Genomic DNA, 144,179 nt, shown 5'->3' with positions numbered 1-144,179 from the left:
TATTACATAACAAATCTCTTATCGCAATATGCTTTTAAGGTGATATCAACTTCCTATCATCAGAATATTAAATTATTTACTCGAAATCTGCTGAAGCTTTAGAGTTGACATTTATACAACACATGGACACATATCTTTTGTTTATGATGTAACAATAATTGCTTTGTTAATTCATTTCCTTAGACATATTTTCCATGCGAATATTTTCGAAATGCGTAATATACACTATCTTCGGTAATACGTATTTAGATATATTAGATTTACGAAAACATTGTTTCAGTACCTGTAAGGCTACTAAATAAACATATCTAAAAATTTCACTTTTCTGTAAAAAAAGTTGAGAAAATATTTCTTTCGAATAAAAAAGCAAACTTGTGAAAAATGAGCATTCAAATTAATACTTACATTCTTATATGTACTTCTCAGACAAATCTAAAAATTAACATTGATACAGTTTTAATAAGTTCTCTTTCCTTTATCCATTGAATCAATGCTGACCATCCCTGTATATAGCTCGACCAAGCGGCATATATTACCTCTTTCCTTTCCGCTGTAAAGCGCTCAGGCTCTCCTAAGCTCTAAAGCACGCGCTTGCGCCTATGGCCATCAGTTGACATGACTGGTCTAGACGATCTTCGTAAAAACATTTACTACCTTTTCACGGAATATTAAAATCGATTAGTACAGTATATTGATCACCCTGTAGGCCTTAGCTATAAACAACGTTGATTTGTGTTAATGAGGCACATGAAAACTTAATATTCTGGCTGTTAATGAAGAATGGTAGTAATGGCTTTTAGGATAATACAAAATATTATATATTATGACACGACTCTTCAACATATAAAATTGCTCGTACTTGGTAAAACAGATGACACGTCAAAGAAATGACGATCGTTCACGTGCTTAGTATATTGAAATCGTTTTGAATATGATACCCGTTTTCATGCAACGCAATCCGTATTGAATATGATCCGATCTCACTTGTTAGGTGTATCGAACTTGAAACTCGGATCGTTTTGAATCGTCGCTTTCATGGAAGTTTCAATACGGTGCGCTTATTCAAATCGATTTAAATACTCCATGAAAACGTATTAAATTAAACAGTTCTGCCCAGTGTAACAAGGAAGCAATGTGATGCTATGGTCAGCCGCATCTGTGGCTAACAGTGTTAGCGTATTGACCTTCCGTCTAAGTGACCCGGGTTCGATCCCCGATCAGGTCGTGATGAAATTTGTAGTGGACAAAGCAGACGTTATAGAGGGTCTTACTCGGAGTACTCCCATTTGCCTCTATCATTTCATCTATCATCCGTAATAGTAAAAATAGGCTGGAGTGAAGTTTTGGAGGTAGTACGGGTTTCTGGTGCTGTTATATGAAGAACTTAGGGCTCTGGGCCCCTGGGACTCATCAGGCTACTACATGCTGACGGGATATAGATATATCGGGCTGAGGCAGAATGGCCCACCAGTCAGCATCGGACGATCAGAATGGGCTTGGGACTCCGGGGTCCTGAGGCTTATCAGTATAGCTAGGAAGTTGGTATATAGTACGTCCGCTCAAATGAGAGCCACTTGCACCTACCTTGAGCGGGAGGCGTCAGGTGTTTCAGTCTTGAAGCACGCGGCTGGTTGTTGGTACGCCAGCGCTGTTGACAGATCTAAGTCGGTGCTCCGAGAACAAGTTCATTTAGTATTCGGTTTCAGACGAGCCCGGAAGTATAATACAGTTAGCTCAGAATAAGGCAGAAGACAGTAAATGTATATTGTGGCTTTTGTGTTGCATATAATATAAATCGAAAATAAAATAGCTCCAACGTCAAATAAACTTCTCAATGCAATGCGTAATAAAACACAAGCTACCCAATATGAGTTTCCGTACCAAAGAAATACCTTAATGGAACTATTACATATAAAATTCATGGCTCTCAACCAGCAGCAATGGAATCATCACGAATACGGATGTGGCGTTCCTCGCATTTACGGAATATAGAGTATTATCGGCAACTGGGTTATGAAGAAGAATACTTAGACGAAACATGATATGATACCCATGACGGAGTAATGTGTCGTTGGTCAGGTGGGTCAAGTTACTGTGATGACAATTTTTCTTCAGGTAAAGGACAACGAACGGTAATTTTACATGCGAGGGGAAGAAATGGTTTCATTCCAGGGACATTATTCGTTACTCACCAAAGTATGTGTGATGCCCCGGCTGATTACCTTGGGACTATGAATTCTAAAATCTTTGAAGTATGTTTTGAGGAATGTTTGCTAAAAGGTCTGGAAGAACCGTCTGTCATCATTATGGATAATGCCCCATACCATTCCCGTATTGTGAATCCTGTACCTACCGCTAGATCAACAATAGATGTCATTAAAACGTGAAAATAACATCCCTTTGCCTTCGCCAGTCCCAACCACAAAGTTCCATCTGTTACAAGAGATAAAACGTAGCCATTACAGAAAAAATATATATGTAATTGACGAACTATCATCCAAATACGGCCATGTTGTACTACGACGTCCCCCCCCCCCTACCATTGCCATAGAATTCGTTTGGTCGGAAACTGAAGAGAAATGTCTGGTCAGAAAATGGATCGGGAAACAAATCTGTTTAAGAAGTACGTGATTTGATGTAAATGTGATGGATGACATTAATAATAAAAAGCAATGGGTAAAGGACGTATATCGAACATGTAAAGACAAAAGAAAGTGATTATCGCTCCTTAGAAGCTAGCTTGGAATCTTGTGTAATTGACTCAACGGACTCTGAATAGGAAGTGTTCGTGTTTTATTTCTGTATTTACAAGACGCACAGAAGGGAGAGATGGCAACGCAGCGTTGTTTACACGGAACATGTTCGGAGTCGCGTGCCTACTTGCTCCCTGCGGTAAGTGTGTCCAATCGCACGTTCCAAGTGGCTCTTATTTGAGCGGACGTACTATAGTGGGCGCCAGCGATTTAGGCAAATTGATTTTGTTAATGTGAACTCGATCGGCAAGATCGGCTGTTATCTCTGTCGCAGCTGGAATGGGTAGGACATAAGAGTAAACATGCAGGCAGAGTATTCTATTGGACTCTGGACAGTCACCTCCAAAAACTAAACAAATATTACACGTACTGGGAGGCGTACTGTAAAATCATTGCGAACGAAAGTCGCTTGCGGCACGCTACAAATTATCCACTCGGACTGTACTGTGGTCCATTTGAATGTTTCATAACAATGATACTAGCGGAGGAAAACGTTATCGCCAACTCATTCAAGAAGGACAACAAATAGCTTGTCAACTGACACTGTCAGCAAGGTCATTCGCCAGAATCGGTGGTTCCAACTGTACCGTAACTGTTATGTTGTTTAAGGTTGGACCATATCTCTTTTTTTTTATTGGGTTATTTTACGACGCTGTATCAACATCTAGGTTATTTAGCTTCTGAATGATATGAAGGTGATAATGCCGGTGAAATGAGTCCGGGGTCCAGCACCGAAAGTTACCCAGCATTTGCTCGTATTGAGTTGAGGGGAAAACCTCGGAAAAAACCTCAACCAGATAACTTGCCCCGACCGGGATTCGAACCCGGGCCACCTGGTTTCGCAGCCAGACGAGCTGACCTTTACTCCACAGGTGTGGACGACCATATCTCAAGCGAATGAAAAATAGTAGAGCAGCTCTCAATGTCAGTGAACCAGAACAACAAATATATAGCCGGGTGGTAACCAAACTTGTGCTCCAATCGTTTACGGCTTTAGAACAAGAAAACAATAGACGAATAATATAAAAAAATGTGTAATTATTAACTCCATAACTCCCAATCTAAAATAATTAACCAGACATATAAAAATAGCGTACAAAGTACTATACAATTTTGATTCTAGCCTTAAAGTAACAAATAGCAATGAAGATTTTCATTTTATCAAAAGAAATATTGTTTTTATATTAAGAAAAAATAAAACAATATTTGTTCTCTAAAAATATTCGTTCTACGTCCCAAGACGTTACTGGAGAAAATCTGAAATATGATACAGTACTATTATCAACTACAACTTTGTGAATCTAATAGTGTATCTCGTATGTGGTACATAATATTAAAACCATAATTGTTTTCAAGAAGACTTTTCATTTCTATTGTAATGCCAGCTAGGAAGTTCGTATCGTAATTCTGATGTTGAATGAACTTGGACTGTAACGCAACCGAATGCATAGCAGCACGAGACGTCAACAGACCAGCAAAACAAATAGGTATTGACGGCTGGTAAATAAACTTATCTTTCAACCAGCATTTAATGAAGAATAATCCGGGAAAAGTAAGAGTGTAAACACTCTTGTTTGCATAATTAGACAGATAGATAGATAGATAGATAGATAGATAGATAGATAGATAGATAGATAGATAGATAGATAGATAGATAGATGGATGGATGGATGGATGGATGGATGGATGGATGGATGGATGGATGGATGGATGGATGGATGGATGGATGGATGGATGGATGGATGGATATATAGATAGATTTATTGAGTAATATTATACATACAAATTTTATATTATAATTTTGTCTAAAATCCAATGCACGGATCTTCTGACCGTACGTGCTTTGTACCCGAAACAAGTCCTCCTTTGTAGGTTTCCCCCCACCTATGTTTACATCCAACTACTCTCTACAAGAACACATATATTAAAATGGAAATGGCACAATAAAACACATTATATAATATATCCTAACCTAAAAGACCTAAAAGTGTACAGTTGGGTGGATACTATTATCCCTTCCTCAGTTCGCGTCGCAGACTTCGACAGCTGTAGCTCTAATCTTTCTCGCCTTCAAGAGGAACAATCCAGTCCTTTGTTCCCATTCTCTATTCCCCATGAGGTTAAGACATGCAAGCGAACTCCTACTCTGACTTCGCATCGAGGGTGGTAAATATTTTCTCCGTACAAGTTCCAATTCGACACACAGTAATGAAATATGCTTATAGGAATCATTTTCTTTGCAAAGCGGACAAAGACGCTCCCCTTCTTCGTTGACAATTTTATTACCCTTCCATGCCCCCAATCTTAGCCACGCTAAACCTGCTTTGCTGTCTTTGTTACAAGAATTTATGTAGTCACACCTCCCCCAGTTAAGCATGAGATCTGATTGTAAATGTAGTGAGGACTTTTCCGAACATTGGAGCTCAATCTCTTGCCTCTCGATATCAATTAAACGCATCTTCACATTACGCCATATATCCCTCCTGTTATTTTCTCCTTTCTCCCACACCCATCCCATTCCTATATGATGCAGCCCTCTCTGCAGTTTGTTTGCATAATTATATAATAACCAGAGAGAGCATTTGGTGTACGTAAACCGTTAAGTTAACTGCTACATGTACTATATCGCAATGTATTAGGGAGCAAGGAAGGGAGGGGATGAATGTCAGCGTATCGCTACAATAACAACGACTGGAGTACAGTTCCTGCAGCAAATTATCTTTACTATTCAGTAATTTCACTTTGTAATATTAAATAACCTATTGTTTATATTGTGCATTTAATTACAACATACATAGTTCTGTGCTACATGATATTAATGTAGCTACATAAGAACAATATATTGTATATAAATACAACATAGAAAACATAGTATTTTGCTTTGTACTACTTTGCACTCTTTCATGACTGCATTTGTTACAGTGCACGACAATATACTTCATTAAGCTTTTCTGCTTACATTTAGACAGACCATAATAATCGCTTTGATTTTTCAAACAGAGCTGCAATGGTAACACGATTTACTTTCTCTACCTCTTCGAATGTCAATAGAAGCTTTTTGCCCACACCTTCAGTTTGAAGTGCCCCAACAATAACATTAGCAACAGATCTGTTTGCAATATTTGTCGTTTCGTCTATAGATAACCACAATTTTTCATCTTTTAAGGTTTCTCTAATTTCACGTAAGACATTTTCATAACATTTTGCTAAATAACCCGTACGCAGAGTAAATTGTTGGGGTAGTGTTCTACCTGTATATTTTAGCAAAAATGATCTGACACATGGGTGTTCCAGTTTTCTAAAAGGAATAGTTGCCCTGACGAACATGTGGCACAAGTCTTGGTAAAAATCACATTCCACATTTGAACTCGTGGGACTAGCTTCGACTTTTTTCGAATTCAACAACTTAAAGCATTCCTTGTGTCTGTTAGAGTTGTAGTGTTTTTGTACATGGTATCTCTTGTTCCCCAGTAGATCGACTTTACATACAATGCATGAAAGTTTTTCACCATCTGTAGGAAAGTGCTGCGATCCGAACTCCTCAACAAATCGCTGCAATTGTACATGCCGAGGCTTCTTTTCTTTCGGCATATAGTAAACTATGTTGTAATGTAAAGGCAAACAAATGCTTTGCACTTACGGTAAACACAAATAGAACTAATTAGGACTGCAATAGGAAAAAAGTGAATACAGTAAATAGTGTAGAAGGACCAATAAAGTAGAATATGCAGAAAACAGGAAATTCAAATACCCCAGGAAATGCACAGGTATTGAAAACTAAGGCAGGACGTGTAACATCAGAGAGCTCTGCGCGTACAAGGACTGTACCTTGTAGGTAAGACCCCTTCCCCCACCTCGTGACGTAATCAAAGCTCTCGGTATAGTAAACTTGTGTCCACTGATAACGTACCCCATCTGCTCTCTTTGATAATAACAGATGAGTTTACTTTTTTAGAATCATGCATAATATTAACATTACGTAAATAATACAAGGTGTTCCATTCAAACCTCCCTGATTTCAATTAATCATTGCTAACAAGGTATATGGATTTACGAAATGAGACTTCTACTAAAATAAAGAGAAACTCAAAGAATTTGTATTTCATTTGTTTCAAGTTGATTGTTTTGTGACTACGTTGCGCAACAATCGCAAAAGCAAAAATAGCGATTCCACAGCATCGCGGATAAACGGTGGTGTAGTATGTGGAGACGAAATCCGTGATTTCAACGCAACGAAATTACAGAGTTGTCGGACGCACATTGAATTGCGTTCATGCCTGGCGAATGGATTTACTCGGGCTTCTCTGAAATCCCGCTCGAATTTCTTCCACCTTTTCTTCTGTCACGGAACGCCGAGCTCCACCAGATTGTTTCAGGACACTGCCTGTCGTAAGCAACTTATTGCACCACAGCCTAAATGATTTTGCATCAGGTGCAACTCCTCCGTACACTCGACTGTGTTTGCGTTGCGTTGAAATTAAGGATATTGTCTCTGTATACATCTCCTTACACCAAGGAACTATTAGAGCCGTCCAAAAATTTAAATATTTGGGGTCATATATTGATGATTTAGGGAGTTGTAACTCCGAAATAGATAGTACATTGGTGCAAGCAAGAAAAGCCATAAGGATGCTGAATGGAGTACTGTGGAGCAGGACGATATTGAATGACACCAAGAAGAGGATTTTGACGGCGGTTGTGGAAAGTATAATGACATATGGCGCAGAGGGGTGGACGTTGGTAGAAAGTAAAAAATCTAAGATTTTGGCAGTGGAAATGGACGGAATACGACGTAGTGCCAGAGTTTCCAGATTAGAAAGAAGGAGAAATGAAGAAGTGAGACGGATGATGGATATGGAGGAGACAGTGCTGGATAGAATTGAGAGACGAACTCTTCAATCGTATGGACATGTCAGAAGAATGGAGGAAAGTAGGTGGCCTAAAACTCTTTTGGAATGGTCACCTAATGTAGAAGGAAGCGGGGTAGGTCAAGAACAATCTGGAGAGGACAGATCCATAGATTGATGAATGACAGGTCTCTGGAAGGAGATAAATGGTTTGAATGGTTTGAAGATTGGCGAATGGGAATACAGGGTAACCGCTAATAGTGGAGAAACCCTCAAAAGTAAAAAGTAAGTCTCCGTATACTATACCACTATTTGCCCGCATTGCTGTGGAATCGCTATTTTTGCTTTTGCAATTGTTGCGCAACGTAGTGATAAAACTTCAAACAAATGAAATACAAATTCTTTGAGTTTCTCTTTCTTTTAGTACAAGTCTCATTTCGTAAATCAGCATACCTTGTTAGCAATGATTAATTGAAATTAGAGAGGTTTGAATGGAACATCTTGTACAGTAATAACAGAATAACCCACTTCGTTCAAAACCTAAACTATTAATATAAATTAATACTATCCTTCAAACTATTCACGACTATACACAGCTCTACAGAATGATAGGCTACTATGCGTTGTTTATGAGAACTGCGTATCGTCTATAGCGAGCGAGAGCAGGGCGGGGCGCGGGTGACATCTATACTCCACGCTGTATTCAACTGAAATTTACTGTTTTGGTACGAACTTTCTACCTGTGCTTATCAGGCTACTCGTCCGCAAAGCGGGACCTGGCTCTATCTGGGGCTGAGGCAGGACGGCTCACCAGTCAGTGTCGGATTCACGAATGCCACCCAGGCCACCTGTCGGACTTGGCCAGTCATCACTAGACAGTGGATGCGGGATGACTTATCGTTGAATGTAGGTGCACATTTACTATAGCCTATGTTACATTTTTTTCCATTCAGACCATTGGCTCAACAAGTTTTAAACGTAAACAGACGACGTACAGTCAGAAGGAAAAGAAAAATGACGTACTGTAGTACATACCTTGCAAGTTCAGTCCTCGTCATCATTGATGCAATTACCAGCTTTGCAGTAAACGACGATATATTCTCGTAAGTTGTCCAAGCTGAATCGTCTTCGCCTATCGCTTAAACAGATTTTGTATCAAGAGAATTTCTGAAGAAAAACTCTAAAATGGGGATCACTCAATTTCTTTAGATGAATATTTGCACTGAGCATCATGTTGCACGTGTCGTTTACACCCGCACAACTAAATGATGATGATGATGGTTCCTCAGATTTCATTTCAACGCATTTCCTGTGCGATGTACTGTTGCAATGTTTCTCTATAGCCTGAGTTGTTCTGTTTTTATTTCAATTTTACATACATTACACACGACATTGTCTTCGTTAATACATAAAATGTCACTCTCATACTTCTTAATTGCATTTCGTATCTCTAAGCGAATTTAACGTTTTGACTTCGACGTTATGAATGGATCAGCACTACACTATTCAACTCGTACTAAATACTTGAGCAGGATAACACAACTGCACACATTGCGTTGCAATGTGGACCGGGGTTCCTTCGTTATGTACACTGCTGTACTCACCAGTTACACAAAAGACGAACGACGCGGCACGTGCCATATACTCCGATACGAAACAACTTTACGTTTCCTTAAGTCATCCCGCATCCACTGTCTGGTCATCACATATAAGGGCGTGCAATGGATCGAACCGTGTCTATGTGTGTGGACCCGTCCTGGTCCAACTCCCGTAAAAGCCAAGATGCTCTGGTCACTAGGATGGCAGAGCGTATGGAACATGCCATATACAATGGCGAAGACATTTATAACACATAGCTGAACAAGGGCATTGTGTTGTGTAAAAAATGTTATCAAAGTATTTCGGCTACCTTTTTTTATTTTTCACCACCCTGTACTATGGCTCTATTATAATTCTGACTTTTATTTGGACAAAAAAGACAACTGACATTTAATTAATATTTTCACTTTAACTTCAGAAGTGAGGGGAAAATACAGCGAGCACGTCTTATTGCGTCATACTCATAATGCGTTTAGAAACAGTGTGGGAGAGAAGAGAAAATAAAGGTATTTAGCGTCTTCCTACTAGAACCCAAATAACCTCCACCACCACCATAGAGACAGTGCAGTTACATATCCCGCATCTATCTATTCGCTCGCACACCCATCCATCAGGATTCTCATACAGCTGTCAGAGCTTACTGTAATCCCGTATTATGGCTATTTCAGACATGTATGGTCTGTTCACATGAAATACTAGCTGCCACAGAATATATTTTTACTAGGATTATAGCAAGTTTATGCAAATGCATACTTTTTAAAAGCATTATTCACAACAATTTTATTGAAAAACAAAATCTATAACAGTACAAAAGAACAAAACAGTAATAGAATCTAATATAGTTGATCAAGTGACTTATTTTAAATATCTGTGATGTACGATATCATGTGGGCAATATATAGACTTGGAGAAGAAGTTAGGAAGATTTCAACAGATGTGTGGTACAATAAGAAGTATAAGATATAAAACTACTAAAGAAACCCTACTAAAATTCTATAAAACTATGATAGTCCCAATACTCACATATGGATCAGAGACGTGGTCTTTAACAAAATTTGACAAGAGGAAAATTGAAACATCCGAAATGCGTTCTTAAGGGCGATGCACAGTGTGCAATTTTCCCAGTCTAATCAAATTTCGACTTGTTTAGCTAGGCATAGGTGAATATCAATTCATGTTCTTTAACATTTGAAGAATGTTGTGAGAAATAACTTTTACTGTTTTATCAGCGGCAAGCTATATTTAGAAGGGTATGAACAACGAGTTCTTTCTAAAGGCCCATTCACAATGAAAATTAAACATAACAGTAACATAAACACAGAAGTTTGCGCCCAGGCTACCAAATGGGATCGTTCACAATGATTCACATAAGCCTTGACTTAAACATTACCGTAAGACGTTAACATGAAAGTCTGTAAACTCCAAACTTTCATGGTTATGCTTACGTGATTTGCAAACAGAACACAATCGTGGAGCGCTGAAGTATACGACAGAATATGAGGAAATGGCGTCCTTGTTATGTTTCCATGGTTACCAAGTATGTTTGCTGTTATGTTTATGTTACCATCGTGAATGATGGTATTACTTCTTGATTTTAGTGTAACGTTAAGTTAACGCTTACGTTATGTTTAATTTTCATTGTGAATGAGCCTTAACACTTCTCGCTCCTCTTCAGCCTTAGACAGAGAGGCTTCCTATGTGAATGTACGAGTATAAGAGTCCACACCTGTAGAGTAACGGTCAGCGCGTCTGGCCGCGAAACCAGGTTGCCCGGGTTCGATTCCCGGTCGGGGCAAGTTACCTGGTTGAGGTTTTTTCCGGGGTTTTCCCTCAACCCAATATGAGCAGATGCTGGGTAACTTTCGGTGCTGGACCCCGGACTCATTTCACCGGCATTATCACCTTCATCTCATTCAGACGCTAAATAACCAAAGATGTTGATAAAGCGTCGTAAAATAACCTAAAATATAAAAACGAGTATAAGAGCCAATTGTTAGTCATTTATTGTGTTGTGAGGCATGGAATCTGTTCAGATAGGTACGTTCTTACTAATGTAACTTCACTTACAAGTTTGTAAGGTATTATTATTCTTACAGAAAAAGGTTTAAATATTACAGCTGAAAAAATATTATTTTAAATTTCTCCAAATATAATGTGAGTTTTAATATAGCGGTCACGTCCGGTTACAACAATTCTTTTACCATTTAATAGGCCTACAGCATCGTTTAGAGTGTTGAATCCTTGTTTTAAAGTTTGCGCGTTCTTGCGCGTATATCAGTAATTCATTTTTTTTTCAGTGGTGGGGCATACGGTAACTGTTCCATATTTGGCTTAATAGCAGAAAATAGTCACGGAATAAGGAAGTTTTTAATCACTTGTGAGTGTTTTAAGACTAAAATTATTCACATGAAATCGAACATCAGGTTAAAAATACATTGGACACATTTTTATCTAACCTTAAAAAACGCACAGTGAATCAGAACGCAAATCACCAGCTGGACAAAATTAATAACTTCTCTGCATTCCAACGGATTGTTATGAAACTTTGTACATGCCTTAAAGGTGACACATATTTTATGTACAAACTCTGGTTACGTTTGTACAAGAAAAATTACCCCTTTATAGCGGATGCATTTAAACAAAATTAATAACTTCTCTCCTTTGTAACAGATTTTTATGAAATCTTATACAGAAGTTATAGGTGGAATATTTTATTTTTTGTCTACAAAGTCTGATTATGTTTAATAAGAGTAACTGCCCATTTAATAGTGGTGCATTTAGACAAAATTAATAACTACTCTCCTACATAATATATTTTTATGAAACTTTGTACAACAATTAGACCTACAAGTAGCATTCAGATGTAATCAGAATTTGTACATAAAAATATATGCTACCTGTAACTCCTGTACAAAGTCTCATAAAACTGTTATGTAGGAGAGAAGTTAATTTTGCGTAAATGCACCCCCTGTAAAAACTTCTTCTTATGGAACCGTAAGTATGGTTTTTACACAAATATATCTGATATACAGTGTAATACGAGGCCAATGTTACCTCTATAGAGGGGTAGTTCCTGGTACAGAAATGTAGTCAGAGATTGTACACAAAAAATATGTGCTATTTATAAGGTCTGTACAAAGTTCCATAACAATCCATGAGAATGCAGAGAGGTTATTAATTTTGTCCAGCTAGATTTGTGTTACTGCACAATGTGCGATGGCTGAAATCTAATAGATCGAAATAAGAGTAATCACATTAGGAATGAATTATAAATATGTAACTTGAACTAAAATATAGAGGCGAATAAAAATAACTGGTTTCAATATGTAAAAAGGATGACAGAGAATCGCATTCCTAAAAATATGTTTCATTATAGACATTTTCGGGCCTGAGAAATGTAGGAAAACCGTGACAACGTTGGCCAGACGGTCTGTCATATATTTCATCTATCTAACGGGTAGCGGAACTGACCAGTAAACCCAAGCTCTGAAGTTAATGATGAGCATAATGAAGATTTTTATTATTCATGTCCCGATTATACTGTATGTGCGAATCACACATTCTCTGGTACTTTACATTAATTTTATCAAGTATATAAATGCATACTTCTGCATTTTCAATTAATAATTACATCACATTTTCCTAAATTAATTCGAATATTACTTATTTTAACATTGGCCTCGTATTACACTGTATATCAGATATCTTTGGAGCAGATATAAACAACGGAACGGAATGCAAGAGAGCGCGGTTCACACGATACTAAATGTCTGTGTATGAATTAACTGACCGACTACGTTCATATAACGAAAAGTGAAAATTAAAGTAATGTGTTGGATCAGTCACTAGTTGTACTGTTGTCGTCTGCTCATACACCGCAAATATGCTAGACGCAATAGAACTGTAGTAGTGGACGCGTCTCTGAATACCGTCTCGTAACCAGGATATGCACGCGCTAGTGTCCACAACGCTCTCAGCTAAGTAATGACTCGCCAACCAATGGGAGCGCAGCGATAACATGAGATGCATCGAGACCCTTGTTATGGTCTGCTCCAAAGAAATCTCGTATAGAGTGTAGTATATTTAAAGTACTAGTGTAGAAAGTCACCAATTGCACATCGAAGTGTCATCGGTTGCAACCGAATGTTTACCGAGGATTGCATTGAACTTTGTACTACGACACTTTTAAAACATAAAAGTACATAGTATGTAATGTTATAATATTTCATTTAAAATCTCGCATTGCTAGAAGACGCGAATCGATCAACATTTGTTACTTTGTTAAGGTACGTTTTCCTCGGTGCGACTATTGCGATGATCGTTCAACGATTATTGTTGAACGATAAAACGTTGAACGATAATCGTTAGTTACCATTTTGCTCGGAGCGTTTACGATTTGTTGATTTTTCCCTAGTCGCGTGTTTTAATTCGCAATCGCATCGTTCTAGAGCAGCCGTGGCGAAAATGTGATCGTGCACCGAGCCACTGTGCAACCTGCAACGTACATAACACCTATGGACGGAGGCAGACACCCGAAGGGGAAGTGAAGCAACTGTCTGACTTATTAACGGATTTTCATTTTCCTTAGTCAAGCACTCAAATATAATTTTATACAGTACAAGACTACAAACTGATGCTTAGTACGTGTAACGAAGAAAGAAATGAATAAGAAAACATAGGACACATTATCACAACCTAAAATCAACTGTCTTCAGAATGTCTCTGCGACAGAGTTTCAAAATCAGGAATTATGTTACTTACTGCCAGTCGTAGTTGATCACGAAGGTATTTGTCTGTCAGTCGTGATCTAAACTTGGTTTTTACTATTTTCATTGTTGAAAATAATTTTTCAAACGTAAGTTATAGCGAACATGGCTTCAACAGAGCAAGCGAATGAACGAAGCTTCGGACATTTATTTTTTGGCAAAGATTTGAAAAGTTCAACATTTGTCAAGTCCTTACATATAACTTTCATATCACACCACGTTGTAAATCTGTTTGTTTAAATTGGAGATCTAACCGTATTATTCGTACATCTGCTGAAAAAGGATTGACGTACAGAGGTAATAATAATAATAATAATAATAATAATAATAATAATAATAATAATAATAATAATAATAATAACACTTAACCTTTTAATGTTTCATGAGTAAAATGTAGTGTAATGCCGTTTTATGTTACACAACCTTTTTCCTCGTAATACTTGTGGACAAATCATACATTTAATATTCTCATCATACTGGCAGCAAAAAAATGCGTCCTCCCATCCTACTTTGAAACTTTCGTTTTTGTAGAGGTACATGGTTTCGAAAGAGACATTGCGACGATACGCCACTCGCAGGTCAGAGACAAATACAAATAGAACGGAGTTTGACTCCAGTGAGTGAGAGGGTGGGAGTTAGAGAAGGTAGGAAGCAAGAGAAATGCATAGCTATCATTGCGAGCCACAATGTGCTCGTGAGTCACATTTTCGCCACGGCTGTTCTAAAAGAAGATTGTGTTTAACAGAATGAGTTATTAAGTATACGTAAAAGATTACTTAAATGCCTTTGATTGAGGAGATGGAAGACGATGAATACTTCTCCATAGGTATGGGATGAAAAGAGCCAAAAAAACACCGTCTGCTTGAGCTCAATAATGAAGAGAGATTGTATCAAAGATTTAAATAACCTAATTAATAACTTAATTTTCCAACTTTATTGATAAACAGCCCATATATTGTCCTTGACCCTTAGATCCTTGTAGGACGCATGTGACAGCTGCCACAGTGAGGGACGATTCGCCACTTCCTCGAGAAGAATTTCATCATCCGCGTCAGAAAACGAAGGAGCCATGATACACGTCTTTCTCACAATAAACGTTAGCGACTGACGATTATATTCAACCTTTTCCTGAACGATTATTCAAGACGTACGATCGTCGTTAAGGACTCTAGCGGCAGTCGCTCGGAGGAAAACAGCTCCATAGGAAATACAAAGAAATAGTGCTCAACGATTATCGTTGTACAATCATCGTTGAACGATCATCGCAACAGTCGCACCGAGGAAAACGTACCTTTACCACGTTGTATTAGTAAACGTTTTCACCAATACACCCTACCGTGGAGAGTCGTTACCAACGTTACGTTACTGAAACCGCTCAGTGATGGGTGATTACCGTTGGTTTCTTCTTTACAGAGACGGAGGATGAGACACCGTACAAAAGGAAAGCATCGTCATTCCATTTTCCGAAAGAAATTGGTTTTAAACATTGTAAATATTAACATCTTGAATTACTGTGAATTATTTTAGTGATTTTGTTGGTTTATAAGAATTTTTTATGTTATTAAGAAAACTTTAGTGGGTTCTGAGTGTTATGTTTGTATTTAAAATGAGCCATATGGTATTGCTGTGTTTATGTTAGTGCTGTGTACCTAGGAAATGTGATGTGATAGAAAGAAGCTGTTTTCCCACTGAATTCAGCATCCCAAAATGAGGTAAATTCACCTATTTAAACACGAAATACACGAAAAAGAATCAATTTGTTGACTAGTGTTATACAGTGTCTATCATCCTTATTCGTACATATCTAATTTAAACTAATAAGACAACATTATGTACAAAATAATTATACTCATATACTAATAGTAGTGTACCATGCTTTAAAACCATTTCTTAGAATGTTAATTTACAACCAGTTTTTATTTTAAACTCTAATTAACAAAAATATTAATAAATACATTACTTTGAAAGTAAAACTGTATGTTATTTATATTCGTACACTTGAGTAATTTTGACTTATTCGGGGATGCCGTGCCTTAATGGTAACAGCGAGTGTGCATTACCGCGTGCTCTAGGGTTTGTTTTGCTTCAGCAGTCAGTTCTGTTCAAAATGGGCAAGTCGAAGGAACTCAGTGCCGAGCTAAAGAAGACGATAGTTAGACTGGCTCTTAAAGGTTATTCTTTACGGAAAATAGGCAATATAGTAAACAAAAGTTATTCCACGATACAATACGTGGTTAATAAATTCAAATACCGTGGATTTACTACAAATCAGAAGAGAGAGAAAAAAAAAACTAAATGAGAGGGAAAAAAGGTTCAAAATAAGACAGATAATATCAAATCCATGGTTAAGTGTGCCGAAACCACGTTCTCTCATGACAAAAACCACAAGTAAGACTGTTAGTGTAACAACGGTGCGACGTGTCCTATATAAATATGGATTTCATGGTAGAAGAATAAGAAAAAGTCCCTTTGTAAGTAGAAAAAATCGAGCTTTAAGAATTAAATTTTCTAAAGTTCATGTAAATTAGGAGCAAGAATTTTGGGACAGTGATGAGACCAAGATTAATCTTTTTCGGATCCGATGGTGTCCATAGAGTGTGGAAAAAGAAGAATGAGGCCGATAAAGTGGATAACAATCTTCCCACTGTGAAACATGGAGGTGGCGTCATAATGATTTGGTAGCATAAGTCTTCGAAAGGCGTGAGTAACATCGACTTAATTGATGCAATTATGACAATATAATCTATAACAATATCTTGAAAAATAATGTCAAGGAAAGTGCAATAAAATGAATTTGCCGTCTGTTTACATTTTCCATCAAGACAACGACAGCAAACATACGGCCGAAATGAACAAACACTGGTTGATATGGAACGTCCCGAAACAACTCCATACTCCTCCTCAATCATCCGATCTGAATCCCATCAAGCATTTGTGGTCCAAACTTAAGGAAAATATACATAAAAATACAATTTCGTCCAAAGAACACCTCAAAACTGTTGTGCTGGAAGAATGGCGAAATTTCACTCCGCAGGAATGTAAAACGTTGGTAAATTCCATGCAGAGAAGGTGTCAGGCAGTGATCAAAGCTAGAGGATATGCAACTAGGTATTAGAACGTAATTGTTTATGTTATTTATGTATAGTTATTTAATTTTGTTAGTAACTGTACGAATATAAATGACAGGTAGAGAAATTATATATTTTGTTAAATTTAGTTTATTTACGTGTTTATGGTATATATGGAATTTACTTTTTGTTTTATTTGTATTCATAATGCTACTGAACAGAATTTTTAAAGAGAAATGTAATACTTTCATTTCATGTGTCTTTTATCACCAAAGTTGTTACATATTTTCACCCGAAAATACGAATAAGACTGATAGACACTGTATCTAGGACTAAATAAATTCTCCGGCTCACTTCTTCAGTATACTTGGATTAAAATACTTTGTGATTGCTCTAGAAGTATGTTCACAAGAAGTTACCATATGACGGATCTTCTGAGTATTGATGTAGTATAGCGTTGTTGCCGGGTAATTTCTGAACAAAGCCACACTTGTTTGTATTAGTGTTTCGTTTGATGAGCGACTTATGCATATGAATTCTCAGCTAAAGTATGTTCTGTTTTGTTATATAGTTATTGTTGGTGCTGTTGTAGTTTAGTTCATTGTTAGATCTATTTGTTTTGTTATTATTTTACTGCCTGCATTTATTTTGTAATTTGTCCTCGCGGCATGATGTTTGTTTAGTTTCGAAACAAACCGAAAGATCGTGCGCATGCATCAAGTGCCGGAAGAGTGAAATGCATGGCAACAGTGCTCTCAGTATGCATCAGCTGACGATCACAAAGTATTTTTAATCAAATAGTATTGAGCTTCTGCTGTATTTTTACGATATTTTAGCTGGGCTAATACTCGGACTCTTTTCGGAAAAATACCTACTCATTAGTAATATCGACAGCGTCATTAAATAAACGGTTTAAAGAAGGCTGAAAGCAATATGAAACGGCAATATAGAAAAGATGGAATTCACTCGTCGATATTGAACATGAAAAATATTAGTTCATTAGTTTAGGAGAATGAGAAGTACACAAATAGATCGAAAAAAACAGGCCAAGAAATATATTTTGTTTAACCTATTGTAAATGCTGAAAATGGACGTTGCCTTGAACATTTTGTAAATATATTTTGCTTTGTGGATCCACAGTTTTATTCTGTATTTCACGTGATGGAAAAGCGAGAATTAGAGAGAGGGTAAAAACTGAAACAACAAAGTAAAACAAAATACTATTTGTTTCTTATGCCCTTTCTTGTTTACTCATAAAGGCGAACAAATTAAACGTAGAATCGATACGAATATCAAAGTTCTGTCATCAAATTTCTAAACATATAGCAAAGAGGACGAAATTAATTATTGATGTTGCTAGAATTCAAATACTGAACGTGGCGATTCTAAATGCTAGCCGCTCAGTGAGCTTGAATTAAACAAAAACATGTTCAACGTACTTCCGCTTTCAGTGGCAATGTTGAGGTTCACAGTAATGTTACGTGCTCTGTAACATAGATGTTCATTCTGTTGCTATTTGCTGAAATTCAACTAATTTTAATCGGGTTTGCTAAAGGTCTGTGTAATTTCCATTGCCCCTTTAGATTAGTTGAATGTTATTCACTACAGTTCCCATCATTATTATCGTGGGTCAACTGTAACTCAGTTATTTGGTGGCTTCAGATCAAAGGCTGGAAATGTTTGAGAAACATTGATTTAATGGAAAAAAATTGCCCTTGCTTTGTATCAATTATTACGACGTAGTTTCCAGACTATCATCATCTGATCATCATTATCATCATCATCATCATCATCATCATCATCATCATCATCATCAATTAAAATGCTGCAGATCTACATTCTCATGTAAATCCTTCTCCATTCAATGTTGCAGCTTATTAGGCTGTTGTCCAAAATTCTGGCACTGAACTTGTAAATACTTTTATGTGAATAATGATCCGCATTCATCTCACAAGAAACGCAGCTTGGCAAGAAGACGAACTGAAAAGCAGGAAAAAAACATACTGACTTTCAGTCAAGAAGTACTCGGTATGTTGACTTGACTTGACTGGACGGGCCTGGACTTGACTGGACTAGACGGACTCGGTGCAAAAGCACTATTACATGCATATATTGCTCTGTAATCGCTTGATTTCATCGTCTATGAGTGGCGTCGTTAATCTAAAAAAGCTTGCATAATAATCATACCACCGATGCCACCATCAAGATTACGGTAAATATAACCGTTATTATTAGGGCTACTATGGTCCGTCCCAGGTCTCTGTAGAGTAGAAATACGAAATAAGACCTCTGCGCAAGTGGTGTGTGGGAGGGCAGGACCAATGGCTGCTCTGGGCGGAGGCATTGGTTGAACGAAGCTACCAATCGCTTCCAGGAAGGGGATCATTTCTATCTGAACACTACCGCGAGCATCTTACCCCTTAGCGGCCTCGAGCTGATGCTGACCGCAATACACTCCGGCATAGGTAGACTCCGCCTCCATATGCGCCAAGTCTCTCTACAGATTTCTGGGACGGACCATAGGCCTCAGCGGCCTTGTGATTACCAAGCTAGGCGTAGGATACGAAGTTCACGGATACTAACCTAGCCAGTGGCGATGACTTTCCCTGAAATGGAAGTAAAGCTGTCTCGTGTCGTAGATTTACGGCAAGCAATAATCCAAACATTACAAATGAATAGTAATGGTGGTGGTGTTTTTTTTTTTTTTTTTTAATTTAGTACACATAATCGGCATGCTCCGTTACTCGTGGGTAACACTACATGCCTATCTAACATTTAACTAAAAATCATTATTAAATACTTAGTCTAGCCTAACATGTCCTTGGTGGTGGTGGTGGTGGTGGTAGTGGTAGTAGTATGTATAATATATCGTTCATTTGTGTTCTGCATTGAACTTCGGCTCGGAATATTCCTCGAATTTGAAAGCGTTGATAAATAAAACCTCCTCCTCCTCCTCCTCCTCCTCCTTCTTCTTCTTCTTCTTCTTCTTCTTCTTCTTCTTCTTCTTCTTCTTCTTCTTCTATATTAAGGGTGTAGATTACTACTGTAGCACTTATAAATGACCAATTTTTGTGTAATTCATATACTGGAAATCAACCCAGAAGACAACAATGTGGTACCAACTTTACGAGTCCATCGCGGACTGCGAAACTGCGGGCCCGGGTTCAAATTCTGATTGCGACAAGTTATCTGGTTGTGGTTTTCTAGAGATTTTCCCTCAACCCATTAAGACAAAATGTTGGATAACTTTTCAGCCCTGGACCTGGACTCATTTCTCTGGCATTATCACCTTCATCTGATGCTACATAATGGTAGCAGTTGATAAATCGTCGTAAAATAAACCAGTTAAAAACAACTTTGTAATACGACTGGGTTTAATATCCGAAATTCCTCAGGAGATAACATGTGTCTCACGAGATAACGATGCCTGATTTGGCATAGATCCGGGAAAATGTAATGTGATGACTGAGCCTCCTTCCCACAGTTTCGATATGTTTGGTCATCACTTAGGCCCCAGTATATGTAGGTGCTTATTTAGATGGTAGTGTCCGGTTACCGACTTAAAAATTGTCCTTTCCAAAGCCAGGAGTTCTTTAGTTAGTCAGGTTTTGGCTCTCCAATAAGGAGTTAGTCTGTCTCATGGCTGGTGTAGATCTCCAGGCTTCTAGTAAACCTTTTATCACGCTTTCTTTTGGAGCCTATTTGATTATACACTTACAGATGCCAACAATAAATGTTGTTACTACTACTATCTTTGATTGAGGTTCTGGCTGATATGCAAATCTATTATCAGACAGTACACCTCGCTTGAGGATTGTGTCAGAGGAAGAATTGCTTATATACATCTGAAGTCTGATTAATATAATATGTAGCTAATCGGCTATGTATACACTAGAGGGGGAAGGGAACTGGTCACCTTGCCCCATTATCTCCTGGCCTAGTTGCCTCATAAGTGGTGCCATATTGGTATCACTTGTGAGGTTCAGACCTGTCTTGGGACAGGAGACTAAACAACTTATAATACTGGCCGCATCAAGCGCAAGAGCCCTGGTCTTCTATCCTGCAATCGTCGGGCAGATCGTGATAGAATAATTTGTGGGCTGCTGCAGCTTAGCCTACCATTCCACTAACATTCTCCACTTTCCCCTCATATCACCTATGATCTACAATAGTTAAACATATCATGAGGTAAAGTCTTGGGGACAGTACAGTTTCCGAGGCTGTTATAGGAAGGGCTTGAGGATCCAGGCTCTGAGAATGGGTCCCGGCTCTGGCAGGGATGAGATAGGATGGCCAACCTGTCATCATCGGATTCACGAATTCCAACCAGGTTACTAGTCGGATTTGGACAATCATTACATATACAGGAAGCATAATGCATGAAATTAAGCTATCGAAAAGCAAATCCAAACCAACTTGACATGTCACTACTCGGACTTGAACAATCATCATACACTGCTGCCAATGGATCAAAGTAAGCTCTTGAAAAATCAACACAAGCCAACCATTATTACCACCACCACCACCACCACCACCACCACCATCACCACCACCACCATAACTATTCATTTGTAATGTTTGGATTATTGCTATTATTATTACTATTATTATTATTATTATTATTATTATTATTATTATTATTAATTACCTCTGATTGAGGTTCTGGCTGATATGCAATTATCAGGCAGTACATCTCACTTGACGATATGTGTCAGAGGAATAACAATTGTTTGTATGCATCTGAAGTCTGATTACGGAATATGTAGCTAATCGGCGATGTATGCACTGGAGGGGGAAAGGAACCGGCCACCCTACCCCTTTGTCTCCTGGCCTAGTTGCCTCATTTATTGGTGTTACTTATGAGGTTCAAACCTGTCTTCGGATCACTGACTAAATAACAACTCTTTATTATTATTATTATTATTATTATTATTATTATTATTATTATTATTGTTATTATTATTTTATTTTTTTATTTTTTTTTTAAGAATTTTCAAAGTTTCTATTGCTCACTAATGTTCTGGATACGACAGAATATTCCAGAATGGTGAGCTTCTGCATTTCGTTATTAGCGCTTGGAGGAAGTTGCGTCTTCTGAAGGTTCTCATGTATTTTTTTTTTCAAAGAAGTCTTTAAGATTATAATAAATTTGGGATTATGTAACATTTTTGGTTCCAGATAGTTCTAATATATATCATCAATAAACCCTCTGTGTTTGGAGAACGTTACGGACAATTTAAAGATTGTGTGTCTAGTACGTCAATGTCAACTTGATAAATATGAGTAGTTTTGTTTTGTCGACGAACGGTATGCCTAGGCTATTGTCTTGTATTGCTCTATTTGTTGGGATATTTCTGTTCCAATACAGTTCGTGATACTTGTTCTTCGAAACTTTACCGGAGACCTATTTGCAGTATCGGTTGGCGACGATGTGCCAGTTTCTGGTTGCATTATCTGTGTTGATCGATCATACTGTACCTTTCACAGTACTCCTTTGGGGCAAGATTCTTGTAATCTAAGCTGAATTTTCGAAAGTTACAGGCATTATCTGCATTTTATAATTGTCTACCCAAGATTCTTTCAATATAGAGGATGTTTCAAAAGGCCACTTACAGCGACTCAGGGAGGTAAAGAGAAATATTTTTATGTGCCAACAAACTTGCAGAATATAGATACATCATTTTCCGTCTAAAAGCGCTGATATAATGGATTGCTTGAGGGTTTATTACTCAACTTCCGTGATATTACCCTTCATTATTGAATGTTGAAATCGTATGTTTGTGATCAGAATATTTCTCTACGAAGACGAACAAAGTATTGTGTTTGCAAACAAATGTAAGGCTGCATTTTGTACAGTAAATTATGCACATCATTATCGTCAATTCACAAACTGCAGTCGTAGGGAACAGTTGTGTTGTAAACAGCGTCTACAAGTAGGTTAGCGTGTGAAACAGTTATGGGCGATGCCTAAATTCCTACAGGTCTCTTATTGGTACCTATAATGCAGGGAAGTGTCGCAGGCGTACAAAATGTGAAAACGCAGTAGTGGCTGATAGATTCAACATATTTCTCACCGCGGCTGTTTTATTAATTCTATTGATTATTGGAAATGTGGAGTTAAACCCTGACCTGGCGCTAGCGAAGGAAGAGTCAACAGCGATGAAGTGTTTCAAAGAGAATGGATAAACTATACGAAAGAAACGAGAGAAGACAGACAGAATGCAAATGTTCTACTAATAAATGTATCAAATGATATAGATACACAAGTTAACAAGTATACTGACGTGGAAAATAAGATAAAAGAGGTTATTCAAGAGCAGGTTGTGTTAAAGGCAATAGTTAAAAGATGGGAAATTGACAGCAGAATAAATAAAAATTGTAATTTATGGTGTCAAAGAGTATAATAATTATGAAAAGGAATTGACACTTGTTTCTTAGTGTTAAAATTGTTAACTAAATATTTCAGACTAAACTTGGACGTAAGTGTAATAAATCATGCTTATAGAGTTGGTAGAGGAAAGAAGAGACCAATTGAAGGGCTGAGAGCCAAAGTGGGCCAAATCCATTTTCAGAGTTTTGAAGCTTATCTCATCTTTTGATTTGCCTGCTGACTCACGTACTCAACAGATAGCGTCATTTAGTCCAAATCTCTCACGTTATGATATAATTAAAGCAACAAAAATACTCTCTCAAATAAATGCCAGATCTTTTGAGAAGCAGAGTGGGCCATATCCAAACGTTCAATGAAATTTGCTACTTCTTGCCACGTGACTTGATGTAGAACATGGCAGACGAAGTGAAAGAAAATAACTCGACTAAGGTGAAATCTAGAAAGCGTGTGAAAAACTGTGATGAGTGGAAAAGAATGTACGAAAAAGGAAAATAAATAGTGGCCAAGAGTATGTAAATGCAAGTGGAAATCCCGTGTCCGCGAAAATCTACACTGACAAAGACTGCAAATGTGGGTTATGTTGTGTCGAATGTGATAATGAAAGTAATCGGGCACATGTGCATGATACATTTTCGTCAATAAGTAATTTTGACCAGGAAATGCAGATATTGCAGGAATGGTTCATATAATGAATATAAAGAGGCACAGAGAATCTGCTGATGTAGAAGATAGCATGAACAGCATTCACGGGAATGTTATATTAAGTTAATAGTACGTACCATAACTTAAAAATTATATTTGCAGTATATTCATAAACAAGATACCTATTTAAATAATTGTCTCTTTTAATATGAAAACCTCATTTCTGAGCTATTAAATTTCATTAATCTAGCGGTGTACTGTACAATTTTACCCAACTTCGTTGGAGTAGACTATGTATTAATTTATAATGAAATGAAAAAAGAAATTGTTTAATAAATTAATTTTCATTCAATTTAGAACATTCAATTTCAAAAGAAGGCAAATTTTTGGACCAGGAAAGAAGTTTAAATTGTTATCTCTATAAATGTACAATATGGTAAACATTAATTTTTATTTTTACGATGACACTAGTATCCGAGTATGCAAAACGATGTTCTTCAATTTGCATATAAAACGTTGGAGTGCATAACTGTGAACATGATGTTAGGCTATTTGTAGAAAGAAAACACTGCTCAGAGGGGGGCATGTGAAGTGGGATCATATCTATTGTCATACATTAAAACTGTAAATACTGGAGGAAACCACAAGCATATTCAAATAACGTGCGGAGGACAAAATAGAAACCAGTACATAGCTTCATTTTGAGCCTCCATTGTCCATCATTCACAGTTTAAGAAATAAACCGTAAATTTCTAGACTTTGGGCATTATTTCCACCCTAATGACAAAATCTTCAGCACTGAGTCAGCTAAACGCAAAGCGAAAAATCTCTTTATCGTAAACGATTATGTGTGTTAACGCAACACTGTAGGAGAAAGAAAAATCTTTGTTGTAAAGAAAATGGAACGGCCGAGCTTTCTTAATATCAAAGATATTGCAAAATGCAATTTTTTTGGTGTACAAAGACACTACAGATGGTAACAAGGTCCATTGGATGAAAAATAAATGGCTCAGGTGCGAATCAGCTGAACCAATGAAAATTAAATTTTGTTCTTCTCTAAATGAGCTAGAAGCAGTTTTTTTCCAAAATTTAGAAATGGAAAAGTAGACACTGAGATAACTTTTGGAGATGGCCTACTAGCACATTTTTGTTTAGACAAGATAAATGTAGTGCCATAGTGGGCCAACTCCAAGACTTTGAAATACGTATAATTTCATGATGTTGGCCATCGGCGTGGCTCAGTCGGTTAAGGCGCTTGCCTGCCGGTCTGAAGTTGCGCTCGGGCGCGGATTCAATCCCCGCTTGGGCTGATTACCTGGTTGAGTTTTTCCGAGGTTTTCCCCAACAGTAAGGTGAATGCCAGGTAATCTATGGTGACTTCTCGGCCTCACCTCGCCAAATACCATCTCGCTATCACCAATCTCATCGACGCTAAATAACTTCGCAGTTGATACAGCGTCGTTAAAAACCAAGTACAAAAATTCATGATATAATTAGGGCAAAATATTTGTTTTCTCCTTTTTTCTTTTTCATCAAGACCTTTTGTATATATTAAATTAATAATTAGTTATTAATATGTATTCATTGAAATATTTTATGTATTTAATTTTACCTCAATTTTTCTCAGTTTCATGAAAATGGCACTTGGCCCACTGTGGCTCTCAGCCCTTCAATTGTTGTGAAATTTAACAGTTATTTTATTAAAGAACACATCATTATTAATTCGCGTCAACTTTAAGACTCTAATACCTACGTAGATAATGACTTCACGAAAGAAATAAGAGAGAAAAGAAAGAAATAGATATCATTACTGAAAGAAGCTCGTAGTAAAGGCTTTAAAGTAATCTTAGTAAAAGATAAAATCGAGATAAATGGAAATATAGTCCACTTTGAATCCTTAAATAATCAAGATATTGAGAATGTATTGAATAGCTGCAATAAGAATAGTAATAAGAAAATTGTGACAAATAGAAATAGATCATCCTCTCCACAGCACGTAAACAGAAGCAGAAGAAGAAGAAGAAGAAGAAGAAGAAGAAGAAGAAGAAGAAGAAGAAGAACAAGAACAAGAAGAAGTGTGTCACGAAACAGAAAATCTAGAAGCGTAGAGAGGATTGAGCATATAGGTAACTTAACAAATTGGCATAAGCAATCCGAATAACAAATTGGAGGAAAGATGATCTTTCAGGAGTGAATGACATAAGAGTCTACTTAAGTAAAACTGAGAACGTCGTTAACACAAATCCCGATAGAAGAAATAAGATTGAAGAAAGGAAGCCTAGTGTGGAAGAAGTTATTGGAACCAGAGAAGCTGCACGTGTAGCCACCCAGTGTCGCTACGTCTGGCCACCCAGCAGCAGTAAATGTTGCAGAAGAAATGGACCCGGACCCATTCGAGTTGCGACACGACCTTGGAATGCGCCAAACTTGCTACATTTACTGCTCCGTGTGGCCGCTTGCATTTAATCAACGCAGTCTATAATTCCAGCTACATTTGTCGCAGAAAACCTGCTACAAATGTAGCTCGTGTGGCCGTATCCTAGGGGAGCTGTGCCACAGGCTGAGGGAATGACCAGGGAGGGAAGTCCGAAGCGCTCGAGTGGAAGTACAACAAGGAAGAGCGTTTTTGGATCAACCGATTAGTTCAGTGCAAGTGAAGATCGTTTACTACCAAGTGGCACAGGCCGTTGGAAGTCCGAGGTACTCGAGAGGAAGTGAAACGTCTACAGTAAGGAGGAGCGTTGCTGGATCAACTGATGAGGTCGGAGCATGTGACGAACATTTACTAAGAGGAAAGCGACATATAGAAACTTTAACAAAATAGTTATGAACAATCAAATTCGAATAAAGGTATAGATACTGAACGAAATTACTTACTAAGAGGTAGGCATCAAGAACGAATAAACTTTTTCCTGCTATTAGAAAAGCTAATAATTAACTAAATAAAAAGGAAGCCATGTTTCGAAAATAAGATAATAACAACGTCGAGGTTTTAATAAATAAAGTTGAAAATAAGGAATTAATGAATTTATTAAGTAATAACGACGTAATTCTACTGGCTGAAACATGACTTACTAGAAAAGTTTTAAAAATAGCTTATGGATTAGTAAATATATCAAAAGATTACGACTTTATAAATGAGTAAATACTATACTTTAAATTGGACAGGATTGTACTTAGTAATAAATTATTAGAAATATTCGTATAATAGCAATGTATGAAAATGAGTGCACGAGATTGAATGATGTAACTGGAATAGATGTTGATCATGTAATTAACTTGACAAATGTGTTTAAACAAGTAAGGGGATATCTGTATAAATGTTACATAAACGGTTTAGCTGACAAGTTAAATTGCAAGTAGACACTGTCCTACATATAGAATGTACCGATTCAGCTATTCAGTTTGTTGACTTAATGCCGACATCTGTAACCTCAATGTGAAATTTATTATATGAAATTTATTATATAAAATAGTCGACCTGGTTGGCGAGTTGGTATAGCGCAGACCTTCTATGCACAAGGTTGTGGGTTCGATCCCGGGCCAGGTCGATGGCATTTAAGTGTGCTTAAATGCGATAGGCTCATGTCAGTAGATTTACTGGCATGTAAAAGAACTCCTGCGGGACAAAATTCCGGCACATCCGGCGACGCTGATATAACCTCTGCAGTTGCGAGCGTCGTTAAATAAAACATAACATTTTAACAAAAGTGATCGCGTAAAAGATCTGGGAATATTCATTGACAGTAAACCATATTTTCATTGTCTTGTTAATTAAATTTACAATCACGCAATCAGAATGTTGGAAATAATAGGTCAATAACATTCTTTTTCCACGCCTGATTTCCTTTTAATGCTCTACTACAGCCGTGGCGAAAATGTCATCGTGCGCCGAAGGGGAAGTGAAGCAACTGTCTGACTTATTAACGGATTTCATTTTCCTTATGTCAAGCATTAAATATAATTTTATACAGTATAAGGTTACAAACTAATGTTTAGTACGTGTAACGAAGAAAGAAATGAACAAAAAAAAAAACATAGGAAACATTATCAAAACCTGTTAATTGACTTCAGAATGTCTCTGTGACATTAAAATCAGGAATTATGTCACTTACTGCCGGTCATTGTTGATCACGAAGGTATTTGTCTGTCAGTCGTCATCTAAATTTGGTTTATACTATTTTCATTGTTGAAAATAATTTTTCACAAACGTAAGTTGGAGCGAACATGGCTTCAACAGAGCAAGCGAAAGAACGAACATTTGTCAAGTCCTTACATCTAGCTTTCATAACATCACATTGTAAATCTGTGAGTTTAAATTGAAGATCTAACGGTATTATTCGTACATCTGCTTCCCGTTAATTTGCTTTTAGACATTACACATTTACTCAGGTATATATTTACGTACTCATCTCTCACCCTATTCCAGTCTCACGTAGAAATAAATTTTTCAAAGTAACTGCATAGTCAGGCTAATGGTAGGTTATTAGGAACTTATACAGGCTTAAGCTTGGCAGCCTAATGATGATAACAACATTAATATAATACCCTTTATATGAGTATAATACATTACGTCATGTATTTTTAGTTAGAACATTATAAATGTTTAAAGATAAATTAGATACATTGTTCGCTTGATTTCTGAAAGTACTCGTAGGTACTTAGCAGAAGCAGAAACCGGAACTTTGGCAGAATGCCTTTTTAAATATGTTAAATTTATCTTCATTTTGAAAGTCAGTCTGTACGAATTATACCTTTGTGATTGAAACTTCACAGTTTTATGTTGCCCTTTTCTGCCTTTTTTAATATAAATGCCTTATTTACAAAATAAATGTTTTTTTTGCCTTTATTTGATTATTTATCTATTATTTATTAATTTATTATTAAAAACTGCCTAAGGTTAGACACCGGCAAATCAGGGAAGATTCACGCCCGTAACTGCCTGCCGTCAGGCTTGGGTTCCGATGGAACTACACAACGGGTTAAATGTTAGACTGGCCCATTCACCCGGGTTTTATAAGTCCAGTCCAGGCAGGACCCGAAAAAGCCTGCCTATGTGCTCGTATTATAGAGTGACTTGTTTTCATGCAAGCCAGTCTACATTGGTTAAGATAAACAGTATTTGAATAATTTCAAGGGAAATATTGTTCCGGGGCCGGGTATCGATCCCGGGACCTCTGGTTGAACGTACCAGCGCTCTACCCCTGAGCTACCCGGGAACTCCACCCGACACCGTCTCAACTTTTCCCTTTATATCCACACAACTCGCGTGGGCTGACGAAACGCCAGAGACCCACAACGAGTACACACAATCTCTGTGTGACTTGGAATTGTGGTTTTCTTTAACGTACACAGTAACGTATATATTATGCAAATCTAATCTTTCAGGTGAAGCTCCCTGTAAAGCAGATTTGAATAATTTCAATCGTCAGCCCACGCGAGTTGTGTGGATATAAAGGGAAAAGTTGAGACGGTGTCGGGTGGAGTTCCCGGGTAGCTCAGGGGTAGAGCGCTGGTACGTTCAACCAGAGGTCCCGGGATCGATACCTGGCCCCGGAACAATTTTTCCCTTGAAATTATTCAAATCTGCTTTACAGGGAGCTTCACCTGAAAGATTAGATTTGCAAGATAAACAGTAGTTGGAAATCTAAGTTCGTTGGCTATTTAGTCACTTAAATAAAAAAATCTGTCTTTTCCGGGTAAAATAGGCAGATAATGATTAATTAAATAAACATAGTGTTACAGTTGATTGCACTGCAGAATTTAATGAAATAATAAGATAGTACTTTTCATTTTCCTGTAAAGTGTGTCTGACTTAACAAAATAGAAACATTTAACCTGTAACGTATTAAAATAAAAAAGAAAGAAAGAAATGAAAATACATTGGTAACAAATATTACGAGTACCAAGAACTGTTATAGGAAAAATTCCGTTTTATATTTTTATTATTAACAACATTATACTTACTGGAAACTTAATTTTTCGTCTTCTGGATGCAATAAATACAAAGATAACTATTTCTCGTCGGCTTAATATAAAGATAACTATTTCTCGTCGGCGTAATACCTATTCAATGCCAACAGTTATTATGAATTAATTACATTTTATTTTTATCATAGCAATACAAATATAATTACAAATACCTTAAACTTTAAGTTTCATAAATGAAAAGAGAACTATCCGTTACATGTTGAAAAGAAAGTCAATATTTTGAAGAACGAAAAACTTATTTACATTTCACACTTCTTCATAAGGCTGTTAGCAGTTACAAGATCATTCACAATATCAGGGGACAAATTACTCCTCCTCTCACTAATAATGAGCCCTGTTAAACTGAAAGCCCGCTTACTTGGAACGCTTGTGGCAGGAATACATAAAACCTCCTTTGCCAATAAGGAAAACTGAATAATGTACCTACGTGATCTTTCCACCATTTTAGTATATCATTATCATCCTCTGCATTTCCCACAGTAAGATATAATGATATTTCATCGACTTGATGGTCCTTATTTCTCCAATCTGCAAAGCGTTCTTTTTTGTGGGGAGGCTCGTCGTCTGAAGCTTCAGACACCCTGAAACGTGATCTTGCTAATAAATGGAAGGCTTTCTTTTCTTCATCGGACAACATTACAAGATGCTTGAAGGGCGGCCATAAGAATGTTGCTAAGTGATGAATTGGGTATATCCTAAATTTTTCGTCAAGAAAATCCTTCCTCGTTGTTTAATACATTTAATTTCCTCGGAATCGGTATCTTGCAGTGAGCAATGCTTCATGAGTTCACACTTCCAAGCAATACCAATTGGTACGTTTAACCAAAGGTCCTGGGTTCGATACCTGGCCCCGGAACAATTTTTCCCTCGAAGTTATTCAAATCAACTTTACAGGGAGTTATACCTGAAAGCTTGATTTGCATAATACAAGTCACTGTTCGTTAACAGAAAACCACAATTTAAATCACACAGAGTTATTGTGCACTCAATGTTGGTTGTTTGACGGTTGTCAGCCCACTTTGAGGTATGTGGACATAGAGGGAGAAATTGGATCGGTGTCGGTTAGAGTTCCCGGATAGCTCAGTTGGTAGAGCGTTGGTACGTTTAACCAAAGGTCCTGGGTTCGATACCCGGTCCTGGAACAATTTTTCCCTCGAAATTATTCAAATCAAACTTACAGGGAGTTATACCTGAAAGCTTGATTTGCATAATACACGTCACTGTTCGTTAACAGAAAACCACAATTTAAGTCACACAGAGCTAGTGTGCACTCAATGTTGATTTTTTGACGGTTGTCAGCCCACTTTGAGGTCTGTGGATATTGAGGGAGAAATTGGATCGGTGTCGGGTAGAGTTCCCGGGTAGCTCAGTTGGTAGAGCGTTGGTATGTTTAATCAAAGGTCCTAGGTTCCATACCCGGCCCTGGAACAATTTTTCCATCGAAATTATTCTAATTGTATTGTTGGAACATCTTCTGCCTCCAGCTTTTCTGATGCCTCCTTAAAAAGAGACAAAAACTGTATCAAGTTTTCAACTATTTTCCTATTATATCTCTCCATCCTGTGATCAGCATTCATCTGCGACAGTAACTAACATCCTCATCTTGATCATATAGTGATTTGAGATTGGCGAGATGCGAATGCCAGCGCATATCGCACTCCTGTAATAAAGTTTTTGGAGAGTTTGTTTACTAATCCTGATCGTTTCATGTAAGCTGTGATATCTTTGCGTAAGGTCATAGATGTCGATATTGTGGGTAACTCTTTTGTTACATAATCTTCCTTAAAGGCATGCTGTAACACGTTATTCAACATATGAGCTGCGCAAGGAATTCATTTATAGGTATGAAGCGCTTTTTTTATGTTACTGCCTTGATCAGACACAAAATTGATTTTAAAATGTCGTCCAAGGGAAATTCCAGTGCCATTAATCTGTCCTCAATTTCACGTTTTAAATTTCCGGCAGTCTTTGTATCATGAAGAAATTTTATTGTTAGCATGACACACGACTGAAGAAGCCATTCGTCTCAAATATAGTGCCCAGTTATTGTGGTGTAGGCAACCTTTTTGTAATTGTCACTCCACATATAAGTTGTGCGAGCAAGATGACCCGTTTTAGCCGCTTGGTGTAGGATAGGAAGTGCGTCACCTCGTAAGCGATTTGCAGTGTGTCTTACATTACGTGACACTGTACGTGGATGTGGCAGTATTCTATTAACATATATGTCGCCGTACTTAGCATCCATTCTAATGAGTTCCTGGCTTAGATCTTTAAAACCTGAACAGCCTACTGCTTCGAAAGGGCGTAAATCACGAGCACACATTTTTACACAATACTTCGTAATTCTTTCCTTATCTTCCCTCTTAATTTCTTGTTCTCGTATTTGTGTTACGGAACATTTATGTCAAAGGAGACTAGATGTATGCCTACCTGTTTTGAATGACAGAATGCAATCACACTTTGTATACTGTGCGTACTGAACTTTTCACCCTTCCTCAACAGTAACAATTTCCTTATAGGACGCCCAAACATTACACCTTCCTTCTCTACTTCTCGTAACATAAACCTCACTGCTCAGATTTTGCTTCACCTCACTTAAGTGTTGCCATTGCGACAGATAATTACGCTTCACTTCCGGGTTAACGACACTTCTGCCACTACAGTATCCGTCACGTAACTTGGCGGTCGGCCGCGCCAAGAGAGAAAGAGCTACATTCAGCAATATTGCTGCGTCAGTGAAGTTAGCAGGTTGAAGACAAAGGCAGTAATGTTGGAATAGGATATGAATACAAGAAGTTGGTTAATACGACATGACGCCATGGTCTTTGCCACGACGCATCTTGCCCGAACCGCCAAGTTACGTGACGGATACGAATGGCTACCGTGTCCTATTTCAACAGTGTAAAATTTCTGGTCAACAACAGAGTTCTTGAAAATAATGAAAGAATTCTGGATTTATATAGGAAAAGATCAAAGTTAATCACGTAGTACACGAATTACTGTTAATACACTTAGCCTATCACTATTAAAACTTACCGGAATATTAATAGTTACAATAAATCTAGTATGTTGAAAAAAAATCTACTGTGGTAATGTCCAACATCTGCACTAGACCGAAACGGATGCTATAATAAGCTATACTTCATGTCGGGTTTGGAATTTGGATGAGACTTGGTTGATATTTATCATGCACCTGAAAGCAGCACAGTCTGGCGCAAGTCGGCGGAACCCAACAGTCCTTTCGGGTCACTCTTAGGACTGCCTGCCTGCTTGTGAGGGAAGGTTGTGCAGGCGGGCACGTAAGCCCACTCACGTACGTAAACAGTCATGGGCAAGCCTGAAAGAGATTTTGCCTGTCTCTGCTACAGGCATATTTTAATTTATTTCTATAACCGCTACAATGAAAGTGACTTCACCGAATGTATATTATTGCCTTTCAGTCAGTTCATATTCACTTTGCAACAATGAGTGCTGCCGTGAAAAAATATATTTTAATCATCACTTGTGTTTATTTGACAAGGCAGCAATGAGTGCGGGTCTAACGTTATTTTTAACGGTTATTTTTCTTTCAGTTTTCATTGTGACGTTGTTGTAGCTAGCTAAATATTTCATATCGCAACATATCAGTACGACCAAACACCAAATGCACTTTCCAAGGCTACTGGGAAGAAGATTTCTTTGCTTGCGAGAGTAATTGAAACATCGAATCGAAAATCTCAATTTGCATTCGACTTCTGTAAAGCTTTTCTTGCTGCCAAAATCCCTTTGTGGAAAATGCAAGGTTGTGGGTCTACATAGTGCAACGTTTTTGTAATTGTTTTTATTGGTATTTTAGCTACTCGTATTTATAATGCCTTTTTGCGTGCTCACTTTAGCTATTTATGATTTCTTTTTTTCTGCCTATTTTAATCATTCATAATGCCTAAACTTCCGGTCTCTGGTACTTAGTTACCAAAATTTATTGAGACAGTAACACGCTCACTTAACACCGAGCTGCTCGTTCAACTAGACAGCCCGGATTCGATCCCTGGCCTGTTCATGATGAAATTTATATTAAAAATAGGCGTCTTGTTGGATGGTAGAAAACTCCGATGCCGATACAGAGTTTATACTCCGTTTTTCATACAGAGGGAAGCCTCCCGCTGAAATTTCAAACGGTTTGACCACTTTCACTTCGAGGGGTGGCTATTGCATAGGGCGTTTCAGAACTAAATTGAAAAAAAAATCAGCTAAAGGAATATATCAGCGATCACCAGCACAGAGCACCCTCGGGCTAGCGTCTCTTACCGGCGGATAAGAGACTGCACTACGGTGCATCCTTGGCTGCTGGCGGGTATGCTCTCTCCCTACTCCTGCTGCACGACAAGGCATATTATGTTGCACCACTTACCCTTTACCCATTTCAGCGAGTGCTGAGACCACTGGAATACATTAACGCAAAATATGCAACTACACTGAACTTGTCACCTAAAAATATTATAGGTACTCCTAATTTCTTCATTTTTCTCATTGCTCTTAAAAATTTGTTGTGACGGGCAAAAATATCGCAAAATTTCATTAAATGTTACTTATTACCTTCATTTCTGTTCTACTGGAATGCAATAAGGGCTTTTCAGCTTTCCTCCAGATTCATTTTCTTTCATGTCAATATATTATTCACCGAGGCGAATGGAACCGCGGGCATAATGTGAACTATCGCGATGCGGTATTTTCTAACGCAGGAGCAATAGCGCCACGACTCCGGATTGCAGGACTCCACTGGCCTTGGTCGAGTACTATTTAGGTTTACTGCAGTTTTAGACATAAAAAAGGTAAAGGTATCCCCGTAACATGCCATGAAGGCACTTGGGGGGCATGGAGGTAGAGCCCCATGCTTTCCATGACCTCGGCACTAGAATGAGATGGTGTGGTCGGCACCACGCTCTGACCGTCTTTTACCCCCGGGAAAGACCCGGTACTCAATTTTATAGGAGGCTGAGTTCTGAAAGTTTGGCAACGAGAAAAAATCCTGTCACCACCTGGGATCGAACCCCGGACCTTCCAGTCCGTAGCCAGCTGCTCTACCAACTGAGCTACCCGGCCGCCACAGTTTTAGACATACCCGTGCTTTAAGTGTTCTCTCCAAAACATGATTGTCTTCCATTCCTTCCTTTGTCATAATCGCTCTGGAAATACATACAGAAGTGACACAGATTTCCTTGGTATCAGAGTGTATGCAAAGTCCTCTACCACCTATTAAATAGAAAGTAATTACCAGGCATCGGATTTTAGGGCAAATACCTATTTTGCTCCTTTAGGAGAAAGGAAAATAATTATAATTATTTATATTTAAGTTTTAAGTGAAAGCTATTCATAGAGTTTGATAGTACCCTATAATGCACTAAAATGATTTTTAGAACCTAATTTGTTAATATTCGGATTAAAATGCTTAAATCAATGTAAAGTTTCGTTATTTCACTATTTACTCACATTCTCATACATGTAGATGTAAGCAGTATTAAAGGTAAGTTTTTCATTGATTAACACTACCAGGAAATGGAACAATGGATGGAACATTGTATTTTCGTCAAATAGAATTTTAACAACAATGCTTTATAAGGTTAGTTTGAATGTCTGTTAGTTTTTTCTCTTTCCCTCTCCTTATTTGTGTTGAGAAGTTTTAAATGATAGCTTAGATCATATATACCCAGAGTGCTCGGTCTTATAGGCTTTGATGGTAACAACTTTTGTCACGTTTACTATGCTGCCATCTAGTTGTTATATAAGGAGTCACGTCATAACCCATTTCAATTGCAGTAGCGACTGTACTGCCATCTCGTGTTCGTTTACGGCGGACGGGTGGCGATCCTGGCGGTTGTTCTCTTCAAAGTGCTACCGATTTTAACATAGGGATGAGCTATCTGTTATATAAATATGATCTAGGGTGGTAGGACGTTATCCTGTGCAAATTAATGCCGAAAGATAGAAGTGCAACGTCTGTGGTGAACAGGCAATGGCTAACAGAATTTCCACAATTCACTTTCGATGGAAAAATAACATTCTGCGAAACTTTTAGCAAACAGGTATGTAACAATAGTCGAAATATATTTTAATAAGTAGGCCTATTATAATATTTATACATTGACTGAGCTGTGCTGAGATGAAATTCTTTTAAAGAGAACTTCAATTAAAGCTTTTAAATTTCGATATTTAAAGTATTCCCAGTTTGTGATAGAAACACGTCAATACAACATTTAGGATTTTAATTCAGTTAACTTCTACACGTTTTAGATTTCGCATGAAAAGGAGTGCCAACTGAGGCAGTATGTGCAAGGAGTGGGACATAACGTAAAAACTCAGCAGAAAAATCAAATGAAACAAACTCTACTGACATAGCCTACTTCGACATCCAAGCAATTTCCGGTATGGCATAGTTGCGCCCCGCGGTCAATTGGGAGGCCTAGGCATGGCATAGTTGCGCCCCGAAGAAATCAGGTAGCAGAATGGACATAGGCATAGTTGCGCCCCGATGAAGTAAGGTAGCAGAATGAACATGGCATAGTTGCGCCCCGATGGGCACAGTACACACGAAAGTGATTGTCATAAAATGAATAAATTAGGCCTAAATAAAAATATTATAGTGGTAGCTGCACTGAAATCAGGTAGCATATGATCAATTTTCCTACTTAAAATAACACATTTTTTTATCGAGCACACACAATAAGTGAACTACGGTACAGGGTTTCGCAAATCGAAATTTAGAACCATTGTGAATGATTAATTTTTTCCCTTTTCACTAAACTTAACATTCATTTTAAATTAACCTCAATATACGCCACAGACAGTATGAAAATCACTAATAAAATGTCAAGATTGCTAATGCCCCATATTCCAACGACTCACTCATTTGAATATGTCGGCTAATAAAGTACTGCTCACTTCATGATGTTCATTTTAACGCTATCGATAATGAATATTAAATCGAATAAGAAATCAATAAGATTAGTTGATTACGAGTCTCGAGTTTCCGTAATGTCTTTTTCTCTACCTATTTCATCGGGGCGCAACTATGCCATGCCTCTTTTCTCTACCTGATGGGAACGGGGCGCAACTATGCCCACAAAACAGGGACCCTTTTTTATCTGCTGCATCTTACCTGACCGTGGGGCGCAACCATGCCCTGCCCGCAATTTCTATGCAGACTTAACCAGAGCGCTTGTTGCTGCCAACATTCCAATGAATGCAATTGAAAATCCGGTTTTAAAAGAGTTCTTACAAAAATACGGCAAACAGAATATCCGCTCTGAATCTACCCTAAGAAAAATGATTTAGACAGAATGTACAATAAAACTTTAGCATTCATTCGGGAGGATGTAGGTGATTCTTACATTATGGTTCTCTGTAGACTCTATAAATAGCTATATAGCAAGTATGATAGTAGGGAAACTTGACATTAATAAACCTTCGATTCTGACTTTGTGTGTGTTAAGGAACTTCCGAAAGTGAATAGCCAAACCATTGTTTATTTTGTAAACAAAGGCCTACAGTCGTTATACTCTGGCAATACAGATCATTCTAAAGTTCTGTTGTTTTGTACTGATGCTGCCTTGTACATGGTTGCTGCAGCTCCACTTTTTAAAACTTTTTATTCTAACATCATTCATGTATTCTGTTTAGCTTATGCCTTTCACAGGGTTTCTGAAACGACCAGGAACGAATTCCCTTTCGTCAATTCGTTCATTTCCAATATGAAAAAATGTTTTTGTAAAGCCCTATCCAGGATTTCAATATTCAGAGAGAAATGCTCAGATATTCCACTCCCACCTCAATCTATAACAACACGATGTGGAACATGGATTCAGTCAGTGGTGTATTATTCTAAATATTTTAAAGAAGTGTTCACAATTATTGAAGAATTACCTGAATCCGATACTGCAGCGTATGTGAGTGAAAGCAGTGAAAGAGTGTCTGTGTGATGTGTTACTCGTCAGTGAAAAAAAGATATTGCCTACATAACATCAAACTTTTCATTCATACCTGCAAACATTGAAAAATTGGAACGTAAAAAAAATCTCTTTGTAGCCAAATAGCAATAATAAAGGATGACCAGGTGCACATATATTTTGTGTTTTGGGTAAAACTGGGAAAAAAGTTAAAAGTGGGACAGTGTATAAATACGAATGTAGGATTTCCATTGTTGGAAAAAGTATAAAGAGTGATGTTGGGGGAAAATGTAAATGTTTCAGTAGGTATTGATGTTTCTACTGTAGCTAATTTATTTGCTCTTCTCACATCTGTTGCAGTAGAATTAAGTTTTTCTGCTTTCAAAATAATTCTCACTGACAAAAGGCAAAAATTAACTGTGAAAAATTTAGAAAAAATTCAGGTGATGTACTGTCCAGATGATTATGGAAAAGAATGAGCATATAACTTAAAAAGTGTAATAATTATTTGTTTACTTTCTGCCTCCATTTCTTAAATATACTTTCTGTGCGATTTTTTGTATATTTCAGTGAAATAAATAGGTTTGAAGCCTTGATCATACTCTACACCTATCACAACTATTGATTTGTGGTTAAAACAGGGATTTCGTTTTGAATATTTTATCAACAGTAATCTCACTAGAGGTTTTGATTTTATCGATAAATCTGCGAGTGGAACACGAGCAGATTTATCTAGAGAAAATCAAAACGCGAGTGGGATTTAATTGACTATTACACGATTAGAAGAAAGTAGGCTATATAAAGATTAGAAGTAACAAAGTGTACAATAAAATATTAATTGGCTTACGAAAATACAACTGTCTTCAAATGTATTATTGTACCATCTCAACATTACGCTAGATGGCAGTAGTGTTTTATGATGATGTTTTCTTGTTACCGGTATCAGTTGTGCCAACTATGGAATCATCATTGAACTCTGTGGCCTGTTACTAGTCAAGAAGGCTTTGTTGATTCAGTTTCATTTTTATTAAGACAGTTGCATTCCACTTCAATTATCCGAATCCCAGTAATCAACGTCACTTGATAGATGATTTTCAATAAATCTTAATATTAAACAATCTCTGATACGTGACTATCCATAATATCATATAGCAGAAGCTATAACATAACCTAACTAATATACACAAGTGTTAGAAAAGTTTTATTTAACGACGATGACATAAAAAATAAACATGAATAATTTTAAAAGGAATAATTATTGAATGTACAATTTTCAAATTTGAATGTGGTTGGTGGTTCAATTGATGTTATATTGGACGTGTGCATAATAGAAGTGGAACTCGTTGATTTAGGCCTACATGGTGTATTCAACTTATTCAGGATTTCCGAATGAATAATTTTAAAAGGAATAATTATTGAATGAACAATTTTCAAATTTGAATGTGGTTGGTGGTTCAATTGATGTTATATTGGACGTGTGCGTAATAGAAGTGGAACTCGTTGATTTAGGCCTACATGGTGTATTCAACTTATTCAGGATTTCCGAATGGTGCTCTTCATTTATTTGTAAATCGTATTTCAGTAGATGCATAAGTATGATCAGTGATTTTGATTAATTCTTGTTCTTGAATGCCAATGCGAGTCATATTTGAAACTGCTGTGCATCGACTGGAGTGGTTTGTAATTATATATATAGGCCTATATATTTTTTTTTGACGTCCAGACCAGCGCAGTTTCAAATGTTGGCAAACAAAGAAACAAATGCTAGGGACGCGATAAAATTAAACAAATGCTAGGGACGCGATAAAATTAAACAAATGCTAGGGACGCGATAAAATTGTGCGATAAGCAGCCATGATTGGTTAAAATACGCCCTTTCGTACCGTTTTATTGGTCAAAAGTAGTATGGCACACGTAGTAAGAGTGTAATAGTCATATCATAATGCTAGAGACAAAATATTTATTTTGTTGGTCTATTTAGTTTTTCCGATGTATTTGTACATTGAAATAAAGTACATATATAGTTGTTTTCATAGCTGATCTAAAACTTTTGACCGGTAGTGTATGTGCCTAAAATGCTTAGTTTTGCTAAAATAGAGCCTAATTTATTAAATTTTGAGCTTATATTAGGCACCTAAAGCTGCAATTTTAGTGCCTAAAAATTAGAAGTCTGGTAATTACTAAGCACTGATGCCAGCACACAATCACAATATTCATAATCCCGTATACAAATTATTTGTAAATGACACGCTTAAAAACCGAATTTAACTAGGTTACAAGCAAGCTTAGACTGAGGGAGTATAACAAGGAATGTTAACATATTGTAGGACAATCATATGTAACGTAAGCGGTAGTAAGTACCACATCACCAACCTCTCTTGTTACTGATTTGTAAGTTTCGCTCTAACGTTAAACATAACGGCGGGAAGTTTACGTCTGCATAAAAAACATAGTATAAAGACTTTGATCTAGATCTCGAATGGGGATTGGACTAGCACTATTGAGGTGAGACAGAATGGCCCGCCTATCAATGTCGGATACTTGAATGCCAACCATCGGACTTGGACCATCGTCTCTTAGGAGGTCAAACATGAGGCTACTAAAAATCTAGGTCAGGCCTGGGCACTAGTAACTCAATCGAGTCACTGCAGATTTCTCCTTAACTTCCCCTGCTGAGACGAGTAGACAAAAAGGAAAGAATTGTTCAGTGACGGATTGTGTAAGACAAACATAGCTTTTACGAACATTTGGGTCTCGCTGGTCGCCTGAAATCCATCCCTGACGTACAGTGTCTACTCTTCGTTTGCTTATAAGGCAGTGCAAGCGAAAAGATTATGGACGGGGGTTCCAGTTTCGTTCCACTTCTTCGTTGTGTCGTGTTCGTTGGTCTAGGTGTATGAATTCGTCCCGGATTTGACTTTTGAATAGCCAAGCTAAGCGAAGGTAAGGCAAGGCAAAGATTATTTAATTCTTTTTTACTTGGAAGTTTACGGGTTCTAAAGTTCAGACAGCTCTGATCTATTACCGCACGTTGAATATTTAGGAAGAAATTTCTATGGGAATCTGAAATTGGAACTCAAGTCATGACAGATGAAGGTACTGGTAATAGACTATTTGCTTCACGACGCTTTCAACCGCAGAGGTAATTCATTATCTAAATTCAAGGTAAGTGAGAAACAGTCGACAAATTTGGTGCGGAGTCCTCTATCAAAAAATAATTCTTTCACGTGCCGTAGATCTATGATAGAGGCCTCTTAGCTTTGCTTTCCTTTCCGAGGAATACATTATTAGGAATTTATTATCCTCTAAAATCCATCGTCCTCGGCTGGATTTGAACCCGCGAACCTCGGATTCAGCAGCAAGTACATAGCCGTTAGACCACCGAGGACGAATACAGATGAAGCGATTTAGTGAATTTTATAATCCGTTTTTGCCATCTTTTTAAACAACTGCACTTCTTTATTTTTGACTACCTTTCTACTATATTTTGTCCCTAAATAATTATATTTATCAGTTTACAACTACAGGGTGTCCACCCACTTGGAGAACCGGAAATATTGGATATCAGGTAATTTTGTAAATTACAGGAAACCGAGAAATATCAGAGAATTCCGGAAAATATACTTAACCTTTATTTGTTCTTCCATCAAATAATAAGATTGCTTGTTTTGATCCATAAGTAGCAAACCAACCACACTTAATTAACAAATGGTTGGTCATTGCTTTCATTAGTTTTGTATTAATTATGTATTTACTGTTCCCCAACCAGGAGATTAACCGTGAAAGGGATGTGCTTACTATTTCGTCATCTATTGGAGCGAAGTAGATAGATAATATTACCGTTATAACGTCAGTTTAAAAAACATGCGCTCTCCTGCATATGTTATTTCCTGTATGGAGGGATTAAAAGACCAGGAAATTAACAGTGATCTAATTTTGTAACTAGGGTAGTATAAATATGTGTGTACCAATGATATCGTTTGTGCTTTGAGAGTTAGCCAATGGAGATGCGTTTACCCACGTGTGTGACCTTATGATATCTTATAAGATCAACTTTCATTCATAGCATAACCCCGCTGCGTTTCATTCCCCTGAGACTTTCTCGTGGTTGGAGTACAGTATTGTTGTATGCAGAAAATAATCTCATTAAATATTTGCGAGGTTTCATTTCCTTGGGATAAATTGTGAACCTATTGCGATATTATTTATGATTATTTTTACATCTAATGCGTAAGCTATGTCAGTATTGGGGTATTAGCCCAGTTTTCTTTAACATTTTGAAGTCCTATTTAAAAGAAACATGCCGTTAATTGGACTGCTATGAACAATCGGCGAAAGATATCTAGAGAAGAATAAAGAAGTGTATGTAGTATTTCTGGACCTAGAAAAGGCATTTGACAGAGTGGATTGGAATAAACTGATGGGGATTCTAAAGAAAATTCCCGTGGATTGGAAAGAGGGAAACCTGTTTAGTAATCTTTATATGAAACGAGTGAAAGTCAGGACAGGAGAAGAAATGTCAGAAGGAAGTGAAATAGGGAGAGGAGAATGTCAAGAATGTTCTTTATCACCTACCCTGTTCAACATTTACTTTGAGGATTTAGTCAAGAACTGTTTACAGAACATGGAAGGAGTGGTGCAGTATTAGGAAGAAGAATAAATTGCATAAGATTTGCTGATGTTATTGCATTGTTAGCAGAAGAGGAAATGATAATAAAGGATATGCTAGTGGAGCTAAATGAGAGCTGTGAGCAGTATGGGATGAAGATAAACGCAAATAAGACGAAGAGCAAGGTCATAGGAATAAAAATACAGAAGATAAACTTGCGAATTCTAAATGAGGCAGTAGAGCAAGTGGACAGCTTAAAATACTTGGGGTGTGCTATAAGCAATAACATGAGCTGCTGTCAGGAAGTCAAAAGGAGGATAGCAATGGCCAAGGAAGCTTTTAATACAAAAAGGAACATCTTCTGCGGACCTCTGGAAAAGGAACTAAGGAAGAGACTAGTGAAGTGTTTTGTATGGAGTGTGGCATTGTATGTGGCAGAAACATGGACATTACGACGAAGTGAAGAGAAGCGAATAGAAACATTTGAAATGTGGATATGGAGAAGAATTGAATGTGTAAAGTGGACAGACAAAATAAGAAATGAAACTGTGTTGGAAAGAGTGGATGAAGAAAGAATGATGCTGAAAATGATCAGGAAGAGAAAGAGTAATTGATTGGGTCACTGGATGAGAAGAAACGGCCTACTGAAGGTTGCACTGGAAGGAATGGTGAACGGAGAACAGTTCGGGGTAGAAGAAGATATCAGATGATAGACGACATTAAGATATATGGATCATATGAAGAAACAAAGAGGAAGGCAGAAAATAGGAACGACTGGAGAAAGCTGGATTTGCAGTGAAAGACCTGCCTTTGGGCAGAACATTAAATGAATCAATGACGGTAATGACTTCACGTGTGTTTCACACAGAGTCGAAAATTTATCTAACACAACATAAAATATAAAATTAGAAACTGACTAATATGAACAACCTAAGCATGATTCGAAACCATGGCCTAATCTCCATGCAGCATTAATTGTCCATTCCGTATACCGCAACCAGAATCTATCCAGAATTAATTTAGTCTGTGCAATATATTTCATATTACATACTCTTTATTCTTTTATATACATGTTAGTTTTCTTTTCCTGTTCCCTATAGTCATATTTTAATGATATTAATGGCATTTTAATCCGTATTTATATATTGTAATACCTCTTTTGCCCATTATTAATTCTCTGTTACGCGCCTAAATTCCAATGTTAATGCTTTAACATCCCATGTCCAATGACGAAAATTCAAGATGACGTAGACATATTCAGACCCAGAAAATGCCAAAAAATTTTAATCTCTCTAAATCCAGAATATGAGGAGAGAATAACTCTTACCATGATAAGACCAAATATAAAAAATTCCTTTGAAGATGGAAAACTCTGTAAGTCTGGTGTCATGTTTTAATGCATTCTCCACCCGTACTGGTACACTTTTGAATTTCTAATTCTCTTTCAGGCTTATAAAATCCACTTTTAATGCATTATTATTGCATATATTTAAGTTGACTATGCTCTAAATTCAAAAGATATCCAATACTTTAATATACAGGATATTTCAGAAGTACTTCGACAAACTTTGGGGCATGTTCCGCACACCAAAACAAGAAAAGAAGTTCATATAAACATATGTCCGAAAATCCTTAGGTTTTTTAGTTATTAATGATAGAACATAATGAAACCTTTGTTAGATATTGTCAGCTTGGTAGCAAGTGTTGCAACTTTAATCAATTCAGAAACTCATAACAAATATTCAAAAGGTTCTTTTCTTGTTTCCACACACGCATGAACTCCTTGGCGACACATAGCCATCTAGGACACAATGGGTGCATGAGCAGACTTATATCGATAACATCATTCGGTTATCTAACACAATGAATATTATTATCGGTTACAAACTTAAGTTAAGTTGTTGGATTGTACCTCGAAACATGAACGTAAACTTTCATTGCTACGAGTTTCTTAATTGATTAAATATGCAACACTTACTACCAAGCTGACAATATCTAACAGATGTTTAATTATGTTCTTTCAGTAATAACTAAAACACTAAGGATTTTCGACATATGTTTATATGAAATTTTTCTTGTTGTGGTGTGAGGAACATGTCCCCAAGATTTGTCAAAGTATTTCTGAAACACTCTGTATATACGGAAAGTATGAGAGGGAAGACTCACTTTGCCATGGCAACAATAATTTTATTTAAAGATGCATTATTATTATTGTTATCATTATTATTATTATTATTATTATTATTATTATTATTATTATTATTAAGTTCCTTCCGAATTTATATATTTTTTGGTATATTTATATTCTTCCTACATATTCAAATCATACACACAGCTGTAAATACTGTTTAATCCCTGTACTAAATAGAAGTTATATTTATTAATTTGGAGTATTTTGTTCTAATTACTAGTAATTACGATCCCAACGTTGTTTTGTTTAATATTTTAATGAAATACTGTCGACACAGTTGTGTAGTGCATCTCAGTATGTTTATTTCTGTATATAAAACTTAATTTCACAAACGTTTCATTCATATAATTCTCGAAAAACTTCCGGTTCGTAAGTGTAATGGCATGAATTTCATACCGTTATAAATCAGTTTAAAATATTTATTATATGTTACAATTATGCATTTAGTCGGTTTACAAGCAAAACACATTAAGTCAAAAATATTACTTCTGAGAAAAAGGCGTAGCCTATATAATGTACATAATGTAGGTGTACAAACTTAGAATTGGAAAATTAAATACACCTAAGATAATACTAAAAATAATACTTTTAGGATTTAATTTTGTTAAGAACTTTCAAACGCATTTTCCTCAGAAGCAATATCTTTGACTTAATGTGTTTTACTTGTAAACCGACGATTTATCATATCTGATGTTTCGAAACAATTAACCGTTAGAATAAAATTCTGACTTTATCTCATTTCTGTTTTAGTACTTGTATGATTTTTCAATACACGAAATATTATTACTGTGGTTTAAATTGAATTAAATTAAATGTGGTACTGCTATGTAAATAATGTAGTGTTTGTGGTTTTGTGCCGCAGCACGTAAATTCACATTAATTTGCAAATAAGTCGGTCTGTGGCATAATGCTCTACATAGTGTTGTGGTTATGTATAACATTCGGCGTGACGTGAGATTCAGCTTTAAAACGTATTTCCCCGACCTTAGTAATTAACAGCTAAAAGAGGAGTGTTGGAATAGGTCTATATGGTGAAAGCGAACTTTGTACGTTCGGACTGATAACTGGTTTTGATCTCAGATTACCTATCATTATCAGTATTTGCGCAAACGCCAATGAACCAATGTTTTATAGGATGAATTCACTGATTAGTAAATGAGTCGCTGTTTAAATTGGTGTGAAATAAGGAGTGAATTTATTAGGCCTAATATTTTTTAATTCTACATTTAGTATTTATTGATTTAGAAAAACTCGACGTCCAAGAAAAAAGATGGAGATAAAATCTGTACAAGTTCCTGATGACGAAAGAGGTAAAAAAAATTATGCTTTGTTTAACGATGCTCGCAACTGTCGAGGTTATATCAGCGTCGCCGATATGCTGGAATTTTGGCCGCAGGAATTCTTTCACATGCCAGTAAATCTGCTGACATGAGACTGTAGCATTTAAGCATACTTAAATGCCATCGACCTGGGCTGGGCTCGATCCCGCAACCTAGAGTACATAAGGCCAGAGCTACACCGACTGCGCTACCCAGGCCGACTGAAAGAGGTAGGCTGGCTACAACTCTAGAAGATAATGATGAAGATAATGGATCGCGTTTTGATGACATGTGAATTACGTCAGTGTTATCTAACCTTTTCCGCTTGAGGGGCAATCTTTGTCATTTAATGAAAGGTGTAGACTGCAGAAATCTTTTATTATGTTATGATATGATATACGATATACGATATGATATGACATGACATGATATGATATAGTGTACCTTCACATTCCTGTTTATAAGAAACATCGTAACTCATCATTACATTATTTGCCATTTAATTACTTTTTCTTCTCCCTATATACTTTTCTCTCTTCTGTTCCTATTGTTAAAATCATGAATTTCTCTACTCAACAAATCAAACACCACTTTTGTTCTCAACTCAGTTTACATAACTCATGCAAAACACCTATATTAACATAATTCCCCTTCATTCTTTATTGTATTAACACTATTTCCATTTACTCTTTTTTATAAAACACTATATGTCGGACTGTCGGAATTTAGTAGCGTTCAAAAGCAAGCTTATTAAGCATTTTCTTACTGCGTAGATTAGGTTTAATTTTTACTTAATCAATAAAAGAAAGCTTCTCTCTTCTTAACTTTTACAATAAACTGTCTAGCTTTTATTAATCAGTTAATCTTTTAGTACTTTGATTTTTATTGTATTTGTAAATTTAATATTAATTGTAATTATAATTGTATTCTTAATATTGTAGTTGTAATCCCCTGGTAGAGGGGAAGAGAAGGCCTGATGGGCTTATCTCTACCAGGTTAAATAAATAAATAAATAAATAAATAAATAAATAAATAAATAAATAAATAAATATCTCCATTTACTAGGTTTCAAACAATCGTTGCCTGTGCCTTCACACCCATCCCTTACTCATCTCATTTACTAGTATATCCATTTTTTCCCTCATTTCATCCCTTGCCACTTTCCACGACTCTGGTTCAGTCCTTTCAGCATTGTTCACTTCAAGCATATTTTTTACTTTATTGCTATTCATATTCTCTTCTATATTGTTAGTAACTTTTTTCCATCACTATTTCTTCTGCTACTGCATTCGCACTTTCTGCACTCCCTTTTTCACTGTACTTGCACAATCAATACGCCCTTTTTACTCGCCTTAATTCTCCCTATAACGTGTTCCGACTAGTTTATCTTCTTCTTATCTACACGCATCTCCTTTCTAGCACCCATGTTCCTTATGTCGCTCTTGTCATTCTTCTTTGCGTGGGTCGATCTAATTGCTGTTGTCCGCAAATTCATACGCAGTGTACATCGAACCTTGTTTCCCCTTACAAGCTTGTTTGCATTTCCTCTTTCAATAACCTTGGGTGGAATTCCGCTCGCCCCAGCGTCTTCTCCTGTTTCCAGAATATGTTCTGAAACAGCCTTTTGTCTAGCTCCAGAACATATCCTTATTTTTCTCATCCATTATCCTTCCTTTCCACGGATTAATTTTATGTCTTCTCCTAATGATTAGTTAACTATTTCCTTTTTCTATACCACTGTCTTCTTCTTACTCCCCTCTATGGTCTGCCGCTGCATTCTTCCATACTTTTCGTGTAGGCCTATACCTGTATTCCGAATTCTGGATGATCTTAATTTTCCAAGCAATATTTCACATCGTAGAATTTTTCATTTACTTTCAATTTATCTTCATACAGTTTCGCAAAATCTTCTTTCGCCCTAGCTGCTTTAATAAAAATTGAAACAGTAGCTTTTTTCTATTTCTCACTTCAAAAGACAAGTATTCTTCTACGCGCAATTTTGGACCACTGAGCCGTGTTCCATTATTCAAAATAACTTCCTGATTTTTGTATTCCTATATACCTTATTTATAATGCGCCTATTTACGCCTCCTCCTAATATATGTTTTCTCGATGTGCTCTTAAACTTCTAAATTGAAAATCACTTTACACATTTCACGTACTGTCTTCAAGGTTTCCTCTTATTTTTATCGACCCCTTTTTTCTACAGCAAAAGTTACTAGGTTGCTTTCCCTTATGTTGTATTAAAAATCACCCACTTTCTTTTTTAATCGATTATTCTCATTTAGCAACTCCTCCAGCTTCGCACTGATGCTTTCCACCTCGAGTCTTAAGTTGTCTAATGTCTTCTGTGCTGCTTCCTTCGGTTGAACCCTGCCATGTTTTCCACTACTTCACTGCCTATTTCACTTGCTATTTCACCTCCAGCTATCTCCTATATATTATTATAATATTCTTCTATGCGTCTATGCAACGTCACAGTTTACAATTAGGGGGAAGAGAGATAGCAAAAGTTTGTACTAATCTGTGAGAAAAATATGTCTAAACTCCCATCTTACTTACACACAGGGTTGGGAGTGTAAATTTCCTGTACGTACTGTATTTTACGTGTAACTTACATGCAAAATACGTAATGTAGAAAACTGTTTTATACACGGAGTTATAAACTAACATTTACTGATTTTGACAATCTAAACATCAACTATTTCATTACTTTTAAGTCCAGATTTTTTTTTTTTTTGTGATTTTATACTGCAGCTTTCAATAGATTATAACATTGTTGATACTTACTTTCATCACTCTAATACTTAGAAAAATAGCAATGCTTTGCTTACTTTCGTTTGTTGGAAAAATCCCATAACATCCTAACTAACTTATTTTTTGGGGACTTTATATTATATACATGTATTATAAAACACAACTAATAGCGAATAAACCTAATATTAGTAACTTATATCACTTGTTAAATACATTTTGACAATTCAAATAAAATTAATTAAACTAAACAGTTTTTATTGATTTCCCAAAAGTTTTGTTTTTGTCACTTGTGGGGTTTTAAAAATAAACGATTCTAGTGATAAAGGCCTTTTTATAGTGTATCAGTTTAAGATAAATATTATGATTTGAACGTAATAACTCGTTAAATGTAATAATTTTCCAAATTTTATGTGGTAAATGACTAATGATCAAAGAGTTTGGAAGCATAGCTGAATAGACTTTTGTATGTCAGAACATTAATAAACTTATTTTTTCAATCTTCGCTTCGACTGGCATTACTATCTTTATTGTTCGTAGGTCGTGTGTGCAGTTCTGTGTAGAAACCTTTCATTTCATCCCTATGAATTGCAAAATCTTCTTAAGGTCTCCATTTTTTTAACGTTAATTGGTAGCCTCGAGTTATATGCTAGGTTTGTTGGCAGTCCAAACGGTAAATTTTCATCACAAACTGAACAAAGGAAGAATAAAAATAAAAGTTATTGGAGGCTTTTTTAACGTATTTTGCATTTATTACGTTAATTGCGCATTATTTACGCGTATTTTACTGTAATTTAAATAACCTATTTTACGCGTAAAGTCCCAACCCTGCCTACACTCAAGGAAGCAGTGACCAGAGCATTGAAATGAAGACAATCAGATAAATTTTGTTTTGCTTTTAGTGCTCTGAAGTCCACGACCAAGATAAGTCATTTGAAATTCAACAGTCAATAATCGGCAGAGGTATAATGTAACTTCTGACTACAGAGTCTTCCGTTAGAAGCGTAAAGGGCGCTGGAAATTTTCATTTATCCAACTAGCTGGGAGATGTTCTGTCTTTTACATAGGCTTAGAACTTTAAGTCTCAGTGTGTTCATGTTGTATCTGGCGTTTCATTACTTAACAATTCTAAATTTCAAAATATCTGTGGTACAGTAAGTAGGAATTCGAACAAACAAGAAGAGAGAGATATCTAAAATTGTATACAAGTAAAACATCAGCAGTCCCAGTTTTGCGAGTCTTGGAAAGTAGATACCCAAGATATGGGCTTGAAATACAAACATAAGAAATGAAAGAATAATGAGATGCACAAGAATGGACAAGATTAGAAATAACCAAATAAGAACAGAATATTTTCTATAGAAAGAAAGATCGAGGAATACAGAAGTCCCTGGACTGGACGTCTGTCAAGAATGGAAGATGAAGAAATTATAAAATAGATATTCTCTTACAGATCAACAGGAAGAAACAGATGAAAAGCTAAGTAGAAAAAGGAAAGTTTCTTAATCCGTGAGGAAGTTATGACTATGATTTTTAATTCGTTCTTTAACGACGCTGTATCATATATTAGGTCATTGGCGATAGCTAGATAACATTTGGGGAGATGAGGCCGAGGATTCGCCATAGATTGCTTGACATTCGCCTTACGATTGGGGAAAATCTCGAAAAAAAACCAAACAAGGTAACCAGCCCAAGCGGGAATCGAACCCGCGCCCGAGCGAAACTCTGGATCGACAGGCAAGCGCCTTAGCCAACTGAGCTACGCCGGTGGCTATGATGATGATGATGATGATGATGATGATGATGATACAACGTTTTATTAATGTTATTTAGCGTATATGGAATTGGTATGTGGCCAGATGGAGTTGAGGATTAATTAAAAGATTACCTGACATTCGCTTTATTGTTGGGGAAACATCGTAAAAAAAACTATTCAGATAATTGGCCCAAGCAAGAATCGAACTATGGACGACTGCACTCCGGATCAGAAGATAAACACGCTACGCCGCTGGTTTCCCTGATATTATGTATATTATATTGTGCATAGCTGATAATAAATTGTATGACAGCAAAGTGACCATATTTTTGGTGTGTTGTTCCTAAGACAAACACTGGAGCAATAATGAATAAACTTCAGTTTGGAGGAGAAGATATTTCTTGAGGTCATACTCCGAGATAACTTTTGAAGTCACTTGTTTAGTAAGTTGCGAGTTGATAGCGCTTCAAGTCATCTCCTTTAACACTGTCAAAATAGAAGTTTCCTTACGGCTTCGGAATGAATGACATACCGCGTTACCATGGCTACACTAGCTTCTCAAGTTCACACGTGTCTTGTCGTAATGAATATTCCCATCTCTTACTTACGAAAACCGTTATTTTTACGGTAGGCTATTATATTACATAGCGTAAATGGTATGAAATGGAAAAATTGTAGTGAAGGATATAAGAACGCTTTGGTCGAGACATTGAGTGCGCAGCCTTTGTCCAGCATTCTATAGTGATAGAAGCTCTATTAAAAACGTCACTCGGCAACTCTGCACTAGGGCAAAGCTCATTATTTTGCTGCCTCGAGTTCAATTCCGAGTTTCGACTAGAATTAAGCTTGTAGCGGAAAAGAAAGGGTGAGGATCTTCTCGGCGGTTCTACCATTTTCTTACACTTTACAAATTATATTTCACAAACACATTCAACGTAATCTTACTTTTTTTCCCCTCATATCATATAAGAGAGAAATATAACATATTATTATGTAAGAGTTTAAGGTGATATGAGACGTTTAAAGGAGAAAGTTCGTTCGTAGCAGAATTTGTGCATGTGATAATTGCATGTTAATATTCAAAATGTTGCATTGTTTTATGACAAAGAATTTCACAAGCATCAAAAATTCTAAATTAAAATAAACCAGAGACAATTGTTGGTTTACTAATGGGTAGCGCAATTAAATTTTTGAGGAAGACATTATATAGAATTGCATAAAAATAGCTATACATATACACACGCATTGTATTCTTCACTTGACATAATTAGTAATATTAAATCCAGACGTTTGAGATGGGCAATGCATGTAACGCGTATGGGCGAATCCAAAAATGTATATAGAATTTAATTGGGAGGCCGGAGGGAAATAGACCTTTGGGGTTGCCGAGACTTAGATGGGCGGATAATATAAAAATAGATTTGAGGGAGGTGGGATATGATGATAGGGACCGATGGTGGGCTTATGTGAGGGTGGCAATGAACCTCCGGGTTTCTTAAAAGTCATTTGTAAGTAAGTATGTATAGGTAATCCCAAGTGACAGAGAACATATGTAAGAACAATAATCGTGAATATTCACGGTGGAAGTGGATCAAAACAACAGCAGTTTTCTACTCGTATTTCTATTAGGTACACCATGGAAACTATATCTAAGCACTACACACATAGTAGCAGTTTTTGGGCTTGTCAAGTGGATTTAGGCATTTGTAAGACTCCAAAAGTACGGAATCTATCTCACACGTCTTTCATTTTCACCAGAACGCGATATTGCGAAATTTTATTTACAACTAGCAATGGTAAAAGTCTGAACTAGTTCTCTTCTGAGTATTACGTATGAATATTTTTCAGGAATTAAAAATTGTATTAAAGGAAAGAAAAATAAAGGAAAAATGAAAAGAATAGGAACAGAAGGAAATTGGATATAGACGGGGAAAGGAAAACGGAAGGAAAAATATGTAAAGAAAATATTGCAGAAAAGGAAGCATGGAAGGAAAGGAAAACAAAGCAAAGTTGAAACGAAAGAGAAGAAAACAAAGGAAGCATGGAAAGGAGGAAAAACAAAGCAAAGTTGAAACGAAAGAGAAGAAAACAAAGGAAGCATGGAAAGAAGGGAAAACAAAGCAAAGTTGAAACGAAAGAGAAGAAAACAAAGGAAGCATGGAAAGAAGGGAAAACAAAGCAAAGTTGAAACGAAAGAGAAGAAAACAAAGGAAGCATGGAAAGAAGGGAAAACAAAGCAAAGTTGAAACGAAAGAGAAGAAAACAAAGGAAGCATGGAAGGAAAGGAAAACAAAGCAAAATTGAAACGAAAGAGAAGAAAACAAACGAAGCATGGAAGGAAAGGAAAACAAAGCAAAGTTGAAACGAAAGAGAAGAAAACAAAGGAAGCATGGAAGGAAAGGAAAACAAAGGAAAGTTGAAACGAAAGAGAAGAAAACAAAGGAAGCATGGAAGGAAAGGAAAACAAAGCAAAGTTGAAACGAAAGAGAAGAAAACAAAGGAAGCATGGAAAGAAGGGAAAACAAAGCAAAGTTGAAACGAAAGAGAAGAAAACAAAGGAAGCATGGAAAGAAGGGAAAACAAAGCAAAGTTGAAACGAAAGAGAAGAAAACAAAGGAAGCATGGAAGGAAAGGAAAACAAAGCAAAATTGAAACGAAAGAGAAGAAAACAAACGAAGCATGGAAGGAAAGGAAAACAAAGCAAAGTTGAAACGAAAGAGAAGAAAACAAAGGAAGCATGGAAGGAAAGGAAAACAAAGGAAAGTTGAAACGAAAGAGAAGAAAACAAAGGAAGCATGGAAGGAAAGGAAAAACAAAGGAAAGTTGAAACAAAAGAGAAGAAAACAAAGGAAGCTTGGAAAGAAGGGAAAACAAAGCAAAGTTGAAACGAAAGAGAAGAAAACAAAGGAAGCATGGAAAGAAGGGAAAACAAAGCAAAGTTGAAACGAAAGAGAAGAAAACAAAGGAAGCATGGAAGGAAAGGAAAACAAAGCAAAATTGAAACGAAAGAGAAGAAAACAAACGAAGCATGGAAGGAAAGGAAAACAAAGCAAAGTTGAAACGAAAGAGAAGAAAACAAAGGAAGCATGGAAGGAAAGGAAAACAAAGGAAAGTTGAAACGAAAGAGAAGAAAACAAAGGAAGCATGGAAGGAAAGGAAAAACAAAGGAAAGTTGAAACAAAAGAGAAGAAAACAAAGGAAGCTTGGAAGGAAAGGAAAACAAAGCAAAATTGAAACGAAAGAGAAGAAAACAAAGGAAGCATGGAAGGAAAGGAAAGCAAAGCAAAGTTGAAACGAAAGAGAAGAAAACAAAGGAAGCATGGAAGGAAAGTTGAAACAAAAGAGAAGAAAACAAAGGAAGCATGGAAGGAAAGGAAAACAAAGCAGAAACGAAAGAGAAGAAAACAAAGGAAGCATGGCAGGAAAGGAAAAACAAAGGAAAGTTGAAACAAAAGAGAAGAAAACAAAGGAAGCATGGAAGGAAAACAAAACAAAGCAAAGTTGAAATGAAAGAGAAGAAAACAAAGGGAGCATGGAAGGAATGGAAAACAAAGGAAAGTTGAAACAAAAGAGAAGAAAAAAAACGAAGCATGGAATTGAAGGAAAACAAAGGAAACATGGAAATAAAGGAAACAAAGGATTGGAAGAAAAGGGAAGAAAACAAAGGAAGCATGGAAGGAAAGAGAAAACAAAGGAAGCGTGAAAAGAAAGAGAAAGCAAAGGAAGCGTGGAAGGAAAGGGAAAAACGAAGGAAGGTTTGAACAAAAGGGAAGAAAACAAAGGAAGCATGGAAGGAAATGAAAACAAAGGAAACATAGAAGGAAAGGAAAACAAAGAAAGCATGAAAGGAAAGGGAAAACTAAGGAAACGTGAAAGGAAAGGAAACAAAGGAAGGTTGAAACAAAAGGGGGAAAAAACAAAGGAAGCATGGAAGGTAAGGAAAACAATGGAAGTTTGGAACGATAAGGAAGAAAGCAAAGGAAGCATGGAAGGAAAGGAAAACAGAGGAAGCGTGGAAGGAACGGGAAAACAAAGGAAGTTTGCAACGAAAGGGAAGAAAAGAAAGGAATCATGGAAGGAAAGGAAAACAAAGGAAGCGTGGAAGGAAAGGAAAACAAAGAAAGCATGGAAGCAAAGAGAAAACAAAGGAAATTTGGAACGAAGGGAAGAAAACAAAGGAAGCATAGATGGAAAGAAAAACAAAGCAAGCGTAGAAGAAAAGGGAAAACAAAGGAAGTTTGGAACGAAAGGGAAGAAAACAAAGGAAGAAAGGAAGGATGAAATGAAAATATAAACATGAAATGAAAGATAGAAAAAAAAGGAAAGGAAAGGAAAATAAAGGAAGGAAAAAAGAAACAAGTTAGGTGTTTCATTTTGAGTACTTACGAGAGATTTGTGTGAACAATGAGGCTGTGTTAGCTGATTTTCTTAGAATAATTTTGTTTCCACTAACATTATCTTTAGAATATTGTTCTTTCTTCCTATATTACTGCATGAATAAAATTTCACTGTACCAAAACGCATCTTTCCGCGTACGCTAGTGATCAAAACACGTGCGTTTACGTACTTTGCATTAATGCGTATGCCAACAACAGCAGCATAATTCTGTTTACTCTGTGGAATGTTATTGTTTCTGCTTAGCTTTCGTAATTGAAAAGACGCTACAATTGCATAATGTGATTCAAATACAGAACATAATTTTTTTTTTTGGTATTTTATCTTTTCACTTTGCGTATAACAATTGTATTTAATATCTTCCAAAACTCCAATTTCTTTATCAGAATGTCCTTTTAGATATGTACTGCATGTAATTTGTTTCAGTACAACGCAACATAAATCCCCTAGCATTATATTGGTTTAGTACTTTTTATTCCGTAGTTACTTCACAAACCCAATTCCGTTCTTTCATAAATTCTATAGATATCTCTCGTAATTCAGACTCTGCAAAGCATAGGAGAAAGCAGGATTTGAGTAATTCATTACCTAAATGTTGCGTCACACCTGGAAGGTAGCTTTCCTGCAGCAGCAGGTGGATTGGCTCGGATTTAGGAAAGATAATATTGTGCATTGCATCAGGGAACAGGTGTGTGTGTGTGTTTGTGTATGACTTTAGATTTAGGTGATGTGTGATATTTGTGAACGGATTACAAACGAAACTGGTCCTGCCCACGTAAGCTCAGTAGAGTCCTCATAGTTCAGGACACCACTAGTGTTGTATACTAGGCTATCTGAAACGGGAAAAGGTGTAAACTGCATATAAAGGATATGAAGCAGCATAAGATATTTAAAGAATTAAGATCACATCTTGCCAATATTTTAACATATTATATAAATAAAATTATATAAATTTATCACAGACAGTACCACGAGTCCTGTTTGTGCATTGCTCTTGAATTTGTCCAAAGTGAATAGAGAGCATGGGCGATATTTGTTTAGGCTATTTCTCGTATATTATATTAATTATGTAACACTAATACGTAAGCTTAGTATTTCAGCTACGTCTAAGCTGGAATACAGTTGCCTACTCTCATACTGTACTTGACGTCACAGCCCAGGGATACGTCCCGGCTGATACAACCGAGCCCCTACAGCCGAGGCTGCGCAGAAGTTTAGAGTAGCGACAAATTGAAGCTTGCTTCCGCCGCCATGCTTTGGGAGAAGCACCGGCTAGCAGACGGCTGTACTATACAATGCTGAATGTTTAATATATGTTTGGTGTCTCTTATAAATCAATCTGAATGGATAAATGAAAAAAAAAATCTTATTAACATTTAAAGCGACTACGTTAAAGAAATAATCAAGCTTAGTTACCGTTAGTTTGACATGAAATGAAAGAAAACTGTAACAATTTGATACCGTAACTAAAGATGTTGTATAGTTAGTTATTTGACAACATATACTGTAGAGCGAACAGAAATACAAATGCATAGGTATTGTAGTAATAGTTCAGATGAAAAGAAAATTATTAGTATTAACTATTATAAACAAAACACTGACTGTGTAAGATTTTACATTAGGCCTATATTGTAAACACGTTTGCTATGATATGGACGAGAAATGAACAATTATTATTTATTCGCTTCCATATCACATAATATAGGCCTACACCTTTAAAATAGAAACACGTACCTAATGTTTTAGTTAGAAATATAAGTAGGCCTACCGTGCAATAGCTTATTATCACAGCTGTAGTATGAAATAAACGTCACATGCATGAATTAGTCAATTAGTCATATAATAGAACTCAGGCCTAGTGTACAGAACATCTTGCCTATTGATTCATTATTATTATTATTATTATTATTATTATTATTATTATTATTATTATTATTATAGACTCCGTTAAATATTGTCTTACAACATTTTTATGTAAAGTCGTGTTGTACTGGTAACCTTAAGCTGTGTGCTAACATCTGCTCCTTATGTAGCACTTTCTTTTGTTTGGTTATTTAATGACGCTGTATCAACTACTAGATTATTTAGCATCGATGGTATTGATGATAGCGAGATGATATTTGGCGAGACGAGGCCAAGGATCTGCGATAGATTACCTGACATTCACCTTACGGTTGGGGTTATAAGAAAAAGTCCACACCTGTGGAGTAACGGTCAGCGCGTCTGGCTGCGAAACCAGGTGGCCCGGGTTCGAATCCCGGTCGGGGAAAGTTACCTGGTTGAGGTTTTTTCCGGGGTTTTCCCTCAACCCAATACGAGCAAATCCTGGGTAACTTTCGGTGCTGGACCCCGGACTCATTTCACCGGCATTATCACCTTCATATTATTCAGACGCTAAATAACCTAGATGTTGATACAGCGTCGTAAAAAAAATAAGAAAAAACCCAACCAGGAAATCAACGGGAATCGAACCCGCAACCGAGCGCGACTCCGGACCGACAGTCCTTAGCCCGCTGAGCTACGTCAGTATCTTTATGTACTTTTATGGTCAGTTTAATAAGTTTAAAATATGATTCTCGGAAGGAATTTGGAATCCATTTTCTAAAATATGTCCCTATAAGTGTAAAAAGATTGTACAAGTGTTGTACTTCTAGAGCACATTGTTTTCACACGATGTAAGGGTGGGTGGTAATATGCCATTGAACTGTCAACATCTGTATAATCGCTCTTTTACTTAAGCGGCATATTTCTATAATCTCAGATGATGGTATGACAAGACTCCCATTATTCTTTCGTTAAAAAAATATAATAGATGTTGTTTACTGCTGGTAGACTACGTACCATAAATTGAGTCTTTAGATTTATTACACCATATTTTTCTTAACGATTTAACAACTAAGCCAGCAATGAATACAATCACACTTCGACAATATTGTATCATTGAGAATGATGTCTGGAAATTACCATTCGGTATATAGATAATTTTAGCGGACATCCCTCTCTTTGTAATATAATTTAAATAAATTATTTACGTATTTTCTATCGTATATAAAATAACATAAGTAAAATATTCCATGTATTCGGTCATAGGAAATAGAAATGAACTAATAAGTCTATTTATGAGCAATATAAGGCGTTTATATTTAAAACAATGCTTAGTTACAATATTAAGATTTACTTCTGTTATTTTATATTAGACGTTAGAAAATACTTAAATAAGTTTAGTACAGTGAAGGAGGAAATCCACTAAGAAAACGCCTATATACTCAATGGTATTTTCTAAACTCCGAATGCTTTATAGAAACAATCATTCGTGCTCCCCAAACATGGCGTCGCGCGAACCTGCGCGAGAGGTTTCAAATTTGTACACGACACCAGTGCCAATTGTGTGTCTAGATATATAACTACAACGTCTTTGGATACAACATAGAACCACATCTTAACTCACGCTCACTCTAGTTTGTGTTGAAGCCGGAACACGGTCATAGTGAGTGCTTTAATAAACCGTGAAGTGTAAAAGTCATATTATTTACTTAATGTAACCCTATATTTGTGACGAGATAAAATGCCGAAGACAAAAAGTTCGAAGTATAAAAGGCTAGAGGACTTAATTCAGGAGTTCGCAGCCAATAATAATTTACATTACATGTAAGTTGTGCAAAGTAGATATAAAAGTTACAAAAAAACAGTGCATTGAAAGACACTGCAATACAAAAAGGCATAGAAATATGGTTGAACGTAACTCAAAGCAAGCAGTACCATCAAACTCAGAGAGAGTACGATAAGAAATCCATGTTTCGCAGGGGTCTATGTGCCATGATGGTCAATGCCAATATACCGCTTAATAAATTGAACAATAAACACTTTAGAGAATTTCTAAAAAAAAGTACACGAAGGAACATATTCCAAGTGAGCCTCAACTCCGTCAGCACTTTGTGCCCATACTTTATGAAGAAAAAATGTTTGTCACGCAGATAGGTCCTGGCCAACTTCGGGCTGTTGCGCCATTAGATTATAAAGTCGGTAGTTGCTCTACTTCTATTTCAGGTTGGAAATACTCTACGAACATGCAGTAAGAACATATTTGTCTCTTTCTCTGCTGCTTTACCTGGGTTACCCGCAACTTGAGTCTTTTAGTAGCAGGAATACTAAGCTTACTAATAAGATATCTTCATCATCATAATCATTTCCTTCATTCCTAAAGTGCGGGCCATACTTAATGAATCAACCTCTATAGAGAGTTCAAATTTGTTCTGAATTTATTGTTTTAAACATTACATATCACACAAAATGCGAACCCCCTTTTTTTTTTTTTTTTTTTTCAAATTAGTCCCTCAGCTTATTTCAGGCAGCGTGCAGACAGTTTCCTTATCCGTTCTTGGAAGAACATCTTCGGTTTATTCTGCAAACTTTTAGCAGTTCTTTCAGTTCCAAGCTATTTGTTGCTCGTGTTCTGCCTCTTGGACTTTTCTTCAGCTGTCCAAACAGGTGATATTCTCACGGGGATAAATCCGAAATATACGGAAGATATGAGAATAATTTCTGCTCACGTACAGCGAGGATAATATAGCTGTTTTTTTTTTCGCAGTGAAGACAAGCAAGGACAATTTTACAATTTTCCACTTCTTTTGAACCTTATGTCATTTTAAATTTACATTTCAAAAGACTACTGTAGTACACAGCATCCATGCATGCATGTGAGAGAAAAGAGCCCGAAATCGGGCCTTCCATGTCCCAAAAAACAGCAGCCTTTAACTTTTTGTCGGATGATTTCACTTTAATCTTACTTGGGGATAGCAAATCTGATTGTTTTTATTTTTGGCTATAAATCTTGGTTTCAGGAGTGTATTGGCGTACCCAAGTGTTATTGATTGTCGCAAGAACTCTTGACCCTGTTAGTTATAGATGTAGGAAATGAAGTTCAGATCTCTTGCTTCTTCAATCATATTTCTGGGTATCCATATTGCACGCACTTTTGAACGCTTAAAGTATTTGCCAATAATGTCGATATTTTCTTGTCTTTAACGAACGCTTATTTTCTTATTTGGTTTATTCTGAGATCATCAACAGAGATGTTAAGTGGGATATTATGGACCATAAATATATTTAAAACATCAAAATTAAAAGATATAATGTAAACCTATGTCCCGCGCTGTGGCGTCGTGGTATAAGGCATCCTGCCTAGGGCTCGCGTTACAGAATGTGAGCTGGTTCGAGTCCTCATGGGAGAAGAAATTTTCTCATCAAATTTCGGCCAGTGTATGGGACCGGTTCCCACCCAGCATCGTGATACACTTGGGGAGCTACGATAGGTAGCGAAAATCCGGTTTCCCAAACCAGCTATAACGGCTGGGGGGATCATCGTGCTAACCACACGATACCTTCATTCTGGTTGGATGATCGTCTACCTCTGCTTCGGCATGTGGACGTGAGACCAGCAGCAGGCTGGTCGGTCTTGGCCCTTCATGGGCTGTAGCACCATGGATTTACTTACTTACTTACTTGCTTTAATATAAATCTAGTTTGAAGCGGAAACTTGGAAAATGAATCAAAATTTGCGATCAAAAATAATATTAATAGAAATGGGCTTTTCGAGACATTTACAGACATTCTAGACGTGAGAAAATATGAAATTAGGTGGTGAGGTAAAAATTAATATGCAAAATTCCATTTTGGATTATACAGAGTGGAAGGGGACCGATGCACCAGAATTTAAGAGGTGATTCTACGTGTTAAATATAAAAACACTTTTATTACACATTTTCTTCGATCGAACACCATTAAACAGGAAAAGAATAGTTTTGTCCAATGTTTGCAGCGCTCTATTGCGGCAACGGCCTGAGAGAAATGGTTGATTGGTATCTTACAAGCAGATAAGTAAAAGTAATCTGAACAGTTAATATCTTGATCCTTTTTTTTTTTTTTTTTTTTGAAAATTAAACCGTTTATGAATAATTGAGGAGCGTTTTTGCAAAAGTCGATAGATGAGGAAATTTTCGATAGTGAGTTACATACGGATATCGTATGTTTTCTACCTCCGGAATCGATCTATGAAATCAGATTTACCAAAACTTGATTCATACCGTATGTAGAGACTACCAAACCTTCCACGTTTTTTTCAAAACTCGATAGATCCTGTCACTTCGTGTAATTTCTGTAAAATCTTGATTTCTGCATCTATCGACTTTTGCAAAAACGCTCCTCAATTGCGAAAATCGTTAACATAAATCTTGCAACGCAGAGCACTGTCGCATTTCACGCACTGAGCACAGCAGAAGAGCAAGGGAAGGTGTGGAGTGCTTGCCGCGCTTGCTAGAGTAATATTGCAGTAGCCGTGATGTTACCAAATGCTTCATAGAAACATAACGATTTTCTCTAAAACGATGAATGTAAAAAAACTTATTTAGATTTTTCAAATCCCTCCTCATGATCTATTACCAGTTTCATTTCGGTGCAGAGGTTACCATCGACTCTGCATACCAGCAGTCGGCAAATTTGTACTCACTATGACATCACTGGACACAAGCCGCAATACATGAGATGTAATATCAATCGAGGAGTACAGAGCACTCCGTTCGGATCCCAGTGGCGGACTCTCAACCCAATCATCTGAAGTAGACTACGCAATATTGACTTATAGATGGACAGATTATATTTTATTTCAGCTTTATTTTTACTGTGCTACAACAGCTTAGGAAAATACATCACAAATTGCCACTCTTAATACAACTCTTAAATTTTATATATTATTGTGATGTACTGAAGGACATATGATATTTCCGTGCAGATATTCTGCGTCATCATATGATGAAAGATAAGTGGAACGGAGAAAAATTCTCTCCGGCACCGGGATTTGAACCTGTGTTTTCAGCTCTACGTGCTGACGCTTTATCCACTAAGCCACACCGGATTCCCATCCCGATGTCGGATCGAATCCTCTCAGTTTAAGTTCCACCTCTTGGGTTCCCTCTAGTGGCCTACCCTCATGCACTGCGCCATAGTCGTCTATGACGCTGTGCATGAGTGTAGGCCCTGTAGTGTAGCGGCAGGCGACCTATGATAGGACTGCACATAAGTTATTATTTTTTCTATGGAGAGAATTTTAAATGAATCTAAACCAGTCTGGTGTGTTAATCAATTGCAACGTTTTACGTCCTCACTCATTTCCAGCTGTCTCAATAACACGTTAGTCCATCTAGTAAAGTTTTTTAAAGTCCTATTTCGAGTCCCGTATGTTACTACAGATACAAGTTGCTTTATGTTCAGATTCATTTCTTCTATATATTTTCTTCGTGCTTGAAAAACTCCTCTTCTGTTGTATTTTCTTGAAGTGCAATACATCGACCAATATTCTTATACAGAGAGATCCTTCCTACCTCCGCGGATGAACATTACCAATTCTATTCTATCAATATCTGTGTTTCCACCTAAAGCGAGAGATTAGACACTGTTTATGCATCTTTGATATTATTTCTAGTTCAGCTAGTGTTTTCAGTATCCCTCATCCTCCTTTGTATTGTTCGTGTGGATAATTTCATACTGTTGAAAACATCAGATTATTCGGAACGAATAATGTTAGCAACTTTATTCAGACATGTTTTAATGAACTGTCCTTCATTATAAGAGTTCGATGATTTTGCGATTTCCAAAGCAGTAACATAACTTGGGGCATGGAGTTCCCTTTGACTCATAGCTTGTTCCATCATATTTTAGTATCGGAATTATTATTTGAATTTAGTTTTTTATGTTTTAATTGCTTCGCCCCGTCCAGCCCTACGAAAAGAAAATTATGTTCATACTTATTTTCTACTGTATACATTTCCGTTTACAATTACATTAGATATTTTCATGTTTACCTATGATTTCGTGATAATCTTATGACGTGTCGTAATGTCACTAAATGTTCGATTTATAAGTGCCTATTAGAATAGATTGTTTATATAGTTTTTTTGTATGTGTTAGTTTGGATAGTTTGAGTCCATGTATTTAGTTAGCATAATTTTTGTGTTCAATTGTATGGTTTTTGTGTGTTTAGTTTAGAAAGATAGTTTGTGTGTTTAGACTGTATAATTTATGTGTGCAGTTTGTATAGGTTTTTGTGTGTTTAGTTTGTGTGTGTGAGTCAAGACTGTATATGTGTTCAGTTTGTATAATTTTTTTGTGTGTTTTATGTGTTCAGATTATAATTTATGTGTTTAGTTTGCATAGTTTTTTGTGGATGTTTAGTTTGCATAATTTATGTGTTTAGTCTGTATAGTTTTTCGTGTTCAGTTTGTATAGTTTGTTTATGTGTTTAGTTTGTAAGTATAGTGTAAGCTCTCTTGGACTGGCTCCCCAAGTGTAGTAGACTTTCAGCTCATCCTAAACTCCTGTAGAAGGCCGTTGCCCTTACGGGATATCAGGCTTTTCGTATTTTCGTATTAGAATAGAACACATGTGCAGAATAAATACTGTTCCTCCCATTATTCCTTAAACACACGTTTCCAAACAGACGAAGGTTTTGGGAAAGAAGCAATCTAAATCTCATCAGGTAACCCGCCACTGATAGATGCCTGTGTACTGGAGTTGTAGAGGAGTTGGACGGAAGGGAGGGGGTGAAGCAAAGACAGTTTACAGCGCTGCCCCTGCGACGTCACTGTTGCTACTGATCACGATGACATTTCTGCCGATCCCTGCTGTATACAGTAGAGACAATTGAGGCGCTGACATGGGAACGGTAGTAACTGCCAAAAACAAAATTTTTCAGGGGAAGCAAAAAACAAATTTATAAACACTTTCTCACTTACATTATTACAGAAACTGCTTTAAATGAAAGGCATACAGTCATGTTTGTGTTACATATGAAATTTGAAAAGTCTGGCACAGATTTATCTGTGAAATCCTATTTTATGAAAATACAACATTGAAATCACTCCTTAGCCAAACTGAGAATTAACGTTATTTATACATTATGCACAAATGTTTCGGTAAAATGCATGATACTTTTCATCGAGGAAGTCTAACATAGATAACAAGTCTCTCTTTTTGGCATCAGGGACGACTGGTCTTCTTTCAAGGCGTTGCAAGCACTGCAAGTTAGTGATTGACGTTAATGACTGTCCTTTCTTAAAAATCCTGTGCTCTGTCCACATTTCAAGGTCATTAAATGACTGTCTTGTTTTTATTAGAGGAAAATCAGCTCTTGAGAGTCTAATCCAGTTGAGGGTGCTGATTTTGATAGGAGTTGTATTCAAAAACTTGTCGCATTCTGCAGAAAAGTCGAAGAAATCCTCATCCTTCATCATTATTACATTATTAGGCCGTACCTCTTCTGGAACCATGGTCTTGCATCTTTTTTTTCTTTTCTCTATGATGCCAAATTCCCTATCACATGGCATGTAGGAATGTTCGGAAACCAGGAATTTCAAGTCCACTGAATCAAAATGTTTCTTGGCAATAATGTAAATAAGGACCATTAGAATCATCCGATTCTTATTCTGCCCTGCACAGTTATCAGCCCATATTTGTCTAGACACACTCTGATGTTGTAAAAGGAGTTACTACCTTCTCCGCGCCAACAGCTGTGCACATACAACTTACAACATCTAGTGACTACGTTTCCAACTTCGTTTCATTACATACGGACATACTACCTTCTCTGTACCATTGGCATGGCCATTTACTACCTTCTCAATGAAAAACCTAAAAATTCGAATTTTTGGCAATTACGACCTTTCCCATGTCAATGCCTCAACTATTATTGGGTTGTTTTGGAGACGTGAATGGATGGGAGATGAAAGGTTGCCAAAGGGAGTACTAAATATAGAATTTACTTCTGATGGAAGATGAGGAAGAGGCACACTTCAAAATACTGTACATGGATAAAGGAAGTAAAGAAAGCAATGTGTGGAAAAGTGTTACAAAAACGGTAATGGGAAGATAAAGAAGGTTGGTGGAACTAGATTTTGGGCAGAGGAAAATGCTGCTAACGCGTTGTAAACGTGTATAGTAATAATAATAATAATAATGATAATGATGATGATTATAATAATAATAATACTTATCACATTGCACTATTTGCATTTTCCTTCAATGATCCATTTCAGTAAGAATAGTACACAAAAGAGATACATTTACATATCATACTGGATATGTAATATTATCACGTACAGACGCGGGTAAAGCAAGCATAATGATATTACGTGTTACTCTACTCCATTATTCCAAAATGCGAGTCCGCATGCCGGCGGTGAAAGTAGATTAAACGGACATTCGTTTAAACCGTCTATGTATGAGGCTTCATATTCTGAGTACTAGGTCACATGCCTGTTACATTCTCCCGTTCTATAAAGCAGTGAAATTTTTCTTCCTTCATTTCTGTACCATATTCATGGACTACGATATGAAAAACGGAGCTGGAATATCAGACGTTGATAATTTATAGCTATGATGCTACATGGAGACCGCTGCCAGTTCCAATTGAACCCTAGAAATGGTCTATGTCCGTTTTCAAATGATGTGTTTTTAAATTTGTAAGTTCTACGTTATGTTGATACGTATGGAGTTGTTAAAAGTGGGAGGTAATTTTAACTGCTCATAGCCTATTTCTCTCAATTTACATCATGTTAAAAATCTGGATACTACAAAAGGTTGGATAAAAAGTAATGGCAACATTTCGATAATTCTGACATGACTTTATTCACAGGGGTACAACATTTACGTAACTTCAATATAGTCCCCCCCCCTTATTTATCTCTTTTTGCAAATGTTTGGAAGGCGTCGACACCATCAGCGCGTCCATCTTTGTTGATGTTCCGTACTGACTGTTCTATAGCACAAGTAAGTTAATCTCTGGTATTGCACCAGGTCCCTCACAGTGGTTCTTTCACTTTGGCGAAGAGATCGTAATCACATGGACTCATATCGGGTGACTACGGTGGATGTTACAGAATCTTCCATTGTCAGTAGCGCAAGAGGTCCTTGACAGAAGCAGTGGTGTGACTCCTTGCATTGTCATGAAGAATGATGGGGTTCTGTACCACCAAGTGTCGCCGTTTTCTCCTGAGCGCTGGACGAAGGTGGTGTGCTTCACGCAGTCCCTGAAAACATTCTTGTGCACTAAGATTTCGTGCCACATCAGTTTTGTTCATGTCCACACAGCTGGCAGCTCTGGAACGCACCATCGTCATGTGACAGCGGTGTTGCCATAACTTTTTATCTAATCCTTGTATATTTTTACAAAATAAATGGAATATTTTAAATGTATGAAGAAGTATATGTATCTGTTACGTATACTTATATACTTATCATCATCATCATCTTCTTCTTCCTTTCTCCTTTTTCTTCTTCTTCTTCTTCTTCATCATCATAGGCCTCTTGGTCTGTTTAGCTCTCAGAATTTATCCTCCCATCTTCTTCCGTGATGTCCTACATATTGTCGCCAAGCAGGCGAAGACATGTAACTGCCAAAAATCGATTTTAGAGATACGCTTTTCTTCCATACTTACTTATGTAAACTATATACGGGTGTATTCAAAACCGGCGTACCTCTAAAATCGATTTTTTTTTAGTTATGTCTCTTCACCTGCTAGGTGACGGTATCTGCTAACCTGGGGTTGATATACAGTCGAACCTCCCTACAACGAAAACTGATATAACTATAAACGCTGTTACAGCGATAAAATTTATCTGTTCCGTCGTATTTTCTACATTTTCATTAAGTAATCATCCTTAATTACAAAGATGGTCAAATTTTGGAGAAACCTCGATAAAATTATAAAAACATTATAATATATGTTTTTAAAATTTACTTGGTTTTCAAGTTCAGTACTTCATATTTCACTTTGTATCACCCTTTTAAAGATATTTTCCCGTAATTTCGCTTAACCTCTTTGGTAGGTACTTTTCTGACAAATCTTAGCATTCAGTGCAAGTAGTAGTGTATTACATAGAATTCTATCCACTTCAAGGTCACATGATATTTATAACAGGATTTGCCTGTATGGTTCTTGCCACTGTCTTCCTGACCGTCTCGCGACTTTCACATTCGAGTGAAAAGTTGTTTACGATGGCAGGTGTAACACGAAAACAAATCGGTTTGGAGACTAACTTAACTGCATGATTTAGATAGGGGGTTGAAGCATTCTGATGTGGCTAAAAGCTATGGGTTTATATAGTCAGTAGTCGCAACATTCGTAAAGAAAATTAGAAAATAGAAGACAAGTGGTAAAATTAATCCTGAATGCAAGCGTTTAAAATTGCGGCAGTAGGAGACGTTGACATTTCTACCTTAAAGTGGTTTAATATCTATAGTATACCACCGTACTCTCTGATTAAGCTGAAATGCAATAAGAAACATATTAAATTTTTGTTGCTGAAAACCTCAAAACCAAAAGATGGAGTAGAATTACTGAGTTAAAAAAAAGGAACATACCGGAATGGTAAACTGAATTTAAGTAGGGTAATCAAATTGTGAGTAAATGTTATTTTATAGGATGTTGTGTTGTTTCATAATCATTTCCTTTTCAGAACATGAATTTGGGAACATTTCAAAACCTTTCAGTACAGAAATAATCCTTTTTTCTAGTCGCTAATTTTAATTTTTTTTTTTAAATCGAGGTTCGACTGTAATAACTTCTCTTTTCTCTGCTCTATTCTCTCAACCATAATTCCATATTCGCCATACCGGTCAAAAGTTTTTGATCACCTATCACAACTATGGATTTGTAGTTCAAAAAGAGATTTCGTTTTGAATATTCTATCATATCATAATGCTAGAGAGAGAAAATATGTATTTATTTTGTTGGTCTATTTAGTTTTTCAGATGTGTTTGTACATTCAAATGAAGTATATAGTTGTTTTCATATCTGATCGAAAACTTTTCACCGGTAGTGTATATATACACATACGAATACGAATCACGCACTTGCAATTTCATCCGAGCTAATCTAGTCTCTACCCCAGGATATCTTCTTGTCCCACGGCCGAGGACTCATCCGTACTGTTCTCCAACCACGAGAAAGTCTCAGGGGAATGAGACGGAGCGGGGCGATGCTGTGAATGAATGTTGATGTCATAAGATGTCATTAGGTCACACACGTGGGTAGACGCATCTCCATTGGCTATCTCTCAAAGCACAAACGATAAAATTGATACACATATTTATATTACCCTAGTTACAAAATTAGATCACGGTTGATTTCCTTGTCTTTTAATCCCTCCATAGAGGAAATAACATATCCAGGAGAGCGCATGTTTTTTAAACTGACGTTATAATGGTAATATTATCTACCTACTTCGCTCCAACAGATGACGCAATAGTAAGCACATTCCTTTCACGGTTGATCTCCTGGTTGGAGAACAGTAGAGGCTAGTGGGGCCTGCTTCGGTGCACTACTGCCCATGAATTTGGACGGGGAGGGCCCAGGTAAAATAAACGGTGGTACGACACGCCTGGATGTTGACGGGGCAGATTGTTGGGCCGCAATGTGGGACCTGTTTTGTTAATTTTGTACAGGCTTTGCTACTGATTTATTTTGCATTTTGCGCATTTATTATAATAATATACATTAACAAGTACGATAATATACTCAGAACTTGTTTCACGATAATCGATCAATTCATTGCGGAGTTATGTCATATTATTCTTTCCTCTGCACATAAAATTTGCCATTCAGTGAAAAATTTTCAGCCTATCTTGTTTGGTAAATTGTTAAATAGAAATTGGTTTTAATTTGCATGAGCCATTATTATACAGCGTTCGTGGTTGGGCACTGTGCTGTAGTACAGTGCATAATGTAAAATAATTTACATCATTCAAGCGTGTTTTTTTAATTATTTCAAGTTAAATAGAGTTCAACGTTATTATGTGAATAGAATTTTTCATGCTGTTCCTGAACTTCAAAGACTTCAAACGTCTAACTGTAGCTGCGTAATTGCATTAACTACCGACAAAGGAAAACCATAATAATAAAAGTTCGACAGGAGATCGATGAACAATTTGGATACACAGACTTCATGACCAGACAGTGAATGCTGCTTGCAGTATGCTCTGTCAGGTTACTTTGTTTTAGTCCAAATTACTTCCTATTTACCATTCTGAATTCAATACAGTACTTATCCAGCAGGGACATTCGATCCGGTACACCAGGTATGCTCAAAATTGTAATAGCACCGATTACACGGATGATGCTGCACTGCATAACACACACAGTGTACGGACTGGGCTCCGCAACTACATTGCAGCACCGCCCGTGGCATAATTCTTACACTCTTACAGATGCGGATAATAAACTAAATTTGAAAAAGGAAAGAGTACTTCACTGTAATATTCAGTTATTACATTATTTATTAAACAATATTAAATATAGTTATGATATTATATCATAGATAATGTTATTTTCATATTCCACCATACTTTGCGGTCTATTCAACATGTGCCTTCTTTTCTGCAAGTAATCGGAAATCTATTTCCAACGAATTTACTACATTGCGCAGCTGGCTCAAAAGATTTTCATCTGTTAATCGAAATCTATGTTTCGATTTAGCAACCTTCATTCTCGAAAATAATTTTTCGCACACATATGTCGAGGCGAATAAGCTCATCTTGGGATATTTCGTTTTGTTCATTTCTAAAAATAATTATATGCTTGTCAAGTAATTTTCTCTGCATTTAGTTCTGAATTCTATGTTACTTTGTAGATCAATTTACTCGTCCTGGAACTGCATTCTCACGGATTGTATTAAATTTGCTATGAAAGGATTAACAAAAAGATTAATATCACTCTCCATACGTTCAAAATCACTAAGCTACAGAGATATAATTAACTATATTTTGTTCAGGCACCATACATCTCTTCATAAGTTCACCATCCGTGAAGGATTTTAGTGCTTTAGCTAATTCCCAACATACTACATAACTTGCTGCTAAACATAGACTCTGAATTGTAATGTTTGGCCTTTCATGAAGTTCTTTCAATTCTTGAAGCTGTAGTGCTCGTTACATCCCTGAAAAATTATTTTATCAAAACATTTCTGCTGGAATAAAATTACTACAATAACAGCAATAATAATAATAATAATAATAATAATTATTATTATTATTATAATAATAATAATAATTATTATTATTATAATAATAATAGCAATAATAATAATAATAGCAATAATAATAATAATAATAATAATAATAACGTTGGTATATGAATACATATTACAGAAAACAGCTTCCCTGTTACTTCGGCATGTTCTGGGTGGCAGAACCTATAATGTCGTTTTATGTTGCTCAGTAGTATTCCTGACAGTACTTTACAACATAGTAAACACTACGTTTTCACCCAACGCTCAAGAAAAATAGTCTTTCTCCCAAACTGCACGGAATGATCGTTTGCGTAAAGAAGATTTTGACTGTCATTGTCCCGCACTGTTCGTACATTTACGAAGTACTTGAACTGCCTTCCGCAGTCATCCGTCGAGCTTCGAACGAGGAACAGCACGCTCTACATGGGAAAGTTGTGATTACAGAACGTAATCGGGAGTCAGAGAATGAGCATACCTGCGGTACACAGTGGGACGGATTGCGATTCTAGTCGGAACAAAACCTAATATTAATAAATTCCTTTCGAATCGTTGAAAATAGCAAGATGAAGGTAAATTATTATGACATTTGATGAAATATTTGTGTGAGAATATTATTTTAGTATGGAATGTCTATTTATTAAACAAAATCATGCAATATTAGAAATTGCATGGAACTAATGCGAATAAAATATTAAAGTAAACAGAAATTATTTTACACACTACTATGAAGAGAAAAGTAATATATGTAGTAAATTTTGTGACTCTGTTGTATCTCCAGAAGTGTCGGACTCGCTAGTGATACTGTCGTCCTCATCTTGGGTTGCAGTTCAGCACTCGCAGCTGGTACTTGTAGCAGTTTAATTACCTCAACTGACAGTTTTGATTTTCTTGGATTTGGATGTTGATTAATCTGGGATATGATGGGATCAGAAAATACTAACATATGTAGGACATCTAAGTTTCTCTCACGAGAACACTTCCTAGCGTGATCTAACCTGTACTTTCGTAAATCTTTGTTTGCCTCTTGAGCATCTTCAGATAACATCCCAACAGGAAGTATAGCAGTTTCTGAATCTTTCCTCCATGTATCAGTATTTTATGCACGCTGAATAGCATGTAGTACCATGGATATAGCTAATTGTACATATAAATGGGCTGTATCATTGGTGTACTTCTCAAACACCTCAGTATACTCTATATCGAATATCCACATGAAATGGTGCATAAAATTACAGAAAATCTGTGAATGAGGTCTTACTAATGCCCGTAATATTGGCTGTAATTTGTGGGCTTTCAAAAACCCGACGTGTTGTATTGCCATCATTTGATGTCCCAGGGCCACCAGATTTCGGCATGTTAATAAGAAGCCCTAATTGAGAACGAAATCTAGAAATAATCTCCTCTATTCTGGCTGAAAAAATATCTTTGTTGTGTCCACACCTGTGGAGTAACGGTTAGCACGTCTAGCCGCGAAACCAGGTGGCCCGGGTTCGATTCCCGGTCGGGACAAGTTACCTGGTTGAGGTTTTCTCCGGGGTTTTCCCTCAACCCAATATGAGCAAATGCTGGGTAACTTACGGTGTTGGACCCCGGACTCATTTCACCGGCATTATCACCTACACCTCATTCAGACGCTAAATAACCAAAGCTGTTGATAAAGCGTCGTAAAATAACCTAGTAAAATAAAATATCTTTGTTGTTGCCTCTGACCTGCCAAGAACAATGATTTTTAAGAAAATAATTCTTTTTACGGTGGAACTGCATCCAACGTCTTTTAAAATTACTTCCAATATTTTTCAGAATGTTATGAATATACTTCTCACTATTAGAATCACATGTTTCAATACATAATTTGTTCAAAACATATCTATAGGCCTAGAGTTCATCTAAGTCGCCACTTTTATTGGCAAGTATTGGAAATAAATCACGGCGCGAAATCACAGGTAGTAGTTCCGAGTCTGAAAAAATTTAACCACATGCAGAGCGGTCAGTAGGAGCAAATGAAACTATGTGGGTCTTAAAGTGCAAACTTAAACCTACATTCTGACATAAAAATAAATGTGACCCTATGTGACTCTGCTGTTATAAGTCAACGTTTACTTTGATAAATAGTTTTAAAAAATCGCATTTGCCGCCCTTAAGTTAACATGCCGTTTCTAAATATTCAAAGTTATTATGAACATAAAAATTATATAATAATTATCTACCAAACTTATTCTTCATTTTCCATTTCAGAATCACAAAATGTTTCACTCCCAAATCACGGAAAACAAGCTTGCTTCTTACACTATTTCAGCGTGACTGAGCAATAAAACTGGTTACAGAGAAGAATCCTCGTCAACATCATTGTATGACGTCCGTATGGTTAGTGTCAAAGCTTCTCTCTCATAGATAAGTATTCTGTGATTCATTAGCAACAATTTGAGATAGGACATGCATAAAAATGAGAACACGTGAAAATTGATTTTGTTCCGGCTAGAATCGCAGTCCGTCCCACTGTGCGGTACTGTGGATTGAACTTCGACTTAGCTCAACGGTTAGAGCGCTTGGTGCGTAGAACAAAGGATTCGGTTCGATCTCCTCTAACAACAATAATTGTTACCATAACAGATAAATTCAGTAGGACCAAAAAATTAATCTTTAGGTAGATTCTTCGCCCAACAGTGCATATACCTACTGTAGAATCCCGGTCACTAAGTCGCTCAGTTGAGTGTGCTCCTTGTATAATGACAGTTGACTTAAAATAACATGTCAACATATATGTCGAACATGGAGTAAGGTCACAAAAGGATAACACTAGAGGAGAGAGATTCGATCCAGTGCTGTGGATTGAACTTCGGCGTAGCTCAATGGTTAGAGCGCTTGGTGCGTAGAATCAGGGACCTGGGTTCGATCCCCGGCGCGGGAGTGAATTTTTGTCCTCTAACAACAATTGTTACCATAACAGATCAATTCTATAGGACCAAAGAATTAATCTTTACGTTATCCTGTTTTGTTTTCTTCCTACTTGTGCTGCATTCCACTATCTTATCTCGTCCAGCCCTTCTTTGTTCTTCTTTCTTTCTTTCATGAATTATATTAGTCTTGTCTTTTAACTTGCATTATTTTGCACTGGTCTACTACATATCCACGGCGTCCAAGTTCGGCAGCTGATTCTACATCGTAGGAAGCACGAAACCTAGGAAAGAAACGGAGATGATGATGAAAGAGGAGAAGGGTAATTATAATGGCGAAATGAGTCCGAGGTCCAACGCCAATTGAAGCAGAATTGCTGGGTGCAAGAAAACCTCGGGAAAGACCTCAACCAGGTAACTTGCTCCAACAAGGATTTGAACCCGGATCCGATCGTTTCACGGTCAGACGTGCTAATCGTTACTCCACAGCGATGGACTTGCCTGACCATACCCCTGCACTGCATTACGTTAACCTGCTCCTTCTTTAACATGCCCTACAATTCTCTTTTCTGCCCTACCGTGCACGAATCTAACAGATTCTGTATTACAGTATCTGTCTGCCTTGAAGTGTGATCACACGTTGAAAACTCTGGGCTTCGGGGAGATAAAGAAAGTGATCCGGGTGCTGATTGAGAACCTCTCCCAATTCACCTTCCTACAAGCGTTTGTTTGGGATATTCTCGAACCACCAGTACGAAATTTATTGAAGGAGTACAGTATTGTAGGGCTGACTATGCGAGCACAAAACAAGTGGCAAATCGAGCGCAGCCAGGGTGGATAGGTTACACGCATCTCTTTCCAGGACTGGTAGTGATCGAGTCCAAAATAATGGCATGCTCGATGCGAATCGATTGTTTCGTTTGGGCACCAATCAAGCAAGGCCGCATTTAGACTAAGGCTTCTTACACATCTGTGTTTAAAGAGTAACTTACTATTTCATTTTCACAAGGACTGGATCAGTATGAATCCTTGCACTTAGGCCATTTAGACCCATTGTACGTTCTATATGCGATGATTGTCTAAGTACTCGGGTTGTGTATAGCGCAGTTAGTATAGCGCTGGCCTTCTGTGCTCAAAGTTGCGGGTTCGATCCCGGCTCAGGTGCATGGCATTTAAGTGTGCTTAAATGAGACAGGCTCATGTCAGTAGATTTACTGGTATGTAAAAGAACTCCTGCGGGACAAAATTCCGGCACCACCGGCGACTCTAATATAACCTCGGCAGTTGCGAGCGTCGTTAAATAAACCATAATTTTAATTTTTTCTTAGTACGACGGATGGCCCATGTGACATTCATGAATCCGACGAAAACAGGCAGGCCATCCTTCCAGAGCCCTGTATTTAATGTTTCATCATCTACTGACGAGCCCGAAATCCGTGCCCGGAGCGTTAAGCCCTTAGAATCTACTGTTCGTTCGAGTGATTATGACGCAGTGTCACCGAAATGGGAAAATCACGTGACAGTTAATAACGGGCCTCTTTTCTTTAAGTTATTTGAACAGTTTTATAATATTACGGAAAAATCCAATTCCGAACACAAAATGTTTTCACGAAATAGTTGAGACAGTCCACCCACAAGCCTAGAGGGCCAGGAGAAATGGGAGCGGGTAACCGAGATGTCACATAACCACTCGGACGGACAGTATATCAGCATCGAAAACACGTACTACTCCAGACATCACCCCAGTCTCTCTTTACTATTACGGATGATAGATGAAATGAGGGGGAAGTGGAGAGTGTTGTTGGAATGAAAGAGAGGAACGGGAGTACCCCTGAGTAAAACTCTTTGCAACGTCCATTTTTTCCATCACAAATTTCACCCAGACCTGAACAGGCATCGAAACCATGCCCCCTGGACGGAAGGCAGCGAGTTAGCGCTGTAGCCACAGGCCGTACTTTCATATAGTACTATGTTGTGCTAATCTTCGTCAACTTCACTGTTTCAAACCAATGAACAGTTCTGATCATGTTTCAGGAGACTCTCTCTCTCGTTCTATCTGTCTCTCTCTCTCTCCTTTATCATGAGATCCGGAAAAAAATATAATAATAATTTTACATTCATTAGATCAGAGAGAAATTATAAAAAAATTACAGTGTAAATGAATAATGAAATTTAGAGATTTGGGTATTATCTGAATAGTTAGCAATATTCCATATTATATTTCCTTCTTTATTTGAGTACTTTATTTAGTGCGAATGGCTTTAACTAAATCACTGGAACGTTAACACTATCATTCATTTAATAGATCACCTTTTTATACCTTCAAGTTTATGAAACCAGTACACTTGTTTGGTATGGCTAACAAGTGAAGATATTGTTATTTTAAGCATTTAAATATTTTAAAATTGATACCAGATATTAAACAACACGAAGAAAGGACTATATGAAGAAGGGTGAAAATGAAGCAGTCCAAAGCCACACTTTCAATTTTTTTTTGTGCGAGTTCACTTCTTACACATATTAGGAAGCTGGTAGTAAGATGATATTAAAAATACTCAACAAATGACGTAAGTATATGCCGAAGAAATTAAGGCACCGTGCCTAATAGCATTGGACTTTGAACCTTTAACACGCTCTCCTGTAAAATCTTGTCTGTGTGGATTAGGACTATATCATTCTCACTTCTTCAAATTGGATTTAATTGCAATTTTTGTAGATTGTAATGGTGATTTTGGCTCTAAAATATGTACATATCGCCGTTAATTATTCTGAAACGTAAAGGATACAGATGCCTAAAATATTGATGAACATTCAAGTGGAGGAATAAATAATTATTTAAATTTTAATATTCCCGAAATCCTTTCCATTCCGTTTACTTCATTCATTCACAAAGGACTTGCTTCATGACAAGCTGATGAAGGAAAAGTATAGGACAAATCACATAGTTCTGTACTAAAGTATTGACTTTTCTTGTTGAAATTCATGTATGGAATCTTTTCTAATAAGTTACTTAATGACGCTATATCGACTACGTTATTATCCAGTGTCGCTAAGATAGATCATAGCGAAAAACAGTAGTTTTTAACGAGATGACTCAAAGGATTCCCCTGACAATTGGGGAAAACTTCGGAAAAAGCTCAATCAAGTAATCGCTTCAAGCGGGATTTGAAACGATGCCTGAGCGCAACCTCAAATTCGGGTTCGAGTTCCGGCAAGAGTGTGTGGCATTGCAAATAAAATGCTAGTGAAATTCGCGTTAGCATTGTTAAATTTCTCCATATTGCCATCCACTTTAATACATTCCGTCATTATGAAGTATTTACAGAGGTACGAGTTGAAGCAACAGTTTAACGTCACTAGATTTAATACATAAACGGAAAAAGTAAAACAAATATAATATGTAAAATATTTACATCGGACATGTAGTTCTTGCTATGTAGTGAATACTGTTATAAAAATAAGCCCCTATTTACACTAGGATATGCAGCTTATTGTTCCTCATTGTTTTCATACCATGCATCATGCAGGCTCTTTCCCCCAATGGCAGTTTTAACGATGTGAATTCAATGAGCACGAGTTTCCTTTCGGGCAGGTGCTGACTTTGTAATACAATTTTTTATAACGTTATTTTAAAACTAATGACACGATGAAATAGGTTCATCGCTATGGACTATAGACACTGTACACGTTTCCAACTAAGCGGCTCTTGGTTCGGTTCCCGGCGTGAATAATTGAAGAGAATTATGTTACGTCTGCTGGACTGGATATTTGTAATCCTACTTGTCAGGTGCTTTACTCTGTTGTCTCAGCAGTGGGCCTATATGCTCACCAATCCACTAGGGAGACCCGCAATGTGTACCTGTTAATTGAACGACTCCAGAGTATATTAGTGCATGGTAATAACAGTTTCATTCATACTTCTAAACAAAACTTTGAAATTAATTCAGGAGCAAACGACTTACAACTTATAATGAACTGATTAGGCCTATTCATTGGATCTACTTTCTTCCTCACCTTGGTTACATCCAGATCAGAAATTTAAAATCCTCAACTCTTTAATCTGTCCGATATTAATGTACGACTTTTTCTCAATTTCTCCCAAAAAATTCAAGTTGGTTTCCAACAAGACGCAGATAAAATGATTAAAATAACACTGAAAGAAATACTATGTTTACCTACAGATACTCGAGATTCAATGTTTTACTCTCACAGTAGATATAAAGGTCTTGGTCTATTTCGACCTACAGAGTGTAACAAAAGTTTCTAGTACAGTGAATTTTTTTTTTTTTTTTTTTTTTCAAATATTTGATGGTAAATATCACATTTTCAGCCAAATTATTAATAAAGTATTGCATCACACCACAATCAAGTAGTTCCAACTCCTATACCATAAAATTTGGTCATGGTTCCTGAGAATATGGAAACTAAACAAGAGAATAATTTTAACATACTGTTATAGAAACTTTTGTTTCACTCTTTATATGGGAGGCAGTACGTGCTATTGGAAATATCATATGTACTTCGGTACATTAAAATAATATATATGATATGCGTAAATCACCTCGTGATTTAAGACGGTGCTTATTCCGTCGGATCCCGGCCAACTAGTCACTCACAACGAGTGCACCTCAGCACATGTGTGGACTTAGGTCCTACGTTCATAGACATCTATGACGTAGTGCAGAGGGCGGCCACGAGAGGGAAACCAAGATTTGGAACTTAAACTGAGACGATTCTGTCCGACGCCGGGGTGGGTATCCGGTGTGGCTTAGTGGATAAAGTATCAGCACGTAGAGCTGAAAACCCGGGTTCAGATCCCGGTGCCGGAGAGAATTTTTCTCCGTTCCATTACTCTTTCATCGTATGATGACGCAGAATATCTGCATGGAAATATCATATGTACTTCGGTACATTAAAATATATATATATATATATATATATATATATATATATCCAATTTTTATGTTTCCATTTCATAGGACATTCTCGTCAGGAGATATAATCATATACTTTGTCTTTTCGGTATTTACTTCCAAACCTATCTCTTTATAATAATCCGTGGCGCTACAGCCCGTGAAGGGCCTACACCGACCAGCCGGCTGCTGGCCTCATGCCCACATGCCGAAGCAGAGGTGGACGATCATCCAACCAGAATGGAGGTATCGTGTGGTTAGCACGATGATCCCCCCAGCCGTTATAGCTGGTATTCGCAACCGGATTTCGCTACGTATCGTAAACCTATCTCTTTACTCAAGTAAAATTCCCGTGTTTTCCTTAACCGTTTGTGAATTTTATCCTAACATATTCACGTCATCTCCATAGACAAGAAGCTGATGTAACCCGTTCAATTCCAAACCCTCTGTGTTATCCTGAACTTCCATAATGGCATATTATAGAGCGAAGTTAAAAAGTAAAGGTGATAGTGCATCTCCTTGCTTTAGCCCGCAGTGTATTGGAAAAGCATCAGACAGAAGGTGGCCTGTTCGAACTCTGCTGTAAGTTTCACTGAGACACATTTTAATTAATCGAACTTGTTTCTTGAGAATACCAAATTCAATAAGAATGTTGTATAAAACTTCTCTCTTAACTGAGACATACGTCTTTTTTTAAATCTATGAATAACTGCTGTACTGTACCCTTAGGTCTTTACTCTCATTTTTTCTCCAATATCTGTCGAATACAAAAAAAAAATCTGATCAATAGTCGATCTATTACGCCTAAAACCGCACTGATGATCCCCAATAATTTCAGCTATATATGGAGTTACTCTTCTCCCTCGTTATTGATAGAGAGTTATTAACTTCAGATTCTCTGATAATGGTATTTTGCCTACATACCCCCTCCAGTTGTGCTTATGCTCGTTTATTTTTTCATTAATTATAAATACCTCCAATTTTTCTCTAACACCTGTATATTTTAGTTCTTATACAAATTAATGGATCTCATATCGGTTGTTTCTTTGTATATGGCTTAGGCTATATTCTTTTTCATCAACCATGACTTATGTTCATATAAAATAGTAGGTACTGCTATAACTTATTGAAATTTTAGTTGTATCTCTTACTAGTATCTATTTGTGTTAGTAATACAGCCATAATCATAAGATATGTCACATTCTATTTAGTTAAAAATTTACAGCCAGTGTGTTTATATGATATGATTATAGTTTATTTCATGATTTATAGTGTAAATGTTTAATTATTATCTTATGGCTGTGTTTCTTATTCCATCAAGACGGTATAGAACTTCTAGCCTAACGCAATAACTTCATTTCTCTGCATTTTAGTAGGCTATTTAACGACGCTGTATCATCTTAATTTTTAATGTCGATGAAATTGGTGATAGCGAAATGGTATTTGGCGAGATGAAGCCTAGATTTCGCAATAGATTACCTAATATTCGCTTTACAGTTGGAGAAAACCTAGGAAAAAACAACCACATAATTACCGAACGCAACCAAGGATCGGCATGCAAGCGCTTCAGCAAACTGAGCTACGCCAGTTCCCTGTGTATTAATAATAATAATAATAATAATTATTATTATTATAATAATAATAATAATTATTATTATTATTATTATTATTATAATGTTCCACTTATACGTTACTTATTTGATTATACAGACCAATCTTAAGTAACAAAATGTTAGATATCAACCTATCACGACCCTCTACATCAGTGATGTCAAAGCAAGCGCATTTTTCTGACCTTGACGTCGTGCGCGGACATCAAACGCTAGGTATGGAAGGAGGAAAGATTATGTATATGAATAAGCAGCCTGTTGAATTAAGGAAACAGTGGTGCGCAAACTGGAAATGGAACGTGAAATTTTATGTCGTTATTTTATATGGCTTCTTTCTGTTTGATATTATCTATGTTATCTGTAAAACAAAAGTACTGACACTAATTTCTTAATATTGTAGTTGTGTTTTAAACGTTAATAACATAATAAAGAGTTAAGAAGGAATATTCACATAAATTCCATAGAAGTAAAAGTATACTGTATTAAATGAATGAAACACATCATTCATAAAGAAAGTGATATTTCAAATAAGAGATTGAGTATGACATGGTAAGTTGGAATTGATATTGATGGTATCTTTAGCCTTATAAAGGAAGTAATCAATAAACTAATCAAAATAATATTATAATACAAAGCAAAGTTACCAAAATATATGTTTTAACTGTACTAATATTGCATAACAAAATTCTTATCGCATTATGCTTTTAAGATGATATCATGCGCGAATTCCTATCATCAGAATATTAAATTATTTTCTCGAATTCTGCTGAAGCTATAGAGCTGACGTTTTACCAACACATGGGCACATATATTTTGTTTATGATGTAACAGTAGTTGGTTTGTTAATTCATTTTCTTACAAACGTTTTCCATGCGAATATTTTCTAAATTTTCAATACGCTATCTTTAGTAATACGTATGTACGATATATTAGATTTACCAAAACATTGTTTCAGTATCTGTAAGGCTACTAAATAAACATATCTAAAAATTTCACTTCTCTGCAAGAAAGTTGTGAAAATACTCCTTTAAAAAAAAAAAAGCAAACTTGTGAAAAATGAGTATTAAAATTAAAGCTTACATTCTTATAATGCATTTATAATTCTCAGACAAATCTAAAAATTAACATGATACAGTTTTAATAAGTTTTCTTCCTTTATCCATTGAATCAGTGCTGGCCATCCCTGTATATAGCTCGACCAAGCAGCATATACTAGGCCTACCTTTTCGTCTGTCTCTTTCCTTTCCGTTGCAAAGCGCTCTGGCTCTTCTGAGCTCTAAAGCGCGCGTTTGCGCCTATGGACATCAGTTGACATGACTGCTCTACATCGATAATTGTGGATCATGCTACATTATCGTCCAGCATTTATTTCATGTTCCCTATCGATCAGGTTTATAAAACACTTGTGCAGTGAAAATATGCCTAGATTCGAACAAGATTATGGCGTCTGGAAGATGTGGCTAAGCAACAAACGGGGAAATAAGCAAATTAATTAATTCGAGAGGCTAAGTCTGAGAACACAAAAATGAATACAAAATATATTATATTGTTATATATTATATTATTGGGTTATGAATTAATAAATTTTCTCGCAATCTTCATTGCCACTTTTAATTTATACTAGTAAGTATGTTGACTTAGGAGAAAATACACAAACGATTAGGGAAAACATGGAAATTTTACTTGAAGCAAGTAAAGCGATCGGTTTGGAAGTAAATCCCGAAAAGACGAAGTATATGATTATGTCTCGTGACCAGAATATTGTACGAAATGGAAATATAAAAATTGGAGATTTATCCTTAGAAGAGGTGGAAAAATTCAAATACCATGGAGCAACAGTAACAAATATAAATGACACTCGGGAGGAAATTAAACGCAGAATAAATATGGGAAATGCGTGTCATTATTCGGTTGAGAAGCTCTTATCATCCAGTCTGCTGTCCAAAAATCTGAAAGTTAGAATTTATAAAACAGTTATATTACCGGTTCTTCTGTATGGTTGTGAAACTTGGACTCTCACTCTGATAGAGGAACATAGGTTAAGGGTGTTTGAGAATAAGGTGCTTAGGAAAATATTTGGGGCTAAGCGGGATGAAGCTACAGGAGAATGGAGAAAGTTACGCAACACAGAACTGCACGCATTGTATTCTTCACCTAACATAATTAGGAACTTAAAATCCAGACGTTTGAGATGGCCAGGGCATGTAGCACGTATGGGCGAATCCAGAAATGCATATAGAGTGTTAGTTGGGAGACCGGAGGAAAAAAGACCTTTAGGGAGGCCGAAACGTAGATGGGAGGATAATATTAAAATGGATTTGAGGGAGGTGGGATGTGATGGTAGAGACTGGATTAATCTTGCACAGGATAGGGACCGATGGCGGGCTTATGTGAGGGCGGAAATGAACCTTCGGGTTCCTTAAAAGCCATTTGTAAGTAAGTAAGTATGTTGACAACTGTAAGATCATAGCTGCAGCGACCAATATTGTGAAGTTAAACTGTCATTTATTATAAGTGTTTGAAAAATTATCTTATTTGATGGGTTTTATTTGTACTGTTGGTTCCCTTTATTTGTGTAATATCCTTAATAAATGGAACTTAGAACTTTGAACTTCTCTAGATGAATCACTCGTGGCATTACATATGATAATGTGAAATAAATATAGAGAAGTCAATATTAATGTTTGTGGGTAGTTAGTGATTTCTAATGATTGTGGTAGTGATCATGATAGATAATGGAGAAATTGTGTGCAATGCTACTGGAAACAAGAATTTCCTGAGAAAATCTACTCTAAAGTCTTCTTTTTCCAGCGCAAAAACACACTTCGTTTCATCGATATTCAAATTCGTCCTCTTCATCATTATCAGCAATAAGGACAAGGCACTTTGGCTTGTTCCAACTCAAAATTGTTCACTCCGTCTTTTAAGAGACCTACTCACAATCCTTTCTCCTTGTGAGTTACATTGGAATGCGACCCTTGCTATCTTGTTGTCTAACATAGGCTACTTTGAATAATTATGATCACTCCAGTTTTCTCTATATTTGTTAATTATAGTTGCAACAGGATCTTACTTACAACTTACAAATGGCTTTTAAGGAACCCGGAGTTTCATTGCCGCCCTCACATAAGCATGCCATCGGTCCCTATCCTGTGTAAGATTAAGCTAATCCAGTCTCTACCATCATATCTCACCTCCCTCAAATCCACTTTAATATTATTCTCCCATCTACGTCTCGGCAGTTTAAATTAAGTTTCTTTTCGCATTCTATATTTCAGAGTTCGATGCATTCTTCTACAGAAATGTTTGTGGCAATGTAACTACTTTATACAGTTTTAATAAAGTTTCTTTCGGCACATTATGTTTCAGAGTTCGCTGTATTCGTCCACAGAAATGTCTACATCTATTTCAACACCTTTGGATTTCCTAAATTCAGAGTGATAACCCTGGTATTTCAATTCACGTATTGACTCAATAATCTCTCCGTTTATAACAATTTTAGCTCTTCTGGGATGTATTCTTTGGAATGCCATTACTTCGGTTTTTGTAGTTGAAATTGACATTCCATATTTAGCAGAAATCTGCATTAGCTTGTGGACTCCTTCTTGAACTTATTTTTCACATTTTCCTATAATAATCTGATTATCAACAAAGAGTAATATTTGTAAAAGTTACACTATAATTTGTTAAAATATTGTTTAAGGTCTTCTGTCAATTTTAATAACATCGTGAATATCTTGTGGATGAAAGTGGTCCCTTTGTCTTACTCCTAGATTGTTCCTATAGAGTTATTGAATTGAGGAGATCAGTAGGGGACCGGATTTTTTATGTAATTACATATTATATTCCTTTCAACCTAACCGTATATAAATAATAAGTCTTTGCGAATCTTGTAATTACCATTAATATCATCAAATTTGATACTACATATTTTTACATATTTACCCCACATTACATATTATGGCTTGGTATTACAGAAATCTACATATTTAGGGGGTTTATTCATTTTTACTTCTCTAAAAGGAAAAAAAAAAGCTTCTGTTAGGGTAGTTTACATTTCAAATACACAGATTTAAAAAGCCTTTTTACATACCCAAGAAAAGATATATTTCGGCACGAAACATAACGCCCTTAGTTCCAGGCAAAGAACAGTTTGTAAATGCCTATAGTTTGAGGTTTTAGAAGATACTTTGTTTCTTACAGGGAGCAGCTAAAATGCATGTGTCCAACATCTCCTCTTATTTTCTCCTAATCCAATAAAGCGAAACTGTGCTTGCAGTACTGTTGTGTCATTCATTTCACTCAGTTATCTAGTTTTAGTACTTACAGAATAAAGTGCAAGTGAGTTTATCTACTGCTTTTAACTAACTAAAATGGCCCCTGTATCTTCAATCCTAACGACAAAAATAAAAACATGGATTGCGATGGACGAAGGTTTCACTATAGATGGAAAAATTGCAATGTATCAAGTATGCGGTAAAAATACTCGGATGCTCTATGAAATCACAACTGGAGAGTCTTACCTATCCTATATCTGCCAGATATTGATATTAAATATTTTCATGATTTTACATATTTTGGTACATATTCAGCTGATTTTTCTTGCATAAATATGTACATATTTCACACCTTGATATTACATAAAAGTCCGGTCCCTAGAGATCAGTCTTATTACCTACAAAGTCTGACCTGCCTGTGCAGTTAATGTTATTTCTGTTGATGCGAACATTGTACAAACTTCTTTAATTGGAATAGTTTTAAACTTAGTCTGGCACTCACAATAAGAGAAAAACCTCTAATCGGACGATGAAATATTTTGCAGTTCTTGTTTTAAAGCAGTGCTTACTACATTAAGAATTGCACGAGAGATGTCAGAATATTTTTAATTAGCGAATTATACTAGCTTAACATAAAAAGGCCAAGTAGTTAGTCATGGTAGTGAAATGTCACAGACTTTAACATGTACGTGAACGACCTTTGACAATGTGAGAAGAAACCAAGACTCGTGATGAGAAAAGCAAAAGAATTTAATAAGAATGCTTTACTTTGTGCAGGCAAGATAATTAAAGAAAATGAACTCCTGGTGCAGCATTGTCTGTTCCAACGAAATGTATAATTAAAAATACAGCTTCACAACATTAATAACAAATATAAAGCGCGTTCCACTGAAAGAAATATGTAATCATTCTGTAGACGCCGTATAAAAGAAGTAACTGGCTATATTTAGGCATTTTGGCTGTATTATAACTTTTAATAAAATATCACTTAATTGGAAAGGTATACCATTCTATAGTTATAATTTTACCGGTATTTCTACATATTTCCCTCAACCTATAGGTATTTTAGAAATGAAACTTTCCCTGCTTAATGTGCACTATCTGTACATTAATGAGCAATTTTAATGTTTTTAAAAACCAGTCATTTCTTTTCCTTAAGAAAATTTGCGGTGTATTTCGTTCTTCCTAGCAGAGTTAAAATGGTAACTCAAAATGCACTTAAGATATTTTAATGACATTTTACATGCATGTATAGTTCTCCCATGTGAACAACATACTCCAAATTCTTTAATGTAGAATGTTTAGTTTATTAAATCATAATTTGATAATGAAAAAGAATGCATATATATATATATATATATATATTTTTTTTTTTCTTCCAACATGTTAATGCCAAAAGAAGTGCTTATATAAATTTTGGCCACTCGACCGCAATTACGAGGTCGTCCAGAAAGTGATTTTCCCTGGGATTATTTACAGAAAAAAAGCAAAATTGCATGGAAAGATTTATTGAAACAGATATAACAATTGTTGCACTATTTGTTTAACATATCCCCCACTGGAATTGAGACATTTGTGATACCGTGGGATCAATTTTTTTATCCTTGTGTCGTAAAGGTCAGCCTTCTGGGATCGGAACCAGCGTTTGACAGCCGTCTGCACCTCTCTATCGATCCCGGTGGGGAATATGTTGAAAAATAGCTTAACAATTGCTGTGTCTGGTCAAATAATTTTTTACAATGACCCCCTGGTGAACATATTTTTTTACGTCCCTCGTAATTGCGGTCGAGTGGCCAAAATTTGTATAAGCACTTCTTTTGACATTATTAACATAGAAGAAGAAAAAAATTAACTTTTCTATCTGCCCCCATCAGAATGTTTGCTTGTAAGCGCATTCCAAAACCCACACTGACTGACTACACTAAGGTTCGCTGCTTACCCAGATTTGAGCAGCCAACCCCACTCGTCTCTAGGCAAGCCCCTTCCGTGCGTCGCCAGCCAGCATTTGGGGAATGCTGTGTAATGATGAAGGAATGGAGACATGTTGACGGAATCATGTGGATGCCTAATATAGGGACACGGGAGATCCCCGAGAAAATCTCCAACCACGTCACAAGTGTCACTATAGATTTTTCATTGAAAATTTCCAGATCTCGAATCCGGATCGCCTACGTAATAGGCTGAAGGTCTCACCACTCAGCCACCGCAGAGATGCACAGTTATATTATTGTCGTATTACCCAAGTTATATTACCCCAGCGATAATACGAGTACGTTGGCTGAGATTTAAAAACATTTAACGTTCACATCCGACAGATGTACCGTACGACAGACCATTCCAAGTGGGCAGCCACCGGGATGCCCCGTAGCTGCCCTGGGTTCGTAGGAGCCGTGCAGAGCCCCGGAGAGAGGCAGCGAGTGAGTGGGAAAGAGACGGAATACCGATCGCTGAGAGGGAGGATGCGTGCAAGGGGTGAAGTGAGCCAGTGAGGTATATGCATGGCACATTTTCTGACACATGGAAAAAATTAAAGAAATACAACAATTTCCCATTACAAAAAAATAAAACAAACTAAAATTGTCCTTTTTTCTGTACTTCGGAAGGCAAATGACATTTCATATCAGGGAAAATTGTTTGAGCACAATGAATGCGTAACACTGCTTCCAATGCAACATCGGACAAACATGACCTAGTTTTACTCTTATTCAGGTTCATGACTGGAGAATATGTGTTCGCAAAGGTATGTAAAACTATGTCAATGCGTAGGTAAGCGGAAAATCTTTTTGTTCCAAGTTCTTATAAAACGCATCGAAGTCACCTGGAATATTGTAATATCTATCTTTCAAAATTGTGTGACACTGAAGCCTTATCAATTCTCTTTGGCATTTGACTGGAGCCTGCTCAACATTTACAGAAAAGGGCGTCGTAAAAATGTTCATAAGTTCCTGCACGTGGCGACAGATTTTTTGTGGAGAGAGACTAATTGACTCAAATAACGTCACCAGGGAAGGACACAATATCTCTGAAGTTGAAATCGTGCACTCATTTGCAAACATTCCTTCCGTAAGTGACCGGCTACTTTTGGTAGCGATATTTAGGGCAACAATTTAGATTGCATGGACAGCTCTTGGCTCAATGTACTGCGAAAGAAAGGGAAAATTGAATTTTAATGGCATTGTCACTATCAGAAATGCATTACATAGTTAAAAGGACAGAAAATCCTTTAACAGCTTAACAAATGTTTTTATAATAATTCCCATAAGTTGTTGACAACTGTTCAAAATAAACTTACTATAACCCAACCATTAATTTAATTATATTGCCCTTAGAGAACTTAATTAGTTGAAATGGTATTTACCTCGTCGTAAGAAGACTGCATTTCTACCTATAGTTTAGTTATTAATACCTTCCTCTCTTCGCCGATAATATGAACGTGGGTATCAGAATGTTTAACTTAAAGTGACGCTTAATGTTGTACGTTTTGGCCCGTACATTGATATGGCATATTAAACATTGAACACTGTTTGTCGCCAGATAGGACAACAAGATACAAGCCCTCCCAAGAGGGGTTAATTCCTGAACCAACTGTCGACGCACTTCTCTTCATTCTTATTCAAAACAGTTAAGCACAAACGATAGTACACCATATGAATGAATGAATGAATGAATGAATGAATGATGGAACGCATAATCCAGCAATGCCTGCAGAATATCATCGAACAGAAGAGTTGATGATCGCATGCATTCGTACACCACCACAGCCTCAGCGACAGAGAGGAGTGGGGGTCCGCCCTGGGCAGGCACAGGGCAGCGTCAGGGCGCCCTAGCCCTCAAACGCTGTGGCGGAATGGTCTGCTGTACTGTACGACAGAGTAGTCATGCTATCGCACGTCGCTATTTATTTTTCACTTACCTCTGGTTTCGGTAGACCTCCTGACGATGACACAGAGGATGCGGGAGTAGGCGAAGCTGATGACGAGTAGTGGAATGAAGTACATGGCGACCACGCAGAACAGGTTGTACGCTATCTCCTGCCGCGGCGTCGCGAAAAAGCCGAACGTGACGCACTGGAAGAAGTTGGGAATCTCTGGGTGCTGGGATACGTGGAACACGACGCTCTGCGGACAAACGAAACGGAAATGTAACATTGAGACAAGTAAAACTGACACTTTTGCCTATTGACATTCTAATTCTTGCGAATTCCTAGCTTCCCAATTGAAATTGATTTTTTAATTGGTAAATGTGTCAAGGGTTTCAGCGTCGAAAGTTACCAAGTATTTTATCTCAAATTAGAGATGAACAACGATCGAGAAAGCAAGACTAACAGCGCCGCAAAGCCGAAAACCCGCATGACAATGTTCTGTACGTCGCTTCGTTGACGTAAAGACTGCTTGTGAGTGTTTCGAGACGTCGAGATTGATCACTCCCGAAGTCCCGATCGTCTAGCAGCCTTGAATCGCCACAGTTGTTTATACCTGACTGAACTTTTATCTACTTTAGCAACTGTTATATTTGTATAAAGAATCAAGTAGCCTATTTGAAACATCATCTCTACCTTTCAGTGTATAATAATCCGTTCTCCAGTCTTTATTTAATTACTAGGCTCTTATGAAAAGGCTAGGCATTTTCTTTTCATATGTTTGAGATCAAGTAAAAAGATATTAACGTTATGTTTTATGTTTCTTAGAAATGAAAATTTATTTGAGAATTTTTTTTTCTATTTATATAACCATAGGTAATATCATATAATAGAACCAGAACATTTTGATAACTAAGATACTGTTCTGTTTTGTCTTTTTGTCTCATTTAAACATTTATAATGTTATTTATTTCAATGATGTATGTTATTCAAAGTTACGAAATCTTTCCACGTCGACCAAATGTTATTTCAAGAATGATGAGCGAGACTCGAAAGAGAAATGCAACGAAGACAGCGAGCGAGAGCGGCAGTTAGTTTTGTTCATTTCTAATCTCAATGGGTTAAGGGAAAACCCCGGAGAAAACCTCAACTAAATAACTTGTCCCAACCAGGATTTGAACCCGGGGTTCTCTCGTTTCAGGCAGGCTAACCGTTACAGCAGTGCATAATTGAACAGTAATGATGATGCTGTCATCCCCGCTACAGCCAAGAAGGCCGACAGGATAGCAACAGGCTACAGCATCACTCTGAGAAGACAAGCGTTAATAATGACAGTAATTTCGGTGTGGAACTTAAAATATTTCTTCAAACTGACAGTCACTTGACAATTCGTCAAACCTTAAAAATATATATATATATATATATATATATATATATATATATATATATATATATATATATATATATATATATATAAATACAGTAAGTTAGTGTCTAAATTGATACGAAATAGTTTGACAGATGACTGTGGATCAGTATTACAAGAATTGCTTAAAGTAAATAAACTCTGTGATTTATTATCATTTAAGCAGAACCTTTATGAAATAAACCAATCCTTTCTTTCTTTAAAAGTAGTGAACATTAATAATGCTAGCGCATTAATATCTTTACAGGTGGAAAATAAAGTAGATTCATCAGCAAATAATATGATTTTATTCCTCACATTCACTGCTCAGTCAATGATCATAATAAAAATAACAGGGAGCCCAAAATAAATCCTTGGGGTAAATCACGTTCGACTTGAGCTTCGGGGAGCTGACCACTAAGACACATCCTTTGAGAACAGTAAGCTAAATAACTATTGAACAACTCGAGTTCATTGCCAGTGATGTCATAATACACTGCTTCGCCTATTTAGTAGAATGCGTTTGAGTCTAAAGAAAGCAGCAAAACAATACAACGTGGTCTGTTGTGACGAGAATGCAAGCCCCCGCATACCGTTCGTTCACGTCTGAGTATTTCTGAGAAAGTATCCTACTTAGTGGCTTGGAAACAGCACAAATATTAAGGCCAATACTGGAGAGTTTAAGGTAATATTTATTTATTTACTTATTTATTTATTTATTTATTCATTTATTCATTCATTCATAGATTGGTTGATTCATTCATTTATATATTTATTTATTTATTTATTTATTTATTTATTTTATAGATACATTCCTGAATATAAAATTAATTTGTAATAACATTGTTTTTATAATGAATTAACAACTCTTAAATACCCATTACCGTATGATCGATTTTTCATTGTGTATAGTATTCCTTCACTCTTATGGTCTATCTAAACATTATTCTTTCAGATTTGAGGAGACTTGTTCCGCGTGTTATATCTAAATAGGTAAACATTGGCTTCCTCCTATATCGACGGAGCAGTGCAATTGAGTTTAGACAGCAGAATAGCATGAGAAACACAATCAAAAGCTTTGGACAAGTCACACAAGATGGCTAGGGTACTACATTAGTTCTCAAACCCTGTCAAAATACAAACAACAAGATTTTCAATGGCAGCCTCATTAGATCAGCCACTTATGAAACCAACTGAGATTTGGTAGACAATAAATTGAACTTTTCGATTATTTTCGAAAAAAAAATATCAGTATAGAAATAGGCCTATAGCTACATGGATCAGAACGATTCCCTTTCTTAAAAATAGGTACTGTCTTAGACATTTTTTTAAAGATTGTGGGAATACTTCATTAAACAGACAATGATTTATAAAATAAGTCAGAGACTTGACAATATAAGAACATTGGTGATAACTTGTCGCTTGTTCGGAGGCCACTTCAACATTCATCTTAATGCTGCTGTCCCATGAAACGATGGGTAATTTTTTTTTTCCTAGAGACATCATCAGCGAATAAGAAACTGCGGCCAGGAATGCCGTATAATGAATAATTTCGAGGCAAAAATTGTTCCGGGCCGGGTATCGAACCCGGGATCTTTGGTTAAACATACCAACGTAATAATAATAATACATAAAGTAACCTAATTGAGTCAACCTAATTTTCCATTACAACCCACATATGTTTAGGCCCTACATAAGTTTCACAATGATACTGATAACTTTTCACTTCACTGTCATCTCACTCACTGCACTGGCACTATCACACATTTCACTGGCACTATTACACATTTCACTGATACTATAGAATACACTATAAATTATTACTGATCGAAACTATTCACTGCCATTGTAAACCACAACTTCACCACTCTTCACTGAAACATCAGTTCAAATAAGACAAACAATTACGCGCTTGAATAATTTCGAGGGAAAAATCGTTCCGGGGCCGGGTATCGAACCCGGGACCTTTGGTTAAACGTACCAACGCTCTATCAACTGAGTTACCCGGGAACTCTACCAGATACCGATTCAATTTTTCCTCTATATCCACAGACCTCAAAGTGGGCTGACAACTGTCAAGCAACCAACAATGAGTGCACACTAACTCTGTGTGACTTTAATTTTGGTTTTCTGTTAACGAACAGTGACGTGTATTATGCAAATCGAGCTTTCAGGTATAATACCCTGTGAAGTTAATATGAATAATTTCGAGGGAAAAATTGTTCCGGGCCGGGTATCGAACCCGGGATCTTTCGTTAAACATGTCAACGATCTACGAACTGAGCTACCCAGGAGCTCTACCAGATACCGATCCAATTTTTCCTCTATATCCACAGGCCTCAAAGTGGGCTGACAACAGTCAAACAACCAACATTGAATGCATAGTAACTCGGTGTGACTTTAATTGTGGTTTTCTGTTAACGAACAGTGACGTGTATTATGCAAATCGAGCTTTCAGGTATAATACCCTGTGAAGTTGATTTGAATAATTTTGAGGGAAAAATTGTTCCGGGGCCGGGTATCGAACCCGGGACCTTTTGTTAAACGTACCAACGCTCTATCAACCGAACTACCCATGAACTCTACCAGATCCAATTTTTCCCTCTATATCCACAGACCTCAAAGTGGCCTGACAACCCTCAAGCAACCAACATTGAGTGCACACTAACTCTGTGTGACTTAAATTTTGGTTTTCTGTTAAGGAACAGTGACGTGTATTATGCAAATCAAGCTTTCAGCTATAACTCCCTGTAAATTTTAACAATTTGTCCCTCGAAAATATTCAAATCAACTTTACAGGGAGTTATACCTGAAAGCTCGATTTGCAGGCCGTATAATGTCCGCACTCCTGAAAACAAAAGAGTAAGTGAAACAGTTCTTCGAAGTGCCAAACATTCTGCTCGACGTCACTTGACGGCTCAGCAGTTGGAAAACACCACTGCTCGTTGCATTTTGCATAAAGACCTTAGTTTCCACCTGATTAGATTCAGATTGTTCAAGAAATAACATCCCGTAACGTTGAGAATCGCCTACGTTCTTGTGAGCAATTGACTGACGGAAATGCTGGAACGCGAAAACTTGCTGAACAATCTGCTCATAACAGTTGGAGCCCACTTTCAATTATCGGGGTATATCATTAAGCAAAATTTCCGATAATATTGTGCTCCTGAGAACTGCAAGTCAATACATCAGCGTCCCTTCCACAGCTCAGAGGTTATTGTATGGTGTGGAGTTAGTTCATTTCGGATCATTGGGCCATATTTCTTTTAGAACCAGGATGGTGTTGGAGTGACTGTTGTATTGTATTATTTACATTCCATAGTATTCGTACGTCGTTTCACAGCTAGAATACGAAACATGTCAAATGAAAAAAAAAAATGCTATAAAATCTTAATTAGTCATAGTCTAGTTGAAATATATGAATCGGGGGTTGCAGAAACAGCACATGTCATGAAAACTAAATTTTTCAATAGTTACAAAAAACGGTATTACTGGTGGTAGACCACATCATTGGTTATAGTACTGGCTTCTTCAGACAGAAGCCTAATAGATGTGTCGTTTTATACTAAATGTATTGGAATCTAATGAATTGTTAATTAAATAAACCAATATATATTAGCTTGACATGTTCTGCTTCTGCAAGGAATTAAAATTGTATTATAATAATTTCAGTTCAACTAAAGTTTATTTGTCAAATTAGGGATATAATATATGCATAGGCCTACTGTGTACTTAATACATAAGTTCAGTATATAAATGAACTTATTTTTCCACAATAGGCTACTGAAGAATATTGTTGTAAAATTCTTGATATTCATGTGGTATGTAACGCAATAGTTTGCGTATATCGTCAAGTTTCTCTCTTTGAATTGGCACGATTTTTTTCTCGATATGCCAATGAAGAATGTAAATATGGTATCCTCCTTTGTACTTACAAGCAAACATTCTCATGGAGGCAGATAAAAAAAATCTTGTTTATTCCATCATTTTAATAATGTCAAAAGAAATGCTTACACAAATTTTGGCCACTCGAATGCAATTACGAGGGCCGTAAAAATAAGTTTCCCTGGGGCCGTTTACAGAAAGAGAACACAATTTCATGGAAAGTTTTATTGGAACATATAGCAATAGTTGAGTTATTTTTCAATGTATTCACCACCAGAATCGAGACATTTGTCATTCAGTGGGATCAATTTTTGTAACCTTGTGTCGTAGATGTCTGCCTTCTGGAATCGAAACCAATGTGTCAGCACATGTCTTTGACATGAGTTGTTTCTGCACGCTTCCAGAATTTCACAGGTCTCCAAATGTGAGACGGCTATACTGACATATGTGGTTTCTGCATGGAATGATAGCTCTATATCAACAGTCCATGAAACTCTAATAAATTCATTCCGCCACAAATAGTGACATGTGCTGTTTCTGCATTTCCTGATTCATATATGAAAGAGTTTTACAATATAGTCTACTAGTACAACACAAAGTTTTAGTATCAATACTTTTTAACACAGAATTATTAACTCAAATCACTATATTCATTTTATGCAGATCAACGACACTCGACGCAACATTGGGAAGTTGTGTTGGCCTCGGTAGCGTAGTTGGTATAGCGCTGACCTTCTGTGCTGGAGGTTGCGGGCTCAATGGCATTTAAGTGTGTTTAAATGCGACAGGCTCATGTCAATAGATTTACTGACGTGTAAAAGAACTCCTGCGGGACAAAATTCCGGCACACCGGCGACGCTAATATTATAACCTTTGCAGTTTCGAACGTCGTTAAATAAATCGGTAATTTCATAGAAGACGGGCACCTGGTTGGATGTACTAAGTATTACCAACTTTTTTACTTTAGAGTTAAATGTTAGTGATTTTTAGTGACTTTTATATGTTAGTTCTAGGTTTTTATACGAGGTGTCGCATTGATGATGTTTCAATTTGATTGGTTATAGTTGTCATTTGTTCTAGAATTTTCGTTAATTTTGAATGGGTAATGACGTTGTCAATTGTTCTTGGTTGTTTGACGTGAGTGGTGTTATACTCTTTTGCTGGCTAAAGCTATTGGAAGTTTGTAATTTTATGATTTTCCTTCCATTTGATTGGTTATAGTTGTCATCATGTGTTCTAGAATTTTCGTTAATTTTGAATGGATAATGACGTCAGTAAGTTGTTCTTGGTTGTTTGACGTGAGTGGTGTTATATTGTGTCTGATGGGTAAAGCTATTGAAAGTTTGTCATTTTATGATATCTGTGAAAGATGTGTGAACATAGAACAGAGTATTAAATTTTATGTCGATTTTGGTTCAGTTCTTTCGCTGGTGAATAAAAATTGTGTCGATTGTTGACGAGAAAACTGTTCCTGTGATTCCAAGGAATTGTTCATTGAATTTTCCGTACAAGTTAAGGTGTAATAAGAGTTCAAAGAGAATTTCATTTTGTGTAAATACATGGTTTAGTTATGTGAAGTTGACTGTACGACAAAGTGGTGGTTTAGTTCTTTGTTGGCTGCATGCTTTAAGTTTAGATTGCCTTGAAGCCTGTGTCATAATGCAAGTGAAGTGGTTGTCTTTGAAGACGTCAATGAGGATTGAATTTTGTTTGATTAGGTGATAAATTATTGTTTTATTTTGTGTTTTAGTGATTTGTGGGGGTAAAGTTCGGACGAAAACTGCCAGAAAAGTACTACCAACTACGAAGTTCAAATGCCACCAAACACCATAAAAATCAAAGATGAAAAATTAAACATATTTTCATTTTTCGAAGGGCTTTTTCTTCCTTAAAAATATGAATATATGTTTGATTTTCCATCTTTGATTTTATAATGTTTGGTGACATTTGAACTTCATAGTTGGCAGGACGTTTTGGTAGTTTTCGTCAGCCATGTTGGATTTTGCCCGTCTTCTAGGAAATTACCAATAAATCATATTTTATTTTAAATAATATTTCAGCGTGGATTCCAAAATGGAGTATGTTTTAATTTAATATCAAGTGACTCTTAAAATAGAAATAAAGTATAGAATATAACGTAAAAAAGTCGGCCACTGCACTGAATTGAACTTGAACTGAACGCCTTGCTTGCAACTGTCACCCATTGGGGAGGGTGTGTGATAGGTAGCATTTGTTTATACCGTCCGACCATGAATGCACTCGAGTGTACCGTCTGAATGGGGCCTTAGCCGTAGCAAGCGGTTGAAAGTTTGTAAAATTATATAAAATATAACATGTTTCGAGGTTATTGTTTAAACAATGTAGAACTTTATTTTGGAAATAAGATATTTTATTTATTTGATTGGGTTATTTTACGACTCTGTATCAACATCTCAGGTTATTCAGCGTCTGAATGAAATGCAGATGATAGGCCTGATGCATCTGAAATGAATCCGGGGTCCAGCACCGAAAGTTACCCAGCATTTGCTCTTATCCGGTTGAGGGAAAACCCCGGAAAAACCTCAACCAGGTGACTTGCCCCGACCGGGATTCGAACCCGGGCCACCTGGTTTCGCGGCCAGACGCGCTGACCGTTACTCCACAGGTGTGGACTTGGAAATAAGATAAACATAATTTTTGGATAGATCAATTTTTATTATTTTCTTTACATATAACATGTTTCTGTAAATATGCCACATGTATCAAGGTATTAGCATCCAAGAACGGATTCCATCATTGTTAGCGTGTTTCATCGAAGTAATCCTCGAATAAAAGCGTTAGAGCCTATTGAATGTTATTTGAGAACTGAACATCTCTTTAAAACACAGTTTCCTCATACTATGATCCAGCCTGTGTAAATTTGGAACATGTTTTGCACAGGTGTGTGTAATGAGGGGTTCATTCGCTGTGGATTATTGATTCCTCCCAGCTACCTGGAGGATATGAAATTACCAGGAAAATTTACTGTATAATGAGACGAGCTCTAGAGCGTCGAGGTTCGAACGTCTGTCCTTCGATGTTAAAATTGGATTCCAAATTGCTTTAACACAACCGAGGTTTATGTATTTACAGCATCCTGGCCGTTGTCGAGACATGGAAATGGAAATTCCGTGGTGGTATTCCAATATCTGGTTATGAATATGTTTGCTATATTCCAGGCAGCAGAAAAACGAAGCATGCTGTTAGCAGTCTAAAGTGAAAGATTATCAGAATACCGTGGAACTCTGTTTAACTCGGAACAATTGGATGGATATTATTTCTCGTTGAATGCCGAACCGTTTGTTTGAACAAGCGCCCGTTTCCTCCCATTAATTATTTGCGTAGAACTGCGCTGGCACCCACACGAGTGGTCCCATCCAGTGTGGTTCTGGGATTATGTGATCCTTTTTATGAAACCTACGAAGCACCAACATGCTATACGAATCTGTGGTCTGAACTTCCCCATACTCATTATAAAAGTGATTACGCCTCAGTCACCACGATCCAATCAGAACAAAAAGAAAAATGTGTGCCACAAAAATGATCATACTTCCTCATTCTGCGTTACACGATTTTCCAAACAATTCAGTTCTTGTGTTATGGTTCAAATCATATTATCGTTTGTAGTTTTTTTTACTGAAATATAATTGAAAGTACAGGGACATCATTTTATTTTTACTAACATTTCTAATATTAACCTGGCTATACCTTTGGATTAACGGCTGAGAACCGGAAACACCGTTTGCTACCCCCTTCCACGACCGGAGGTTGATTATTCTGGAGTAAAATACAAACAAATCACTTTAATAGGTATAAGAGGGAAGAAAAGTAGTTCATCCATTTACGTAAACTAGGGAATATTGCAATCTTGAGTTTGATCATTTTCATTAGGTTTTTGTTTAATCAAAATACAGTCCTGTATTAACAACAAGTGTTTTTACTCACGAACTGAGCTATCCATTCAGACGTATTCATTATGCAGTGTATATTATACTGTCTGCATATTTTACAAAAAAATGGTTTGTTCTTTAATACTAAAATACTTAGGATCAAACTCTTCTATAAATACGCGCAATTCTGAACTATTATATCGCGGCATGTTTCATTGAATTCTTGTCTGCACTGAACAAATGGATATAGACAGGCAAATGACACAAGGGGAATGTAGGGATAAGTTTGCTGTGGAGATCCAGTCGGTGATCAAAGCAAATTGGGGAACCGAATCATATCTCTATGGAGGAAGCAGAGAAGGTAGACTGGGTTTAATCTGGTTTCGTTTATGAGACTCGAGGGCACTTAAAATCGTCAACGAAGAGGGTGCGAGAATATGTTCCCTTTGCGGTAGAGGCGAGGCATCACACCATATTTTATTACTAGTAGAGGGGGTGGGAGTGAAGTATATTAAAAAAATTAGCTACAATAAAAATTGAAGTAAAAATTAAATGATGTCCCTGTATATAACTACACGTGAACGTAAATAAGTGAAAGAATTTAATAGGAAAAAGTCTTCCAAACTGGTCCAAATCCAAAGTATTATATTATTTTAATTTATAAATCTATGTTATGTTGTATTTCATTTTGATCTGTATTTTGTGTAAATTGTGTAAAATGTAAATGTTCTTAATTTGTATATTGGTTTTTGTTATTATAATTGAGCCACTGTGACGTCTTGTGACGTAGGAAGAACGTTTTCTTAGCTTAAACACATTTTTACTGACAGTTATGGTAAAAGATACGAGTTTCATAATCTCAGAATATATATTTTTGTTTACCGTAACGGAGTTGATTTTGTTAAATGAATTAATTGTATATATTGTATTTATAGAATATATACAGTTAATGTGTCTCATGTTTACAATAATGTTCTATAATATACAGAGTGTTTAAAAAATACGGGGCATAATTTCAGGTATGTATTTCCCACATGTAGACAATCAAAATAGTTCATTACAACATGTGTCCGGAAATGCTTCATTTCCGAGTTATGGCCTTCACAACATTGAAATTCACCGGAACGTTTTTCTTTCCGCAGGTCGTTGTCATTACAGAAGATGTTCAAAATGTCCACCTCCTGCTTGAATACAGACCTCACATCGATGTCTCTTTGACCTGCGAACACGATCCCAAACTCCACGAGTATTGCGTATGTCCTCAGAACATGACACAATTCTATTCCGAAGGGATTCCAAATCAGGCACTGGAGACGAATAAACCAATGATTTTAAATGGCCCCACAAGTAGAAATCGAGAGGGTTCAGATCAGGTGAGCGTGGAGGCCAAGCAATTGGGCCACCTCTGCCTATCCATCGATCAGGAAACCTTCGATCCAAGTACCGGCGAGCCGAACGACTGAAGTGTGTAGGAGCGCCATCATGCAAGAAGTGAATGTGTTGACGATTGATCAGTGGAGTGTCTTCTAAAACATGAGGTATGGTGTTTTCCAGGAAGTTTGTGTACGCCTGCCCCGTAAGTCTGTTTACAAGTGCATGGGGTCCAACTAATCGATCACCAATGATACCGGCCCACATGTTGAGGGAGAACCGCACCTGGTGATGAGATGGAACAGTTGCACGTGGGTTTTCATACGCCCATACATGCTGATTGTGGAAATTTGTTATGCCATCTCGTGTGAACTGTGCTTCATCTGTAAATAATACTAAGGCAGGAAAGTTCGGATTTACACCACACTGCTGCAAGAACCACTGACAGAACCTAACTCGTGCAGGGTAATCTGCTGGTGACAGGGCCTGTACACGTTGCAAATGATAAGGATACAATTGATACTCTTTCAACAGTCTCCAGACATTGACTTGCAACGCTACCCTTCGTGTGCTGATAGTAGGAGTCATGTTCACAGCCTCCAGAATCTCCTCCTGTACTTCTGGAGTTGTAGATCTTGGTCGTTAAATTTTCCATACTCGGACAGACGGTAATGGAGACGTACAAATGTCTTCCGATCTGGACATTGTCGCTGTGGGTACCTCTCCTGGTACAAACGACGAGCCAGCGCAGCATTGCCGTCCGCCTTACCGTACATGAAGTGTATCTGTGCCAGCTCTTGATTTGAATACATGTCGCACAGTCTAACGCCTACACAACACTGAATGTAACCTTCGCCTCGGAATGAACTGTCAGAGTGCCCTCTTAATGTCTCCTTTGACGGCAACGACCTGCGGAAAGAAAAACGTTCCGGTGAATTTCAATGTTGTGAAGGCCATAACTCGGAAACAAAGCATTTCCGGACACATGTTGTAATGAACTATTTTGATTGTCTACATGTGGGGAAATACATACCTGAAATTTTGCCCCGTATTTTTGAAACACCCTGTGTATATATATGCATACGTGACTATATACAGTTAATGTGTATCATGTTTACAATAATGTTCTATATATATGGGCTATTCCATCTCAAATCGACCGAAATATAGAGAAAATTCACCTTGCAATTTTTAAATACAGTGAAACTTTTTCTGTCCGTAGACAACTGTTTGATGCATCAGAACTTAATAGTGTTTAAATTAATAATATTTAAATTTATCGTATTTTCATAAAATTAGCAACTTTAAACTGTTGTGGCTCCGAAACCCTTTCACACGATGATCAAAATCATAGTTAATTTTGATGCTGAGAAGTTAAAGTTTATATTGACATGTAAACAGTTTTTCTTACTTTTTATGGAAATGGAGAAATTTAGATTTTTCTTGATTAAGACGCCCTTCGCCACGAAAAAAATATTTTTAAGATATATGGTTAGATTCCGCATTGAAAGTACAAATAAACACATATTTTTTACTGGTGGTACGTTGATAAGAAAGTATTGAAAATATCAAAGAAAGAAAATAAATAGTACACGCGTGAACTAACCAGCTGACTGTAGGTAGTCGAGACAAGCAAGGCCAGGAGACAAACACGTGATGTGTCGTCTAGCAGTCATGGCTGGGCTAGCTTTATCACAAGTTTTCATAAACATAGGAGTAAAATGACGCCCACTGCTCGCTTATCTTCAGCTCTCGGCCAGTGCGTGGGGTACTGCGCCGTTCAAGTCTAGACGTTTGAAAATAATTTATTTAATACCCTCGAAACTTATTGCCGCGCCACTAAGCAAACAATGCCGAATCCCTCTTAATAATGCAAGGTTTTTTCTCAATATTTTTTTACATTTTTACAAATGGCCAAAAAGCCTAAAAGCAAGTAAAATCACATTATCTGTCTCTGTGTACAATAGAAATAAGGATTACTTCTTAACATAACCTGCCAAATGTCAGCTTCAAAATAAGCTCTCGTTCAATATTCTGCAGTCAATGGTTCCAGAGTTCTGAGCGCTGAAATACGCTAAATTTGTCGCTCAATAATACGAAAACCGTTTGACTTTCGATAGTATATTTTTGAAAATGCACTTCCCTCAGCACCTTGTATAAGTAGGGAAAAAATTAGAGTATAAAAAATGCGAGGTTTTTTACTGATCGATTTCATATGGAATAGACCATATATACATAGTATTTATAGAGTATAAACTGTACAGTTAATGTGTGTCATGTTTACTATTATGTTCTATAATATAAGTATATAGAAGTATAGTATAATATAGTGAAGTATTATCATCGATCTAATTATATTTCCTGTCATATGTAGCACTAATATTTTGTAGAGCGCTAGTTTCGCAATGTTAGTGCATTTATGTGGTTAACAAGTAGCTGAACAGACCATTTCAATTTCGTAGCAATCCCACTTACAGTTGCCATGCTCCGTTATTATTATGATTATTATTATTATTATTATTATTATTATTATTATTATTATTATTCACCGAACTAGGTTTTACCTTTCGTAGCGTCCTGACATAAGCATTTAAGGTTAGGGTTTGAACTTGAGTTCACTAAGAGACACGGTGAGTGAAGGTTGTGCGCGTAGCAGATAAGCGTCTGACCAGTGTTATGGTGGAACTTTGATTTACTTTTGTTTACATCACGACGTGATACTAACTTTGTTTCTTTTTTATTTTTTTCTACTTAAGTATATTATTCCAAATTATTAACATTAATAATATAACCAACGGGAACAGTTTCATAGTGTTATACTGTAAACATGTCAACATATAAACGTGTCAACACAATGAAAATCAACTTCGAGTCTACAGCTACAAGACCCGCAGCATTAGAAATTCACCACTGGCTCGTAAACTACATTGGTTTGAACATCGATCAAGTGGATATGGTACAACTTAATAGCAGAGAACGAGCAATTTATGTCAAGGTAATGTCTCCTGTTATATATGAAAACTTGTTACATAAATATCAACAACCTCAAGACTTTAGATATGAATCGGGCGAAATAACCAAAGTTACAATATCAGCGGCAGACACATATTCGATAACAGTACGATGTTTTAATCTCCCACCAGAAGTACCTAACTCTGTAATTACAGGAGTTCTTAGTAAATATGGGAACGTGCTTGATATCAAAAATGAAAAATGGAGTACACAGTATTTATTACCAGTTAATAACGGAATAAAAGCAGTTAGAATGGAAATTAAAGATAACATTCCTGCCACTCTGAACATTGCCAATTACCCGATATCCCTCTCATACCCAGGAGAAATTCAGACATGCTTCATTTGTCATGAATCAATCCATTTAAAAGAGCAATGTCCGAAACAACGCACTAAACTTCCCATACAACCCCGACATACGAAACTACTCATGAGTGGCATCCTTCAATCACACTTAACTTCCCAGAGTAAAGAAGACGCAGATAAAATAAACATCTCACAAGAGACACACACAATGGAAACTGAAAACAGTACGATTAAAAGAAAACACACCGTGGAATTGGACTTAAAAGAAGAAACGGAATCAGGCTCGGAAGGAGAGAGGGAATCTGGTGTATTACCAGTTAAAGACAAGATTAAACGTAAACAACATGACAACAAAGAAATTGTTTTGTTGACGATCGATCCACCAACGGGAAGATCAGCATATAAGTCGAACATCAGTGGCAATAATCATCCTGTAACGTCGAATGACAAGTCAATGGAAAAAATGGACACACTCTCATCATCAGGAATTATTCAAGAATCTACCCAGCATGACCTACAGCTAGAAACCCAAGAAGGAAAAGAACGTGTGAAGCAACAAGAACAATTGATTCCGGAATACAAGGTACTGTCCAAAGACGAAAAAGATAAAACAAAGTGTCGACCACATCCTTATCAAGGATCGAGTAAAAACTACAAAGCTGAAAAAAGAAGGATGTTTTGACGCATGGTTCAACCAGTCTTACATAATAAACAACAAGCAGGTTCATGTCACATGATTGTAATGTTGTTTAAGTCCAGTGCCGTATATATTCTATTAATGGCGATATTATTAAGAACTATCGCCACCATCAATGCCAATTGTATCCGAGAAAAACTTAAACAGATTATGTTACTAGACTTTTTAGTACACAGTGATATCGATATTTTACTATTACAGGAGGTAAATACTGACAACCTTAGTTTCCTCGCCCCAATTTAATTATGTTCTAACACTGGCAAACACCAACGGATGATATGTTTTAATCTGTAGTGACTTTTTCGAAGCGCAGCCATACTAATAACTAAGTTTTTCGTCTTTATTACTATGGTTGTTATTATAAATAAAGTAGCCACATTGAATGTTAATTGTTTACAAAACAAAAACAAGCAAAATATATTACGAACTTTTCTATTTCTTAATTCAATTGATATAATGTTGTTACAAGAAGTGAACGTAGACAATCTGGATTTTCTAGGCACTCAATACGCGTACATCACACACCCGGGAGATGTCCAACGTGGAACAACCATCATATACCGTTCCAGCTTAGAAATGGAGCAATATGATACACACAGTAGTGGACGAGCGATTAGTGTTCTGTTTACAAATGGCACGCTTGTTGTTAACCTGTACTTACCGTCGGGAACAAATAAACGAACAGAACGTGAAAATATTATCATTACAGAACTGCCATTCTTTTTGAGATATCATTACAAAACATAGATTCTTGGAGGTGACTTTTATTGCGTTTTACATCCAACAGATCAGACAGGTGTATATCAAACGGCACCAGCTCTCAATCAACTAGTTGAAGAATTAAATTTGAACGATGCTTGGAAACTTCTCCATCCTACAACGGTGCAGTTTACATTTTTTCGGGGGGAGTCGGCATCTCGATTGGACCGAATCTATGTGGATAAGGACACCAGTAATGCCATTTACGATGCAACAGTCATGCCCATAGCATTTTCTGATCATGAATGTTTTACTATGACCCTCAGAATAAAAGAAAAGCTCGCTACCACAGGACGTAGTTATTGGAAACTGAATCCATCATTATATAGCAAAGAAGACGATCAAAATTATTTTCGCATTTATTTATCTGATCTAATTAACAAAAAGCGACCCTTACAGGCTAATTCACCTTTTAAGTATTGGATCAACACAGTCAAGCCGGCGATCCAATCATATTTGAAGCGCGTAGGGTCAATAAAATCACGTGAGCAACGCGCGACGCTTTCTTTTTATTATGAAGTACTAAATGAACTACATGACGAGATTCAGAAAGGAGAAAAAGTATACGAGGAAATGAATAAAATTAAACAAAAAATATTTCAATTTCATGAACATATAATGCAGGGCGTGATGATAAGGTGTAGACCCAAATCCAAAATGGACAATGAGAAAGGAACATTGTTTCATGTAGTGAAAGAAAAGAAAAGAGGTTATCAAAAATACATTCATCATCTCCGGACCATTGACAATCAACAAATTTCGACAACTTCAGACTGTTTACATGAGGCCACGAGACATTTCCAAGAATTTTTTAATGAATATCCCATATCGAGTGAGATGTGTAATTCGTTATTACAAAATGTTAATCGACACATCAGCCTAGATGATCAACAACTACTACAACAGCCGATTGATGAAGAGGAACTCCGACAAGCATTGTTAGGCACAAGAAAAAACACATCCTCCGGAAATGACGGTATCACATATGATTTTTATAAAACATTTTGGGATGTCGTAAAAAATCCCCTCTTGGCAGCCTTCAATTCCATTTGCACTACACAAGAAGAGCTTTATAACTTTAGAGAAGGCATAATCATTTTACTTCCCAAAACAAATCCACATACCATTGCCGATTACCTCCCATTACCTTGCTTAATACAGATTATAAAATATTGATGAAAGTTTTGGTCAATAGACTTAAACCGTTACTTCCACATTTGATAGAAAAGGAACAAATATGCGGCGTACCCGGTAGAAATATTTTCTGGAATTTATCTGCTTTACGAAATATCGCTGAATACTTACAAGCGCATCCCACAGAACAAGCTGCGATACTATCCTTAGATTTTGAAAAAGCTTTCAATCGTGTTAATCACTCTTTCTTATTCATGGTCCTTGAAAAACTTAATGTGCCACACTTTATGATATCCGTTATCCGGAAGCTTTATGCTGTTGGTAGATCAAAAGTGCAACTAAATGGATACTTTACGTCAAGTTTCCCAATTAAGAGGGGAGTTCGACAAGGCTGTCCGCTTTCAATGCTACTATTTGCTCTGTCATTGGAACCATTTCTCCGCACGATACACAATCGTATGCTAGAGCTTCAACCTGAACGTCTCCATTTTACAGTCCGGGCTTATGCAGATGACGTGACAGTACTACTCCAGTACCCTGAAGATGAACAAATTGTGGTACACACGGTGAAGATGCACAACTTGGCTTCTGGAGCGAAATTGAATTACAAGAAATCATCTTTGTTGCCTTTGGGGGCTTGGCAGACTGAGTTCTCACCATCTCTGTTCACAGTGCGTGACAAAGTCCGGATTCTAGGAATATACTTAAAATCAACATTAGAGGGAATGCTTGCCCGTAATTGGGAACAAATAGTTAAATCCGTACGTCATGTCATCAATAAACACAAGATTCGCAAACTCAACTTATTTCAGAAGATTTGGCATATCAACACTTTTGTCCTATCCAGAATTTGGTACGCAGCTTCAATATTGCCAATGCCTGCAAAGTTTTCACAACAAGTGGAAAAATCAGTTGGATTCTATATTTGGTCAGGTCATGTATATCGAATGAGTAGATCTCAACTTCGTAATAAAAAGGGTAAAGGCGGTCAAAACCTGGTCGATGTAGCAATCAAAGCCCAATCGCTTTTGATACGACGGATACTGTTGTCTATGGAAGATAGTGGGGATATCGTGGATATTCAGAGATGGAACAACCAACACGTAGATGGACCCAGCGTTTCAGGTGCGTATCGCTGTGTTTTCAAAGGTTTGAAAGAATTCCAACAAGCAGAACTGAAGCCAGACTCTCCGCTCACCTCTAAAATTATCTACAAAGTCTTACGGAGCCGCATGACTACGACGCCTTCTGTGCAAGAGAAATTCCCAAATCGTCCCTGGACCCGCATCTGGAAAAATCTAAATTTTCCGCACGTGCCAACAGAATGGTAAGTAACATCTTACATGATGGTTAATGACGCCATCCCAACAGAATCCAAGAAACATAAACACAACATGGTAGATTCGCCAGCATGTGGAAAGTGTAATAGACTGGATACCATTCAACCCAGACTAATAGGCTGTCAAGGTACTAGAACTATCTGGACGTGGCTAAAACATCAGCTGTGTAAATTTGATATGTCGACTAACCCAAATGATGCTCTACGGAAAATACTCCATTTTGATTTTGGTTCAAGTGAAAACCTTGAACCTCAATTGTGGCTTATTCATGGTATAGTGCATTATGTCCTGTCTAGTGAACATCCTGAAATTCGTGAACTGAAACGTGTGCTGTATGATGAAAAACAGTCTATGTTACGTGTAAGTCCAGCTAATCCATGGTTCTTAAAACTTAAAGACATTGAACTTTCTTAAAAAAAATGTTTAGGTGATCTTATATATCATCGCATTCAATACTCTAACGACCACAGTCATTGATTTGTGTTTATAGCTCTCTTTCTCTAAGAATAAAACAAAACGCCTCGGACTTGTATGATGAAGCTGCTTACAGAAGAAGAAAAATCATGTAATGAAAAAAAAGTGTGAACACATTAATTGGAATTTTTGACAGCTGTTAAAATTGTATTTGCTCTTTAATTTCATTATTTTTAAATAAAAGTATATGGGAAAAAAAAAACTGTTATGAAATTTACTGAATAGAAGGGACTAATATATGTTTATTTATTAGACGTAAAAAAGAACATGCCGACAACCATAAGAAACCGGAAAAAAAATAAAAAATAAATAAATAAAAAAAACTCTGAAACTACAGGATATACTAACCGATAGCTTTCCTAACTTGTTTGGGGACGAAAATGCGCTGCCTGTTTATAAGGCAGTAGGCCTATCTGTATTTCATTGGTGTACATATTCTGGATAAAAATATGTCCATATATATTATTTAACAAACACAGTCCAGTTGTTAGGGATATAAAGCCATTAGGAAGCACAGAATTCCGAATACCAACATTCGGTATACCAATGACAGTTATTATCAGGCTTCGAGACTTCGGACCCGATAGAGCAGTTCAGTGGGAAATCCGCATAACGGCGTACTGCGTATAATGGTAAAGCGTACAGTGGGTCGGGGTACTGTATAATGAATGGTAACAAATACGCAAAGGAAAACGCTATGGATTTGAAGGTTCTAACGAATAATTTGGTTTTCATACAAACTGTGTCTGAAACTATTACACGGTTAGAGAAGTCAGAGCAAGATATGCCGGAAGCTCTCAAATTAATTTAGAAAATGATGCAGAGAATTAATTAGACATCAAGTACACCGGTTACTGAACGTGTAAAACAGAAGTGGAAATCAAGTTCATGTAAAAATAACGGATATGGAACATTGTGTAACATAAACAGCAAATTAGTCATCCGAGAATAAAGGACTGTCTCTTAGAGACTGCAATGATGTTAGATTTTTTTTTCGTTTTGCTCCTATCACGTCATGCGACGTAGAGCGCAGCTTTCTACAGTACAAACTTTGGCATATAACCGAAAAAGATTTACGTTTGAGACAGTGAGAATGTATCTTGTAGTAGGTACATTGCAAACTGCACTTCCTAAAGAAGACCAATAAGATAAATGAAAAAATTAAAATTGGTACATGCTTATTTCCACCATTAACACTGTTTATATTAAACACAAATGCTTATAAAAGGCAAGAGAATAAATGCTTTTCATATTCTTTTGACATTATCATTGTGTAATGTATATTTACTTTCAGAATGTACATATGTGTGTTTCCCCATACTACCGTACTCTACTCCAAATAGCAACGTTGTTACCTCAACACATCTCTATCTACCTGCAGCGAGTCAACAACCTATAGTGCATGCACAGTAAACTTATTGTATGGGGTCCAAAGTCTCGAAGCCTGGTTATTATTTTTTCGAGATCAGGTAGCCCTTTATTTAAAATAATAATTTTCGATAGAATATACATTTTTCAGTTAAAATAAACTAAATTTTCACTTATGGTATAATTTCATGTAGTATTGGAGGGGAAAATAGTTAATTCTTGATTGTTTGGGCTGCATCACAACGTTGAAATATTTTTCGTGTACTATAATTTTATACAGATCAGAGCGCTCGCATTGCAGAACTCTTTTGTTTAAACTCTCTGCTTCATTTGTTTTATATCTAGCCGCTTGAATGGTTAAAATTTGATTCTACGCCGCTAACAGTAGCGTATATTTTGACGCAAATGACAAACTCTGCGTAGAATGACTGAAATAATAATATTAATAGCGTATTCCATTTTGGATTGTCGAGTGGGTGGTGATGTTTCTGCATTTACCACTACATCCCAGGTTCGTGGTTCAGACTGTGCTGAGGACAATAAGGACATACTCCACAAGAGAATAATTAAAATTTCTGTTTCCGTACCCTATATGCAAGACACGTGTAAGGTCCTTAAGGACTCTCCGTTAAATGAAGGAGCGGAATAGTAATTTTCAACTGGATGTTCTGTTACGTCTCAGATCCCTAATCTCGTTTCCACAATATTGTTAGCATGCGCCGCAAATATTGACAGAAGTAGCTTTCTAGAAGTCGGCCGAGTAGTCGTGACAAGGCAAAAAGATTTTAATCAATTTATGATAATAACTATTTTCCGAAAATCATATAATGCTGTTTCAATTATATGTGGAAAATATTATAAAAATGAGGGTGGCTTGAATATTACTGACGAATAACACTTTCCGATAACTTCATGTAGTTATCATTCTATTGAAGTGAATCGACAGAAGGTCATGCATCATTTTGTGAGCCTGCATCATTACTGTTTATGGTGGAAAATTTGCTGTAAATTGAGATTACAACCAACTTTGAAAATCCCACTGTCATATTTTATTTCCTTCATGTAAAATATTTTATCACCACAGAGATTCATAATCAGTTTTGAAATTGTATGCAGGACGATACAGTAAATTTATTTATTTACTTATTTTATTTATTTAAATTTAAATATACAGAATAAAGAATATAATTACAAACAAAAAAGAGAAACAGAAATAAAATAATACAAACAATATAAAACAGGAGATGTAGTAGTATTAACAAAATTTGAGACCGAATGAGCAGCGCTCGTATTCGGTCGCAGTTCAGAAATTAAAATTCTGCGCGCAGAAATTAAACAGGAACTCAGGGATGCTCTAAAGAATATTTTGAAATGGAGAACTTGGGTATCTGTGAAGGCACATTAAGGAGACACGAGCTCAAACGGTTTTACTTATTTTTACATTTACTTACAATTATTTATATTTATTTACACTATTATTTACATTTATTTACAGTTTCAAATTTTATTTTGATATCATTTACAAATCTGAGTTACAACGTACCAGTTTGTACCTCTCGACATGTAAATGTATTTAGTATTGTTACATTTACATTTATTATATATCCGTTACATTTACATTTATTATTTACTTGTTACATTTACATTTAATAGTTATCTGTTATATTTAGATTCAATATTTACCTGTTATATTTACATTTAGTATATAGGCCTACCTGTTACTTTTACATTTAGTATTTACCCGTTACATTTACATTTAGTAGCTATTTACAATCATTATTAATTTATGTATTACTTTTACATTTAGTATTTATCCGTTACATTTACATTTAGTAGCTATTTACAATCATTATTAATTTATGTATTTAGTATTTACGTTTAAATTTGCATATTTCATTATAATTCACATGTGAGCAATCCATAATATTTTGTCAATGTATCATCTACATTTCTACAAGGTGGTTTCGTGTAACGTATTTATATTGTCACATTTTACAAAACACGATATGAGTCAACCACAGATTCTTTCATATCATTTATAGGTAGAGTATGTTGTTAACTCAGATCTGTAAATGCTATGAAAATAAATTTGAAGTGCAAATAATAAGTGTAAATAATTGTAAATAAAAGTATAAATAAATGTAAATAATACATATAGATAATAAGAAAAACGATAAGCGTTAGCGGTAGATATGTTCAAGCTCACATCATCTTAATCTGACTTCGCAGACCACACATGTTCAGCAGAACATTCCCTCTTTTCTGCTTTTACTGAATCACTCTGTAGATATACAGTTGTGGGTGCAGTGAATTCAGGAATGGTATAGACCAGCCGTGGCAAAAATGTGACTCACGAGCACATTGTGGCTCGCAAAGATAGCTATGCATTTCACTTGCTTCCTACGTCCCCCAACACCCACCCTCTCACTCACTGGAGTCAAACTCAGTTCCATTTGTATTTGTCTCTGACCTGCGAGTGGCGTATCGTCGCAACATCTCTCTCGAAACCATGTACTTCCACAAAAACGAAAGTTTCGAGTAGGATGGGAGGACGCATTTTTTTGCTGCCAATATGATGAGAATATTAAATGTATGATTTGTTCACAAGTATTACGAGGAAAACGGTTGTATAACATAAAACGGCATTACACTACATTTTACTCATGAAACATTAAAAGGTTAAGTGTTGTTGTTATTATTATTATATTATTATTATTATTATTAGGGCTATTATTATATTATTATTATTATTATTATTATTATTATTATTATTATTATTATCTCTGTACGTCGATCCTTTTTCAGCAAATATACGAATAATGCGGTTAGATCTTCAATTTGAACTCACTGATTTACTATATGATATTAAATGAAAGATAGATTGTAAGGACTTGACAAATGTTGAACTTTTCAAATCCTTGCCAAAAAAATAAATATCCGAAGCTTCGTTCTTTCGCTTGCTGTGTTGAAGCCGTGTTCCCTACAACTTAGCTTGTGCAAAAATTATTTTCAACAATGAAAATAGTAGAAACCAAATTTAGATCACGACTGAAAGACAAATACCTTCGTGATCAACTACGACTGGCATTAAGTGACGTAATTCCTGATTTTGAAAGTCTGTCGCAAAGACATTCTGAAGACAGTTAATAGGTTGTGATAATGTGTCCCATGTTTTCTTATTCATTTCTTTCTTCGTTACACGTACTAAACATTAGTTTGTAATCTTATACTGTATAAAATTATACTTACGTGTTTGACGTAAGGAAAATGAAAATCCGTTAATAAGTCAGACAGTTGCTTCACTTCCCCTTCGGGTGTCCGCCTCCCTCCATAGGAGCTATGCACGTTGTAGGTTACACAGTGGCTCGGCGCAAGATTACATTTTCGCCATGGTTGGTATAGACTATAGGATGTTCAGAAGTGGGTGAAAGAAAACCTTCATGATGAAGAAATACTTGTTTGTAAAATAGGTTATGTGCCAAATTACTTTATGTCAAATAGCTATGGGTAAAGTGTAGTATGTCAATCCACCCGGAATCGCGCCGGTGCCTTTGCTGTCAGTGATCAGTTCCATGTGAACATAAAAATTCGCGAGAATTGGCGCTTCACATTAAAGAAATTGGTAAGGAAATTTTCACATATTATGAAATTTTGAGAAACAGACTACAGTACTGTTAGATATGTGCAAAATGTGAAGATGCACTGGGACTGAAGGATCTGCGTCCAGTTTGTGTAATCACAATCAGATAAAAAGAGAAACTTCGTATTGCGTATTTAATAGAGTTTCTGCAAAACAAGGCGATCAATACAAGTACATAAAGGATTCCATTTAGAAAAAAATTAACACATATGAGCTAATCTATAACAACGGTATCAAATATTTAAGGAAGAGGAGGAAGTAATATTGTCTTCTGGAGGAAAAATAAATTCTGTTAACTTCGTTTCAATTATGAAATATTAGAAAGCGCAGGTTTCAAAGCTGGATCTACCGTCTTCGGGTAAGAGAGAAGTGGAAATACAATTTTTCTTGAGGCCATATGACTAAACTCATTTCATTTACTTCTTACGTGTAACGAATTGAATTCCTCCTCTTTTTCTCTTTTCACTGTAGTACAAGAGTATACAGTACAACTAAAAGATACGTTTTGAAATTACTTACTTAATTACTTACAAATGGCTTTTAAGAACCCGAAGGTTCATTGCCGCCCTCACATAAGCCCGCCATCGGTCCCTATCCTGTGCAAGATTAATCCACTCTCTATCATCATATCCGACTTCCTTCAAATCCATTTTAGTATTATCCTCCCATCAACGTCTCGGCCTCTCCAAAGGTCTATTTCCCTCCAGTCTCCAACCTAAGACTCTATATTAATTTCTGGATTCGCCCATACGTGCTAATGCCCTGCCCATTTCAAACGTTTGGATTTTATGTTTCTAATTGTCAGGTGAAGAATACAATGTGTGCAGTTCTGCGTTGTGTAACTTTGTCCATTCTCCTGTAACTTCATCCCTCTTAGCCCCAAAAGTTTTCCTAAGAACCTTATTCTCAAACACACTTAATCTCTGTTCCTTTCTCAAAGTGAGAGTCCAAGTTTCACAACCAAACATAACAACCGGTAACATAACTGTTTTATAAATTCTAACTTTCAGATTTTTTGACAGCAGACTAGATGACAAATCCTTCTCAACCAAATAATAACAGGCATTTCCCATATTTATTCTGCGGTTAATTTTCTCCCGAGTATCATTTATATTTATTACTGTTGCTCCAACATATTTGAATTTTTCCACCTCTTCGAAGGATAAATCTCCAATTTTTATATTTCCATTTTGTACAATATGCTAGTCACGAGACATAATCATATACTTTGTCTTTTCGGGATTTACTTCCAAACCTATTGCTTTACTTGCTTCAAATAAAATTGCCGTGTTTTCCCTATTCGTTTGTGCATTTTCTCCTAACATATTCACGTCATCCGCAAAGACAAGAAGCTGATGTAACCCATTCAATTCAAAACCCTGTCTGTTATCCTGAACTTTCCTAATGATATATTCTAGAGCGAAGTTAAAAAGTATATGTGAAAGTGCATCTCCTTGTTTTAGCCCGCAGTGAATTGGAAAAACATAAGATAGAAACTTGCCTATACGGACTCTGCTGTACGTTTCACTGAAACACATTTTAATTAACCGAAATAGTTTCTTGGGAATACCAAATTCAATAAGAATATCATATAATACTTCTCTTTTAATCGAGTCATATGCCTGCTTTGAAATTACTACATTTTTAAAATTAAAGTGCTTAAAAATAAAACCGCATTTGTAATCATACGACAATTGAGTTTACTTAACGCTCTTGAAATGTTGAATATCCCCGTCATATTAATAACCAAGAAACTATTTTCTGGGGTATGTGCAGGAATGTCTGAAATTTGTCGTCGATTTGAATCTTTTATTGTTAGATGAACAGTGACTAATTCCGTTTTGAGATAGACCCAAAGCCACAAATCTGCTAGATTAATATCTGATCAACGCGTTGGCAAGAAGTCTGTAGGAAAAGTCCTTGTGATACGATTAACAAATAGGACGTTAATTAACAATTGATTTAATGTGAAACGTTTTAAGTGGGCACCTACTCAGAAAAAAATGTCCGTTACCATTTGTGTAATATTCCACGAGCATTCTTGCTCGTTAGCAGGAGTTCCTCGATGCAACCCGCAACTTATCATTGCTGCTTAGCAACGGCTTCCCGTTACATCCCGCAACGTAGCATGTTAATAATGTAGTATGCATAATGATGTTTAATTTATTTCATACATATCATAACCTCAAATATCTAAACTCATACAGTTACCAGCCATTTAAACGTTCCACTCAACTGAATTAATGAATGAATTAATTAATTTCATTACGAATGGACAAATACCTGGTGCTAATGTTGAAACAATACATAAGTAAACAAACACAATTCAGAAAAAACTAGTACAAAACACAATAAAATTGAAGTGCAAAACAAAGTCCAAAATAATACACCGATGCTGAACAAATAAAGCACAACAATTAAAAACAATAGGCAACATAATTGCAAAATATAATTGCAAAAAAACACAACTACAAAATCACAACATGAATACAACTCAACACAAATGACCTTCAGCACTAAACAATCACCCTTAGCAGTAGGGGAGAGTCGGGTAGTATTGGACATCTGGTAGTATCGGACAGAGCGTTTCTTTCATCTACCACCATATGGTAGTACCTGAATGACATGGTTACGTTTCTCTATGCGACATCACAGAAACGTAACCATGTCAATCAGGTACTATCATCGTGTGGTAGATGAAAGAAACTCACTGTCCGATATTACCCGATGTCCGATACTACCCGACTCTCCCCTAAGCATGAAAAATGTAACTAAGGTCTTACGAGAAACTCGCAACGCTCACACATATCAAGTGTATATGTACGTGAACGACCACACATACTATCAGAAAATGCAGGCTTTAAATTTCTAAAATTTTATAAGAAAATGAACTCACAATTGGAAAAAAATTACAAGGTACCACAACAAGACTTACTAGAACTTAAATATCTGATAAAAGTATTAAAAAAGGTTACCAATAATATTTTTCAAATCTGTTCTATCAGAATATGAAAAAAAAAAAATTCTGCAGTTACATCATTTGGTAATCATAACATTGTTATGATCTCTCTGACATCTTTAATTTTTTCCTGCGTGTAATAAACTCTTACTTCTGAAAATAAGACTACACTCAGACATGTAGAGTTGTTTATTTTAATACAATTAATTTTTTTACTTGTACTATATAAATATATTAAAATCTACATTATTTTTTGTGACCTAATTTTTCTATTTTCAAAGAAATAGCCATCATTTTAGTCTAACTTTTGTATAAATTCATGTTAAATCAGTGTACAAAATTTCAGAATTCTATCTCTAATGGTTGTGGAGTTATGAAATAACGTGTGAAAATTTTCAAATTTTGAAAAATTTAATTTCAAGTAAAAAGTGAATTTTTAGTAACCTTTTTTATATTTTTATCAGCGTGTTATTATTCGGTTGAGAAGCTCTTATCATCCAGTCTGCTGTCCAAAATCTGAAAGTTAGAATTTATAAAACAGTTATATTACCGGTTCTTCTGTATGGTTGTGAAACTTGGACTCTCACTCTGAGAGAGGAACATAGGTTAAGGGTGTTTGAGAATAAGTTGCTTAGGAAAATATTTGGGGCTAAGCGGGAAGAAGTTACAGGAGAATGGAGAAAGTTACACAACACAGAACTGCACTCATTGTATTCTTCACCTGACATAATTAGGAACTTAAAAACCATATGTTTGAGATGGGCATGGCATGTAGCACGTATGGGCGAATCCAGAAATGCATATAGAGTCTTAGTTGGGAGACCGGAGGGAAAAAGACCTTTAGGGAGGCCGAGACGTAGATGGGAGGATAATATTAAAATGGATTTGAGGGAGGTGGGGTATGATGGTAGAGACTGGATTAATCTTGCACAGGATAGGGACCGATGGCGGGCTTATGTGAGGGCGGCAATGAACCTTCGGGTTCCTTAAAAACCATTTGTAAGTAAGTAAGTAAGTAAGTATTTAAGTTCTAATAAGTCTTGTGATACCTTGTAATTTTTGTTCAATTGTGAGTATCATTTCCTTATAAAATTTTAGAAATTTAGAGCTTACATTTTCTGATAATAATGTGGTCGTTCACGAACATATACCCTTAATCAATTTTAACACTTATGAAGCATTTGACACCTCGAACACTACACCTTTCGTAGCACTAAACATTTCCAAGAAACCTAAACCAATCAGAAATAGAGAACTCAGAAAATTAATGAAAGGCAACAATATGAAACTCTAACGCAATAATTAAATATTCGTTATGTACTCACACTAATAAAATATTTTATTATCAATAATAATAATAATAATAATAATATTAATCTATACTAATAATAAACCTGTAGCCGAAATTTTTCTGCTAATTTTCGATTTTCCAAAAATAATTGGTCCTAACATATATTATTAACCACCCTGAAACCGATAATCGCTTTTTTGAAATTTTTGTTTGTATGTCTGTCTGTCTGTCTGTCTGTATGTATGTTTGTTACCTTTTCACGCGATAATGGCTGAACGGATTTTCATGAAAATTGGAATATACATTAAGTTCGTTGTAACTTAGATTTTAGGCTATATGGCATTCAAAATACATTATTTAAAAGGGGGTTGTAAGGGGGTCTGAATTAAATAAATCGAAATGTCTCGCTTATTATTGATTTTTGTGAAAAATGGTACATAACAAAAGTTTCTTTAAAAATAATTTGCGATAAGTTATATTCCTTAAAAAAGTTTGATAGGACTCATATTTAATGAGATAAATGAGTTTTAAAATTAAAATAACTGCCATCTAAGGCCGTGTAATGAATTAGAAAACAAATGACTTCGTCTATAAGGGGCCTTGGACAGCAACAATCGAAAGCTATGAAAGATAGCCTACAGAGAATGTTTCTGTGTTTGTATGAAGTAATATCGGAAGCTAATTTAACCGATTTGTATAATTAATTATTATTTTACCATTGGAAAGTGTAGTTTCTCTAGATGGACATAATGCTATAATATTATTACAGTAACTTCTGATATAATATAATATAATATAATATAATATAATATAATATAATATAATATAATATAATATAATATAATATAATATGTAATAGTATATAACATAATTTAAGTTATTTGCAGGGTTCACAACCATAGTGGGCCAAGCGCCATTTACTGAATACGTAGAAAACAAGGGTTAAAATTAAGTTAATACCATAATTCAATGGAAACCTATAACAAGTAAAATAAAACAGACACATTAAATCTAAATGATGTCAATCTTCATTAAACTATGGTTGCATGTAATAAAAATTAAGAAACATGTTAAAGGAATTGTCTTTGCACCAAATGAGTGTCTCTGGACCAAAATGATCGCATTTTAATTATTTGGTTACAATTTAAATTAAGTAACATATTAAACAATTTATCCTTCTATCAAACACGGATGTTCCCTGGATCAAACGTCCTATTTTAATTATGTAATTACTTTATATTTATTTCTAACGGGTGCAGCGGAGCGCACGGGTACGGCTAATAAGTAATAATAATTTAATAGTAATAATCATAATCATCATAAGAATAAATATTTATAATTACTAGTATTCTTGTTATAACAGCCTATCTGTGATATTTTTAATCTTTTAATTGCTAGAGGACAGCACTCAAAAACTGCTGCAGGTAGCTGGTGCCAGTCTATTATGGTCCTATTGAAAAACGAAAACTTACCTATATCAGCTCTCTGTTTCCTACTTTAATTTTGTGATTGTAATCTGCTCTTGAGTAATACGTATGCCCTATATCCCTCCATACTATGTGCCTTGTAAACGCCTTAAATAATGCACAGATCCTCAGTTTTACCGCCTGGTCAGTGGAGTGTCCTAAACCAGTTCATGGACTTTTTCGCACCCATGGCTCTTGCCATTTTTTAATTAATTTTTCCGACCATTTTTGTAACCTTTATTTATTTTGTAACCTTATTTGTAAGACAATCTATTTGTTTTACACTATATAGATCCATCATACCACCCCATATTCCATTAGGAGGCGAACAAAATTCCTTGGATATAGAGCTTCCCTTCTTGAGCGTTCGCATTATGTGAAAGGCTTCACATGCTCTTCAGTTACGTAGTTAATTATTTATTTTCTTTCGGCTTTCCAAAACTTCTTATAGTTGCGTTTTTCACTGGAAAGTGTTTTATCGTGTTATTTGCACTTCTCATATTATCCAATCCCTCAAATTAATTTGTTTTGTTTTACTTGAAATAAATAACTGACATAATAACAAGGTATCTGTAAAAACAGACAGGTCCCGGGTTCGATACCCGGCTCCGGAACAATTTTTCCCTCGAAATTATTCAAATCAACTTTACAGGGAGTTATACCTGAAATCTTGATTTGCATAATACACGTCACTGTTCGTTAACAGAAAACCACAATTTAAGTCACACGGTGTTAGTGTGCACTCGAAGTTGGTTGCTTGACGGTTGTCAGCCCACTTTGAGGTCTGTGGATATAGAGGGAAAAATTGGATCGGTGTCGGTTAGAGTTCCCGAGTAGCTCAGTGGTAGAGCGTTGGTACGTTAAACCAAAGGTCCCGAGTTCGATACCCGGCTCCGGAACAATTTTTCCCTCGAAATTATTCAGACAGCGTAGAGTTTTAATACACATTTTAATTTATTTAATTATATTTTGAGTATTTCACTTCTAGCGACACTGCCATTAGAACGTTACATCCTGAGTAGACCATGAAAAACGCTTGATTCAGACAGTGACATACCAAATGATCGACGACATAATTGTGATATCAATGACAACACGGAACTGGACCATGTCGACGTATACTGCCTGCTGAAATATCTTATATTTAATTCTTCTGTCGCTATCATTCACTTTTGCTGTCATGAGTTTTAGAGATTAGAACCGTGAATGATTACCGAAGGTAGGATGCGCGCATTTGTAGCTGCTGGCTCATAAAATGTTTAATTGATTACATATTTTAGTTTTAAAGTAGTAGCCTATTTACTAGAATCTTCTAGAATCACCTGTTATAGGAGTTCGACATTAAAGAGTATGAAAAGAATAACCGGGGGTCGAACCCTCACAGGCAGTCCAAATATTCATAGAACCAATTACTCTAGCTGAGAGTCATCATCTACTTTGAGAGATCCGCGTATTACAAATTAATGGTTCTTTATTCAAAAGCATCGTATGAATCAATAACCTATATTAATCAGTTAACCCTTTTATAGCTATTTATTATTTTAGCTGTTTCCTATCATTATTAGAACTGAAATACAAATGCTGCGATCAAGAGAATTTCAACGACGAAAAATACCTACCACTAGCCGTGCTGTGCGTGATGCCTAAAATAGTTTACGAACGGCTTGAGTCAGATACCTTGTATCGGTTATATATTACGTTTTTTCTTTTTTGTTTTAAAAGTGTATTTATCCCGTAGAATCATCTTTAATCCTCTTAACATTGTTCTTTTCTCTACCGTTTTTAAACTAATGTTTGATACCGTTCACTTTTTGTAATTTTTATTGCTAGATATTTGAATTCTCACGTCTTTAATCAATTCTCCAGCTTATTTCAACATTAAATATTCCTTTTTTTTTATTAACAATTTTATTACTTAGGACCTACATTTCTCGCGTTGCCAATAAAAAAAGAATTTAGACGCAATATTTTACTTGAAATGCGATTAACACGAATGTTAAAAGATTTCGTAAAAAGATAACACAATTTTCATATATATTTTTATTTTAGTAGGTTATTTTACGACGGTTTATCAACAGCTTAGGTTATTTAGCGTCTGAATGAGATGAAGGTGATAATGCCGGTGAAATGAGTCCAGGATCCAGCACCGAAAGTTACCCAGCATTCGCTCATATTGGGTTGAGGGAAGACTCTGAAAGAAACCTCAACCAGGTAACTTGCCCCGACCGGGAATCGAACCCAGGCTACCTGGTTTCGCGGCCAGACGCGCTAACCGTTACTCCACAGGTGTGAACCAATTTTCATATATCCTACAAAGTTTTGAAATCAAAATGTCATGTTTAGCAAGCCATTCAATCTGGTGACTTCATTGAAAAATTGAGCTCGACAATTAGTTTTGACTCTATATGAGCAAGATTTGAAGAAACGTCTTTGAATCCCCTACCAAACAACGAAAGAGTGACTTTGAAGTCAGGCCTATCTATCGAATCCTTTCTGATTAGTATTCAGGCACTTAGAGATCCATGTAGTAGATAAAAAACATTAATAGAAAACTATCATATTGGTGTTCACTTTTGATCTCCGATCTTCCTACCATAAATTCTGCAGCCCAATTGTTATGATAGAGTATGAAGGACAATGATACTCTATATAACAATCAAATCCGCATTAATTTCTTTGCCGAACAACAGTTTCAGAAATAGGTTCTTTATCACCGTCCTACTCTCAATTTTATCAAAATTGAATTCTTTGTCTGACATACTTTATTTAAAATTAATAATATAGAATCGGCTAAACTTTTTATCACCAAACATGGGGTAAGTATATATGAAAGAGCATACGGTAATCTTTTTCCATCAATTTATTTTTCTAGCCTTTACTGAATCCATGAAAATATTTTGATTCTGACATATATATTGCTAATCCGAACGCCATTTAACTATGTTAACAACTTAAATACTCGATGGTAAGATAATGGCATGCGCAGCCACTTTAGGACTTGCACGGGAGGATAATCGGGCAATGTTGCCAACTTCATTTCGAATAAGACCTCGCACCCGTATTTTTTACTTCTATATTTCTGGAAAAAAAATACCTGATGTATTCCAAAAAATAGGTATGTGACAATTAACATACACCTACATTAGGTGTGTTCATTTTTTTGGAAAATGTTTCATTATTTATTTACTTACTTACAAATGGCTTTTAAGGAACCCGCAGGTTCATTGCCGCCCTCACATAAGCCCGCTATCGGTCCTTATCCTTTGCAAGATTTATCCAGTCTCTATCATCATATCCAACCTCCCTTAAATCAATTTAATATTATCCTCCCATCTACGTCTTGGCCTCCCCTAAGGTCTTTTTCCCTCCGGTCTCCCAACTAACATTATATGGATTTCTGGATTCGCCCATACATGCTACATGCCCTGCCCATCTCAAACGTCTGGATTTAATGTTCCTAATTATGTCAGGTGAAGTATACAATGCGTGCAGTTCTGCGTTGAGTAACTTTCTCCATTCTCCTGTAACTTCATCCCTTTTAGTCCCAAATATTTTCCTAAGAACCTTATTGTCAAACATCCTTAATCTCTGTTCCTCTCTCAAAGTGAGAGTCCAAGCTTCACAACCATACAGAACAACCGGTAATATAACTGTTTTATGAACTCTAACTTTCAGATTTTTTGACAGCAGACTAGATGACAAAAGTTTCTCAACCGAATAATAACAGGCATTTTCCATATGTATTCTGCATTTAATTTACTCTCCAGTGTCATTTATATTTGTTACTGTTGCTCCAAGATATTTTAATTTTTCCACCTCTTCGAAGGATAAATCTCCAATTTTTATGTTTCCTTTTCGTACAATATTCTGGTCACGAGACATAATCATATACTTTGTCTTTTCGGGATTTACTTCCAAACCTATCGCTTTACTTGCTTCGAATGTAGATTTTGATTTAATTATTAACAAATTTGATTTAAGACACTTGGCTTCTTTCAAAACTTTGATTAGTATAAATACCTTCTCTTCTTCTCTCACGATAGTACCGCTAAACATTTTCCTAAATATTATGATTGAATCAATTACCGTATCATTCAAACTACAACAATGAAAACAATTGCCTAGAAACAATTAGCCTACATCGATTCCCTCATATTATGTCTAATGCCTACCCACTTCACTTAGGTGATTCGGGTTCCGCATACTGAGGATAGATGGCAGAACTGTGACCCATTTGCAAGTTGCATACCACTTTAGCGGGCCACGTTTGCATGATGTGTATCTGTGAAGAGTTATGTCGTGTACTAGGATGAGTGTAAAGTGTAGTGTAGGGAATGGGTGAGGATGATAATGAAGATGAGGAAGGGAGAAGAGGAAACCCGGTGTTGCCACATAGCTTACTCCTGTCGAATAGCACCAAGGGGGCCTCCAAGCTTAACGTCCCCATCAGACGGACAAATCACTATCAACAGTGACATATGCCTTGTCTTTATATGCACTGCGGAGAGATTTGGGATTTAACCCAGACATATTTATGCATAATTTAGTGATTATAAGTTGTACACCGCCATCTCTCCTAGTCCCAAGATAGAAATTTTACATGAAAATTTCAGACTCCGTCGGAAATCGAACCCGGGCCGGCTAACAGAGCTAACTCGGTAGACTTCTCTCATATTATGTATTACGATGTTTGTGACATACATAACCAGACGGCCGTGCGTTAACTCTTCTTTTTCTGTGGAGGGGGCATTGTATACGTCTAACCTATATAAGCCATATTTTAACGTTTATTTTCACTAAATTTAACTTTTCTTCACAATACAAACCTTTTCTCAGCTTGGTTCTATTTAATCTAGAAATCTGGTATTTTCAGGAAATGTTTATTCGGATGTTTTACAGGTACTGAATCAACGCTTTTGATATTTGTTGAATTTTGGAGATATTACTAAGGGCAATATAGACTACTGAAAATCGTTGAAATAAATATACGAGGGGAAAGAATTATTTCTCACTAAGGATGTAAATTAAAGAAAAACTACTGTTTCAGCATAAATTCAAGTTAGACGTATGTGTTCGTGAGGTGTAAGAATCAACTGTCTAGCTTCAGCAGTTTCCAAGAAAAAGTTTCTTATATAAGACATATTTTAACATAGTTAATGTCCTACCCCCTAAGGACATATGAATATAAATACATCAGTATCCACTCTTTTTTTTTTTCATATATTTTGACCATAAGTTGGTAACGACGTCCCATTTATTGTGTCTAGGTTTCCTCGTTAGGGAGCATCTGAACTTCTGGTGCATCTATTGTCTTAATAGTTTGACTGTACAAAATGCAGTCTACATAGTTTGTTCAATTTCCGCTCTCATCAACAGGATTCCACTTGCCTTTATTGTGTTATATTCCCGAGTAATACTATAGACCCAACCTTCTAAACGTCACGACTTCTATTATTCCTTGTCAAAGGTTGAGAATCCAATCTAAACCCCATTCCGCTCTGCTCACCGCTTTGTATCGGATCTTTTCATGTTCATCTCTCGAAAGTCATTTTCTACAATATTTGTAGATCTCGAGCTCGGTCTTCACGCTCGTTCTTTCCTCAGATTTACTCAGAAATGATTAGTTTCCTCCTTTCCATCTGGTATCAAGTGCGCTAATGATTCCATTATTTCGATTTAAAATAATGTCCACAGTGTCCAACTGTATAGAGGTCTTGAAATGCTGTGTTGCTTCTAATTCACCGAATACAGTTTTTAATACAGGATCATTTAAAGACATTTTTCTGCGATAGTGCGTAAGTTGCATTTTACTCACTGTTATCAGTGCGTAAAGTGAGCCTTTAAAACACCAGTGTATAAAAAGTAAGTAATCACTAGAGACGAGAATTCCATTCAAATGCATGTTTTTATAGGAACGTAGGACATAACTCAAACGTTGTACTTTTATGCATTTCATTACTTTCCGGTTCCAAATATGTGTACTTTTTCCGTCCATATTTGCATGTTTTGGCCTTTTTTGAGGATAAAAACATGCATAATGCATATTTAAGCACTTTTTAGCTTAATAATGCATGTAATATACATTATATTCAGTTTAAATGCATGTTTTAATGTTTTGAGTGGACACCTCAGTTTCTCGATTTTTATGTCCCTTATTTTGGCTTCAGTACCAGATTGAAGAAGGAAAAAAAGAAACTAAATAACAGAAAAATTATATAAAATGTTAAGTTTTCACAATAAGATGTTAGGAAATCTTTCCCTAGACGAAGTTCACTTTTACAACATTTTACAGACGACCGTCTATAGACTGCGTGTTTCATGAATGGAATTTTTACGTTGAATACTTTGAGGATAGTAGAGAGGAAATACAGAGGGTTCAAGGAAACTGCCGACAAATAATTTAGGTCAAACGCACCCTTTCAGGGAGGTTGTAAATTCTCTCCCTTTTCCAGTAATAGTTTTAGATCCTTCTAAAATTGGAATCATTCGCTAAACTGTCTTTGCAGTGTGTGAACCTCATAAGTGATTTCTGTTTGTTTATTCTATTTGCGTGTGTTAATGTGGTTCTAATATGCGTCCAATTAAAGGTTCCAAAAATGTAATCTTTGCAGAGTGGATTAAAGGAAAGAATTTTATTAGATCAGATGGGGATGTCGTATTCTGCGATTGTTGCAGTAAAGAAGTAAGCACTGCTATTTCTGTTTCCAAATATTTTTATGGCAGTTGTTCTTTGTAAAAAATTACAAAAATTCTTTAGAATAATTAAATTACAATGTCCGTTTTAAAATCGTATCTAGGTAACCGTAAGGTCTATTACAATTTTCAGATAAAATGTACTAAAAAATCTCATGTCGACCAGCATGTCGCATCTGTTTCATATATTGCAAGAATGCAAAAAAGTAAAGAATCTGAAAGGAATTTCGTAGATCCCTCAGTTATGCCTCTGGGGAAGGGGGGTGTAGCGGCAAAAACAAACTGGGCAGGGTCATAAATGCGAACCCGGACTACAGATTCTTTTGTTCAGTGAAGAAAGCTATTCGTGGCGAAAATTTGAATGAAGAATTTGACCTGACACTGTCACAAATACCTTCATTCAAGTTTGCACCCATAACTTCTTGCGATGTAGAGAGGCCATCCTCTGCTTACAAAAAACACATTGACTGACAAGCGCATGAACCTCACAGAAACAAATTTAAAAATGTTGTTAGGTTGTTAACTGTGAAAAAAAGTGAAGTGAAGTAAGACATTTGGAATAAAAATGAAAGTGCATATTTTAATGTAGCCTATTTTTCGCTTGATCGTGCATGTTCATAGTTTGGTAGTGCATGAAGGCATGCATATTTTGGAATTTTATAGTGCATGATATAGGGATCAATGGCGGGCTTATGTGAGGGCGGCAATGAACCTCCGGGTTCCTTAAATGCCAATAAGTAAGTAAGTATGATATTCTCGTCTCTATTAATCACTTTACGCACTCCTATTCATTTTGCGCAATGTCGAAGAAAATGCAGTATTCAATATACAAACTTCATTCAGTAAGGAATTGAGCATTACCTCGATCTTTCGTGACGTAAATATTACACTTAACACAAATGAGTAACGAATTTAACATTCGCATTTACGTTTTAGTCCGTATTATTCTGAAGTTAACATTATATATAACAAAATATAGTTCTCAACTTTCCCTATCTTCTTTGTTGATTATGGCCGGTTTAGACGGCCAAGAAACACGCTGTCATTCCATGGATACTTATTTTTTAATGAGTCTGAGATTAGAAGGCCATGACATCGTGATTTTATAACCTCTTCAACTTGAAATATTTATTTAATAATGTGTGCTATCATAGAAAAAATATTTTGTGATACATATTCGTAAATTTATCACTTTGGCAAGAGTATAAAGTTTGTGAAACGACAAACTTTACACTTGTGCCAAAGAGAGAACCTTTACAAACTTGTATCATAAATATTTTGTACTATCTTGTTTTTTGATGCACCTATATTGTTGACTGCCTTGTGACTTCGATTTAAAACACGCAGACTAATTGTTGGAGAAAAAGATTATTGTTTAGAGACCGGAAGTTTGGGCGTTATGAATCATTAAAATAGGCAGGCAAAGAGGCATTATAAATAGCTAAAATACGCAATAAAAGGCAATTACAAAAACCTTGCACTAGATCACAACCTTGCACTTTCCACAAAGGAATTTCGGCAGCAAGAAAAGCTTTACAGATTTCGAATGCAAATTGAAATTTTCGACTCGATGTTGCAATTACTGATGGAAGTAAAGAAATCTTCCCAAAAGCCTTGGAAAGTGCATTTTTGTGTTTGGTTGTACTGATATGTTGCGATATGAAATATTTACGTCAATATTTACAACAACGTCACAATGAAAACTGAAAGAAAAATAACCGCTAAAAATAACGTTAGACCCCCACTTATTGTTGCCTTGACAAACAAACACAAGCGATAATTAAAACGCTTACTGTTACACATTTTTGCACGGCAGCACTCATTGTTGCAAAGAGAATATGAACTGGCTGAAAGACACATTCGGTGAAAGTCATTTTCATTGTAGTGGTTATAGAAATAAATTAAAATACACCTGTAAGCAAATTTTTAAAAATAAATTAATAAATAATAGAGAAATAGTCAAATAAAGGCAAAAAAGTATTTATTTTGTAAATTATGCATTTATATTAAAAAGGCAGAAAAGGGCAACATAAAACTGTGACGTTTCAATCACAAAGGTATAATTCGTACATATTTGCTTTCAAAATGAAGATAGATTTAACACATTTAAACAGGCATTTTGCCAAAGTTCCGGTCTCTAGTTATAACCCGTAACAGCATTAGTGTTGTTATGGCGCACAACAGTTCCAATGAATGTAGATAATTTTCCATAACTCATCAGTTTTTATGTCCACGGAAGTGTCAGAATCATTGCTTTCAATCGTCTTAGCTGCTATAATGTACCAGATGTATTACTATAATAACAACCTTTACTAATCTTTTTCGCAAAATAGTAGTTACATTGACTAAAATGGCGGAGCATCAACAAACGCTATTATTGGGGTTGGCTGACTTTACGAGGGCTGGACCGGAAACGGATCCATACACCCGAACAAGCTTGGACCATTGTGCGCTCTATACTGTATATGCGATGACTGTCCAAGCCCGACAGGTAGCCGAGTGACATTCATGAATCCGATGCTGACAGGGGCCATCTGATAGAACCAGGTCCCGTTTCGCGGACGAGTAGCCTGATAAGCCCCATGGGCCCGGAGTCTCAAGATTCTTAACGGGCTATTTGAAATTAAGGCAATTTGCGTTGCCATATGGCAACACACGGCGCTAATGGATTAATTAATTAATTGTATAAACATAATAATTAACACTTGATGAAATAACAATTTCTTTCTTGTATTATATTTCAAGGAATGTGAATGTGTTCTCTGATAATAATTGAAAAATAAAAATTGAGAAAATAAAATCACAGATACAGAATAAATAGTCTGCAATTAAATTACTTAAATTTATTTATTTATTTATTCATTTATTTATTTATTTATTTATTTATTTAATTTCGCTAATAATTGTAACATAAAATATAATATACAGGGTGTTTCAAAAATACGGAGCATAATTTCAGGTATATATTTCCCACATGTAGACAATCAAAATAGTTCATTACAACATGTGTCCGGAAATGCTTCATTTCCGAGTTATGGCCTTCACAACATTGAAATTCACCGGAACGTTTTTCTTTCCGCAGGTCGTTGTCATTACAGAAGATGTTCAAAATGTCCACCTCCTGCTTGAATACAGACCTCATATCGATGTCTCATTGACCTGCGAACACGATCCCAAACTCCAGGAGTATTGCGTATGTCCTCAGAACATGCCACAATTTGATACCGAAGGGATTCCAAATCAGGCACCGGAGACGAATAAACCAATGATTTTAAATTGCCCCACAAGTAGAAATCGTGAGGGTTCAGATCAGGTGAGCGTGGAGGCCAAGCAATTGGGCCACCTTTACCTATCCATCGATCAGGAAACCTTCTATCCAAGTACTGAATGTAACCTTCGCCTCGGAATGAACTGTCAGAGTGCCCTCTTAATGCCTCCTTTGACGGTAACGACCTGCGGAAAGAAAAACGTTCCGGTGAATTTCAATGTTGTGAAGGCCATAACTCGGAAATAAAGCATTTCCGGACACATGTTGCAATGAACTATTTTGATTGTCTACATGTGGGAAATACATACCTGAAATTATGCCCCGTATTTTTTAAACATCCGGTATATACAGAACAACTTTAGCTCGCCCCTGAAAGAGTAGAACTCGTGGTCAGGGGCGGAAATTAATTAATTAATTCATTGTTTAAACATAGTGAATAATTCTTGATGCAATAAAAACTTTCAATGTATTTAAACTGTATATCAAAATGCATTAAGCTATAAAATATCCCAAGATTCTTAACGGGCTGTTTGAAATTAAGGCAATTTGCGTTGCCATATGGCAACACACGGCGCTAATGAATTAATTAATTAATTGCATAAACATAATAATTAACAGTTGATGAAATAACAATTTCTTTCTTGTATTATATTTCAAGGAATGTGAATGTGTTCTGTGATAATAATTGAAAAAATAAAATCACAGATACAGAATAAATAGTCTGCAATTAAATTACTTAAATTTATTTATTTATTTATTTATTTATTTTACTTCGCTAATAATTGTAACATAAAATATTATATATATATATATATATATATATATATATATATATATATATATATATATATATATATATATAGAACAACTTTAGCTCGCCCCTGAAAGAGTAGAACTCGTGCTCAGGGGCGGAAATTAATTAATTAATTCATTGTTTAAACATAGTGAATAATTCTTGATGCAATAAAAACTTTCAATGTATTTAAACTGTATATCAAAATGCATTAAGCTATAAAATATCCTAATTACTTAACAACAAATATTCTTGGGGTCAGAAAATAAATAGTATGAAATTCTTAGAGCAGCTAAGTGCGAAGGTTAAAGCGTCTTTTATCTCACAGAAGCCACCGCGTAGCTCAGTCGGCTGAGGGCTGCTTGTTGAACCGCAGTTGCGATCGAGTGTGAATTCCCGCTTGGGTTAATTACCTGGTTGGTTTTTACTTCGAGGTTTTGTCTAAATATAAGACAAATGTCAGGTAATCTATGGGAAATTCTCGACCTCATCTCCCCAGATATTATCTCACTATCATTAATCCCATCGACTCTAAATAACCTAGTAGTAGATACAGCGCCGTCAGTAATCAAATAAAAAGTCTCAAGAGTTAACAAAATGCAAGAACAGTAGAACGAGAATGGAATAAATTACAAATCATTGAAAAAGAACTTCCTCCGCAGCGTCTTCTGCTGCTGTAAATATTACGAGATCAATCGAAGTTCCAGTAGTAGTGTTTATTTGACGAAATTTTCAACTTCGAAGATTATTCAGCATAGAGATTGAATGTGTGTGAAATACGACAATAACGTAACTTTTATTCATGAGGTTATAATTTACTTCTATAATATCCCTTGAAGTATCTAAATAATGTTATATGTTATGTATAGTTTTTTATGCAATTCATGTGTAAACTGGAAGTTTTTTTTTGCACGAGTAGAAGATTCTGAGCACGATCCGTTGGCGTGTGCCTAAATTACACGAGCGCAAAAGATCCACGCCACACACACGTTACCTACATAATTCTGCTTATTATGAGAGGCTTGTTACCACAGAAACAGGATGCTAATCTATTAACATAGCGAGTAGGAGACAGAAAATGAGATCACTTGCCGCGAGCGCCATAGCTTAGTTATTGTGACTATGCGGGAAACACAGAAACTACGGCCTGACGATCGCTTTTTGTTGCAAGATCATTTGGTTTCATATTAGCAATGTGTTAAAATGTGTTTTAAGACCATATTGTTAATCGTGTATTTGTGTCTCTTACCATTTGAATTGCGCTTTTCTTCTAATTATTAGTTTACTGTGAATGATTTACTGACGGACATTCTAAGCGGTTTGTGTGATTGTGTGTGTATATGTGGGGGGGATGTGGGTGTGGGTGTGTGGGTTTGTGTGTGTGAAAATAAACTGAAATGCCGTCATGTTTTTTGTCAGGATATAGTAATGCACATGGCAAGGATTCCTACAAAGTAATCCATTTCAAGCCCCCTAAGGACGAAAGTCAGTTTTAGAAGTGGGTGAGAGCAATTTCCAGAAAGGATGTCTCTTAGTCGTAAATCCAATGCTTGCCACGTCCATTTTTCAGGCGATTTGCTTGTGAAGGTGGATTAATTAGTTGTGAATAACAAAACTGTTGAAATTTCAAGACTTAGTTGGTGAGATGGTGTACAAATTACTTAAATCATGTATATTTTGCACCTATATTTATTATAGTGTATTATAGATAGAATCTATAGTTACAATTCTATAAATAAGCAGGGTTATATCACAGTCTAGTATATACAGTCACGAAGCTCAATACGTAGTAAATATGCATCCATAGATAGTTGTTAACCACTAGGATCGCTACTATCGCCTCATCACAGACAATGCGAAATAGTACCTGCACAGTCTATTGTTCCTAGTACCCTCACAACTCAAGCTTCATGACTGTATATACTATACTGTGGTTATATTTGTTTCGAAACTCGTATCTCACTGCATATTTCTCTCTGTTCCTTGCATATTTGCACAACTAGCGATCCTAACGCCACACTGCGCCGGGCCATAGGTCTCCGCTAGTGATTTCACTTTCTGTCTTCTACTCGCTCTGCTTTTAATCTATCTATATATTCATTCATTTAGGCCCAATTGTATAAAACTCCCTGACTAAAGATCAACTTTGATCGAAGATCGAAAAGTAAACCGAGTTCAGACACTTCTTCTATTGTATAAAACTTTTCTGCGATCAAATTACCTTGGCTCAAATGCAATCGAAGTTCACGTGAAAAGGATTTGGCAACATCGCATAAACAGGTGAAATACGTGATGCGCGGACCATGTTATACAGGTTTGTTCAGTGTTGCCAATCTAGCGATTTTAACTCTTTTTCAACAACAATTTCTTTTAACTTTTATATTGCTTAAATAGGGATTTAGTGACCTTTTTAGCACTCCATAGTGACAAAATTTAATCTTTCTTCGTTGATAATGAGAAATCTAGCGACTTTACAACTACTTTTTCGCGACTTTCCGTATTACACTATGTTGGAGACTGTTTTTTTTTGCACTGTAAATAATGGCGGACAATAAGAAGAAGGTTGACTGTTCTTCAAGTTGTTATCATGTTATGGTGTTTGATACTGCTAAACATAATAAAGCTTTATAAAACGACAAGTTTCGTTTAGTAATACAGTTAATTGAACATTTATGAATATACCTATCATATCCATTAATAATTAATGGTTGTTATAAACATAATATAATTATAGGTTATATTAATTGATACTGCTGAACACGATAGAGCCTTATAAAATATAAGAATGTTTGTGTATTAAGGCAAGAAATTGAAAGAAATATATATAAATGTACCTAACATATCTATTAATATTAATAATAATGGATATTTTATTTGCACAATCTGTCACTCGTATATTTCAAACAGAAAAGAAATAACTGAACTTGGATCATCTAACTTAATCGGAGAAATTTGTTCAGTCAAAGTTGACTTTAGTTTGAGACAAATTAATCTCAGATTAGACTTTATACAACACAAAATTCCAAGTTCAGCTGAAACAAGGATCAATTTAACCTCTGATCTAAGATTAAATGGTTTATACAATCGGGCCTTAGTGTTCTGCCCAAGGACAGATCTTTCACTGCAACCCCAGCTTTCTCCAATCTTTCCTATTTTCTGCTTTCCTCTTCGTTTCCTCATATGATCCATGTATCTTAATGTCGTCTATGATCTGATATCTTCCTCTACTCCAATAGTAGGTAACTCGCTTAATCCTTAAACAATTTTCCTGCTTATAATAATATGTGTGTCAATATCGAATACTTAGTGCAATTTTGCTAATGAAATTCATAAGAAATCACTACAAGCTGTAATATTTCATTTTTAGCGAATGAATACATAATAATAATAATAATAATAATAATAATAATAATAATAATAAAAGCCATAAATCCCCAGTGGGGCAAGGCCTCCTGCTTGGACAGGGATGGCTCAAGTCTTGACCAGCAGAAGAGCCGACCTGATGGTCTGTTTACATTCCTAGTTCTTTGTCCACAATTTCACTAGCACTGGTTGTTGTTGCCGCTCAAAGTTGGTTGACTGCGTCCTTCCACCGTGTTCTTTGGCGTCCTATTCTGATCCACAGTCCTCCTAGCTGCAACTTGAACTCGTCCCCCCATCTGGTTCTCGGTCGTCCACGGTTTCTCCAGCCAATTCTTGGATCCCACAGTGTCGCCGTGTGTGCCCATCTGGTAGGTTGCATTCGTACCACGTGTCCTCCCCAGCGCCATTTCGTCCTATTAGCTAGTGTGACCACGTCCTCTACGCCGCTTCGTCGCCGTACTTCTTCGTTTCTGATTCTGTCCTTCAGGCTTATTCCGAGTATTTTTCTTTCCATTCTTCTTTGGCATCTTCCTAATTTTAATGAATGCATAAGTTTTTGCAAACATTTATAAACTGGGCGTATGTAGAATTACGAAAGCCGTAAAAGGTTGCATTGTTATAGCGTATTTAAATATGAATAAATGAAAGTAGAACTACAATAGTTTTTGTAATTTGAAATTGATATGGAATTTTTTAGAAAATGATAAAACTTAAGAGGTTGTGTCATGTTTGATTCGAAAGCTATAAATATTGTGAGTGTGAGAAAAATGTAACTTTGTTAAAATTTGGATTTTAAATTATATATTTGAGATTCTTTCCTTATATAGTTTGTTTTAGGGAATATATGTTTAAAATTGTTGCCTTACTTTGGCAGAAATTGTAAATGGAGTGTTTGTATGAAAATGTTAATGTGATTCTTATTGTGCTGCAAAGTGATTCTTTCATAATGATTTCCCGTGGCCATCCAAGATAGACCTTAACAGACATATTGTTGTTTCAAGATATGAAAGACGTGTGTCTACATAAATGGTGTTTGTACCATGAACAATGCACCTAGACGGGAAATTGTAAAAATGAGGACATTTCATTTTCATTTCATTTCATTTTTATTTGTTCATAAAAGAGTTTAAACCATAGTACTTGTCAAAATGAAAGAGAGAGAAAACAATTAAAATAGAAAACAATAATTAAAATAGATAAAAATACAATAAATTAGGACCAATGTAAACCCACACGAATTTCATCTAAATTGTAGGGACAGAGGATTGTTAAATTTTTTTTATGTATCTTTTAAAATAACTTGAATCATTCGTATTTTTAATTTCATGAGGCAAAACATTATATATTTTTTAGCTATAGACCATATACGTTTTGCTGAAAATTGTCATTCGATGTGCTGGAATATTAAAATTTTCCTTAAAACGAGTGTTGTAATAATGAAAATCACTATTTCGATAAGAATGGTTCTGATTAGAATGTATTAATTTCATAAGCTTAAAAATATATAAATCATGAACTGTTACAATAATAAAACTCGTAAAATATTCCCTACATGATGTACGATTATCAACACCTGCCATGCATCTCGCAACATTAAATAAGTATATAATAAATTTCAATCTTAAGACATATCAACTTGCAAATGTTTATTTGCTATGTAATAACAATATGAACGTTTTCGCCGTTTAGGGCATCTTCAGATATAACAAAAAACATATAATCTGGACCTATAACAGTAAATTATGCAAATGACAAAGAATAGAAAACAATATATGTAATACATAAGATTCATGAGCTATATGTAAATATGACATAATGCAGGATGAATATAGAGATAATCTTTGAATTTTAAAATTAGACTAGACGAATATTTTATACATATAGCTCATGTTACAATTAAATATACAATGGTTAAAATTTGTCAATGATTTTAAAATTTAAAATTTATAATGATGATAATAAAATATTTTAGAGTAATCATAGCTGAGAATTGTCGTGAGTTACAAGATAGTTTGCGTAGCTGATGTTCGTGTATTTTGTAATTGTTTCATCTGAAAATTGAAATAATAATAAATGCAAAAATATAAACGAGTTATTATATAGAGACGCAGATAATTATTATTATAAGATTACTTACTAAAAACATTTATTAATGAACTAATGTTGTTTATGTTAAAGAATTGCTGTTAGGTGTAATTAGATTTGTTGAGATATTTGAATAAATGCTCATTGATTATGAGTGTAGTGGAATGTACGAGTATTTCGTAATAGATCAATCATAAGTTAGGTATGAATTTTAATCATACCCTGAAATTTAAGTAGAGAAAATCGATATTGTAATTCGTAGAATTAGTAATAATTAAATGAGCTATAATACCAAATATATGTAAGTGATTTACGGCAACGGTAATAATTAATATAAGATTACTTACTTAGAGAGATCGTTGGCTTATGAAATGGATGTTGTTGGCTTTTGAAATGGATGTTGTTTGACGATTGGTGACTACTCTAATTTGACATCCCAGAGTAGTCACCAATCATCAAACAACATCCATTTTAAAAGCCAACGATCTCTCTAAGTAAGTAATCTTATATTAATTATTACCGTTGCCGTAAATCACTTACATATATTTGGTATTATAGCTCATTTAATTATTACTAATTCTACGAATTACAATATCGATTTTCTCTACTTAAATTTCAGGGTATGATTAAAATTCATACCTAACTTATGATTGATCTATTACGAAATACTCGTACATTCCACTACACTCATAATCAATGAGCATTTATTCAAATATCTCAACAAATCTAATTACACCTAACAGCAATTCTTTAACATAAACAACATTAGTTCATTAATAAATGTTTTAGTAAGTAATCTTATAATAATAATTATCTGCGTCTCTATATAATAACTCGTTTATATTTTTGCATTTATTATTATTTCAATTTTCAGATGAAACAATTACAAAATACACGAACATCAGCTACGCAAACTATCTTGTAACTCACGACAATTCTCAGCTATGATTACTCTAAAATATTTTATTATCATCATTATAAATTTTAAATTTTAAAATCATTGACAAATTTTAACCATTGTATATTTAATTGTAACATGAGCTATATGTATAAAATATTCGTCTAGTCTAATTTTAAAATTCAAAGATTATCTCTATATTCATCCTGCATTATGTCATATTTACATATAGCTCATGAATCTTATGTATTACATATATTGTTTTCTATTCTTTGTCATTTGCATAATTTACTGTTATAGGTCCAGATTATATGTTTTTTGTTATATCTGAAGATGCCCTAAACGGCGAAAACGTTCATATTGTTATTACATAGCAAATAAACATTTGCAAGTTGATATGTCTTAAGATTGAAATTTATTATATACTTATTTAATAATTTACCAGGAATATTGATATATAAAATGAATTGTAAATTATCTCACAACATGCTTCTGAGCAATAAAAACATCACTCATCTTCGAACTTGGCCCCCAGAAGCATATGCCATATGATAATCTCGATTCTACTTCGGCATAATAAAAGGAGTGTATGGTTCTATGACACAAACAAGATCTCAAATTTCTAAGTTAGTAACATACAACATTCATTTTCTGAATTAGGTGTGAACAGTGTAATTTCCAATTCAAATGTTCATCAAATATTAAGCCAAGAAATTTAGTTGAATGTGATTGGCACACATGCTGCTCGTTATCACTAATGTTTAAATATTTTCGCTTTTGTTTTGAAAATTGTGAAATTGAATAAAACAGCTTTTATTAATATTCAAATAAAGCATATTGTCTGTAAACCATAATTTAAGATCCTTCAACAACTCATTACACTTGTGTTTTAAAACTAGCCTATTTCGTTTTCACCACTCATAATAACCGTAGTTTCATCAGCATACATAGTAAGAAAATACTCTTTTAAATAAAGAGGTAAGTCATTTACATATGAAAGAAATAATACAGGACCAAAAATTGAGCCAGGGACACCAACATCAATATCAGTATAGTTTGATTTGTAGGCCTTCATACACTTACCTGTTCTTTCCACAGTTTCAACATATTGATATATCAGGTATGATGAAAACAAACAGTATAAGCATTGCGCAGGGACAACTTTTTATTTTTACTTGAATTTTTATTGTAGGCCTACCTGAATTTTTTAATGTACTTCACTCCCATCCCCTCTACTAGTAAACTTCCAACCGTTCTACACATAGAACCAAGGCCGCGTACGCAGTCAAAGTCGCCTTACGGTCATAGGAAGCAGTACTGAGTTAGTGAGTATAGTATGTTCCAGAAATATGTTCGCGTTTCCCAGTGACGAAAGAGCTTTCAATATTGAATCAAATTTTCGGACAGGTACTGTCGTCCGCTTGCCTACGTTGCATCCCGGTTTCCCCTACCCGCTTCTGCTCGCCCCTCTGTAAAAACTAGTGGCTAGGCTGTCTTAGCTTTAATGTTTAATGTTATGTTTTATTTAACGACGCTCGCAACTGCAGAGGTTATATCAGCGTCGCTGGATGTGCCGGAATTTTGTCCCGCAGGAGTTCTTTTACATGCCAGTAAATCTACTGACATGAACCTGTCGCATTTAAGCACACTTAAATGCCATCGACCTGGCCCAGGATCGAACCCGCAACCGTGGGCATAGAAGGCCAGCGCTATACCAACTTGCCAACCAGGTCGAAGGCCGTCTTAGCTCTTTTGTGAAAACATTAATTTCTGTTAGGAATTGGACGTCTACGTAATATAACTGAAATAAAAGGCCTTGTTAAGTAGGCCTAATTAACTGTCATGTGATTTCCCCCCTTTCTACTACCCTGCGACAAAAACACTTGGACGGACATTACTGTAGATAGCATGTGTGAGAAATTTAATTTTTCGGATCGGGCAGAAGTGAAGATTGAATTTACAGTACGTAAGGTACTCTTTTATAGAGTAGATACAGAATTATTTCAACATGAGTTACTAGTACGAAGGCCGAAACTGGTAATTGGAATTAGGTACAATAGTCTATAGTGCGATAATATGCACAAAAGAACTGAAGCCTGCATCGAAATGAACGGCCACCATTTTAAAAAATGTGTTTAAATATCCATATATGATTATTTTTCAGTTTAACTTCATTCTCTATATTGTACGCTAATGTGCTGTAGACAGTATAATATACACTGCATAATGAATACGTCCGAATGGATAGCTCAATTCGTGAATAAAAAAACTTATTGTTAACATAGTACTGTATTTTGATTAAATAAAAACCTAATGTAAATTATCAAACTCAAAATCGCGATATTTCCTAGTTTACGTAAATGGATGAACTACTTTTCTTCCCTCCTTTCTACGACCCTGCGACAAAATCACTTGGACGGACATTACTGTAGATAGCATGTCTGAGTAATTTAATCTTTTCGGATCGGCCAGAAGTGAAGATTGAATTTACAATACGTAAGGTACTCTTTTATAGAGTAGGTACAGAATTATTTCCCTCCTATAGGCCTACCTAGTAAAGTGATATGTTTGTATTTTACTCCAGTATCATCAAACTCCATTCGTGGAAGGAGGTAGCTAACGGTGTCTCCGGTTCTCAATTGTTAATCCAAAGGTATAGCCATGTTAATATTAGAAGTTTTAGTAGAAATAAAATGATGTCCCTGTATATGTGTATGTGTGTATCTAATGCCTACCCACTTCACTTGCGTGATTTGGGTTTAGCATATTGCGGGTAGATGGCAGGACTGTAACCTATTTTCAAATTGCACACCACTTCGGCGAGCCACATTGTTAATGATGCGTATCTGTGAATTATGTCGTGTACTAGGGTGAGGTCCACACCTGTGGAGTAACGGTCAGCGCGTCTGGCCGCGAAACCAGGTGGCCCGGGTTCGAATCCCGGTCGGGGCAATTTACCTGGTTGAGGTTTTTTCCGGGGTTTTCCCCTCAACCTAATACGAGCAAATGCTGGGTAACTTTCGGTGCTGGACCCTGGACTCATTTCACCGGCATTATCACCTTCATTTCATTCAGACGCTAAATAACCTAGATGTTGATACAGCGTCGTAAAATAACCCAATAAAATAAAAAAACTAGGGTGAGTGTATGTTTAAGTGTTCGTGTAAGTGTAGTGTAAGGAATGGGTGAGAATGATGATGAAAGTGAGGAAGGGAGAAGGGAAAATCCGGTGGCGGCACATAGCTTACTCCTGCCGAATAGAACCAAGGGGGCCGCCAGGATTAATGTCCCCATCTGACGGACAAATCACTATCAACAGTGACATATACTTTCTCTATATAATTATGCACTGCGCAGAGATTTGGGATTTAACCCAGGAAAATTGGTGCACAATTTAATGATTAGAAGTTGGCACCACTATCTTTCCTGGTCCCGAGGTACAAATTTTAAATGAACATTTCTGACCCCGCTGAGAATTGAACAATCGAACCCTGGCCGGCTAGTCTGATGGCAGACACACTACCTCAGGGTTAACGTGGCGGACTGATGTATAGGTTTCAATAAATAATAACGATATAGTCATTGTTAAGTATTTTATTTTGGTTGAGAGATCGTGAATGAGCATTTTTTAATTCTTACTGTCACAACTGCTTGATGTCTTCTTCAGCTTTGTGTATACACCATATAGAGAATTGTCTCCAAGAATATATCATGGTGTTTTGTAAAAGGGCACTATAAGCAAAATCAGAAGACCTAAAAGAACTATTTCAAAATTCATTTTATAAATGTTACCTGCTATCTTTATCTCAATATTTGTAGTAACTTGTAAATGTTCCATACATCAAGAAAACTAATCGACAGAGGAATAATTTATACCTATTTATTAAAGCAAACCGGAGTTATTTCAAATAGGGCTTTTTTTTACAAAATATTATCAATATGAAAACATAATACCGATGTAAAAGTAGCAATTATTCTTCAATCACATGAGGGACAGTTTGTTGAAATTATTATTATTATTATTATTATTATTATTATTATTATTATTATTATTATTATTATTTTATTTATTTTTTTTTTTTTTCGAAAATAAACAAGCAACATTTGCTGCTACAAGCTACTAATTTTATATAATATGAATCGTGCGATAAACTTATTATTTCCGCTTTTGTTACGTAATATAAAACTTTATGACATACATAAGAATGTCGTCATAATAATTTATTTTGTGCGAGATCGTGCGTATTTGCTTGGTTTCCGCACAAAACCAATCCGCGGTAAGTCTAAAATTCCACATTCAGTATTCCCAACCTAACACACATAACAATTTCCCTCTTCTTACCGCTTAAGTGACATATTGATTTTACTGCTTTAGGCTTTTAACATATTATTTTTAGAGACGTTTAACATAGTAATAATTATAAATTAGAAACTTACCACTGCAATTTCACCTAAATTGCACTGTTAATTATTGTTTTTAAATATTTGAAAAAATTAAGTAAACTCTACAACTCCACTAAAGTTACTGCATTCGTGATGCATGTAACATTAAGGAAGCCGTTTGTTTTAAGTTCGCATTTATAGACTGGGGGAAAAGGACAGATATATATCACGGCCTGCTGGAGTATAGTAAACACAGAAAACATTTTAAACCAACAATGTTGAAGATACATATTTTTGTTTTCCAAATTTGCAGTCATTGAACAGAAACCAAGATGGAGATTTCATTGCAACTAATTAGAAATTTCTCTTTCAGGTATGTAATAAACGATCTTCGCACAAAATAATGTACGATACATGAGCGGTATGTTTTCTTTCAATTCTCGGAAATTAAAAAAGCTCATCTACGTTTCGCTTTTTCAAACCTTTCCTCGAACATGAAAACTTCAACATACCGCTCTTGTAACGCATATTACTATTACGATATCAGTGCGACAAAATGAAGCAGGCATACGTTTAAATAGATGAAAATAATTTTTTTAGGCCTTACACATCAACCATAAATACTTTAAAATGTGCTGCAATGCCAATAACAGAGGAACACTTTCTTCATCTGCATCAATCAGTGATGTAAATATTAAGACAATAAGTCGAAATATTTGTGCCTTACTAACTTGTTTATTTGTAGTGACTTAACAAAAGTAAAATAAATTTAGTTGTTTCAGTAATCGCATTATAAGCAAAATCCTATTGCCTGTCTCCCCAGAGAGATTGTGGAATCTAATAATGCGTCATAATTGTAGATTATACTGTATAGTGTAAAGTGAAATAATAGTGAAATAACTAGTAAAATTTCATTAAGTGTGAAATTTGAAAGAGGATAATACTGTACGTTGTACAATATGCGTATCGTAACATGGTTATAGGTTATGAAACTCGACCTTCGGCCTCGTTTGACAATTTTTCCTTCTCGTACTGTAATATGAAACGTAAAGAGATTACATCGTCAGTAACTATTACCGCATATGTGCCACAATAATATATTATGAAACAAGTTTATAATAATATATTCTATGGCAGGCGTTCTCCACCTGGTGCTCACTTAATGACATTTGGTGCTCTTGTCATGCGAGTTAAAATGTGCTCGCGAGCACGAATATTTCTGAGGTCCTGTTTTCAATTCAAACTTTGTTGTACTTGCCAGAACAACTACTGTTCCTATCTATCCATTATAATACCAATACTCTAAATGTTGCTGTATTAAATGGTGAAAGAATTGTTGTAACCGGACGTCACCGACTATACTAAAACTCGCATTATATTTGGAGAACTTTAAGAAAATATATTTTTCAATTGTATATTTAAATCGTTCTGTAAAAAGAAAAATACTTTGCAAAATTGAAACTGAAGTTAAATTAGTAAGAACGTACCTATCTGAACAGACTAGATGTCTCACAACACAATAAATCACTAACAATTGCCACTTATTCACCCATATAGTAAACCTCTCTGTTTACGACTGAACCGGAGCGAGAAGTATTAGAAATAACTCGTTGTTCATGACCTTCTAAATATAGCTTGCTGCTTACAAACCAGTATAAACTATTTCTCACAGCATTCTCGAAATGTTAAAGAATATGAATTCATATTCACGTATGCTTAATTTAACAGTCAAAATTTGATTTTGTCCACCTTGATTGGGAAAATTACACATTGTGCGTCGGTGGGATTTGTGATAGCTACTTGGCATTTGGCGAGATGAAGTGAAGAATTTTTCATAATATTATTTGACATTTGCTTTAAGGTTATGGAAAACAGAAAAAAATGCCAAAACTGTAGTCAACCCAAACGGTATTTGAACCCAAGTCAGGATCTAATTCGAGTTACGAGATGATTTCACTTCTTACTTCGCCACTTCATGTAAATGGAGGTAGCCGACCTGGAGTCAATTTTTAATAAAATGTCAATTTATCAAGATAACTCAGCACTAAATTGAAATGATAATATAAACTAGTCTGTGGAAATTATATTACTAATAACTAAAATGATTTCAGGTATAAAACTCATAAATTGGTATTAATTTCTGCATAGTCGTCTCATTAACACCTGTAGCCTATATCTTCTTTTTCTTGTTAGTTCTGGACTCATTCAATCTTTTAATATTAATACTCAATATCTTTATCTTCATGTTTACGTAGATCATTCAATCTTTGTTAAGTATTAAAAGACTGATATAATATATCAGAAAGCATGAAACGAAATATTTCGTTAAAATATTCTAAATATGCAGTAAAGAACATAATATTACAATATGATAACGATGACAGTGTTTCTCGAAATAGGATATCTTAATTTTCCACGAATATCTTGGTTTATTATTTTTTTTACTTCCCTTTTTCAAGATTTTTTCTTTATCGCAGTAAATGTAACCTGTTTCTTAAAATATGATCTCATACATTTGAAATGAAACCTATGCTAATGACAAACGCACCACACCTTTAATATTTGCTTAGCGTAAATCTTCCAGCGTTCACTGTATCTTCCGCTTGAAGTACCGCGCAGCCACGCCTCTTTCTAAATACGGAAATGTAAAATCCTACATTTTCTGTCCCTGTATATGTGGTATATTCGACCCACATGCAAGAACGTTACCCGGAAACATTTATCATACTGCGAAATTAAGAAGATTGCAAAAAATAAAGCATTTTAGTTTCCAACTCTTCATTCAGCTCGAACTATATGTTACACTACGTACCTCTTCATGTTTAATTCTCCAGTAGAAAGTTCTTAGTAGAATAAGGAAGTAATATAAAGGCAGGCATTGCAGTAAGAGACTTGTTTTCATTAATGATATAAATATCGCATATGATACAATCTTGAAAGTAATAATTTTCTTTTGATATTTTATATAGTTACTAAAATAAATTTTATACTTTAGAAATAAGCATCAATTAATAGAAATGGATGGAATGAATGTGCGGGATTGAGGGAACAATATAATGGATGAATAGATGGAATGGCTACATAGGTAGATTTGAAGAATAAACGGGTGAAATGGCTGGATATAAGGATTGACGAAATATCTGGTTGCCTGATAAGATGGGTGGATGGATAGAATTAAATGTTATTAATGGATCAGAAAATATGTTTGAAATGAAATGGATGGGATACAGTAGAATGAAACAATTAGAATAGGAGTGTGTCATGGTATTATGGATATTAATTCCATGGATTAAAATGGAGAAATGGAATAGATAGAAAGATTGATGAATGGAATACTACATAGAACGAAAGGGGTATAATGATGTAGATAAAGTGCAATACGAGACGAGATAGAATGAAATTTGTACATTATTTTTTTATTCGTAGACAAAATGAATGGATTGTTGTATAGGGTGAATATATTAATGAATTAAATGAATGGATAAATAGCATGGAGTGGTTGAATGTAACGTAAGTATCGAATGAACAGTTGGAAGAATGAATAGATAGAATGTTCAGGAACAATAAACGGTTGATTGACATTTAGTGAAATATTGATTTTCTCTTTGAAAAGTGACTGGAAAATGTTTTATCCTATGTCTTTAGTGTTAGTACCAACTTAGGTTTTAAGTACCTTGGCACTACCAATTCTCAAGAAATGCCATATACTTGTTTCTAGGGTACAATATGTACTACAGTGATTCTTCATTTCCATGTATATAGGGGATGTAGGATTTTATGAATTATGAATGGAATGTTAGGAAGATTCGTGCATAATCACGAATAGCAGTTTCAACAGCAGCTTCTTACAACACAAACTCCATTTATCTCACCTGTGTCATTGGTAAAATACATTAATATATTATAGTTATATAAAAGTTGTGTGCCTCCTCACCTGAGGTACTGAACACAGCAAGGACGTGAACCAAGCAAATAAGAGCATCAACTTCCCTCTTCTTCTTGCGTCGCTCACTTTGAGTGGATAGATAATTGCGAAATATCGGTCCAGAGATATACACACTAAAATGTTAGACGAGAGATATAAACCGAAAGCCCTTAAAAACAAAAACAATTTACAAGCGAAGTTCCCTGCCAGCCACTGGGTCGTAACACGCCACCCCACTTCCAATGGTATCATAACAAACGTCACAATCAAATCCGCGGCTGCCAGATGAGTCATAAGCAAACTTACTCTAGACTTACGGTGCCTCGCACGCAACAATGTTAAGAACACGGACAAGTTTCCAATAGCGGCCACACTGAATAGGACACAGTAAACGGCCACCACCGCGCGCGCGTTGTCGCCGAAACCCGGAAGGCTATGAGCCTCGACACCGTCGCTTGTACCATTTCCCCAAGGATTATTAGGGTCCACATGAAGTTTGATCCCACTGCTGCCACCAGAAGTCTTGTTTTTCTGGTTGTATAACCAAGGGTCCTCCTGCATTGTTCCTTGCAGAAATATCAAAGCGGAACCTAGTGGTGACACAGCAGAGGAGGAAATGTTCATCCTGCCGTCTTGTTGCGCCGTGGTGTCGTTCATCTTTTCTACCTGTGCAGGAGGACCGAATTCTTGGTCGCTCCTGTCTTCCGTACTCATGATCGTGATCAATGTACAGGATCGCGGAGAAACTTCATAGCGCCGATATAAAGTCCGGCGCTGTACTGAAAGGAGCGTTGCACCTCGCAGTTGCCTGGCTACAGCTGTCATCTCACACAACCACCCTCGCAAAGTTGTAAGCGCATGCGTCCTGACTTCACTCCCGCCGCTTGAACAGTGGCCCCATAACCCAGATCGCTGCCACCACCTGTTGGAATGAGTAGCAAGTGAGGTTCTTCCAAGTGGCTTATATAGGAGGCCAGTCCTTTAGAGGTAATGAAATACGCAGCATCCAAAAGGCGTATTTGAGTGTTTCCGATTAAGAGAAGAATTATTTATTTTTATTCACCTCTCATTTCACAAAACAGGAAGAGAGAATTACTTAATGTTATGGCGAGTAATCACTCTTCACCTGTAAGAATCAGTTGAATTTCAACTAGTCACATATATTTAAATCTATAAATTTATCCTCATAAGAGAGTGTGAGCTAAGATTGTGACATTTTTTTTGCCAAATGATGAATTGTTCACTTTCACACTTACAATACAATGTTTGTTTAATTCGTAAAATATAATTAATTTTGTCCCGCGATCATTTTAAGCCCACTCGGAGTAAAATATTTGTAGTGCTATTTTAACGACAGCACGTGGTGTTTTGTTTGCATGCTATTTTATTGTATTTCTTTTTTTTTCATATGTATTAAATGCTCCTTGCTTCACAAACTTTGTCCCATCGCTTTTAAACTTTCAAGATTTGCTTATAAAATGTATGAATAATTTAATTTGCTCTGGGTTTTAGTGTGAATTGTAAAGTGGTGAATTTTTAACATATTGAAATTACAGAAAATGGTGTAATAAAAATTGAAAAGTAAAAAATAATGTTCTGAATATATTAATCACACAACAATCCTCAAAGAAATTCTTAATTTTCTACGTTTATAGTACCTAGTGACAAAATTTCAGTTTAAAAAAATAAGAATTGCAGCGCTAGGGCATTATAAATGTGACGATTTAAAAACAATAAATAATTAATAAATACAAATATTAAATTTCGAATTTCGTACGAAAGTACATGTTAAGTGCGTGAGCGTATAACAAAAAAATTAAAGATTATTACTTCAAAAATATAAAAGTTTAAAATTTCAACCCTGAATCTTTTAAATGATCTGTCGGCTCTAATCGCTACTGCTTGGCAATATATTGTCTTCTTCTACAGAGACAATTTAGAATGCGTTGCTGCCAATAGGCCTACTACTCGGAAGAATTTAAGATAAAGCGAAAACAAGTATGGTTTAGAATTAATCTCTGTATTGAAAGAAATTACTCAATTACTGAATCATCAAGTAATATAGAAATTGTTTCTATTATATTTGCAAATAAAAGGGGCTACTTCAGAATAATACATTATAATCTCAAATATTTGTCTAATG

At 36.0% G+C, this 144,179-nt stretch overlaps 1 protein-coding gene across 1 annotated transcript; it reads right to left on the bottom strand.

Annotated features, from left to right (window-relative positions):
- Window positions 1-33,242: 33,242 nt before the first annotated feature.
- LOC138709968 (adipokinetic hormone/corazonin-related peptide receptor variant I-like) lies at window positions 33,243-142,750 on the bottom strand. The gene is made up of 3 exons (XM_069840651.1): window positions 142,046-142,750; window positions 87,668-87,872; window positions 33,243-33,394 (listed from the first exon to the last, which is right to left on the bottom strand). Exons 1-3 carry the CDS (start codon window positions 142,748-142,750, stop codon window positions 33,243-33,245), a joined length of 1,062 nt encoding a protein of 353 aa, XP_069696752.1.
- Window positions 142,751-144,179: the final 1,429 nt, after the last annotated feature.

Source organism: Periplaneta americana, chromosome 12 (assembly GCF_040183065.1).
Source record: "Periplaneta americana isolate PAMFEO1 chromosome 12, P.americana_PAMFEO1_priV1, whole genome shotgun sequence".
Lineage (NCBI taxonomy): Eukaryota > Metazoa > Arthropoda > Insecta > Blattodea > Blattidae > Periplaneta > Periplaneta americana.
Note: the sequence above shows the minus strand (reverse complement) of the source record. Positions and strands in the feature narration are given on the sequence as shown.

Excerpts from the sequence above, each read along its gene's own strand:
- LOC138709968 (XM_069840651.1), bottom strand. The coding sequence starts at position 142,750 with ATGAGTACGGAAGACAGGAGCGACCAAGAATTCGGTCCTCCTGCACAG. Across the intron at positions 87,873-142,045 it reads TGCTGTGTTCAGTACCTCAG|AGCGTCGTGTTCCACGTATC; the intron begins GTGAGGAGGCAC and ends GTTTGTCCGCAG. Across the intron at positions 33,395-87,667 it reads GAGGTCTACCGAAACCAGAG|GCTTGCCCATGACTGTTTAC; the intron begins GTAAGTGAAAAA and ends AATCTCTTTCAG.